This window comes from Leptodactylus fuscus, chromosome 5 (genome assembly GCF_031893055.1).
Source record: "Leptodactylus fuscus isolate aLepFus1 chromosome 5, aLepFus1.hap2, whole genome shotgun sequence".
NCBI lineage: Eukaryota > Metazoa > Chordata > Amphibia > Anura > Leptodactylidae > Leptodactylus > Leptodactylus fuscus.
This window is the reverse complement of record NC_134269.1, coordinates 81,401,305-81,545,483: the sequence shown is the minus strand read 5'-3', so window position 1 is coordinate 81,545,483 and position 144,179 is coordinate 81,401,305. Positions and strand designations below refer to the sequence as shown.

The 144,179-nt window shown below is 42.4% G+C and overlaps 1 protein-coding gene across 1 annotated transcript; it reads right to left on the bottom strand.

The window, feature by feature from the left end:
- Positions 1-33,728: 33,728 nt before the first annotated feature.
- LOC142204514 (uncharacterized) lies at positions 33,729-127,154 on the bottom strand. The gene is made up of 8 exons (XM_075275829.1): positions 126,494-127,154; positions 124,293-124,508; positions 122,575-122,703; positions 118,265-118,386; positions 112,602-112,721; positions 110,859-110,923; positions 108,156-108,521; positions 33,729-33,843 (listed from the first exon to the last, which is right to left on the bottom strand). Exons 1-8 carry the CDS (start codon positions 127,152-127,154, stop codon positions 33,729-33,731), a joined length of 1,794 nt encoding a protein of 597 aa, XP_075131930.1.
- Positions 127,155-144,179: the final 17,025 nt, after the last annotated feature.

Below are 144,179 nucleotides of genomic sequence, written 5' to 3'. Positions count from 1 at the left end.
GGGGGAGAATGGCATGACACTGGGGCAGAGACGGGGGGACATGAAACTGTGGGCAGATGAAGGGGGAGAATGGCATGAAACTGGGGACAGAGATAGAGGGGGGGACATGAAACTAGGGGTAGATGAAGGGTGTATATGAAAATGGAGGAGAGATGGAGGGGGGACATATAATTTACGGGTGACAGTAGGTGACTGTGTGGAATCACATGAAAAATTAATGAGAATGGGCGGAGTCAACATAAAAGTGAGCGGGGCCTAATTTGCCACAGCATGCATAGCGCGCCACACATTTTATTCCCTCTTTCTAGTCTTCAAAAGTTGGGAGGTACGGGTTAGTCAGTTGCCCAGGGCCCCGCAAACCCTGGATCCGCCACTGATGACAATGAATACAATCTCAGTCACTCTGTAATGGCCACAAATGCAGCTTTTTCCACAACATGTGGCCTCAGCTTTAAAGGGAGTTTGTTACCAGGAATCTCAATGTAAAACCAGCCATAGTTCATTGTAGGGGACATTAAGCTGAGGACCATCAGAATTTTAGAAATCGAATGCACCATTTCCACTTCTGCAAGGGCTTCAACTCCAGGTTTGAATCTAAAAGGGGTTACTATAGGAGAACTGTTATATATATGGGGGCTGTTATAAGGGGGAGATTGTTATGTATGATTAAATATAAATGGGCTATTATAAGGGGGTACCATTATATATAAGGGGGGCTACTGTAGGAGAGGAGCTATTTTATATATAAGGAGTGCTATTATAAGAAAGGAATTATATATAAGGGAGAGCTATTATAAGGGGGGACTTTTATATAAAAGGGGCTGTTATAAGGAGGAGACTGTTATATATAAGGGGGGTTATTAAATAGAAATGTGCTATTATAAGGGGGAACTGTTATATATAAGGGGGACTACTATAGGAGAGGACCTATTAGGGTGCTATTATAAAGGGGAACTGTTATATATGGGGGCTATTGTAGGAGGGCACATACTATATATAAGGGGGCTGTTATAAATGGGAGACTGTTATAGATAAGGTGCTATTTTGTATAAAGGAAGAACTAATATATAAGGAGGTGTCTGTTATATATTAAAGGGGAACTTTTATTTATAAGGGGGAGAATATTATATATAAGCAGCTATTATAAGAAGGAAACTATTATAGGCCTATAATAAGGGGACTCTCTCTCTCTCTCTCTCTCTCTCTCTCTATATATATATATATATATATATATATATGCAGTTATTATAACGTGGTCGTATTATTTCTAAGAGGGAAAGGGGGCTATTATTTATAAGAGGGCTATTATTAATATGGGGGACTATTTATAAGGGAACACTATTACTGATAAGGAGGAACTGCTTATAAGCAGAGACTATTATTTATAATGAGGTGTTATAATAAGTGATGAGGTCGTGCAAAAATCTATTAGGCAGTACAGAGGTGATTATTTGAATTCTGTGTGGTCATAAAGGAAGGGGTGGTTGTTACTGTTTTGGGGGCAGAAAGGGGGCATTATTAATGGGTTGTCAGTGGAAATGTAAGGGGTAAGATAATCCTTTAATAGTCCCACAGTGGGGAAATTTCAGCATGTTACAGCAGCATAGTAATACAGATACAGGATAATACACAGTAATATATTACAGACGTAGACACACACATGCTGAGAAGAGAAGATATACTAGGAGTCCATAGCAGCTAAGGAACAGAAGAGAAAGAAGGAAGACTTCAGAATCCTAATCATTAGTTTTCTGTGCGGAGTGATGGCGTTGTTGGTATAACAGCATTTAGCGCCCCACTTTTAAGTTTGCCCAGGGCCCCAGTTTGTCTAAAACTGGCCGTGACCGCACATCTGGGGAAGGAAGGGGGCTATTTAAAGTTCATTAAATTGGGGCTCAGGCCCCAGATCTTTTACAATCTTGGCAATGTCTGTGCTTTGAATGAAGGGTCCACAGAATTAGTTACGTGTCCCAGTTTTACCCTACACCGTGGTGCATTTACCTGCCATAATATTACACTGCCTCTCTAGGAATATGCTATAACATTGTAAGATAGGAATAACTTTTTTATACATGTTTTGTTAACAAGGACTTCATCTTGGCACTCAAACAAACTTCAGACATATATGCTGAAACCATGGATTGAAGTCCTGAATACTGATCACAGAGATGGTGATAGAAGTGACGCAGGTTTGTTTGCCCATGTCTGCTTTGTACACTTGTGACATATACCGGTGACATTGACTTAGTCGTGTAAATATGCTGTTGATGCAGTGCAGACAAGACCAATTGATCCAGCAAAGAACACTTGTAAACAAAACTCCATGTGTGATAAGAAAGTATGATAGCTCTCGGTAGGCATTGACCAATTGATCAGCTACGTATGTAGGTTTGTAGGTAGAGATAAAAAACGTAGGAAAGTTCATCATGATGGTGAGCTTTGTAAATGAGTAACAAAATTGTATTCTAGACAGTTAACCAGCATTAGGGTTCATAGTAATCAGACTGGGTTACTTTGCCTATTGGACAGAAAAATCAGGTTTGCTTAGGTGCTCATTGTGCTGTATCATTTTTTGTTATTTTTACAAGGAACAGATCATTTAATACAGCAAAAGAGATTGTCCAAGGGAACTGAACCAACATGGTCAAACTAAATTTAAAGAGGACCTTTCATCAGATCGGGCACATGCAGTTTTATATACTGCTGGAAAGCTGACAGTGCGCTGAATTCGGCTTTCCCGATCTGTGCCCGGTGTAAAGCGCTATCGGTCCCGTTACCGTAGCGCTTTAGTGTCAGAAGGGCGTTTTTGACAGTTAGCCAGGGATGCCCTTCTGCCCAGCAGCGCCTATTGTGCTGTACAGTGTGAGCGGGGAGGAACGCCCCCTCCCTCTGCTCACACAGCTCGTCCATAGATGAGTGTTATCAGGAGGGGAGGGGGTGTTCCTCCCCAGTCTTAGAGCACAGCGCGAAGGGCAGAAGGGCGTCCCTGGCTAAGGGAGCATTCACACGGTGTAACGTCCCGCGAGATTTGGCACGTGTACGCCGCGTGACCCTTTGCATGCCGTACACGCTCCCATTGAGTTCAATGGGAGCGGGGAGCGTATGCGCCGCGCTAGTTTGCGGCCGTGAATAAATGCACGGCCACAAACTAGCGCGGCGCATACGCTCCCCGCTCCCATTGAACTCAATGGGAGCGTGTACGGCATGCAAAGGGTCACGCAGCGTACACGTGCCAAATCTCGCGGGACGTTACACCGTGTGAATGCTCCCTAAGTGTCAGAAATGCCCTTCTGACTGTAAAGCGCTACTTTACCGGGACCGATAACGCTTTACACCGGGCACAGATCAGGAAAGCCGATAGTGCGCTGAATTCAGCACACTGTCAGCTTTCCAGCAGTATATAAAACTGCATGTGCCCGATCTGATGAAAGGTCCTCTTTAAGCACACAGTGCATCCATACATCCATACATTTGATCAGCATTTACATTTCCTTCTCCTTTTCTATCTGGGCACAGACCCCTAAGAAGATGTTTGTATAATAAATCTGTGCACACAAGCTTCCAAGCATTCAAGTCCCCCACCTAGTAAGCATGCCCCCTTGTGTGCCACATCCTACCCCATAGAAACCATTCTTGACTGTATACTTTTGACCAACTGCTATTTTTTTTCTGACAATGGAAGGCTGTGTATCATAAATCTTATTATTATAGGTCGCCAGAGTGCAGGGGTTAATAAATGTACAATGCACGGACTGCCAAAAATGAAGGGAAATCAGAAAGGAGTTCAAAGATGCTTATACATACCTAGTGTGTTTACTGTGACCTCTGAGTCTTCTTGGCCTGTGAGTCCAGGCACAACTGTGACCATGACCACTGTGACCCCTATAGGTACTCCAGCTCACACAAGTACAATAATATCAATTAAAATGATGGAGTAATACTCCAGATCACTTAGTAGGCATCCAAAGCCATGTTTGGTAACCAAAGATTGGGGCTGTTTGTAAGATACAATTCATATCATTAACACAAGGAATAGGACTGTGGAAATTATCATCAAAAATTTGAAGAAGAAGGAAGTAGTCGGGGCTGGGTTTTATCACTACCACCATCCACAATTGGTTTTCTACCTGGACCCTGTACCAGTAGCCTCAGGGTAAGTTCCTACAGGATTTTTTGGGCTGGATTTTGACGTGGAGGCAGCCTCAGAATCCAGTCCAAAAAATAGCTAGCTCCGACTGGATGCCGGTGCAGTGCAGTATTCCGCTCCAGATTAGGCCCAAATGAATGGGCCTAGTTGGGAAGGAAAGTTTGCTGTGGCGGATTCTGCCATAAAAGCGGCAAGAAAGGTCAGGACGCTTCTTTTTTCCACGAGCAGCATACAACTGATAACGGAAAAAAAGAAGTGAACGGCTCCCATTGAAGTCAATGGGAGGCGTTTTTTTTAGCCGGATTTTGAGGCAGATTCCGCGTCTAAATCCAGCCCAATAAAAAAACCATGTGAACTTACCCTCAGGGCGCTAGAAGCTACAGCAAAGAAAAGTGCTGAAAGCAGATCTACCCTATTCAAATAATAAGAGCAGAGTTGCAGCAGAGTTGCAGCAGAGTTACCAGCACCACTATTCAGTGGATGGTGCCTGCAGTGCTAGTACTATTACTTGCAGAGTAGTGTCCCACTCACCAATCGCAGTAGCTTTTTGCATCAGGTAGCTGGACCCAAGATATCAGACCCCCACTGACCAGTATGAAAAATGATTGCGGGACTGGAAGACCCCTTTAAGTTACCAGTATTATATTACATTTATCATCTACAGTGACAAGTAATAGGAAAGTTCAATATAAAAAGAAATGTTCAGTACAAATAGGTTTAAAGTGTAAAGAAAAAAAATGGCAAGTCGCTCATTCATAAGAAACAAAGAAGTAAACATTACCATTTAAACTAGTTGAATGTTTCTGTGGTAACCATTTATACAAGTCATATGTCACTCAGCTTGAATAATTCTAGTTCTGCTGCTTTTGTACCACTGCCATCTCCCCGGAACATTCAAGAGTACCTAGCAATGTACTCAAGGCCGATGTAACAGTATTCAATTACATGATGCTTTGCATATTGTAAATATAAAATTAATTTTCTGCACAAAGTATTCCAACATACATTTAAAAATATTCATAGTTTATCTATACTTTTCTTGTTTGTTCACTATTTCAAAGGGTCTTTTTACCACCTATCCACATTCTATTTTATTGTGCTTCCACAACTTCCATGTAATGCAGCAATCCCCTAAAGGAGCATTCCACGCTTAATAATTGATAACCTATTCTCAGGATAAGTCACCCAGACCCCCCGCCGATCACCTGTTTGAAGAGGCCTTAGTATTCAGGTGAGCAGTGCGGTTGCTTTACTACTTACCAAGCAAAGTGCTATACATTTGAATAAAACCTGTACTTGTTATAGCAGCTCTGGTCACACATGGCCTATGAAGCAGAAGCACATCTCAGGAAGCATAGCTGCCACTTCAAACAGCTGATCTGCTGGGGACCCCGGCTGACCACCAATTAATAACCTATTCTGAAGAATGGTCATTAATTAATAAGTCGAGAAAAAACCCTTTAACTAGTTTATGCCCTATGACATACTATTACATCATGAGGATAGCATCGGAAGAGGATGTCATCTGTGACACATAGCTGATATCCTCTTGTTATGGCTGTCATCGGTGAAAACACTGTTGCGATTTAACCTCTTAGATGCCACCATCAATAACTATGGTGGTCATACCTCTCAAGCGTTCCGGATTCAATGGGACAGTCTCAGATTCTGAGTCTTGTCCTGTGGTCCCGGTCAGTAGGCAGAATGTCCTGGACAGCTCCTGCCTCACCACTGTGCTCCGGCTCATGCAGCTGTAAGCGCGATGTGATGACGTCACTCACATCACACCTATAGCTCCCTGAATATTCCAGGAAAAGAGAATGCAAAGTGTGCAGCAGGAGAACGAGAGGTGGTAAATATCAATGTTTTTTATGTTAAACTTTGGCAGATGAAGAGGGACATGAAACTGTGGGGGGAGATAGAGGGGGCATTAAACTGTGGGGCAGATTAAGAAGGATAGTAAATTGGGGGCAGATGGAGGGAGCATTAAACTGGGGGCAGATGAAGGGGACATTAAACTGGGGGAAACTGGAGGGGGACATTAAATCTCTAGTTGCCCCCAGTTCAATGTCCCCCTCCAGTTTCCCCCACAATTTAATGTCTACCTCCAGCTTCCCCAGTTTAATGTCCCCCTCTAGTTTAGTTAAAACTGGGGCAGCTGGAGGGGGACATGAATGTAAGAGTGCACCCGGAGAGAGACTTTATACTGTGGGTTCAGTTTGAGTAGAACATTATAATGTGGAGGCATATAATATTAGGGTGACTAAAGAGAAATGGATGGGAATGGGCAGAGTCAATGTAGAAGTGCTGGGGCTAAATTTGTTGCAGTCACTGAAGGAGTAAATTAAAACATAACTTTTAACTCAGTGTGTGAATAAAATATATGAGAAAATTTCAAAACAAGCACTTTGATTGGTATTATCTGAGTGCAGTGATAGTTGTTTCCCATATAGTCATCTCATGGTCTCGGATGGCTAAGATCATAATCTGTATATCACCAAGATGTCGAGTGATATACCATGCATGGATGGTTGAATATACCCCAATAATAAATCGAGGATAGGGCTATGTGTCCTTTCTATGATGTCTATACCACATGTACACTCTCCCTATACCGTTTTTTTTGTCTGAGTATCGGTATTCAAGCAATATGTGTCAGCCAAAATGATAACTTTTAAGCTGGCATTGAATGCTGATGCAGTATAGTATTGCAGTATACAGTATATGTATTGATGCAGTATAGTATTCTGATGCAGTATAGTATTCAGACCAGATGAATAAAGCTGCAGATCAGATGAACCTGCAACAATCTGCCTGCAGGCATCTATGAACACCCAGTCATATAGATACTATCTATGCTATCTAGCCCTGGATAACATGTAGCTGGACTGACAGTTTCCAAATTAGCATTAGATGCTATTACAGCGTGCTGTTCATACTGGATTGTTGATTTGCTTAATCTGCCTGCCAATATCTGCATAAGCCCACGATATAAATCCTATTCAGACATAAGTACAAAGATGGACCAGATAACAGATTTGTGATTGCAAACCTGGACACAAAGGACCCGCGCTTGCCAAATGTATGAGTAGGTATACGATTTTTATTGAACAACACACTACGTGTTTCGGGCGTAACTCCGCCCTTCTTCAGGTGTAAAAGTTCTTTACTGTCAGGCCAGGAAGCTTGTTAACCCGGCGGAAAGCTTCCTGGCCTGACGGTAAAGAACTTTTACACCTGAAGAAGGGTGGAGTTACGCTCAAAACGTGTAGTGTGTTGTTCAATATAAATTGTGTATCTACTCATCCATTTGGCAAGCGCGGGTCCTTTGTGTCCAGGTTTGCAATCACAAATCTGTTATCTGGTCTATCTTTGTACTATACATACACCCATGAGGTACCCTGCAGCTGCATCCAATCCTGAGAGAGATCCTTGGCCAAGTGATCCCATCATCACCAAAACAGTTGTGTATACACACAACCTAAAAGGTGAGCCTGTTTTTTGTCATCTGAAATTATCACTATCAGTACGATCTGCACTACGGGTTGCTCGGTGTCTCTTTTCTTTTTGAGATATTTAGACATAAGGGGTGCGTGGTGTGATCTGTCTCAAATTCCGGACCAAAAAACTCCATCTGAACTGAGCTTAACACATATATGTAACTTATTTTTCTAGGTGAACGGAGAGCAACTTAAAGGCTATGCACGACTGGGAAACTTTTTTTCTTTACTTTAATGAACTAGAAATAAAAATAAATATTAAAAATGAAACATAAATTTTCTATTCATTTTGACAAACGGGTTTAGTTCTGCCATTCATATAGTCAAGGCTAAATAATAAAATATTGTTTATTGGTTGTAAGCCTTAAAAAAATAAAGGCTTTATTATTCTCTTGGTATTAATCTTACTTTAAGGTTGACCCTTTCATAGCTATAATAGCCTGTCCCTGAGCAATAAACTTTATCTTTGCTATTTAATAGGCGATTAGCTGGTGATGTATTGTCCCATCTACTGGGTATGCTCCTAGAAGTTTGTTTTCCCATTGCCAGGCAGCAATTATTATCATAATGCTCAGTGACAGTTCCATAATAATTTGTATGAAGTATGTGCCTTTGGGAGGTTATGGAGGGAAAATTATTGCACTTAGAATAACTACTGCTAGAATAATGCCACTTCCTTCATGTAAGCCTCCCTTCCCCCGCAGTCACTAGGGAGTTGCAGCACTGTTTCTGACACCTAGAGGCTGCTAAAACGGCTGCCTTGTGCAGGGTCTGGGTGTCGGACCTCCATAGATCACCATATCCTCTGGATAGGCCTTCAGTATAACGAATCAGTTGAAGCCAGACAAATTGGAAATGGACAAACAATGTAGTCTGGTTACAAAGCAATGTGTTTTAGGGTACAAAGACCGTTTTCTTACTTGCAATTTGTGCAAGTTTTATCACAGTTTTTTAATTTTATTTTTTATTGTAAAACTGTGGTAATAATGCATTTATTTACATATGAGTTCCTCTACATGTGACTATTACTATAAGGTAGCGAGGTTTACTTACAGCAGTCCTGTCATAGATGTGCACAACTCTTGGATACAGAGATTGGTCTATGTACACATAGCTTTAACTTGTACATGTCCATTTCAGATCTTGTGTTGACATTTAAAGAGTTAAAATGTGCAGGTGCGCAAAGCGGAATCAGTTCCCAGTTCTTATTTACGTATGTGTGAAATAGATCTGCCACACCATGATATAGAAATCCAGAAAGCTGAACGTGCAATATTCATATGATGCAAATGTTCTGCATTCCATTGCATAGAGCGGTGAGCATTTGCATTTCATCTCTCTTATCGCTGCTCCAATCTTTCAGTGGAGGTAACCATAGCCACGGGGGTTCAAAGGCTTTGCCTGCTTTATTTGTGCACTTTCATAAAGACAATCAAATAATGAGCATGTTTCAAGCTGTTCCCGTATGAGAGCTCTGTGAAGGCGCTTCTAAGCTGGATAATGTTTTATGTGTAAGCAGACAAGGACACATACACATACAAAATGCTCTTTCATTTCTCTCTCGAATAAAGTTTCAAAGTTCAAATAAGGATACAGAGTACCGATGTAATGTAATATAATGTTATAACATGCTGCACTGTGATTGTTGCTAAATAGCTTTCCTTTACTAGCCAAATGATTAATCATTTTGTGCCGGTTGGGTAAACATCACTGTGGCAGAGATGCCAACATACTAAAATTATTTCTAGGAATGGCAACTCATAGTTGTAACTGAGAAGACGTGCCTAAGCCTGCAAAAACCCTTACATTTAAAGGGATTATGCCATGAAAATTATCTGTAGCACAGGAGATAAATTGCTGTTTTATGGGGGTCCAACTGCTGAGACCCCACAGTTTACAGGGGTGTTCTCAGCCATTGTGAACGTAGCGATAGATGCAGAATGCACAACCTCACTCTTTTACACAGTCCAGTCATATTAATGTGACCACCGCCTACTTTTGACGTCAATTTTAAATAACCAATCGCAGAAGGCACGTGTCATCAGCCATCGGGGTGCACTCATCATTGTGGAAGGCACGATGGATCAACACAAGTATGCATCTATCCTTGTGGACCATGTTCACCCCTACATGCAAACCGTTTTTCCACAGGATGATGGCATCTGCCAGTAGGACAATGCGACGTGTCATAAAGCTCACAGTGTACGTGCGTGGTTCGAGGAGCACCAGGATGAGTTTACTATAATCCCTTGGCCAGCAAATTCCCCGGATTTGAACAATCGAGAATCTGTGGGACCACCTCAACCGCGTAACCTAGCACAGCTGGACACGGCACTGGAGTCGGCATGGCTCAACATCCCAGTGAACATCACCACAACATCCCCTCTCTTCCTGCACGTCTCGCAGCGGTCCGCTCTGCCAAAGGTGGTTATTCTGGATTTTGACAGACGGTCACATTAATGTGACTGGACTGTGTACTTTAAAGGGTGCCTAAGTTTTCATGGAAAGTTAAAATATGTTCAGGGTCTTTCTGGGCAATCTGTTCTATGACTGTATTAGCCGTCATACATGATGTCTTATCAGTTTTTCTGCTGCTAAAAATCAGACTATGGCTTAAACACATTTTGCATTTCAGTCTCAGGCTATGGGCAGGTACAATAAGGAGCAGTCTGCCCCCTGCCCCACTCCATCAGTTATAATGTTCTTCCATACTGCAAGGAGTAACTATACAATTGGAAACCAATACCTGAGTAAAGCTCAATCGACTATAATATAGGAGATCCAGGAACACTGTGTAATGTTCTGACTACCTATCGCTAATGTTTTTCTGTCATTTTTTGGTTTGTTTTGTTTTTATGGTGTTCACTGTGTATTAAAATGGCTTTTCTTTTCATCAGATCAGTACAATTATGGCAATATTATACAAAACACTATTTTTCATGAGTTGACTGGAGGCACCGTATTCTGATATCCATAACTTTTATATGGTTTTATTGGTGGAGCTATAAGGAGGATTTTTTTCTTGCCAAATTGTAGTTTGTACAGACCTCATCTGAAATGGAATCATAATCAGATTCAGTATTTTCATAATCTTCATCACTTTCTTCTTGCTCATTACAGCAATGGCATATCTCTATATCCTCATAATTCCCACTACCAGATGCCCCCCTAGTTCCCCTACCAACGTACCTACTGGTATCACACCCCCTGCCATTACTACCCCCACAACCACCAACAGTCATGTCTTCCACCTCTTCCTACATTCAGAATAACATTGTCTATTCTCATCCAAGTCATTAAGAAGAAGAGGAAGACTTGGATTAGGAGTAATGTTTCATTGTACAGATGCCACATTACTACTAGGGAATGGGATGTGTATCAGTGAAGATGAAGATGACACGGTTGAAGGGGCAGAAAAGCAGTGTGGTAAATTATGTGTTACAACAGCATGGGAGGAGGAGTAAGAACACAGAGAACTTTGAATCAACATTTGTGCTTCACTGCTGTCAGATCTCCTATCCTACTGTGACTGAGATGAGCGGGGGGAAAAGTAATCAAAATCCTTACAGAGTGATCAGTAACCTCCTATAGATGTACAACAAGAAATACATATAGACTGATCAGTAAGGAATTAACCCTGTCATATCACATCCATAAGACACTGATTTTGGGGAAAAAAACATGCCCAGGTGGAGTGTAGCAGTATGGAGCAATGGAATTGCCCACAGTGCTCCAGACTTTTCATTTGCATATTGTGAAATAAATTAATATCTCGGCAACAGAGGTGCAAATTTTCATGGGAAAATATGGCGTTACATTCTGGAGAATCTGATCTATTTAACTGAGTTGCTGGTTTAATATGCTTCACTCTGGTGACAGACTCCCTTTGAATGTAAGATCAATTTATGATAATCTATTCCATTTAATTTATGCTTTGGCTAAATTTATGTAAATTTTATTGGATGTATGCCATATTTTCTAGTGCACAGATGTATGAGCATGTGCCCATTAAAATCAATTATTGTATAACAGTAATATTGGACATAAATGTTGCAAAGGGCAGTATAAAGAAGGTTATCAAATACATTTTTTCTACAAATTTGACCACATATGAGCATTTCATATCAAAGCAAAATACAGACTGAGAAGAGTTATTAAAATTTGTGAAGAAGAAGCGTAGTAAAAGTAGAGAAGTCACCCACCGAAACTCATTCCAATTCTTAATTTTTCTGATCATTCTGGAAAATGAAAGCGGCATTCATCCATGCTTCATGTATACTAGTTCAGGCTAAGGTTTTTAGGTTTTAGCCTTTACAGAAACACAGTGGCAAAAAAGCTACCTTTTACATTCCCAGCAAAGTGAATATGATTTTATATAACTTATCCCTATAGTCCACAAAAAAAAAAAAAACCTGAAGAAAAAGCAGGATGCTAAATTTACCAGCAATAATGCAGTATTTTCCTCATAGCCTTGTATAAACGGGTTGGTAAAAATGCAATATTTAGTAAAAATGCTGCATGAAAACACTGAAAAATGCAAGGGTTGTTGCTGTGTATTTTCCTGCTCAAGACTCCCTGCTTATTAGGTCCATTCATCTGGGTTTAATAAGCAGTGGAAAGCCAAGACCGAATATGGCGGCGGAAAATAAAGAGAAATTCTTCTTCATTTTCCACCGTATGAGTGTATCCTAAAATTGAAAAAATTTGCAGATTGGTCCAGTTGTTTGGATATACATAAAGAACACAGCAGACTTCAGACAACAGAGATTCTATTCTATATATAACAAAATGCAAAGTTCCAGAATTATTTAGTGCGGAATACAGTAATTTTCTAGAGGTGACAGGTCCTCTTTAAAGAATGTTCTTACTCTCATTCCTTCCACTTCATACTTTCAAAGCTCAGGTAATGTAGATGTAAAATTGCTAGGCTTTTATACATTTATCGCATACAAGCAGTGCAGTTGGTTGACCCATAAAGTAGTGGAATTCTGCATAATTTTTTATTGATCTCTAAAGAATTTGCATTAAAGAAGATGTTTGCTGACCTATTGCAATTGTTAAAGAAGATCAGGCATCCTTTCCTAGAACTCTGTTATTCTTCATTGGGTGTTTTTTTTTTTTCACAGACTGACACTGACACAACATAATGTCAGCACCAGGCCATGTAGGGACTTTTACAAGGGGAATGGAACTAGTTATTAGTTCATTCCAAAATTTCAGAAGGGATGGTACAATATAGAATTCAACGACCGTTATTTTTAGAGATGAGCGAACAGTGTTCTATCGAACACATGTTCGATCGGATATCAGGGTGTTCGCCATGTTCGAATCGAATCGAACACCGCGTGGTAAAGTGCGCCAAAATTCGATTCCCCTCCCACCTTCCCTGGCGCCTTTGTTGCACCAATAACAGCGCAGGGGAGGTGGGACAGGAACTACGACACCGGGGGCATTGAAAAAAATTGGAAAAAGTCATTGGCTGCCGAAATCAGGTGACCTCCATTTTAGACGAATAGTGGATTTCAAATCCGGGTCATATGAGAATGTGAACTTTGTGACTATGAGACAGGGATAGCTGTACAGGCAGGGATAGCTAGGGATAACCTTTATTTAGGGGGGAATGTTATTAAAAATAACTTTTTGGGGCTCTATCGGGTGTGTAATTGTGATTTTTGTGAGATAAACTTTTTCCCATAGGGATGCATTGGCCAGCGCTGATTGGCCAGAGTACGGAACTCGACCAATCAGCGCTGGCTCTGCTGGAGGAGGCGGAGTCTAAGATCGCTCCACACCAGTCTCCATTCAGGTCCGACCTTAGACTCCGCCTCCTCCAGCAGAGCCAGCGCTGATTGGCCGAATTCCGTACTCTGGCCAATCAGCACTGGCTAATGCATTGTATTGGCGTGATGAAGCAGTGCTGAATGTGTGTGCTTAGCACACACATTCAGCTCTACTTCATCGGGCTAATAGAATGCATTGGCCAATCAGCGCTGGCCAATGCATTCTATTAGCTTGATGAAGCAGAGTGTGCACAAGGGTTCAAGCGCACCCTCGGCTCTGATGTAGCAGAGCCGAGGCTGCACAAGGGTTCAAGCGCACCCTCGGCTCTGATGTAGCAGAGCCGAGGGTGCACTTGAACCCTTGTGCACCCTCGGCTCTGCTACATCAGAGCCGAGGGTGCGCTTGAACCCTTGTGCAGCCTCGGCTCTGCTACATCAGAGCCGAGGGTGCGCTTGAACCCTTGTGCACACTATGCTTCATCAAGCTAATAGAATGCATTGGCCAGCGCTGATTGGCCAATGCATTCTATTAGCACGATGAAGTAGAGCTGAATGTGTGTGCTAAGCACACACATTCAGCACTGCTTCATCACGCCAATACAATGCATTAGCCAGTGCTGATTGGCCAGAGTACGGAATTCGGCCAATCAGCGCTGGCTCTGCTGGAGGAGGCGGAGTCTAAGGTCGGACCTGAATGGAGACTGGTGTGGAGCGATCTTAGACTCCGCCTCCTCCAGCAGAGCCAGCGCTGATTGGTCGAGTTCTGTACTCTGGCCAATCAGCGCTGGCCAATGCATTCTATTAGCCCAATGAAGTAGAGCTGAATGTGTGTGCTTAGCACACACATTCAGCTCTACTTCATCGGGCTAATAGAATGCATTGGCCAATCAGCGCTGGCCAATGCATTCTATTAGCGTGAACTGAGTTTGCACAGGGGTTCTAGTGCACCCTCGGCTCTGCTACATCAGATTGCTACATCTGATGTAGCAGTGCCGAGTGTGCATCAGATGTGTAGTTGAGCAAAACTGACTCAGCACTGCTAAGTCTCTGCATTCGCATAGGAATGCATTGGCCAGCCTTCGGCCAATCAGCGCTGGCTCTGCCGGAGGAGGCGGAGTCTAAGGTCGGACCTGAATGGAGACTGGTGTGGAGTAGAGATGAGCGAACAGTGTTCTATCGAACTCATGTTCGATCGGATATTAGGCTGTTCGGCATGTTCGAATCGAATCGAACACCGCGTGGTAAAGTGCGCCATTACTCGATTCCCCTCCCACCTTCCCTGGCGCCTTTTTTGCTCCAATAACAGCGCAGGGTAGGTGGGACAGGAACTACGACACCGGTGACGTTGAAAAAAGTAGGCAAAACCCATTGGCTGCCGAAAACATGTGACCTCTAATTTAAAAGAACAGCGACGCCCAGCTTCGCGTCATTCTGAGCTTGCAATTCACCGAGGACGGAGGTTTCCGTCCAGCTAGCTAGGGCTTAGATTCTGGGTAGGCAGGGACAGGCTAGGATAGGAAGGAGAAGACAACCAACAGCTCTTGTAAGAGCTAAATTCCAGGGAGAAGCTTGTCAGTGTAACGTGGCACTGACGGGCTCAATCGCCGCAACCCAGCTTTCCCAGGATCCTGAATGGAATACACTGTCAGTGTATTCCCGTATACCCGATATATACCCCGATACCCGTTCCAACGGTGTGCCCCCCCACCTTCACCCCAGAAATACCCTGCAAGTCCCCTAGCAATAGAATTGGGGCTATATACACCCACAATTTTTACTACTGGTATACAGTGCCATTGTCTGACTGGGAATTCAAAGAATATATTGGGAATACAAATACCCTCATTTCTTGCTACTGCCATATAGTGCCAGTTTCTGACTGGTAATTCAAAGAATATATTGGGGTTACGTGCACCCACAATTTTTACTACTGGTATACAGTGCCATTGTCTGACTGGGAATTCAAAGAGTATATTGGGAATACAAATACCCTCATTTCTTGCTACTGCCATATAGTGCCAGTTTCTGACTGGTAATTCAAAGAATATATTGGGGTTACGTGCACCCACAATTTTTACTACTGGTATACAGTGCCATTGTCTGACTGGGAATTCAAAGAATATATTGGGAATACAAATACCCTAATTTCTTGCTACTGCCATATAGTGCCAGTGTCTGACTGGGAATTCAAAGAATATATTGGGGTTACGTGCACCCACAATTTTTACTACTGGTATACAGTGCCAGTGTCTGACTGGGAATTCAAAGAATATATTGGGAATACAAATACCCTCATTTCTTGCTACTGCCATATAGTGCCAGTGTCTGACTGGGAATTCAAAGAATATATTGGGGTTACGTGCACCCACAATTTTTACTACTGGTATACAGTGCCATTGTCTGACTGGGAATTCAAAGAATATATTGGGAATACAAATACCCTCATTTCTTGCTACTGCCATATAGTGCCAGTGTCTGACTGGGAATTCAAAGAATATATTGGGGTTACGTGCACCCACAATTTTTACTACTGGTATACAGTGCCATTGTCTGACTGGGAATTCAAAGAATATATTGGGAATACAAATACCCTCATTTCTTGCTACTGCCATATAGTGCCAGTGTCTGACTGGGAATTCAAAGAATATATTGGGGTTACGTGCACCCACAATTTTTACTACTGGTATACAGTGCCATTGTCTGACTGGGAATTCAAAGAATATATTGGGAATACAAATACCCTCATTTCTTGCTACTGCCATATAGTGCCAGTGTCTGACTGGGAATTCAAAGAATATATTGGGAATACAAATACCCTCATTTCTTGCTACTGCCATATAGTGCCAGTGTCTGACTGGGAATTCAAAGAATATATTGGGGTTACGTGCACCCACAATTTTTACTACTGGTATACAGTGCCATTGTCTGACTGGGAATTCAAAGAATATATTGGGGTTATAAATACCCTCATTTCTTGCTACTGCCATATAGTGCCAGTTTCTGACTGGTAATTCAAAGAATATATTGGGGTTACGTGCACCCACAATTTTTACTACTGGTATACAGTGCCATTGTCTGACTGGGAATTCAAAGAGTATATTGGGAATACAAATACCCTCATTTCTTGCTACTGCCATATAGTGCCAGTTTCTGACTGGTAATTCAAAGAATATATTGGGGTTACGTGCACCCACAATTTTTACTACTGGTATACAGTGCCATTGTCTGACTGGGAATTCAAAGAGTATATTGGGAATACAAATACCCTCATTTCTTGCTACTGCCATATAGTGCCAGTTTCTGACTGGTAATTCAAAGAATATATTGGGGTTACGTGCACCCACAATTTTTACTACTGGTATACAGTGCCATTGTCTGACTGGGAATTCAAAGAATATATTGGGAATACAAATACCCTCATTTCTTGCTACTGCCATATAGTGCCAGTGTCTGACTGGGAATTCAAAGAATATATTGGGGTTACGTGCACCCACAATTTTTACTACTAGTATACAGTGCCATTGTCTGACTGGGAATTCAAAGAATATATTGGGAATACAAATACCCTCATTTCTTGCTACTGCCATATAGTGCCAGTGTCTGACTGGGAATTCAAAGAATATATTGGGGTTACGTGCACCCACAATTTTTACTACTGGTATACAGTGCCATTGTCTGACTGGGAATTCAAAGAATATATTGGGAATACAAATACCCTCATTTCTTGCTACTGCCATATAGTGCCAGTGTCTGACTGGGAATTCAAAGAATATATTGGGGTTACGTGCACCCACAATTTTTACTACTGGTATACAGTGCCATTGTCTGACTGGGAATTCAAAGAATATATTGGGGTTATAAATACCCTCATTTCTTGCTACTGCCATATAGTGCCAGTTTCTGACTGGTAATTCAAAGAATATATTGGGGTTACGTGCACCCACAATTTTTACTACTGGTATACAGTGCCATTGTCTGACTGGGAATTCAAAGAATATATTGGGAATACAAATACCCTCATTTCTTGCTACTGCCATATAGTGCCAGTGTCTGACTGGGAATTCAAAGAATATATTGGGGTTACGTGCACCCACAATTTTTACTACTGGTATACAGTGCCAATTTCTAACTAGGAATTCAAAATGCGCAAGGCTCCCGGAAAGGGACGTGGACGAGGCCGTGGGCGAGGTCGGGGGAATGGTTCTGGGGAGCAAGGTAGCAGTGAAGCCACAGGGCGTCCCGTGCCTACTCCTGTGGGGCAGCAAGCATTGCGCCACTCCACAGTGCCAGGGTTGCTTGCCACATTAACTAAACTGCAGGGTACAAACCTTAGTAGGCCCGAGAACCAGGAACAGGTCTTGCAATGGCTGTCAGAGAACGCTTACAGCACATTGTCCAGCAGCCAGTCAGACTCTGCCTCCTCTCCTCCTATTACCCAACAGTCTTGTCTTCCTTCCTCCCAAAATTCCGAAGCTTTACAGAACAATAACCCAAACTGTCCCTGCTCCCCAGAGCTGTTCTCCGCTCCTTTCATTGTCCCTCAACCTGCCTCTCCACGTCACGATTCCACGAACCTAACAGAGGAGCATCTGTGTCCAGATGCTCAAACACTAGAGTCTCCTCCATCTTCGTTCGATTTGGTGGTGGATGACCAGCAACCCACCCTCATCGACGATGATGTGACGCAGTTGCCGTCAGGGCATCCAGTTGACTGGCGCATTGTGCGGGAGGAGGAGATGAGACAGGAGTTGGAAGAGGAAGTGGTGGATGATGAGGACACTGACCCGACCTGGACAGGGGGGATGTCAAGCGGGGAAAGTAGTGTGGATGTTGAGGCAGGTGCAGCACCAAAAAGGGTAGCTAGAGGCAGAGGCAGAGGTCAGCAGCTTAGGCGAAGCCAGGCCACACCCGGAATCTCCCAAGATGTTCCAGTTCGTACCCAGCCCCGAAAAACTCCCACCTCGAGGGCACGTTTCTCGAAGGTGTGGAGTTTTTTCAAGGAATGCGCCGAGGACAGATATAGTGTTGTCTGCACAATTTGCCTCTCGAAATTGATTAGGGGCTCTGAGAAGAGCAACCTGTCCACCACTTCAATGCGCCGTCATTTGGAATCCAAGCACTGGAATCAGTGGCAGGCAGCAACGGCAGGACAAAGGCCGCCTGCCGTTCACGCCACTGCCACTGCCTCTGCCTCTGCCTCTGCCACTGCCACTGCTGACTGTGCTGGTGATGCACTCCAGAGGACGAGCCAGGACACCACTTCATCTGCCTCCGCCACTTTGTTGACTTCTACCTCATCCTCCCCTGGTCCTGTCTTATCTCCTTCTCCTGCACCATCAAAGGCACCATCAGGCGTTTCTTTACAACAACCCACCATCTCTCAGACATTGGAGCGGCGGCAGAAATACACTGCTAACCACCCACACGCGCAAGCCTTGAACGCCAACATCGCTAAACTGCTGGCCCAGGAGATGTTGGCGTTCCGGCTTGTTGAAACTCCCGCCTTCCTGGACCTGATGGCAACTGCGGCACCTCGCTATGCCGTCCCTAGCCGTCACTACTTCTCCCGGTGTGCCGTCCCCGCCTTGCACCAGCACGTGTCACTCAACATCAGGCGGGCCCTTAGTTCCGCGCTTTGCACAAAGGTCCACTTGACCACCGACGCGTGGACAAGTGCATGCGGACAGGGACGCTACATTTCACTGACGGCACACTGGGTGAATGTAGTTGAGGCTGGGACTGCTTCCCAAACTGGCCCGGTGTACCTCGTCTCCCCGCCTAACATTCCTGGCAGGGACACGAGAAGAACACCCCCCTCCTCCTCCTCCTCTACCGCCTCCTCCTCCGCCACCGCCTCCTCCTCCGCCACCGCCTCCTCCTCCGCTGTTAGATTGACCCCAGCTACGAGTTGGAAACGTTGCAGCACTGGCGTTGGTAGACGTCAGCAGGCTGTGCTGAAGCTGATCAGCTTGGGGGACAGACAGCACACTGCCTCCGAGGTGAGGGATGCCCTCCTCGATGAGACGGCAATATGGTTTGAGCCGCTGCACCTGGGCCCAGGCATGGTCGTTTGTGATAACGGCCGGAACCTGGTAGCAGCTCTGGAGCTTGCCGGACTCCAACATGTTCCATGCCTGGCCCACGTCTTCAACCTAGTGGTGCAACGTTTCCTAAAGAGCTACCCCAATGTTCCAGAGCTACTGGTGAAAGTGCGGCGCATGTGCGCCCACTTTCGCAAGTCGACAGTAGCCGCTGCTAGCTTAAAATCTCTCCAGCAACGCCTGCATGTGCCACAACACCGGCTTTTGTGCGACGTCCCCACACGCTGGAACTCAACGTTTCAGATGTTGAATAGAGTGGTTGAGCAGCAGAGACCTTTGATGGAATACCAGCTACAAAACCCTAGGGTGCCACAAAGTCAGCTGCCTCAGTTTCACATCCATGAGTGGCCATGGATGAGAGACCTTTGTGACATCCTACGGGTCTTTGAGGAGTCCACAAGGAGGGTGAGCTCTGAGGATGCGATGGTGAGCCTTACAATCCCGCTCTTGTGTGTTCTGAGAGAATCCCTGATTGACATCAGGGATAACTCAGATCACACAGAGGAGTTAGGGATAGCATCCGATCCGTCACAGCTGGAGAGTAGGTCCACACATCTGTCCGCTTCACTGCGTTTAATGGAGGAGGAGGAGGAGGAGGAGGAGGAGGAAGAAGAGTTGTCCGATGATGTGATGGTGATACAGGAGGCTTCCGGGCAACTTCGAATCGTCCCATTGTTGCAGCGCGGATGGGTAGACATGGAGGATGAGGAGGAAATGGAGATTGAACTTTCCGGTGGGGCCAGAGGAGTCATGCCAACTAACACTGTGGCAGACATGGCTGAGTTCATGTTGGGGTGCTTTACAACCGACAAGCGTATTGTCAAAATCATGGAGGACAACCAGTACTGGATCTTTGCTATCCTTGACCCCCGGTATAAAAACAACATCTCGTCTTTTATTCCGGTAGAGGGGAGGGCCAATCGCATCAATGCTTGCCACAGGCAATTGGTGCAGAATATGATGGAGATGTTTCCAGCATGTGACAGTGGCGGCAGGGAGGGCAGTTCCTCCAGTAGGCAACCAAGTTCTCACCGGTCCACACAAACGAGGGGCACACTGTCTAAGGTCTGGGACACCTTGATGGCACCCCCTCGCCAAAGTGCCGCCACGGAGGGTCCTAGTGTCACCAGGCGTGAGAAGTATAGGCGCATGTTGCGGGAATACCTTTCCGACCACAGCCCTGTCCTCTCCGACCCCTCTGCGCCCTACACGTATTGGGTGTCGAAGTTGGACCTGTGGCTTGAACTTGCCCTATATGCCTTGGAGGTGCTGTCCTGTCCTGCCGCCAGCGTCCTATCTGAGAGGGTGTTCAGTGCAGCCGGTGGCATCATCACTGACAAGCGCACCCGTCTGTCAGCTGAGAGTGCCGACCGGCTCACTTTGATAAAAATGAACCACCACTGGGTAGAGCCGTCATTTTTGTGCCCACCTGTGTAAAGCACCCCAACATGAAACTCCATGTCTGTACTCAACCTCTCCAATTCCTCCGCATCCTCATACTCATCCACCATACGTTGCACAATTCTGCTAATACTAGGCTCCCTCCAACATGATTTCCCCCAACTCTGCTGGTTAGAGGCTCCCTCCACCCTGATTTCCACCAACTCTGCTGGTTAGAGGCTCCCTCCACCCTGCTTTCCCACAACTCTGCTGGTTAGAGGCTCCTTCCACCATGAATTTGCCCAAACTGGGCTGTTTAGAGGCTCCCTCCACCATGAATTGGTCCAAACTGGGCTGGTTAGAGGCTCCCTCCACCATTAATTGGTCCAAACTGGGCTGGTTAGAGGCTCCCTCCACAATTAATTGGTCCAAACTGGGCTAATTAGAGGCTCCCTCCACCATGAATTGGTCCAAACTGGGTTTTTTAGAGGCTCCCTCCACCATGAATTGGTCCAAACTGGGCTGGTTAGAGGCTCCCTCCACCATTAATTGGTCCAAACTGGGCTGGTTAGAGGCTCCCTCCACAATTAATTGGTCCAAACTGGGCTAATTAGAGGCTCCCTCCACCATGAATTGGTCCAAACTGGGTTTTTTAGAGGCTCCCTCCACCATGAATTTGCCCAAACTGGGCTGTTTAGAGGCTCCCTCCACCATGAATTGGTCCAAACTGGGCTGGTTAGAGGCTCCCTCCACCATGAATTTCCCAAAACTTGGCTGTTTAGAGGCTCCCTCCACCATTAATTGGTCCAAACTGGGCTGGTTAGAGGCTCCCTCCACCATGAATTGGTCCAAACTGGGCTGGTTAGAGGCTCCCTCCACCATTAATTGGTCCAAACTGGGCTGGTTAGAGGCTCCCTCCACCATGAATTTGCCCAAACTGGGCTGTTTAGAGGCTCCCTCCACCATGAATTGGTCCAAACTGGGCTGGTTAGAGGCTCCCTCCACCATGAATTTCCCAAAACTTGGCTGTTTAGAGGCTCCCTCCACCATTAATTGGTCCAAACTGGGCTGGTTAGAGGCTCCCTCCACCATGAATTGGTCCAAACTGGGCTGGTTAGAGGCTCCCTCCACCATTAATTGGTCCAAACTGGGCTGGTTAGAGGCTCCCTCCACCATGAATTTGCCCAAACTGGGCTGGTTAGAGGCTCCCTCCACCATGAATTGGTCCAAACTGGGCTGGTTAGAGGCTCCCTCCACCATGAATTTGCCCAAACTGGGCTGTTTAGAGGCTCCCTCCACCATTAATTGGTCCAAACTGGGCTGGTTAGAGGCTCCCTCCACCATGAATTTGCCCAAACTGGGCTGTTTAGAGGCTCCCTCCACCATGAATTGGTCCAAACTGGGTTTTTTAGAGGCTCCCTCCACCATGAATTGGTCCAAACTGGGCTGGTTAGAGGCTCCCTCCACCATGAATTTCCCAAAACTTGGCTGTTTAGAGGCTCCCTCCACCATGAATTGGTCCAAACTGGGCTGGTTAGAGGCTCCCTCCACCATTAATTGGTCCAAACTGGGCTGGTTAGAGGCTCCCTCCACCATGAATTTGCCCAAACTGGGCTGGTTAGAGGCTCCCTCCACCATGAATTTGCCCAAACTGGGCTGTTTAGAGGCTCCCTCCACCATTAATTGGTCCAAACTGGGCTGGTTAGAGGCTCCCTCCACCATGAATTTGCCCAAACTGGGCTGTTTAGAGGCTCCCTCCACCATGAATTTGCCCAAACTGGGCTGTTTAGAGGCTCCCTCCACCATTAATTGGTCCAAACTGGGCTGGTTAGAGGCTCCCTCCACCATGAATTTGCCCAAACTGGGCTGTTTAGAGGCTCCCTCCACCATGAATTGGTCCAAACTGGGTTTTTTAGAGGCTCCCTCCACCATGAATTGGTCCAAACTGGGCTGGTTAGAGGCTCCCTCCACCATGAATTTCCCAAAACTTGGCTGTTTAGAGGCTCCCTCCACCATGAATTGGTCCAAACTGGGCTGGTTAGAGGCTCCCTCCACCATTAATTGGTCCAAACTGGGCTGGTTAGAGGCTCCCTCCACCATGAATTTGCCCAAACTGGGCTGTTTAGAGGCTCCCTCCACCATGAATTTGCCCAAACTGGGCTGTTTAGAGGCTCCCTCCACCATGAATTGGTCCAAACTGGGTTTTTTAGAGGCTCCCTCCACCATGAATTGGTCCAAACTGGGCTGGTTAGAGGCTCCCTCCACCATGAATTTCCCAAAACTTGGCTGTTTAGAGGCTCCCTCCACCATGAATTGGTCCAAACTGGGCTGGTTAGAGGCTCCCTCCACCATTAATTGGTCCAAACTGGGCTGGTTAGAGGCTCCCTCCACCATGAATTTGCCCAAACTGGGCTGGTTAGAGGCTCCCTCCACCATGAATTTGCCCAAACTGGGCTGTTTAGAGGCTCCCTCCACCATTAATTGGTCCAAACTGGGCTGGTTAGAGGCTCCCTCCACCATGAATTTGCCCAAACTGGGCTGTTTAGAGGCTCCCTCCACCATGAATTTGCCCAAACTGGGCTGTTTAGAGGCTCCCTCCACCATTAATTGGTCCAAACTGGGCTGGTTAGAGGCTCCCTCCACCATGAATTTGCCCAAACTGGGCTGTTTAGAGGCTCCCTCCACCATGAATTGGTCCAAACTGGGTTTTTTAGAGGCTCCCTCCACCATGAATTGGTCCAAACTGGGCTGGTTAGAGGCTTCCTCCACCATGAATTTCCCAAAACTTGGCTGTTTAGAGGCTCCCTCCACCATGAATTGGTCCAAACTGGGCTGGTTAGAGGCTCCCTCCACCATTAATTGGTCCAAACTGGGCTGGTTAGAGGCTCCCTCCACCATGAATTTGCCCAAACTGGGCTGTTTAGAGGCTCCCTCCACCATGAATTTGCCCAAACTGGGCTGGTTAGAGGCTCCCTCCACCATGAATTGGTCCAAACGGGTTTTTAGAGGCTCCCTTCACCATGAATTGGTCCAAACTTGGCTGTTTAGAGGCTCCCTCCACCATGAATTGGTCCAAACTGGGGTGGTTAGAGGCTCCCTCCACCATTAATTGGTCCAAACTGGGCTGGTTAGAGGCTCCCTCCACCATGAATTTGCCCAAACTGGGCTGTTTAGAGGCTCCCTCCACCATGAATTTGCCCAAACTGGGCTGGTTAGAGGCTCCCTCCACCATGAATTGGTCCAAACGGGTTTTTAGAGGCTCCCTTCACCATGAATTGGTCCAAACTTGGCTGTTTAGAGGCTCCCTCCACCATGAATTGGTCCAAACTGGGGTGGTTAGAGGCTCCCTCCACCATTAATTGGTCCAAACTGGGCTGGTTAGAGGCTCCCTCCACCATGAATTTGCCCAAACTGGGCTGGTTAGAGGCTCCCTCCACCATGAATTGGTCCAAACTGGGGTGGTTAGAGGCTCCCTCCACCATTAATTGGTCCAAACTGGGCTGGTTAGAGGCTCCCTCCACCATTAATTGGTCCAAACTGGGCTGGTTAGAGGCTCCCTCCACCATGAATTTGCCCAAACTGGGCTGGTTAGAGGCTCCCTCCACCATGAATTGGTCCAAACTGGGTTTTTTAGAGGCTCCCTCCACCATGAATTTGCCCAAACTGGGCTGGTTAGAGGCTCCCTCCACCATGAATTGGTCCAAACTGGGGTTTTTAGAGGCTCCCTCCACCATGAATTTGCCCAAACTCTGCTGGTTAGAGGCTCAATCCACCCTGATTTTCAAAACAAATGTTGGTGCCAACCTCAACTTACTACAAGGGCCAAATTCACTGCTGGTGACAAGCTCTCCTCACTGCAAGTGCCAAATACACATGTTTCAAGGTGTTTTCCTACTGTCAGAGAGGTGGTATTGAGTGTGTAAAGTGTGTAGTTGTTAGGCTGTGATGTTGGGGTAATAGAGGGTCTTTGGTGTGTTAGATGCCCCCAGACATGCTTCCCCTGCTGTCCCAGTGTCATTCCAGAGGTGTTGGCATCATTTCCTGGGGTGTCATAGTGGACTTGGTGACCCTCCAGACACGGATTTGGGTTTCCCCCTTAACGAGTTTCTGTTCCCCATAGACTATAATGGGGTTCGAAACCCGTTCGAACACACGAACATTGAGCGGCTGTTCGAATCGAATTTCGAACCTCGAACATTTTAGTGTTCGCTCATCTCTAGTGTGGAGCGATCTTAGACTCCGCCTCCTCCAGCAGAGCCAGCGCTGATTGGTCGAGTTCCGTACTCTGGCCAATCAGCACTGGCCAATGCATTTCTATGGGGAAAAGTTAGCTTGCGAAAATCGCAAACTGACAGGGATTTCCATGAAATAAAGTGACTTTTATGCCCCCAGACATGCTTCCCCTGCTGTCCCAGTGTCATTCCAGGGTGTTGGTATCATTTCCTGGGGTGTCATAGTGGACTTGGTGACCCTCCAGACACGAATTTGGGTTTCCCCCTTAACGAGTTTATGTTCCCCATAGACTATAATGGGGTTCGAAACCCATTCGAACACTCGAACAGTGAGCGGCTGTTCGAATCGAATTTCGAACCTCGAACATTTTAGTGTTCGCTCATCTCTAGTTATTTTTACAAATATTTACTAAAATGGACAAGTCAGAAGAACTGATGCATAAAAACTTAAAAGGAAACACCAAGAAAAATTGGATACTTATTAACGTTAACCTACTAGGGTCATGTAACATACCAGGACCGTTTCTATCTTGTTGCCAGCAGATATTATTTGCTATTTACTTATTGATCCGCACTTATGCCCTCATGCCCTCATGAACAGTGAGGCACATGGACCCCCTGGAGGCTAAAGGATGAAGTGGAGGTGGCTGTGGGAAGAGCAGGGATTGTAAAGTAGGGCACAAAGTATTTGAAGGCAAAACCTTGATAAGATCATCTCACGAGATTTGCCTGGCGGTTGTGGTTCAAAACTGCTGGACAGATACCAGCAGATAGAAAAAGTTTGGGTCATCATGGTGGCTCAGTGGTTAGCACTACAGCTTTCCAGCACTGGAGTCCTAGGTTCAAATCCTGCCAAGGACAGGTGGTAGGTGAAAATGACCTGGGATGTCCCAGGTCCTTTCCTTGACTGATTGGTCTCATTGGTCATGTGTGGCAAAGCCTTCCACTTGAATGAGCCCCCAAGGCACCACTTGATTGGACAGTGATAGCAGATACTGGAGTGCTGAGAACAGGTGAGTATGTTATTTTTTATGTTTCACCTACCCTGATCTACCTTTACCTTTACCTGATTTACCTACTGTAATTCCTGGACAAGCCCTTTAGACTTCACATTTAATATTAACACAATTGGCTCAGAGTGTTATCTCAGGTGTTTCAATGACTTTTCAATAATTTTGTAGTTAAAATACCACATTGCAGCAAGTTGTCACAGCACAGAAAGTCAGTGTTAACTTTGCTATATCTAGAGATCGACACAAAGGATAACATAATAAAACCTATAGTTTAAGAACAGCACTTTAAATCCATTGCCTGAATTCCACAGCTTTATATAGCTTGGCAGTATAAACAATAAGGGGCACAGCAGAGGGTACTGAGTATTGTTTAGCTTTAAATGCACAGTTGTTCTTTTATTGTAATCCATATTTCTTAAGCTCCTGGAGAACCCCTTAAATGATTTTTTTTGGTATTCCATTTGACACTGTCTACATTGCATAGCGGTAATATGTATTTTCGGTTGTTGTGCTCGCTCAATTGCTTTTAAATTCTTAAAATGAGCGAAACATTGACACAATGCTGAAAACACTGTAGATTCATTTAACTAAAAGTATCTTTGTTTTTCATATTGTTCCCATTTATGTTCACAAAATTGCTATGCAGACCATTATTTCTTTATAGAAAATGTACTCTGCTTTAATGGCTTCTGCATTTGTTACAAATAAATACGGAAGGATTGCAAGAAATGCTTAGTGGAGCATCTAGGACATTTTGATCTCTGCAAGTTTAGCTCATTCTTTTATATTTCTGAAAAGGAATTTACAGTTCAACTGATACCTACTAAAACTTACAGTGTAACCAATGAGGTGCTCATTGTTTTAGACTGATTTATAGCACCTTGCTCTGGCTTCCTACAGAAATTTGGAGGGTAGCAATATATCTTAGCTTTGACATGGCTTTGCTTTTAAGTTAAGTTGAAAATATCAAGCCTATCATTCTTGTTTTGTTCTGTAATGGTAAATTATTATCTACATTTAAGGCACGTTCCTTTTCCCCCTATTCTGCATGTAAGTCTTTAATGGTTGCCAGCCATATACATTTAAACCAAATACATTCAGAGCATATCAATGTCCGGTCAGTGTGTGCTTGGTGGGTGTCTATCTCTTGTAATGATTCCTAAGATTAAAGGGGTTGTCCCATCTCAAAGATCCTATCTATATGGGTAGCTTATGTAAATTGAAGACTTTCCCTAAATATATTGCTTTACAAATTCTACTTTGTGCTTCTGCTATCTGACATTATTCCTCCCATTGTTTACACAGCGTTGCTATAACCACAGACCTATAGGACAAGTGATGTCCCTTAGGGAAATCATTCAGCTAATTGCAGTTTGTTGATAAAGCCTGGTCTGTTATCTCTCTATGTAAACACACAGATAACACTGAGTCCATTCTGTACAAGCATCTGCATATTATCTGATCTGTATAAGTGTTCTTTGTCCCGTTCAGCAAGAGGGAGGAAGGGGGAAAGAATTATAGAAAGTGAGAAGAACAGATGGCAAAGATGCTGAAACACTGAGATGGAAAAACCTCTTTAAGTAGTAGATAAAGCACATGGAGAACTATAGGAGACACCTGAACATAAGATGCACCCATAATTTATAGAAGATGCATAAAAGAGCAAAGAACCATAAAAATTATTAACAGATACAGAATATGTTGCAAAAAGAGACTACATACATCCTACATTATTATAGCATTGTGGACTATCAGGAACCGCTTTACTGGATATATCTGTTATGTCATGTTAGGTTCAAATTGCAGTCAAACAAATGACCAGCTATGTGGACAAACATACACCTACCTGTTTGCCCTCCAGTTGCCATCCTGCAATTACCTTGATATATATGAGTGGGTAGAATTATATCTCACTTATGCCACTAGACTAACTGATTACATTCTCTTCCTTGCAATGCCACCCTATTCACACAAGCTCTTTTCTTTCTAATTTATTTTGTAAAGCTGTACAGAGTAAGTCCTTGAGAGCAGACAGCTTCCAGATTGCACTAGAATAAAAAGCAGAGATGCATGGTTTGTCATGTAGCTCAAGACAACTTGTCTACAATACATTACGAGTAAGAGATACAGAAAAAAATTAGACGAGAAGTGCTATGTTAAATGTCCAGATGAATTTGGATTGAAGTCTTTGCTCATCCTCTTACTTATCGATTTGTTCAATGATATCATTTCAGGAGTATTTACTATTTATTGACATCATTTACCTTTTATAGAATTCGGGATCATGAAGAAATTTATATTATCTTTAGGCTAGAGGTGCATAGTTTATCCCTTCTGTTCTTGCTGCAGATTGTTTCATTACAATTCCCTGAGTGATAGAAAATATCTTAGCTGTCCTTGTGTGGAGTAAAATGTCGTCATGCAGTAACAGTAATGTGGTTCCACTTAATCCAATTTGGATTCATAATCTATAGTACTATAGGCTCTAGATCAACGATTTCTCCTATTGATGATATGTACTGTATGTTCAATGACAACAATAAAGTTCATGATGCAATGAAAAGTTGGACATGCCCAAGTTGTGCATGTGACTTCTAAAAACCCGAAGGGGGATGTACCCTTTCAGCAATTGAGCATTCTCAGTACTCATACCTTAGTAATGATAAATGGGTTTACATTGGAGTCTGGGTTCTGATATACAGTATACACACTTGAAAAATGGGTTGACCTGAAAATGCCTTGGTCGGTGTCGTGTATTTTTTTGGTACCAATGTATTTTTGGTAGTTTGTTTGGTGAGTGTTTGTGTATCAGGCCGTCCTAGTTCACCGTCTGGTTGTCCAAGGATCCCAAGGCGCTGTTGGTTATTCCATTCTCACCTTAGCAGAGAGATAGTGATGAACAGGGATGGCCGCACTTCCTAGGAGCCTGACTTTGAGCAGTTTATGACCAACTGCTCTGAGATGCAATAAAAAAGTAGTGTTGTCACATACGCTTAGTGACCTAGCGTGATAGGATCCGAGATGTTAGATAGCGAACACTGGCTTAATGACTCCAAAGGTCGACAGATTGCAGGTCGGGGTTTTAAGGGAAACAATTTCCTAAACTTTCAAACCAGGCTGTTTGCTCACTGGACATAAGGTTCGGTACACAAGATTATCATCAAATGGAGACTTATTATTAAACGATAATGCGTTTCGAGGTATAGGTGTTTTATATACACCACCTCTTCATCAGATCTATAAGTTCAGACATTGTAGAGCATACCTTTCTCACCTTAGTAATGATGTCCTATTACTGTTCTTCCAAACAATAACAGTGCTTCTTAGTGCCCCCACTTAGTAATAGTGCCCTCTAGTGCTCCCATCTGAGTAAAATTAACATCATTGTGCCAGATTGTGCATCTCATATGTATGATAACTGATAGTAGAAGGATCCAGCGTCACCAGGTAAGTAAAATATAACTTTTATTTTTCCATTTTAAAAGTTTACAGCATTCCAATTAGATGGCAAGCATATACGAATGGAGAAACACTGCTACGCGTTTCGGGACCTTCCTCGTCCCTTCGTCATGGCATACTGATTTTTAATCAACCTGAGGCTTTTATACACTAATTAAAAACACCCCACGCCCATAAAAACTTTTAACTCCATACGGTAAATATGTTTGCACATCTATACCCTTCAACAAAATACATATAAACAAAGTCCCTTTATCCATTAAATTTTGTACTCATGCTAGCCACATTATTTATACAACATTATTTTTATAATCATTACATGTAAACATCGCCTTTTATATTGAATCTATCATATTATATCCTACTGTTTAATAAGATGTCGATCTTTACCCAAAGATTCCTCCTTCACAGTTCAATTTGCATTTACAAAAGTTCCTATCATAATTATATAACTCTAGGCTATCTATATATAAATGCCTACCTTTGGACTGCAGTCGGTATGAATACACCTAGACTTCCTAACTTCCACGGTTTGTTGTTATGTTGTCCGATCACGTGACTAATACTAATATGTATGCCTCTGAAATCTTCCTTCCTCTATGACATTAAACTACCCTGTTTCCCCCAAAATAAGACAGTTTCTTATAATTAATTATCTAACGAAATATATGACCTTTCTTATTTTTGGAGGATGTCTTATGTAGCGGCTGGAGCGGGGAACAACCGGCAGTCATGCTGATGCTTCCTTAGCGGAGCGCCGGCATGACTGCCGGTTGTATGTGATCCAGAAGGTGAAGGGGGGGGGGTGTTTTATTTTTGGGGAAACAGAGTATCAGTAATACTGTGCTATGTCCACCTTTACAAAAATGTTCTGCCCCAACTACTTGGGAACCTGTAAAATGAAAGCAAAGTGTTTGCAAGAAGCTTACATAGATCATGGCTTTTGTAAGATTACATTGCACAGGATTTATATAGTAGATGACTGAAGAGTGTTTGTATATGTTTGGTTCAAAAGATACTATACAGTATAGTACATGTCAGCAAGAAACAAAGCAGCAGAGCAACTGACCCATGTGACCAACTTCAGAAATCCCTTACTCCAATGATAAAAGCAGAAGTGGCAGCAATTAAATGTATGGAACAAAAAAAAGTCCTCATGTTGCTCCATGGAGCTCAAAACTTGCTTCTGTGAATATATTACAGGCTGCATCCCTATTAGAGATGAGCGAACAGTAAAATGTTCGAGGTTCGATATTCGTTTCGAGTAGCCCCTCAATATTCGACTACTCGAATCGAATATCGAATCCTATTATAGTCTATGGGGGGAAAATGCTCGTTTCAGGGGTAGGCAATGTTCGATCAAATTATACTTACCAAGTCCACGAGTGAGGGTCGGGCTGGATCGCACTACAAGCGGACATGCGCAGTCGGCTCTGCCCAGGCCCGATGCCTGGCAGAGTGAATGAAGAGCCAGAAGACACCGTGGGGAAGCTGCACGGAGAAGACTTCTAAAGGTAGGAGAAGAACCAGCGTTGATTGGCCGACTGTATAGCATTCGGCCAATCAATGCTGGTTCTGTATCAAACTTTTACATTCGAACAGCGAGTGGTACTCGATCGAGTACGAGTATTTCGAATACAGTAGTATTCGATCGAATACCTACTTGATCGAGTACTACTCGCTCATCTCTAATCCCTATATCATTTATTTTATTCTTTATACTAGCTGGCACCCGCGACTTCGTCTGCGGTGATTGTAGCAGTGGGTATATACAGGCGCGGGTAAGGTTTTCGTACTGTGTATAAGGTATGGGATATGAAATGTAACTTTGTATCTTGTTTTTGCTGTAATTCTGAGAGCACATGAGACTTTTGTGTTGAATGTAATTTGTATTTCAGCTGCTATACGGTGTTGGTATAAACTGTACATAGCGTCTTTGGGACAGAGGTATTTCAGGTTAATATACTTCAATATACGACATTGTATGATTTGTTATTTTCCGCCAGTACATGTAAGTTTTGGGCACAGGATACTCTCGAGCAGCCACATAAAGTCTGGCCCTGTGCATGACAGTTTAGTAACTCCATGCGCCTCTTAGTAATAGCAATTAACCCCATCATGTCCCTCACATTAACCCTTGTGTAAGAGTTACTGATATGTGAGAGACTTGGAGGTAATAGTTAAGGATCTTCATTATTGAGGTTTTTTATTAGTCCCTCCATATGTCGCACATATTAGTAACCCTTATATGGGGCCCACAGGGGTTAATATGAGGGACATGATGGGGGTTATTCCTATTAATGTGAGGCACATGGAGTTACTAAGACTAAACTAATAACCCCAAATGCCTGGAAATCCAAGAAATAGAATTGTCTGGTAAAGTTATGTGAAAAGTCATTGTGGGGAATTTATTAAGAAGACTGATGTTTGTTACATGGAATTTTAGCCTGAGGCCGCACGTTGTAGAAATGCAGCTTTTTTTATTGCAGATTCTGCTGCGTTTTTTTGAGCCAAAGCCAAGAATGGCTACTAAATCGGAAATATATAGGAAGCTCTCATACTTCTACATTCTGTTTAATCCAATACTGGCTTTGGCTCAAAAAAATCGCAGCAAAAGCTGTAACAAAAAAATCTGCATTTCCACAACGTGCAGCCTCAGGCTAAAATTCCATGTAACAAACATCAGTCTTCTTAATAAATTCCCCACAATGACTTTTCATATATGTGAGGCCTCAGCCTAAAGTGGGTTTTCAGGAACATGACCATATTTCAATTTATAGACAATCAAAACTTAAACATTTTTGCATGTACAAGTATAAAAGTATAAATAAAAAAAATTCCATAGTTTTAAATATTTGAACTAATCATCTATTAGAACAGTCTTTTGTCTTCAATATGTTGCCAATCGATGACTGCAGGAAATTTCTATGGTATGGAATTTTTCAGAAATCCAGTCATTGTGGTTGGGTTACCTCCTTGTCCACAATAAAGAAATCATGGCTGGATTTCTGACAGGTTCCAGACAACACAAAGTTTTTGTACTCATGGTTGTATCCATTAACCGATAAAGACTGATGACAACAGACTGTCATCAATAAGATGGTAAGAGGAAATCTTTAAAAAAAATTGTATTTGTTTATATTTGCAAAATTGTTTAACTTTTAGTTATCTACAAATTGAAATGTATTTCTGTTCATGGAAAAACCCCTTTAGGCAGAAGCCCCGCGTTGCCAAAACATCCGCAGCAGAAACACTGCATTAAAAATAAGCTGCATTTTACACTACCTGCAAAGTAAATGGGATTCTGGTTAATTCCACCTACACATTGTAGAAGAAAAATCTGCAGCAGAAAAGATGGGTATTCAAAATTTTTTGAAAATCGCAGAATATCAATTATACCTGCAGGGATGCTGGCATTTTCTATATGGGTATAATAGGGGCAGAAAGACTGCAGAAGAAAACTCTGCAAAAATGTAATGAAAAATGCTTGCAGAAACAAACGCAATGTGTTTTTTTCCAGTGTTCATTGGTTACGTTTCGCTACGTGAGACTTTAGCCTTATTCTGTTCACTACTGACATCGGGTATGCCAAGGGTCAAGTAATGGTAAGTTTCTAGGGGCTGGTGCAGAGTTCAGCTTCTATTTGCTCCTGTCTTCTGGTTGCAAAATACATGATAAATTCCAAACTTTATACAATGTCAGACCTTAAACGGAATAATTTTATTTGATCCAGCATATAGATCCAAAAATCACTTTTGATGACATGCATGGTCTCATCTACCTTTTGGACCTGACCAAGATTCTGTATGTAGAGACATTCTAGTACAAGTTCTGCAAGATCATATAATTCAAAATCTTACACAAAGGTTTCTTCTTACAATAGGCCTGGCTTATAATCTACAGCCCAAGGCAGATGTTAGCAATGGATAAAACCATATTACAGAAAACTGACATATTGAAAGCCATGAAATCAATGAAGAACTGCTAAAAGAATAACATTTAGAAATTATCTTCACACAAACTAACCTATGTGAAAGAAATAAACAATTATAAAAAAAAATTATAATATCAAATATTCTTATGAAGGTAAACAGTATGATAATATAACTGAATTTACTAAGAAACTGTGCACAACCGGGAGGTAGTAACAGGTCGACTTTCTTCTTCCAGGTCGGAATCCTTGTGATCTTTATCATCCTCTTCCATGCTTTGTCCTTGGTTATCTGTATAACTTGAGAAGGTAATATGTTTAAGAAACTTGAAACATTAGTTTCTTAAAATTATATGTTGCTTTTTCTGTTCAACATGCACACAGCCAAAGACTTAAATACAGAGATGAGATGCTCTTATTCACATTTGTATTAAAGATGACCTGTCACCAGGTCTGAAAAACCAATGGCATCCATTATCTGATAGGTGTCATTCTGTCATCTTGCTTTTTTTTTTTTTTTTCAAATCAGTCATTTCAATTAGATAAGCGATTTTAGTATTGATAAAAATTAGAGTATATGAGCCATATGGGTGGTAATACTGAATGACATACACCACACAGAGGCCCCATCTACTTGGCTAGAATACCCTAATTGCATCAACATTTAAAGGGCCTATATATTTGGAATGGCTGAACGGATTTGGGAAAACAAAACACTGAAATCTTCAAGATGAGGGAACTTATAAGATGATGTATGTCATTGGAGTTTCCATACCCAGTACACTCCATATGAAACATTTCTAGTTTTTATTAGGCAACACTTTGCACCGCAGTTTTTATGTATGTGTGCCAGTGAACCAATGTTGATTTTACCAGCTAATTTGTCACGTTTTGACCTGAGAAATACCATTTTATAGCATTTATATCATTTATATAGAACGACATACTTTTGAACATTTTACATTAATGTGGTAGGACAATCTGTAATTGTAACACTGTAATGTTAAGCAGCAGACACCTGTGGAACATCCCATATGCAGCATCCTGGAGTGCTACTGCTTTCATTGTTTGTCTCTCATGCCTCTGGGTTATGTTGATTTGTCATGTCTTCTATTTTCTATGTTCTTTGTCACTTGTGTACATTGTTATGCAGCTTATCCCATTGTTTCTCCCTGTGGTTTCCCCTGTGTTTTAAACCCTTTCCCTTGGTACAGCTCTGACCTATCACAGGCTCCTGGGTGTCGTCTAATGAGACTTTTGTCTCCTGGATGACCGTTGGAGCTCAGTTTTGTTTTCTGTCTATGTCGGGAAAGAGTGTTAGCAGTTTGCAGAGGAGTCAGTGCAAGCCAGCATTGAACCTGAGTTTCAATGGCTATCCTTTCAGCCTCTAGAAGGAAAATACAGTCCATTGTTTATCCAAAGACAGCCCCGGACAAGGGTTGTCAGGAATTAGAATTTTGTTCTGGGAGGAGCAGTGGAGTACCATGACAGGAGGTGTTGACTTCGCACCTTATCTAAAGTTAACCACATCCCTGTCAGGACTACCCTGCACTACAACCCCAGTTTCTACTGCTGGGAGAAGTGGAGGAGAGGAGTTATAGTTGGAGTTATCATTAGAGCCTTAAACATTTCTGGGCACCCTCCTACAACCAAGGCTGGGGAGTTGGACACTGGAGAACTACAACCCCCATTATGGAAGCTGCTTGTTGTTTTACCTATTCAGTTGTGTAAAGTGACACCCTGTTTCAACTGCACTTCTGTCTCCCTGAGTCGTTCCTGCCATTCCATCAGGGCCCTTCTGATTTTCATCACACCAGCTCAGAGTAGAGAAGTCCCCTCTCCAACTGGAAGTGCCCCTGGGAAAACTACTACCCCCACCATTGGGTAGTGCTGCAGGACCCCCCTCGGTGGTGTCCGGCCTAGGGGCAGGGCTGGGGTCCTCGGTCGAATGTGCTCAGCCTAGCTGGTGGCACATCATCCGCTACTACTACTCCCATCCTCAAGTTCCCTCCATCTTGGTTGCAGCACATATATAATAAGCTATCAGAGGAGTAAAAGGGAATGATCAATTGCTAGAAATCTAATATGTATGAGGGGCTTTAAATTATAAGCACATCAAACGCGTGAAAGATAAACTGAGTGTCCAACAACATCCACATGTTAGATAATGCATGAACCAAAGCTAGTCATAATTTACACTGAGTGTTTAAAGAGAAACAGCATTATAAGAAAAAGACTTCAGCAATGTAATCTTGTGGATGTTTGTAAAGGTTATGTAAATATACTAGTAATTTCCAGGGAATTATTCAGTAAATGAAATCACTCCACATTATACAAGCCACCACCATAAACAGGGATTGTGTATGCTGTTTACTACTCAACATCTGCTTCATCAAGAAATCATTTGAAGAGGATTATGTGTATATTTCAGCATTGTCGTAATTTGGTCATTCTCAATAAAAATGTATAGGTTCACACCTGCATTCCGCTTTCCGTTCTTTGGATTTACTTGGAGATCTGAAAAATAGAAACCCAATCGACTTAAAAAGTGGTTACCCATGGATTATAAAATGTGGAAAAATGCACCTGAAAAATGTATAAAACTGCAGGAAAATGCATTCAGGACTTTTCTCTCTACATTTGAACATAGGGCAGGTGCACGTGTGAACCTATCCTTACATATGTTATATCGGCCAAAAGCAAAACTGGTTTATTTTCATTATTCAGAATGTTATTATTTGGTTATCATTGTAATACATCCTGTCCTGAGACCGAAGATAAAATAAATGACTAATGACATAGCAAAGAATCGCGAGCAGCTCTTTTATATGCACAACACTCTGGAACTCCAGTCATCCAATATGTATTAAAGTGAATGGAATGAAAATGATTCATTTTTCTCCGAAAACATGAAAGCTGATTATATATATATATATATATATATATATATATATATATATATATATACTGTACTTTTTCAATGAGCACAGACAGTACTCAGCTGTGATGTCCTCTTGTGTTAATACACACTGCAACTAGTGTCATTACCAAAATAGTGCTATGGAATTAGATATTATATATACTGTATATATATATATATATATATATATATATATATATACAAAGTACACAGGCTTCTATTAATGTCTTTTTGCTTCTTGTACTATAGATGAAAGACTGCTACAGTATCTAATGCACTTCACAGTTTCTTGTATCCTCTTTCCATGTTCAGTGGTCTGTGTCTCTTGCCTGTCCGGCTGTCACTTTCTGTGATGTTCTTCTGGCTGAACATGTGACAGGGACAATTTGGTGCGGGCAAGAGCTGTTTGAAGAATGTCTTTTACAATGAGGTTTACATTGGAAATGACATTTCTGTTCCAGTGATGGGTCTCTTCTTGCAGCAACATTCAGTCTTCAAGAGTGAATGTATACAGAAATTATAGTTGAAGTGTAAATCATGTAGTGTTAACATTTACATTAACAAAAAAGGAAAACAAAAACAAAATAACATTTCAAATTTTATATGAAACCATCAATTTATGTCTGTGGCATTGCTGCTGCAGATGCTGATGTTTATATAGAGCTGTTTCTGCTCTGTTAACAGTGCAATGGTACCTGCCTGCAAGCTCCATAACTTTAATGACTCTGATACTTTATGTATACATTTATTTGTAGGGAGTTGTACAGTAGTTTGTCTGCATAACAAACCAGCACAACAGAGAAAGATAAGCATTGGAGAGACGCACAGGTGGTCAGGTGTAGCCGAAACGTGAATTGGGAATGGTGCCAGCCCCTTCTGCAGGTGTTTGGTCTATTACACTACATAGGTATGTCTACTTACTTTTTGATGAATTGTATTGATGTGTATGGTTTATATGATTCCACTGTGATTTTACACTTCACCACACATATTGGGTATAAAATGGCTTGACTCCTGTATACACATTGATAGATAAAGGACCCTGTTTTTTTTATTTTTTCATTGACATTATAGCATATGTCCACAGTGAATAGAGAGTAAATGATGGGCTGCATAGAGAATTTGGATTATTTAAAGGGGCTCTATCATTGGGAAAAGTAATTTTTAACTAATCACATCCTTGCATAGCCTTTAGAAAGGCTATTCCACACCTACCTTTATTATGTAAATTGCCTCAGTGGTTTTTGAATAAGTCAGTTTTTATTCATATGCTAATTAGCTTCCAGCCAGCACAGGAAGTCTCCAGCAGCACTCGTCTCTGCTATTCTCTCCTATGTGTGTGTGCATATAGGAAGCTGAGTCATCATCATCAGCAGCCTGTGCTTTACACTTCTGGGGTGCACCAAGAGGCTAATTAGCATATGAGTAAAAACGGGCTCATTCAAAAACCACTGAAGTGATTTACATACAAAAGGTAGGTGTAGAATAGCCTTTCTAAAGGCTATGCAAGGATGTGTATAGTTAAAAATGACTTTTTCCAATGATAGAGCTCGCAGAGGAAAACTGTACGAAAATGCAATGAGAAATGCTATGTGAAAAAAACAAGATGTGTTTATGTCGCATTTTTATCCAAAACATTTTTTTTATGCTCTTTGCTAATTTTAACTGATTAAAAAAATTATAATAATTGTCTCCTTGGCAGTGAAAAAAGTCATGTAGTCTCTAGGGTGTTAGTTTTTCAATTAAAATAAAAAAATGCACTTGGACACAGGCCAAAATTGGTGGCTGTCACCACTCTGCATAAATGCAGACTTGATGCAGAGCAATATGCCTTTGCCCCAATTTTTGGTTGTACTATATGCAACAAAGCACCTAACTGAATTGTATGTAATGGTGGTGTAAAAATGAGTAGTTGATTTTTTTCTCATTAACACGTCAGAATAGCCTTAAGAAAGGCTATTCTTCTCCTACCTTTCGTTGTCTTCTCTGCGCTGCCATTCGCTTGAAATCCCGGTTTTTGTCGGTATGCAAATGAGTTCTTTTGCAGCACTGCGGGTGGGCCCCAGTGCTCAAACAGCACTGGGGGCGTCTCCAATGCTGCGAGAGAACTCTCTCCGGCGCCGCCTCCAACTTCTTCAGCAACGTCCTCTTTACGCATCTTCTTCCACCTCAAGCTTCAGACTTCTATGCCTCGGACCTAGGGCGAAGACGACTGCGCATGCCTGCCGGCCGCAAGAAAATAGCCGCTTACACAATATCCCCCCTCCTTAGCTAATATAGTGGTACAAGTACTGATGCCTCTTTCCCTAAAACCTCTTTTTGGCCATTTACAATTTTCTAATTGTAAATACATCTAATTTATCTTTTCTCCTCAATGATGCACACTAACCTTCATTATATATCGATATTCAGATTTTGTTTGCAATCTATATCAACACAAAATGGCTATAACCATGTAACCACTTCATTCACTGTTCTCACCAAACTCATCAAAATATAGAACATTATCTTGCAAATTTTCTTGCACTTGGAATTCTGTCTCTACTGGGGTAAAAAGTGTCTCACTGGGGTCAGTGAAGGCAGGAGATGATGGAACTATAATGGTGACAGGGACAGTGGAGGAGGAGGAGGAATGTGCTGAATTTGCTGGACTCTTGCTTGAAGTTACTGCCATCATCATCATCCTACTGTGACAGAGATGATGAGTGAGATTTACACTACAGACCAAAAGTTTGGACACACCTTCTCATTCAAAGAGTTTTCTGTATTTTCATGACTATGAAAATTGTAGATTCACACTGAAGGCATCAAAACTATGAATTAGCACATGTGGAATTATATACTTAACAAAAAAGTGTAAAACAACTGAAAATATTTCTTATATTCTAGGCTCTTCAAAGTAGCCACCTTTTGCTTTGATTACTGCTTTGCACACTCTTGGCATTTTCTTGATGAGCTTCAAGAGGTAGTCACCGGAAATGGTTTTCACTTCACAGGTGTGCCTTAACATAACTAACATAACTAAATTTAACATAACTAAGTTTTAGCATTTGGCAAGGGAAAATCTACCACATGATACTGTAGCCATTTTGTGCAATGAACCACTGAATTGCAGAGGAAGTATAATATTAGTTGGATTTTAGAATTTTCCATTAACAAAAATATGTCAAATCTGATTCTTTCCTCTTCTCTAGATGTGACATTGTTTACTCTATGTTTATATGATGTTATTTTACGCCAGAATTTTGTGCCAACTTTGCTGTTAATTTTCATTGCTATGTGATTTAACTAAAAGGTGGAATAAGCTTAGCGATTCTAAAGATGCAGCAAATATATTATCCAGCATCATGTAATGTGATAAAGCTGTCTAGTCTATGTCTACAAAGTCTATTAGGCATAGTTAGTAAATCTTCCCCAATTACTTTTGTTATACAAGGTATGCCATGGTTATCATAGACCAACAGCTGGTCTACACTGCTATTGCTGATATGTGCAATATATATTTTATGGTGTCATTTTCTCCTGGCTATCTATGGAACAACAAATGATAGAATGGACCAAAGAATATAATCTCTGATATGTTGCTGTAAATTTTAAAGTTTTCACTTTTGGCCTAGGCATTTCTGACCTCTCTAAATGAACCACTAATGAACTAATAAACCACTTTTTTTTGGCCCTGGATTGCCTAAAACTGCTTTATCCATAGTTGTTTTAATCCCTTCTATTTCTTTGGACTACCAAATTGATATACCGTATTTTTCGGACTATAAGACGCACCTAGGTTTTAGAGGAGGAAAATAGGGAAAAAAAATTTTGAAGCAAAAACTGGTAAAATATTTAATATATGGGAGTTGTAGTTTTGCAACAGCTGCAAGGCCACATTGACAGGTGACCCTGCAGCTGTACGGGGATGCATAGAGCGTTTTTTTTTGCGGGGCCAGCTGTACTTTTTAGTTATACCATTTTGGGGGATATCTATTGCTTAGATCACCTTGTATTGAAAAAAAAATAGGAGGTGATTTAGAACTTTTATTTATTTCATATTTTTAAAGCTTTTTTTTTTTTTTCACTATTTTATTCCCCCCCGGGGGCTTGAACCTGCGGTCACTTGATCGCAAGTCCCATAGATGGCAATACAACTGTATTGCCGTCTATGGGACATTCTGTATATTAGTATTACGGCGGCTGGTCATAGAGACCAGCCGCAATACTAATACAGCAGTGACAGGCCGGGGAGCCTCATTAGGCTCCCGACTGTCACCCGGACAGGTCGGCTCCTACGATATCGCCGCGCAAGAGCCGGCCTGCAACTTTACAGGTACGGGGCCGGTGGGGACCGGCCCCGAGGGAGAAGGGGCCACGGATACTGACCCGGCATCCGCTGTACTAGAGAGGCGGATGCCGGGGAGGGATAGACGCCGGGGCCTGAGACATCGCTACGATCCTCTGCCCTTCATGAAGCCAGCGGCGGGGGGACGGAGGAGCCAGCGATGTCTCAGGCCCCGGCACCTGTAATGGCGTCTATCACTTGCCGGCTTCCGCCTCTCTATTACAGCGGATGCCAGGCGCCACCTTCAGACTATAAGACGCACCCTTCTTTTCCCCAAAAATTTTGGGGAAAAAAAGTGCGTCTTATAGTCCGAAAAATACGGTAATAGCATAAATGTTTTAGAAGGCACAATCAGGAATTTTTAGGATTTTCTTTAATGGGTGCAAATATTACAACCTGTATACTCGTCTTAATTATAATTCAGCATCTTAATCAGAAATGTGAAGATTTTTTTTTATAGTTGAGCACCATTTTTTTCATTTATTATTCTGTACATTTCAATTTCAACTCTGTTGAAAAAAATTATTCATACAAATCTTCAACGTTTTAATAGTAGGTTGGGAATAAACTGGCTGTGTTAGAATGGAAGTTTTTAGCAGTAAATAAATTGTAGTTAGTGGAGTGAATCTCAGTACACTGTGAGGAGGAGGATACAGACATTGCATTGTTCCGTATCTACACAAACAACCAGACCTAATCAATTGTGAAGCACATTATCATGACGCCCATGCACCCATTTTATATACTTTTACTTTCAGATTTTATTAACTCTAGACTTCCACAAGCTTTTCTGTGTCAAAAATATTTAAAGAGAAACACTCCAGCAATGGTTGTTTGCCTGCTGTATATGGTACGACAAAGGGTATTATTAAAATAATGAACGGGCTCTTGTATGTAACTGGTTTAGATGGTGTACCATTTATTACTTGTCTGCCATACTGGTTCTTTCTTTCCCGGTATAATGGTCGCCATAATGTAGTCTTTATTTCCCATTATGTCTCGGGCTTTTATAAGACAGAAGGAACAATATTTCATCACACTGCTCTTAATCTGCTATGGGGGGAGCAAGGGATAGCCCCATAACCTCTGTACTCTAATGCGTATCGCTTCAGTATAATCATATGTGATACAGTGATAAACTCTTTTACTCTGCCCCTTGCTTGTGGCATGTTTCTCACTGTCAACTCTTACAAACAAGAGGAAGAGGAGAGCAGTCTGAAGTTATATCTCATAGAAATCCACAGGAGATTCTGCACACAGCACTCATATTATAGACAGTTTGTCCAGGGGAGTTTTATACCTATGCTGCTAATTATTGTGTAGACTGAACTACTTTTTCACTGCACTCTTGGTTCCTTAGATAAGGGAGAATGATATCACCAGAAGCATTCTAGGTATGGGGGGAGGGGTTATTCATACAAAGGAACTTTATCAAAACCTGCACATTATTTCTAGTCTTAAGATGACTCAATATGTTTACCTGCATTTCAGTTAAAAAAATCACAGAAGGCTTATGATTATGAAGTGTCCTATAAATGAGAAACTCCATTCCAAAATATTCAGTTATACTGCACCAAAGGTTGATCCTAATAACTCCAGTGCATAAGCATTATGTAAAAAGGCTCTGTGCCAGATAGCATGCTGATTCACTGAACATTAGAACTGAAACAGGATTATTTTGAGATGACAATGAGAACAGAATGTCAATCATTCAAGAGTGGGCGACGAAAGGCTCTCATCGCTTAATTTACATACAGCCCGCTATCTTCAGTATATAACATGTACACAACTATGATGCATAGTACTAATGATGGCTTTCTATATAATTTAGTCTGTACGATTATGTGATGCTTGCAGGCAGTTAACAAGGCATTTTCTGCTGGCAGAGGGTTGAATCATATTTTAGAACCTTACAATAATACATTGGAGCAGTTTTGCTCTAGTGCATCCTACAATTTTTCTTCTTCATATATACTGCATATCTAACTATAACGTTCATTGCTGCCTTGATTTTCTTTAACAGAAACACTGCCAGGTATTGCACGATAGTAGATCTCCAACTGAGTTCTGAGCCTATGAGTTTCACTAACATGTTCTATAATTTATTGCAGCTGGATTTTGTGGTAAACCAAATGAAGATTCAGTTTATGTATTTTATTTCCAAAATGTCTATTCATTAAGAGAAATACCATACCTTTCGATGTAAGACACTTTTTAGTAAGAAAAAACCTCGCTAAAAAGCCCCTATGTCTTATAATCCAAAGTCAGCAGGGTCCAGCAATGCCAGATCCCACTGACCTTTTGCTTAATGATAAGAAGAAATGATGATAATTCGCTTTTCTGGATCAGAGAACTGTGCATGTATCTGCATATCTCTCCCTCCTGCCCCACACTGGTCTGATCAGGGCAAGGGAGAGGATAAATCGGCTGGAGTATAGCGGTCCAAATGGGGACTGTGGCTGCTATCTGTCAGGACCCCTGCCTCCATAATCAAAGCGGCCAGGAGAAACAATTCACTTCCTAATTAGAGATGAGCGAACAGTGTTCTATCGAACACATGTTCGATCGGATATCAGGGTGTTCGCCATGTTTGAATCGAATCGAACACCGCGTGGTAAAGTGCGCCAAAATTCGATTCCCCTCCCACCTTCCCTGGCGCCTTTTTTGCACCAATAACAGCGCAGGGGAGGTGGGACAGGAACTACGACACCGGGGGCATTGAAAAAAATTGGAAAAAGTCATTGGCTGCCGAAATCAGGTGACCTCCATTTTAGACGAATAGTGGATTTCAAATCCGGGTCATATGAGAATGTGAACTTTGTGACTATGAGACAGGGATAGCTGTACAGGCAGGGATAGCTAGGGATAACCTTTATTTAGGGGGGAATGTTATTAAAAATAACTTTTTGGGGCTCTATCGGGTGTGTAATTGTGATTTTTGTGAGATAAACTTTTTCCCATAGGGATGCATTGGCCAGCGCTGATTGGCCGAATTCCGTACTCTGGCCAATCAGTGATGAAGCAGAGTGTGCACAAGGGTTCAAGCGCACTCTCGGCTCTGATGTAGCAGAGCCGAGGCTGCACAAGGGTTCAAGCGCACCCTCGGCTCTGATGTAGGAGAGCCGAGGGTGCACTTGAACCCTTGTGCACCCTCAGCTCTGCTACATCAGAGCCGAGGGTGCGCTTGAACCCTTGTGCACACTCTGCTTCATCAAGCTAATAGAATGCATTGGCCAGCGCTGATTGGCCAATGTATTCTATTAGCCTGATGAAGTAGAGCTGAATGTGTGTGCTAAGCACACACATTCAGCTCTACTTCATCGGGCTAATAGAATGCATTGGCCAGCGCTGATTGGCCAGAGTACGGAACTCGACCAATCAGCGCTGGCTCTGCTGGAGGAGGCGGAGTCTAAGATCGCTCCACACCAGTCTCCATTCAGGTCCGACCTTAGACTCCGCCTCTTCCGGCAGAGCCAGCGCTGATTGGCCGAAGGCTGGCCAATGCATTCCTATGCGAATGCAGAGACTTAGCAGTGCTGAGTCAGTTTTGCTCAACTACACATCTGATGCACACTCGGCACTGCTACATCAGATGTAGCAATCTGATGTAGCAGAGCCGAGGGTGCACTAGAACCCCTGTGCAAACTCAGTTCACGCTAATAGAATGCATTGGCCAGCGCTGATTGGCCAATGCATTCTATTAGCCCGATGAAGTAGAGCTGAATGTGTGTGCTAAGCACACACATTCAGCACTGCTTCATCACGCCAATACAATGCATTAGCCAGTGCTGATTGGCCAGAGTACGGAATTCGGCCAATCAGCGCTGGCCAATGCATTCTATTAGCCCGATGAAGTAGAGCTGAATGTGTGTGCTAAGCACACACATTCAGCACTGCTTCATCACGCCAATACAATGCATTAGCCAGTGCTGATTGGCCAGAGTACGGAATTCGGCCAATCAGCGCTGGCCAATGCATTCTATTAGCCCGATGAAGTAGAGCTGAATGTGTGTGCTAAGCACACACATTCAGCACTGCTTCATCACGCCAATACAATGCATTAGCCAGTGCTGATTGGCCAGAGTACGGAATTCGGCCAATCAGCGCTGGCTCTGCTGGAGGAGGCGGAGTCTAAGATCGCTCCACACCAGTCTCCATTCAGGTCCGACCTTAGACTCCGCCTACTCCAGCAGAGCCAGCGCTGATTGGCCGAATTCCATACTCTGGCCAATCAGCACTGGCTAATGCATTGTATTGGCGTGATGAAGCAGTGCTGAATGTGTGTGCTTAGCACACACATTCAGCTCTACTTCATCGGGCTAATAGAATGCATTGGCCAGCGCTGATTGGCCAGAGTACGGAATTCGGCCAATCAGCGCTGGCTCTGCTGGAGGAGGCGGAGTCTAAGATCGCTCCACACCAGTCTCCATTCAGGTCCGACCTTAGACTCCGCCTCCTCCAGCAGAGCCAGCGCTGATTGGCCGAATTCCGTACTCTGGCCAATCAGCACTGGCTAATGCATTGTATTGGCGTGATGAAGCAGTGCTGAATGTGTGTGCTTAGCACACACATTCAGCTCTACTTCATCGGGCTAATAGAATGCATTGGCCAGCGCTGATTGGCCGAATTCCGTACTCTGGCCAATCAGCACTGGCTAATGCATTGTATTGGCGTGATGAAGCAGTGCTGAATGTGTGTGCTTAGCACACACATTCAGCTCTACTTCATCGGGCTAATAGAATGCATTGGCCAGCGCTGATTGGCCAGAGTACGGAATTCGGCCAATCAGCGCTGGCTCTGCTGGAGGAGGCGGAGTCTAAGGTCGGACCTGAATGGAGACTGGTGTGGAGCGATCTTAGACTCCGCCTCCTCCAGCAGAGCCAGCGCTGATTGGTCGAGTTCCGTACTCTGGCCAATCAGCACTGGCCAATGCATTTCTATGGGGAAAAGTTAGCTTGCGAAAATCGCAAACTGACAGGGATTTCCATGAAATAAAGTGACTTTTATGCCCCCAGACATGCTTCCCCTGCTGTCCCAGTGTCATTCCAGGGTGTTGGTATCATTTCCTGGGGTGTCATAGTGGACTTGGTGACCCTCCAGACACGAATTTGGGTTTCCCCCTTAACGAGTTTATGTTCCCCATAGACTATAATGGGGTTCGAAACCCATTCGAACACTCGAACAGTGAGCGGCTGTTCGAATCGAATTTCGAACCTCGAACATTTTAGTGTTCGCTCATCTCTATTCCTAATCACTGTCCTTCAGCATGAATATTTGACTGTCATGACTATCACGACAGCAGGGATCGGTAATCACCCCTGCTGCCTGCACACAAGTTGTGTGATTACCAATCCCTGCTGCCATTGTAGTCATTAATTACACACAGTATAATGCTCCATAGTGCTCCCCACACAAGTACATAGTATAATGCCCTATTTATGGCCTCCCCATACAATATAGTGCTACTGTACATTGGTACCTCCACACAGTATAATGCTCCGCCACACAGTATAATGTCCCGTTGTATTGTGAGGAGACATCAATAGAATATTAAATCATGTGGAGGTAACTAGTGGAGCTTTGTCTTTGTGCCTCTTAACTAACAGTTAATAACCCCCTTTATCTTCTCTGGCATACTAGTTAGTGACAATGACTCCTCTACTCCATTTGACCACCAGGGAAGGTTCAATTTATCTTAAAATATTTTTACTATTTTTTCATGCCCAAATCTGGCGTGCATCTTATAGATAGGCACATCTTATCATCTGAACAATATTGTTATTCTAACTCTGGTTTTATCAGTATCTGCTTGTAGGAAAATGTTCTGGCCAGCGGGATGTCAAAATCAGGTTATGTTTGTATACAGTCCTATGAAAAAGTTTGGGCACCCCTATTAATCTTAATCATTTTTTGTTCTAAATATTTTGGTGTTTGCAACAGCCATTTCAGTTTGATATATCTAATAACTGATGGACACAGTAATATTTCAGGATTGAAATGAGGTTTATTGTACTAACAGAAAATGTGCAATATGCATTAAACCAAAATTTGACCGGTGCAAAAGTATGGGCACCCTTATCATTTTATTGATTTGAATTCCCCTAACTACTTTTTACTGACTTACTGAAGCACAAAATTGGTTTTGTAACCTCAGTGAGCTTTGAACTTCATAGCCAGATGTATCCAATCATAAGAAAAGGTATTTAAGGTGGCCAATTGCAAGTTGATCTCCTATTTGAATCTCCTCTGAAGAGTGGCATCATGGGCTACTCAAAACAACTCTCAAATGATCTGAAAACAAAGATTGTTCAACATAGTTGTTCAGGGGAAGGATACAAAAAGTTGTCTCAGAGATTTAACCTGTCAGTTTCCACTGTGAGGAACATAGTAAGGAAATGGAAGACCACAGGGACAGTTCTTGTTAAGCCCAGAAGTGGCAGGCCAAGAAAAATATCAGAAAGGCAGAGAAGAAGAATGGTGAGAACAGTCAAGGACAATCCACAGACCACCTCCAAAGAGCTGCAGCATCATCTTGCTGCAGATGGTGTCACTGTGCATCAGTCAACAATACAGCGCACTTTGCACAAATAGAAGCTGTATGGGAGAGTGATGAGAAAGAAGCCGTTTCTTCACGTATGCCACAAATAGAGTTGCCTGAGGTATGAAAAAGCACATTTGGACAAGGCAGCTTCATTTTGGAAACAAAAATTGAGTTGTTTGGTTATAAAAAAAGGCATTATGCATGGCGTCCAAAAAGAAACAGCATTCCAAGAAAAACACATGCTACCCACTGTAAAATTTGGTGGAGGTTCCATCATGCTTTGGGGCTGTGTGGCCAATGCCGGCATCGGGAATCTTGTTAAAGTTGAGGGTCGCATGGATTCCACTCAGTATCAGCAGATTCTTGAGAATAATGTTCAAGAATCAGTGACGAAGTTGAAGTTACGCCGGGGATGGATATTTCAGCAAGACAATGATCCAAAACACCGCTCCAAATCCTCAGGCATTCATGCAGAGGAACAATTACAATGTTCTGGAATGGCCATCCCAGTCCCCAGACCTGAATATCATTGAACATCTGTGGGATGATTTGAAGCGGGCTGTCCATGCTCGGCGACCATCTAACTTAACTGAACTTGAATTGTTTGTCCAAAATACCTTTATCCAGGATCCAGGAACTGATTAAAAGCTACAGGAAGCGACTAGAGGCTATTATCTTTGCAAAAGGAGGATGTACTAAATATTAATGTCACTTTTCTGTTGAGGTGCCCATACTTTTGTACCGGTCAAATTTTGGTTTAATGCATATTGCGCATTTTCTGTTAGTACAATAAACCTCATTTCAATCCTGAAATATTACTGTGTCCATCAGTTATTAGATATATCAAACTGAAATGGCTGTTATAAACACCAAAATATTTAGAACTAAAAATGATTAAGATTAATAGGGGTGCCCAAACTTTTTCATAGGACTGTATGTTGAGGTGTGCAGTTCCAAGACTAGTAAAATAAATTTTCTCTAAAGATATATTGTTTAAGAGAAAATATATACCCACCCAACAGTGGTGGTCATACTTTTATAGACAGAGCTGCATTGGTCTTCATTAAACTTAGCATTACTATACACAAAATTATAGTTTAGATCCATCAATGGCAGTTTTTAGGGTTGAGCCGATCTTGAGATTTCAGGATTGTTTTTAAAATTTGAGTGACATTATTTCCGTCATATGGCACTGGCAACAGTATAGTGGAAGACCACTGACTATAACTACTATGACCATTACTATTAGATTGTTAGCTATTATGAAACTTATCATTATCAAGCTTCATACTTATTTGGGGTTCTCCTGTAACGTACCCATAGTCTAGTGACCCATGACAGCAGCCACATTGATTAATTAAACCAGAAACCCTTTGGCAGAAGAGAGAGTAATAAACAAGCCAGGGTAAAAATCTAGGATAGTAGGAGCATAACCAAAGGAAAGCAGAGGGATATCAGAAGTCCAGGACTCAGGCTAATGCAGACCATATATAAAGTCAAAGGAGTAGCAGAGGGAGTAACCAAAAAAGCAAGCCAAAATTAGTAAACCAGGGAATCTGGTGCCAAGTTCCAAGAGCACAGAGCATAGAATCACAGGCACGCAAGAAAGGAAATTGTCTCATTAAAATATCCCACCTTAGCCCTCCAGTAGAGGCTTAAGTATGGCCCCAATTGGCTCTGCATCTCAAACCTGTGCCTGGGGCAAAAGACACAGCAACATATGACTGGTAGGGGTAGCAACCTCACAACACCAGATATGTGGAAAAAGCAGATACTTTATGAAAACCTCCACCAGCAGCAGCGCTTCAAAGAAGAGAATGATGACTACTGAGCGGAGATGTAGGAGCTTTGGATATTTTGATTCCTGAAAGAATTATTTTAAAGCACAAAAGCATGGCAGAGGCTGAGACTTGTGTCTGCAAAACGGAGATATGGGAAAGGCACTGGATCAAGAAACTATGCAATGACTTTGCATAAACACTACTCGCAACTTTACCAATTGTATTATCCATTAATTTTATAATAATATATATTTTGTCTCTATTCTACTGGTTACATAGTGTTTGAACATTCACATCCATTATATTTCCATAACTAAGGTATTAAAGGGCAGAAAACCCTTCTTGTTAGGCTGTGGGCATGGAGCATGAAGCTTCCTGCCGCTTTTGCTACAATTAGTCTGAGCTGTGTTTAGCTGCATACTAATAGCGACATTTCCATCATATCCACTGCAGTCTAGAGGAGAAATACTCATAGTGCTTCTAATAAATACTGAAATGACTGCCGCCATTACTTATCTTATGTATAAACAGTTACTTTGAAATGGGAAGCTTGTCATTTTTTTCTTTATGTTGTCCAGAGAATTCAGACGCCATGCTTGAACGTATATTCCAACAATAAAGTAGTAAGCATATGAGCGATTTCCCTTTTTTCTTACTGTTCTTGATATTTTCCATCCTAGTTCTAATCAATCGAGTCTGCCACCATGAAATTCAATTAAAGATTTCAGGCAATTTTTCTGGAATGTCATTTTGCTTTGATCTTAATCACAGCTCTCCGATTCAAAGTAGGAAATAGAGATACATATTAAACTGCGCATTTGTCATTGATAGAATGAATATATTATTACTGGTTAATCTGTGAATATATCATATCCTGATATATGTGTAAAATATCCTTAAAATGGAAATGGAAACACATCAACATAGTTCATCAGAAGTTAATAAAAGTAGCTAACTTTATCTAAACTATATATACAGAGATATTAGTATTTCTCTGTTTTGGTGTGGCAGCATTAAAGTGACAAGAGACAAGCAACCATATTGTTTTCACTTTTGAATGAGCAACCGATGATTAAACAATGACAATGTCATTGACTGAAGAGACCTAAAAGGGTTCAACTTAAAGGGATCCTATAATTAAAACTCATTTTTTTCTGTCTACCACGTAGAAAGGCTATTCTTCTCCTACCTTTAGATGTCTTCTCCGCGCCGCCATTCGCTATATAATCTGGTTTTCATTGGTATGCAAATCAGTTCTCTCACAGCACTGTAAGCGTCCATTTTCTAGTGGCCAGCGCGCATGCGTTGTCAGCTAGAAGTTTGAAGCTACCGGCGGAAGAAGACGTGAAGAGAGCCCATTCCCGAAGAAAATGGAAGCGGCGCTGGAGATTTCTCTCGCAGCCTTGGGGACGCCCTCAGTGCTGTTTGAGCGCTGGGACCCGCCCCCAGTGCTGCGAGAGTACTCATTTGCATACCGACGAAAACCGGATTATATACCGAACAGCGGGGCGGAGAAGACATCTAAAGGTAGGAGAAGAATAGCCTTTCTTAAGGCTATTCCTACGTGGTAGGCAGAGAAAATTGAGTTTTAATAATAGGATCCCTTTAATGTCAGTTTCTGAGATTCCACTTTAAAAATGACAACCAATATTACTGCATTTCATGTTGTCACTTTTGTAAACATTGCTGTTAAAAAACTGCAAGATGCCAATAAATAAATACAAAAATAGAAAACTTTGGTGACTGCATTAATGCCTGATATGCTTATATGGACCAAATTTTACATTTTCAGTAGAAATTCTCTTTAAATTAAAAAAAAAAAAAAAAAAAAAATCGTCTTTAAATGTAAAAACCAAATATGTAAAGAATCACAGCCATCCATAAAAAGCTATGGACAGGTCATCAGTATGAAAAATCAACTTGAGGCCAGAAAAATTATTTAAGGTTGATATAATTCACCTCTCTTTCCTTCCCTTCATTGTATTAAAATAGTGAAAAACTGCAGCTGTATCCCCTTCCATTATCCTCAATGTACTATGATAAACTTTTTGGTGGCTGAGGGGGTATCTAGACATTTAGATATCTTTCTGTATTACATGCACTACTAATTTTATCAAGAAACATACAATAACAAGTATGATGTAAGGTTGCCTTGCTGCTGTGGGACTATAGGTAAATATTTTACCAAAGTCGACATATTATCTGTAATCACGTAAAGTGATGTATGGTCACACAGTGGGATAGAACAATAGTTGGAGGGTAGATTTGGCTGAAATTGGTTTTAGTTACCATGTCACATTTGTAGAGGCCTTGAAGTGCCAAAACAGTGGAAACCCCCAAAATGTGACCCCATTTTGGAAACTAGACCCCTCAAGGAATTTATCAAGGGGTATAGTGAGCCCTTTGACCCTACAGGAGTGTAACAGAATTGGCCCAACAAAAGGAAAAGTGACATTTTTTTGCTATAAAATGTAGCTTTAACCCCAAATTATGCATTTCCACAAGGGGTTAAAAGAGAAAATGCACCCCAAAAATTGTCAAGCATTTTCTCCCAACTACAGAAATGCCCCACATGTGGACGTAAAGTGATGTATGGTCACACAGTGGGATAGAACAATAGTTGGAGGGTAGATTTGGCTGAAATTGGTTTTAGTTACCATGTCACATTTGTAGAGGCCTTGAAGTGCCAAAACAGTGGAAACCCCCAAAATGTGACCCCATTTTGGAAACTAGACCCCTTGACTTCAGTGACGTTAGTGTTAAATTACACCTCTTAAAAAATTTACCAAGAAGTATAGCAAACATTTGGATGCAACTTGTATGGCAATAATTTATTATCCAGAAATTACTGCATAACCGGATGAAAGTAATTGTGTGCAGAGTACGTGATGGTATAAGGAGGCGATATTCCATGGAAAATAAATTCTAAAATTAATATTCCATGGAAGTGTGGTACAATCTAAAGCACTCCTTCATGCACAGGCCAGGTTTATCAGGGCAGGTGTCACACTGATAAATGGTGTCTCTCCTTATTCCTCTTTTGTAACACACTCTGCATCTTTTCTGAGTTTTCCCTTTTTTAGCAGTTTGGGGGACTTCACCGGGAAAATGTTGCCCTGGTACAATACGGGAACCATGAGTTTCAGAAGTACTGGGGCCTGGCACTTCTAGGTCCCCAAATATCAGGGACTTGATAATTGCCTCCTGAAACTCAAGGAAAGTTCCTGTGTGGCCTGCACATCGTGATAGCACGTAAGAGTTATACAATGCCATCTGAACCATGTGCACGACCAGCTTTTTGTACCACACTCTTGTTTTTCGCATGGCACTGTAGGGCTTTAGGACTTGATCAGATAGATCAACCCCTCCCATGTACCTATTGTATGCCAGGATGCAGTCTGGCTTGGAGACAGTGGTACTGGTGCCACGCAGAGGGACAGAGGTGCTGCCGCTGCCATTAGCTGTGGTCAGTACAAGGACATCCCTCTTGTCCCTATACTTGACCAGCAGCATATTCTCATTGCAGACGGCACTACTCTCACCCTTTCTGAGGCGCTGCTCAATATGTGCCCTAGAGAGGCCTCTTTGATTTCTGCGCACAGTCCCACAAGCTGCAGTTCCTCTAGAACTCAGGGACCTAAAGAGTGGGATGCTGGTGTAAAAGTTATCTACATAGAGGTGATAACCCTTGTCCAGCAGTGGGTGCATCAAATCCCACACAATTTTCTCACTAACTCCTAGGATTGGGGGGCAGTCTGGGGGCTCAATCCTTGTGTCCCTTCCTTCATACACCCTAAATTTATAAGTGTATCCTGAACTGCTCTCACATAGCTTATACATTTTAATGCCATACCGTGCCCGCTTACTGGGCAAGTATTGGCGGAATTTTAGCCTCCCTTTGAAACTGATCAGAGACTCATCAATTGCAATGTTCTGATCAGGGATGTAGGACTCTGCAAATTTGGAACTAAAGTGGTCAATGACTGGCCTAACTTTGTATAAGCGGTCAAAATTTGGGGCATCTTGGGGCGGGCACTGGGAATTATCATTATAATGAATGAACTTTAGGATACTTTCAAACCGCTTCCTGGACATAGCCATTCGATAGATTGGAGTGTTGTGCAAGACGTCTATACTCCAATACTGACGAATTTTAGGTTTTTTCACTATGCCCATATGCAGAATAAGACCCCAGAAAATCTTCATTTCTGCTGCATTTACTGGGGTCCAGTTCTGTGGCCTGGCATAGGAAGAGGTGGCATTTTGTTCCAAAAATTGTTCAGCGTACAAATTCGTTTGGGCCACCATAAGATCTACAAACTCATCAGAGAAAAAGATTTTGAAAAAGTCATTTTCTCTGAAGCCCTCAGTCTCAATTTGTATTCCTGACCGGGCAACAAAGTCAGGAAGCTGAGGCTCATAATTTTCTGGGGGTGGGGTCCACATGGGCTCTACAGGTGGGGCAACTAACTCAGCAATTGTTCTGGGGCGCCTCCTTTGGGGTTGCTCATCACTGGAGGAGGAGGAGGAGGAAGAAGAGGAAAAATAAAGGAATGGGGCATTTTCCTCTTCTCCCTCGCTGGCGGTATCAGTGTCAGAGGCCAGTATGGCGTACGCCTCTTCTACTGAAAACCTTCTTTGGGATGATTGGGACATTTTTGTGTGTGTGTGGTGTTTTACTTGAGTATATAAAACTTTATTTCTTGAAACTTTATTTCTTTGAAACTTTATTTCTTTGAAACTTTTTCAGTGTGGTGTGTGTGTTGTGCTTTAACACGTGTATTTTATGTAAAAAAAAACAAAAAAACCTTCCGTTCTATCAATAATGGAGCTATATATAGATTGAAAAAAAACTGAGCCAAAAATCACAAATGTGACCAGTAACGTATATTTTATTACTGGTCAATTTGCGGTGGCGAGTTTTAAAAAAAAAAAAGCTTGTGCACAAACAAAATTCTCTTTTCTACCTACTAGAAAAAAAAACTGCCCCCAAAATCACAAATGTGACCAGTAACGTATATTTTATTACTGGTCAATTTGCGGTGGCGAGTTTTACAAAAAAAAAAGCTTGTGCACAAACAAAATTCTCTTTTCTACCTACTAGAAAAAAAAACTGCCCCCAAAATCACAAATGTGACCAGTAACGTATATTTTATTACTGGTCAATTTGTGGTGACGAGTTTTACAAAAAAAAAGCTTGTGCACAAACAAAATTCTCTTTTCTACCTACTAGAAAAAAAAACTGAGCCAAAAATCACAAATGTGACCAATAACGTATATTTTATTACTGGTCAATTTGCGGTGGCGAGTTTTACAAAAAAAAAAGCTTGTGCACAAACAAAATTCTCTTTTCTACCTACTAGAAAAAAAAACTGCCCCCAAAATCACAAATGTGACCAGTAACGTATATTTTATTACTGGTCAATTTGCGGTGGCGAGTTTTACAAAAAAAAAAGCTTGTGCACAAACAAAATTCTCTTTTCTACCTACTAGAAAAAAAAACTGCCCCCAAAATCACAAATGTGACCAGTAACGTATATTTTATTACTGGTCAATTTGCGGTGGCGAGTTTTACAAAAAAAAAAGCTTGTGCACAAACAAAATTCTCTTTTCTACCTACTAGAAAAAAAAACTGAGTCAAAAATCACAAATGTGACCAATAACGTATATTTTATTACTGGTCAATTTGCGGTGGCGAGTTTTACAAAAAAAAAGCTTGTGCACAAACAAAATTCTCTTTTCTACCTACTAGAAAAAAAAACTGAGCCAAAAATCACAAATGTGACCAGTAACGTATATTTTATTACTGGTCAATTTGCGGTGGCGAGTTTTACAAAAAAAAAAGCTTGTGCACAAACAAAATTCTCTTTTCTACCTACTAGAAAAAAAAACTGAGCCAAAAATCACAAATGTGACCAGTAACGTATATTTTATTACTGGTCAATTTGCGGTGGCGAGTTTTACAAAAAAAAAAAAAGCTTGTGCACAAACAAAAAAAAAAAAATGAAAAAAAAAATGCAAAAATGCAAAAAAACCTAACAAAAAAAATAATAAAATTTGGAGAAATGCCAAAAAGGGCTTTCTCAAAAAGGGGAGGGAGGTGAGTCTCTTTTCTGCACAGAATGCAGAGTTTAGGACCCAGAAGCTGGAGGAGCCAGACAGTCTCAGATGCCTCGGTCAGGAAAGGGTGGAGAGGAGATGGGAGGGGGGACGGGAGACGGCAGAGGGGAGAGATGGGCAGTAGAGGGCTGGCTGGGAGAGGACCTAGGACGTCTGGCAGAATTGGCACAGCGCTCACAGGGCAGCACGGGTTCTGCTCTGCTCGCAATTCCCAGAGGGAGTGATGTAAGCAGAGCAGTGCCTGAAGTTTACACTGCCCTGCACGCCATTGATTGGTCAATCTGCCATGATGCTGGCAGATTGACCAATTAAAACATCTGGAGGGGGTCGCACCACTGTACGCCCCCCAAACACTCGACAGTGATTGGTGCAAGGTGTAGCACCAATCACTGTCACTTTTGTACCGATCTGTCGGCACAGATCATTGGATCTGTGCCGGCAAGCTGCAATTGGACATTGCGAAGCAATCGTCCAATTGCAGCGATCCACGTGGCAGGGAGGGGGTTAAATCTCCCGATTCATGTAAAGAAAGTTGTCTGCTGTCATGGACAGCAGCAACCTTCTTACAGTTTCCGTGTCTTGAGACACGGAGGCTGTTTATACCCATGACGTATTATTACTTCATGGTGCGCGAAGTACCTCGCGTCCATGACGTAATAGTACGTCAAAGGTCGCTAAGGGGTTAATAGTTATTCTAATATATATGCAAAACTAGGATGTGGACAAAACCGATTTTGTGATCTCTGGAGTGAAAATCAAAAGAGATGTTGAAACTTGCACTACTGACTCAGGCCTATGAATATTTGATGAAAATAACTTTTACACTTGAAGTATAAGGATGGAGGATTATCTGTCCTTGATTCTTCAGTAATAATTATGTCTGGTAAGACTTTGGCAATACAAGAAACAGAAATACTTATTTGTAAAGTTTCAAAACCAATGCATGCAAAAGCGTACCTTGTCATTTTGGTTGACTCTTCAGGTGCTGTGTGTGTACATGAGGAGTATTTCTGCTCTTTATATGACTTTAGTGCCTTGGTTATGATAAAATATTCTATTGACTTCAAAGGGAGCCGTTGGCTTTTTTTTCCCGACATGTCCTATCTCGCTGCAGATTCTGCAGCTCATTCCGCGGCGTCTATGGCTCGAGACACGCACCTGTTTAGTAGGCCCATTCATTCGGGCCTAATCAGGAGCGGGATGCCGCAACGAAATCCCAGTGCACTGCATCGGCATCCCGTCGCAGCTAGCCGCGTGAAAGTTTTCACGGTGGAAACCATTTTTCTCCATGTGAACATAGCCTAAGGCTGCTATCTCTCTCTTCCACTGCTTGCTCTTACCCCTCCTTAGACTTCAGTAAAGTTGAGCCATCTGAGTCATGTGACATAGAGTACATAAAGTAGTGGATATAGCAGAGATATTCACAGTGAAACTCAGTTTAACAGAAAGAGAGGAAGAAGAAAAAGCTATTTATATCTGATAAGATATACTACAAAGTTTCTGTATATGATGTCACCTGTACTATTCATCTTCGTATAGTTTGCTGAAACATCAAAAACTGTAACAAAGGATTGTGGAAAATGAAAAAATGAAATGAAAAGATGAATAAAGATGAGGCAAATAGTAAAACTAAAACAGTTACCTGGTCAAAAACACTTGGTACAGAGAGAGTCTATCAATAATTTGGTTATAAACCTAAGCACAGTACAATGTAGAAGTGATTCTGCAGTTTCCAAATATACCTTCTGCTATTTGGCCTGAATGTTGGTGTCAGCTCTAGATTCCCAGGCAAATCACTTTTCTCCAAATTTGCATAAAATAGTCATTTACATGAAAATTGGGTTCCAAATCTGAATAGCAGAGGTGTACTGGGAAACTATAGGATCACCTCTAAAAGGTGCTGACAATGGTCAACCTAGCCTTTCTGTTGCCTGAGGCGAACTATAAAAAAGTACCCCCCCCCGAAAATATGGTGTCTGCCAAATTAAATTTGGAGGACATGCGCCCCCATATGCAGAAAAATGGGACTTGGTTAAATGTGTCTCTATGTGCCTAAAATGCACCAAAATTGTGTTGTAAAAATCTGATTCAAAGTAAGTCAACAAAAAAGTGGTATAAACCTAAACTAGACAGTCTAAAGATGTACCAGACTGGTGTCCGGGTACTCTGTCCCCCATTCCACTTAAAATAGGCGGAGAGAAAAGTCCTGCAAGGCAGAAACTCGGTGGACCCCATTATAGTCTATATTGTAACCCTACCGTAAGATGGTATTTTTGGGGGAAGAATGGAGATGGACTCTACAGAACAATCTGAATGTGTTAAATGTGGATTTGTAGCAGAACTAATTGTGGGTTTGCAACAGAATTGACTTTACACATGAAAAATGGATGAAATTTACAGTGAAAATCTGCAGAATAAATTGACATGCTGCAGTCCTATAGACTACACTACAGGTTAATTTTGTCTGCAAATTTTTCTATGTTGTGCCAATAAGAAAAAACCCACTATATGGCACTGTAGGATGCAGATTTTGTGCCTGGCAGAAAATCTGAAGGTTGTACATGTCTGGACATGCCCAACCAGTAATATTGCCTTTACACTACAGTGACCAATCAGAGCCCAGCTACTAATAACATCAACTGTGAGCTCATGATGTGATGTCATAATGCCACAACTTGTATTCCACACACACACCAGGCACCTGCTGTATTCTTGTGCTGATGATACAGAGATGCGCACCCTTTAGCTGCAGCTCCTGTGATTCATCCAAATTTACATACAAGGGTAGCCGAGATACCAAGATATACTTAGGGAAACAAGGTCAGTAAACTAAAGAACAGTGGCGTAACTACTGCCATAGCAGCAGAGGCAGCTGCCACAGGGCCCGGGACATTAGGGGCCTGGTGACAGTCGCTACCGCTGCTATCATTATACTCGGGAGTCTTTTCGGACCCCTGAGTGTAATGATCGGCAGCCCGGGAGAGGTAAGAAACATAAAAAACACTGTTACTTACCTCTCCACGTCACATGACCCGGCCTGCATCCCGGGTCATGTGATGTCTGACATCATTGAAGATGGACTACTTCGGAGGCCGAAAGTGTAGGAGCTGGGAGATAGGTGAGTAATAGAGATGAGCGAACACTAAAATGTTCGAGGTTCGAAATTCGATTCGAACAGCCGCTCAATGTTCGTGTGTTCGAACGGGTTTCGAACCCCATTATAGTCTATGGGGAACAGATACTCGTTAAGGGGGAAACCCAAATCCGTGTCTGGAGGGTCACCAAGTCCACTATGACACCCCAGGAAATGATGCCAACTAGAGATGAGCGAACAGTGTTCTATCGAACTCATGTTCGATCGGATATTAGGCTGTTCGGCATGTTCGAATCGAATCGAACACCGCGTGGTAAAGTGCGCCATTACTCGATTCCCCTCCCACCTTCCCTGGCGCCTTTTTTGCTCCAATAACAGCACAGGGTAGGTGGGACAGGAACTACGACACCGGTGACGTTGAAAAAAGTAGGCAAAACCCATTGGCTGCCGAAAACATGTGACCTCTAATTTAAAAGAACAGCGCCGCCCAGCTTCGCGTCATTCTGAGCTTGCAATTCACCGAGGACGGAGGTTTCCGTCCAGTTAGCTAGGGGTTAGATTCTGGGTAGGCAGGGACAGGCTAGGATAGGAAGGAGAAGACAACCAACAGCTCTTATAAGAGCTAAATTCCAGGGAGAAGCTTGTCAGTGTAACGTGGCACTGACGGGCTCAATCGCCGCAACCCAGCTTTCCCAGGATCCTGAATGGAATACACTGTCAGTGTATTTCCGTATACCCGATATATACCCCCGATACCCGTTCCAACGGTGTGCCCCCCCACCTTCACCCCAGAAATGTCCTGCAAGTCCCCTAGCAATAGGATTGGGGCTATATACACCCACTATTTTTGCTACTGCCATATAGTGCCATTGTCTCACTGGGAATTCAAAGAATATATTGGGCTTACATATAACTTCAATTCCAGGGAGAAGCTTGTCAGTGTAACGTGGCACTGACGGGCTCAATCGCCGCAACCCAGCTTTCCCAGGATCCTGAATGGAACACACTGACAGTGTATTCCCGTATACCCCATATATACACCCCAAATCCCCGTTCCAACGGTGTGCCCCCCCACCTTCACCTCAGAAATACCCTGCAAGTCCCCTAGCAATAGAATTGGGGCTATATACACCCACAATTTTTGCTACTGGTATATAGTGCCATTGTCTGACTGGGAATTCAAAGAATATATTGGGGTGACGTGCACCCACAATTTTTGCTACTGCTATACAGTGCCATTGTCTCACTGGGAATTCAAAGAATATATGGGGGTTATGTGCACCCACAATTTTTAATACTGGTATACAGTGCCATTGTCTGACTGGGAATTCAAAGAATATATGGGGGTTATGTGCACCCACAATTTTTAATACTGCTATACAGTGCCATTGTCTGACTGGGAATTCAAAGAATATATGGGGGTTACGTGCACCCACAATTTTTAATACTGCTATACAGTTCCTTTGTCTCACTGGGAATTCAAAGAATATATGGGGGTTATGTGCACCCACAATTTTTAATACTGGTATACAGTGCCATTGTCTGACTGGGAATTCAAAGAATATATGGGGGTTATGTGCACCCACAATTTTTAATACTAGTATACAGTGCCATTGTCTGACTGGGAATTCAAAGAATATATGGGGGTTATGTGCACCCACAATTTTTAATACTGGTATATAGTGCCATTGTCTGACTGGGAATTCAAAGAATATATGGGGGTTACGTGCACCCACAATTTTTACTACTGGTATACAGTGCCATTGTCTCACTGGGAATTCAAAGAATATATGGGGGTTATGTGCACCCACAATTTTTACTACTGGTATACAGTGCCATTGTCTGACTGGGAATTCAAAGAATATATGGGGGTTATGTGCACCCACAATTTTTAATACTGGTATATAGTGCCATTGTCTGACTGGGAATTCAAAGAATATATGGGGGTTACGTGCACCCACAATTTTTACTACTGGTACACAGTGCCATTGTCTCACTGGGAATTCAAAGAATATATGGGGGTTATGTGCACCCACAATTTTTAATACTGGTATATAGTGCCATTGTCTGACTGGGAATTCAAAGAATATATGGGGGTTACGTGCACCCACAATTTTTACTACTGGTATACAGTGCCATTGTCTGACTGGGAATTCAAAGAATATATGGGGGTTACGTGCACCCACAATTTTTAATACAGCTATACAGTTCCATTGTCTCACTGGGAATTCAAAGAATATATGGGGGTTATGTGCACCCACAATTTTTAATACTGGTATACAGTGCCATTGTCTGACTGGGAATTCAAAGAATATATGGGGGTTACGTGCACCCACAATTTTTACTACTGGTATACAGTGCCATTGTCTCACTGGGAATTCAAAGAATATATGGGGGTTATGTGCACCCACAATTTTTACTACTGGTATACAGTGCCATTGTCTGACTGGGAATTCAAAGAATATATGGGGGTTATGTGCACCCACAATTTTTAATACTGGTATATAGTGCCATTGTCTGACTGGGAATTCAAAGAATATATGGGGGTTACGTGCACCCACAATTTTTACTACTGGTATACAGTGCCATTGTCTGACTGGGAATTCAAAGAATATATGGGGGTTATGTGCACCCACAATTTTTAATACTGGTATATAGTGCCATTGTCTGACTGGGAATTCAAAGAATATATGGGGGTTACGTGCACCCACAATTTTTACTACTGGTATACAGTGCCATTGTCTGACTGGGAATTCAAAGAATATATGGGGGTTACGTGCACCCACAATTTTTAATACTGCTATACAGTTCCATTGTCTCACTGGGAATTCAAAGAATATATGGGGGTTATGTGCACCCACAATTTTTAATACTGGTATACAGTGCCATTGTCTGACTGGGAATTCAAAGAATATATTGTGGTTATGTGCACCCACAATTTTTACTACTGGTATATAGTGCCATTGTCTGACTGGGAATTCAAAGAATATATGGGGGTTATGTGCACCCACAATTTTTAATATTGGTATACAGTGCCATTGTCTGACTGGGAATTCAAAGAATATATTGGGGTTATGTGCACCCACAATTTTTACTACTGGTATACAGTGCCATTGTCTGACTGGGAATTCAAAGAATATATGGGGGTTACGTGCACCCACAATTTTTAATACTGCTATACAGTTCCATTGTCTCACTGGGAATTCAAAGAATATATGGGGGTTATGTGCACCCACAATTTTTAATACTGGTATACAGTGCCATTGTCTGACTGGGAATTCAAAGAATATATGGGGGTTACGTGCACCCACAATTTTTAATACTGGTATACAGTGCCATTGTCTGACTGGGAATTCAAAGAATATATTGTGGTTATGTGCACCCACAATTTTTACTACTGGTATATAGTGCCATTGTCTGACTGGGAATTCAAAGAATATATGGGGGTTATGTGCACCCACAATTTTTAATACTGGTATACAGTGCCATTGTCTGACTGGGAATTCAAAGAATATATTGGGGTTATGTGCACCCACAATTTTTACTACTGGTATACAGTGCCATTGTCTGACTGGGAATTCAAAGAATATATGGGGGTTATGTGCACCCACAATTTTTACTACTGGTATACAGTGCCATTGTCTGACTGGGAATTCAAAGAATATATGGGGGTTACGTGCACCCACAATTTTTAATACTGCTATACAGTTCCATTGTCTCACTGGGAATTCAAAGAATATATGGGGGTTATGTGCACCCACAATTTTTAATACTGGTATACAGTGCCATTGTCTGACTGGGAATTCAAAGAATATATGGGGGTTACGTGCACCCACAATTTTTAATACTGCTATACAGTTCCATTGTCTCACTGGGAATTCAAAGAATATATGGGGGTTATGTGCACCCACAATTTTTAATACTGGTATACAGTGCCATTGTCTGACTGGGAATTCAAAGAATATATGGGGGTTACGTGCACCCACAATTTTTAATACTGGTATACAGTGCCATTGTCTGACTGGGAATTCAAAGAATATATTGTGGTTATGTGCACCCACAATTTTTACTACTGGTATATAGTGCCATTGTCTGACTGGGAATTCAAAGAATATATGGGGGTTATGTGCACCCACAATTTTTAATACTGGTATATAGTGCCATTGTCTGACTGGGAATTCAAAGAATATATGGGGGTTACGTGCACCCACAATTTTTACTACTGGTATACAGTGCCATTGTCTCACTGGGAATTCAAAGAATATATGGGGGTTATGTGCACCCACAATTTTTACTACTGGTATACAGTGCCATTGTCTGACTGGGAATTCAAAGAATATATGGGGGTTATGTGCACCCACAATTTTTAATACTGGTATATAGTGCCATTGTCTGACTGGGAATTCAAAGAATATATGGGGGTTACGTGCACCCACAATTTTTACTACTGGTATACAGTGCCATTGTCTGACTGGGAATTCAAAGAATATATGGGGGTTATGTGCACCCACAATTTTTAATACTGGTATATAGTGCCATTGTCTGACTGGGAATTCAAAGAATATATGGGGGTTACGTGCACCCACAATTTTTTCTACTGGTATACAGTGCCATTGTCTGACTGGGAATTCAAAGAATATATGGGGGTTACGTGCACCCACAATTTTTAATACTGCTATACAGTTCCATTGTCTCACTGGGAATTCAAAGAATATATGGGGGTTATGTGCACCCACAATTTTTAATACTGGTATACAGTGCCATTGTCTGACTGGGAATTCAAAGAATATATGGGGGTTACGTGCACCCACAATTTTTACTACTGGTATACAGTGCCATTGTCTCACTGGGAATTCAAAGAATATATGGGGGTTATGTGCACCCACAATTTTTACTACTGGTATACAGTGCCATTGTCTGACTGGGAATTCAAAGAATATATGGGGGTTATGTGCACCCACAATTTTTAATACTGGTATATAGTGCCATTGTCTGACTGGGAATTCAAAGAATATATGGGGGTTACGTGCACCCACAATTTTTAATACTGGTATATAGTGCCATTGTCTGACTGGGAATTCAAAGAATATATGGGGGTTACGTGCACCCACAATTTTTACTACTGGTATACAGTGCCATTGTCTGACTGGGAATTCAAAGAATATATGGGGGTTACGTGCACCCACAATTTTTAATACTGCTATACAGTTCCATTGTCTCACTGGGAATTCAAAGAATATATGGGGGTTATGTGCACCCACAATTTTTAATACTGGTATACAGTGCCATTGTCTGACTGGGAATTCAAAGAATATATGGGGGTTACGTGCACCCACAATTTTTAATACTGGTATACAGTGCCATTGTCTGACTGGGAATTCAAAGAATATATTGTGGTTATGTGCACCCACAATTTTTACTACTGGTATATAGTGCCATTGTCTGACTGGGAATTCAAAGAATATATGGGGGTTATGTGCACCCACAATTTTTAATACTGGTATATAGTGCCATTGTCTGACTGGGAATTCAAAGAATATATTGTGGTTATGTGCACCCACAATTTTTACTACTGGTATACAGTGCCATTGTCTGACTGGGAATTCAAAGAATATATGGGGGTTATGTGCACCCACAATTTTTAATACTGGTATATAGTGCCATTGTCTGACTGGGAATTCAAAGAATATATGGGGGTTACGTGCACCCACAATTTTTAATACTGCTATACAGTTCCATTGTCTCACTGGGAATTCAAAGAATATATGGGGGTTATGTGCACCCACAATTTTTAATACTGGTATACAGTGCCATTGTCTGACTGGGAATTCAAAGAATATATGGGGGTTACGTGCACCCACAATTTTTAATACTGGTATACAGTGCCATTGTCTGACTGGGAATTCAAAGAATATATTGTGGTTATGTGCACCCACAATTTTTACTACTGGTATATAGTGCCATTGTCTGACTGGGAATTCAAAGAATATATGGGGGTTATGTGCACCCACAATTTTTAATACTGGTATATAGTGCCATTGTCTGACTGGGAATTCAAAGAATATATTGTGGTTATGTGCACCCACAATTTTTACTACTGGTATACAGTGCCATTGTCTGACTGGGAATTCAAAGAATATATGGGGGTTATGTGCACCCACAATTTTTAATACTGGTATATAGTGCCATTGTCTGACTGGGAATTCAAAGAATATATGGGGGTTACGTGCACCCACAATTTTTACTACTGGTATACAGTGCCATTGTCTGACTGGGAATTCAAAGAATATATGGGGGTTACGTGCACCCACAATTTTTAATACTGCTATACAGTTCCATTGTCTCACTGGGAATTCAAAGAATATATGGGGGTTATGTGCACCCACAATTTTTAATACTGGTATACAGTGCCATTGTCTGACTGGGAATTCAAAGAATATATGGGGGTTACGTGCACCCACAATTTTTAATACTGGTATACAGTGCCATTGTCTGACTGGGAATTCAAAGAATATATTGTGGTTATGTGCACCCACAATTTTTACTACTGGTATATAGTGCCATTGTCTGACTGGGAATTCAAAGAATATATGGGGGTTATGTGCACCCACAATTTTTAATACTGGTATACAGTGCCATTGTCTGACTGGGAATTCAAAGAATATATTGTGGTTATGTGCACCCACAATTTTTACTACTGGTATATAGTGCCATTGTCTGACTGGGAATTCAAAGAATATATGGGGGTTATGTGCACCCACAATTTTTAATACTGGTATATAGTGCCATTGTCTGACTGGGAATTCAAAGAATATATGGGGGTTACGTGCACCCACAATTTTTACTACTGGTATACAGTGCCATTGTCTCACTGGGAATTCAAAGAATATATGGGGGTTATGTGCACCCACAATTTTTAATACTGGTATATAGTGCCATTGTCTGACTGGGAATTCAAAGAATATATGGGGGTTACGTGCACCCACAATTTTTACTACTGGTATACAGTTCCATTGTCTCACTGGGAATTCAAAGAATATATGGGGGTTATGTGCACCCACAATTTTTAATACTGGTATATAGTGCCATTGTCTGACTGGGAATTCAAAGAATATATGGGGGTTACGTGCACCCACAATTTTTAATACTGCTATACAGTTCCATTGTCTCACTGGGAATTCAAAGAATATATGGGGGTTATGTGCACCCACAATTTTTAATACTGGTATACAGTGCCATTGTCTGACTGGGAATTCAAAGAATATATGGGGGTTACGTGCACCCACAATTTTTACTACTGGTATACAGTGCCATTGTCTCACTGGGAATTCAAAGAATATATGGGGGTTATGTGCACCCACAATTTTTACTACTGGTATACAGTGCCATTGTCTCACTGGGAATTCCACAAATAATTTGGGGATTCATTCACCCTACATCTCAGGCTCTTGCCATATTCACCCAGGTTGTCAGTGCTGCACCAGCTCGTTCCCAGACAGCTCGGCCCGAAAAACACGTTACCTATATAGAGGATTTGGACAATGAAGACAACATGTTCTAAATCTAATGTCTGCACCTTCTCCAGAATTAAAATAAAGGCAGCGTTTAACTTTCAAATAGCACTGCACAAAGGAAGAGCTTATCAGCTTGTCTCATGACATGCTACTGAAAAGTTTCATTTGTGTATCTTAATGTAAATATAGTTGTATAAGCTTTTTGGGTTTTAGGCACTGCCAAGTTATTTATTACCACCCGCTCCCTTATAATGATGATGACGCCAAAGTCACTGTGGGTGTTCAGAGCTCACAGCTTTGGGTGACATTTGTCTTGCTCTCTGTCGGTACCAGCTGTCTTTTTGGATACCGTAAAGTTATGTTGACTTTATTAACAGCTATAGAAGCTTTAGCCAGGTTGTGACGGTGTGTAACCCTAACAACACTAAGTGGGATACACATTAATAGTCAGTCTATGTACGCTAAACGTATCACTGAAGTAATTTTTTTTCCCTCTCCCCTAATATAAGAAAGGAACAGACATTAGACCTAGACCGGGGTTCGAGGCTTGAAAAAATCCAGTATTATTTGTTCTTCATGATGTGAAATATGTGTTGAAAAGCAACCCAAGATGAAGTCAGCCATGTGTGCCAGTGTGTTACTTGGCATGCCTTTGCTGGCCCCAACTGTAAGGGTCACTCTCCATTTCCTCCATTTTCCACTCCCCTTCACACCATTTGTGGTGAAGCAATGGGATGCACTGAAGTGCACCCTCTAGCCTCGTGTGGGATAGGGACATCAGATGCCACTCCAACCCCCTCGTCTTCCTCCGCCAGCCAACGGTGCGAAGATGAGAGGAGTGTGCTCTGAATGTTTTCTGCCTAGCAGAGGCTAGTTCTCACTTACGAAAATGGCCCCACTTTGACCTGTATATCAGGCACAATGGTGTAGGTTTCAAAGAAACATGGCACCAACAAGTTGGAAAACGTGGGCCATGCGTGGACCGTGTTTGAGTCTGGCAAGCTCCAGATCTGCTACCAGGTTCCAGCCATTATCACAGGCGCAAAAATGCCAGGCCCCAGGTGTAGCAGGGAAAAAAAAATGCCATCTCAGCCAGGATGGCATCCCTGACCTCGGAGGCACTGTGCTGTCTGTCCCCCAAGCTGATCAGTTTCAGCACGGCCTACTGACATCTCCCCATGCCAGTGTTACAGTGTTTTCCGCTAGTAGCTGGGGTGGAGGTTGCAGCTTCGTAGGGTTTCAGTCTACTCCTGCCATGAATTTTGGCCTGGGAGAGGAGATAGGCCACCCCAGTTTGCACCCGGGGAACAGACTCCACCACATTCACCCTGCCTGTCATTAAAGATAAGCACTGCAGCATCCCTGACCACAGGCGCTTGTCCATGTGTCGGTGGTCAAGTGGACCTTGCAGCAAAGCGCAGAGCTCTGGGCCCGACTGATGTTATGGGACACATGCAGGCGCAAGGCAGAGACAGCACACCAAGAGAAGTAGTAACGGCTAGGCCCAGCATAGGGAGGTGCCCCAGCTGCCATCTGCTGACGGAAGGCCTGGGTCTCCAGAAGCATAAACAAACACCAACATCTCCAGGGCCAGCAGTTTATCGATGAGGCTGTTACAGGCTTGGGCATGGGGGTGGGTTGTATTGTACTTCTGCCTGCAATGAAAAGCTTGGGAAATGTGGAGTGGCTGGGAAGAGGCGCATGATGGTGCAGGCCAAAAGGGCGCATGAGGGTGAACTCCCCAATGTGTCAGAGATAGGTGTGTAGGTGTCCTTGCATCATATACTTGCACCATATTTGGCTTTGGAAGTTAATTTTGTGCCAAAAAGTGGTTAAGACAGCGATCCCTCAGCTACTCCCGTTACACTGTCTATTGAAGTTACCATCTGTGGAAGTGGACCACCATTTCTAAGATCCCAAAGGAAGCAGGCAAGAGATGTGCAGTTCAGAAAAAAAGATGAGAAAATAAGTTTAGGCTGTAGAGCACAGAGGGATCGGAGAGGACAGAGCTGGTGTCGGCCAGGTATTCCCACAACATGCGCCTATACTTGTCCCTCCTGGTGACACTAGGCCCCTGAGTGGCAGTAATTTGTCCAGGGGGGCCATTAACGTGTTCCAGACCTAGGAATAAGTCTTCCAACAGGGTAGAGTTTTGCATGCCTTTGCTTCTACCCACTGTTTTTACTGCTTAGCTTCCCTCCACATCTACTCTGCTTTCACCCCTAAACATCACCCCAGTTTATGCCTTTGCTTCTACCCAGGTTTTTTGTTGATTTAGCTTCCCTCTACATCTACACTGCTTTAGCCCCTAGACATCACCCCTGTCCATGTGGGGTCGGTGGCCTCGTCATCCACCAACTCCTCTTCCAATTGCGCACTGCCCCCTTACTGCAAACCGCACATGACCACAGCTTGCCTTGATGGCAACTGTGTCTCATGATCCCCACTTAGGTCCAGACAAGTCGGTGGCGGGTCCAAAACCCCAAAATTGGAAGGAAATGGCAGATGCTGCAGTATTTCTAACACCTGTTCCTGGTGCTCGGGCCTGGTCTGTGTTGTACCCTGCACCCTGCTTAACGCATCTGCCATATCCGAAGTTGTGCTGAGCGCATGCTAATGTTTCGTGTCCAGTGCAATGGATGGGATGGGATTTCACATAAGTCTGCCACCCATGGCCACTCATGGTTGAGCAACTGAGGGAGTTGACTTTGACGAACCCGAGGGTTTTGGAGTTGGAACTACATCAAAGGTCTGTGCTGCTCACACACTCTGCTCAACACATGATATGTTTAGTGCCAGCAGTGTGGAGACGTCGCACAACAGCCGTTGTTCCAGCAGGTACAGGCGTTGTAGGAGTGCATAGAGGCTAGCAGCGGCAACTATACACTTTAAAAACTATCCGCACAAGCGCCACACTTTCACCAGTAGCTCAGGAACATTGGGGTACCTTTTTCAAAAGATTAGCAGCAATGAGTTAAAAACGTGGCCCAGGCATGGAATATGTTGCAGGCTGCCAAGCTACAGAGCCAATCCCAGGTTACGGCCATTATCACACATGACAACATGCCTGGGCCCAGGTGCAGTGGCAAAAACCACATTGCCGTCTCATCGAGGATGGCATGACTCACTTTGTAGGCAGTGTGCTGTCTGGCCCCCAAGCTGATGAGCTTCAGCACGGCCCGCTGACGTCTCCCCACACCAGTGTTGCAGCGTTTCCAGCTCGTAGCTGGGGTCAATTTAACAGCGGAGGAGGGTGGTGTTTCAGCCCTCCTCCCAGGAATGTTGTGTGGGGAGACAAGTCAGGCCACCACATTTTGCGACCCGGTCCACGCCTCAACTACATTCAACCACTGTGCCCAAATTGAAAGGTAGCGTCCCTGTCCGCATGCACTTGTCCATTCGTAACTGGTCACATGGAACTTTAGGGCTAAGCGCTGAATTTAGGGACCGCCTCATGTTTGGGGGAAAGTGCTGGTGTGGACGGCACAGTGCGGTGGCGCAGTAGACACTCTGCCCAAAAAGGGCAGAGTGTCCCCCAGCCGGGATTCCAACATCTCCTGGGCCAGATTTCTTGAGATGAGGCCGTTGAAGCCTTGGGCATGTGGGTGGGTTGCGCTGTACTTTAGCATGAAATGAAAGGCTTGGGAGATGGGGAGTTGCTGGGAAGAGGCGCATGATGGCGCGGGCAAAAGGAGAAATGGCAGGAAAAGGTGAGGATAAGGGTGAACTCCCCAAAGTGTCAGAGGCAGATGTGGAGGTGTCCTGGCTCCTGGTCTGGACTGCAGCGCCAGCCCTGTCAACAGTGGAAGAGGCAGTGGCCGCCAGGCCAAACGACGATTATCCTGCGCTTGCTCTCACCCACTGAGCCCAGGGCTTGCCTTCCAAATGATGGCACCCGCAAGAGGTGGTGAGATTCCTCTCCGCAGATCTCCAAACCATCTTGGACTTGCAAATTGCACTAAATTTGTCATGTAACTGACATGTATATGATGAGTCTATCCATTGTCTGTTCATTTTGGTGAAAGTCAGCCTGTCAGCTGACAGACAGCTGTGCTTGTCAGTGATGATGTCACCGGCTGCTTGTACCCCCAGTTTTTGCTGCTTAGCTTGCCTCCACATCCACACTGCTTTTGCCCCTACACATCACCCCTATCCATGCCTGTGCCTCTAGCCATAAGTCTGCCACCCATGGAAACTCATGGTGCAGAAAGTGAGGGAGCTGACTCTGAGGAACCCTTGGGTTTTGTAGCTGGTACTCCATCAAAGGTCTCTGCTGCTCACACACCCTGCTGAACATACGGTATCTAGGGTTAGAGCGTGTGGTGACCTCGCACAACAGTAGGTGCTTCAGGCAGATGTAGGCCTTGCTGGAGTGTATTGCGGCTAGCTCCAGGTACTGTAGACTTGGGAAAGTGGGTGTCCAAGTGCCGCACTTTCACCCTTAGCTCAGCTAATTTGGGGTATGTTTTTAAAAATCATTGCACCACTACATTGAACATGTGGGCCAGGCATGGAACGTGTTGGAGGCTGGCAAGCTCCAGAGCCCTCCAACAAGCTAAAAAACCTGGCCCCAGGGGCAGCGGGGATAAACAAATTGCCATCTCATCCAGGATGGCATCCCTGACCTCAGAGGCAGTGTGCTGTCCGTCTCCCAAGCTGATGAGCTTCAGCCCAGCCTGCTGACGTCTCCCCACACCAGTGTTGCAGCGTTTTCAGCTCGTAGCTGGGGTAAATCTAACAGCGGAGGAGGAGGAGGGTTGTGTTTCAGCCCTCCTCCCAGGAATGTTTTGTGGGGAAACAAGTCAGGAAAATTCTTGAAACGGGAGAGTTTTGCATCTTTGCCCTTGCTGCCTATGGACATCCCTTTGCCTCTAGCCACCATTTTCCCTGCTTTGCTTGCCTCCACATCCACACTGCTTTTGCCCCTAGACATCACCCCAGTCCATGCCTTAGCTTGTACCCCCAGTTTTTCCTGCTTAGCTTGCCTCCACATCCACACTGCTTTTGCCCCTAGACATCACCCCAGTCCATGCCTTAGCTTGTACCCCCAGTTTTTCCTGCTTAGCTTGCCTCCACATCCACACTGCTTTTGCCCCTAGACATCACCCCAGTCCATGCCTTAGCTTGTACCCCCAGTTTTTCCTGCTTAGCTTGCCTCCACATCCACACTGCTTTTGCCCCTAGACATCACCCCAGTCCATGCCTTAGCTTGTATCCCCAGTTTTTCCTGCTTAGCTTGCCTCCACATCCACACTGCTTTTGCCCCTAGACATCACCCCAGTCCATGCCTTAGCTTGTACCCCCAGTTTTTCCTGCTTAGCTTGCCTCCACATCCACACTGCTTTTGCCCCTAGACATCACCCCAGTCCATGCCTTAGCTTGTATCCCCAGTTTTTCCTGCTTAGCTTGCCTCCACATCCACACTGCTTTTGCCCCTAGACATCACCCCAGTCCATGCCTTAGCTTGTACCCCCAGTTTTTCCTGCTTAGCTTGCCTCCACATCCACACTGCTTTTGCCCCTAGACATCATCCCTATCCATGCCTCTTCCCCTAGCCATAACTCTGCCACCCCTGGAAACTCATGGTGCAGAAACTTTGGTTGCTGACTTTGAGGAACCCTTGGGTTTTGTAGATGGAACTCCATCAAAGGTCTGTGCAGCTCACACACCCTGCTCAAGATATGGTATTGTAGGGTTTCAGCGTGTGTGAATGACGGACAACAGCCTGTGTTTGGACAGATGTAGGCCTTGCTAGAGTGTTTTTAGGCTAGCAGCGACTCCTGTGCACTTGCAAAAGTGGGCGCACAAGCGCCGCATTTTCAACAGTAGCTTCGGTACATTTGGGTATGTTTTTAAAAAACTTTGCACCACTAGGTTAGACGTGGGCCAAACATGGAACGTGTTGGAGGCTGGCAAGCTCCAGAGCCGCTACCAGGTTCCAGCCATTATCACAGGCGTAAAAATGCCAGGCCCCAGGTGTAGCAGGGAAAAAAAAATGCCATCTCAGCCAGGATGGCATCCCTGACCTCGGAGGCACTGTGCTGTCTGTCCCCCAAGCTGATGAGCTTCAGCACCGCCTGCTGACGTCTCCCCACACCAGTGTTTTAGCGTTTGCCGCTAGTAGCTGTGGTGGAGGTTGCAGCGTCGTAGGGTTTCAGTCTACTCCTGCCATGAATTTTGGCCTGGGAGAGGAGATAGGCCACCCCAGTTTGCACCCGGGGAACAGACTCCACCACATTCACCCTGCCTGTCATTAAAGATAAGCACTGCAGCATCCCTGACCACAGGCGCTTGTCCAAGTGTCGGTGGTCAAGTGGACCTTGCAGCAAAGCGCGGAACTAAGGGCCCACCTGATGTTGAGTGACACGTGCTGGTGCAAGGCGGGGACGCCACACCGGGAGAAGTTGAGACGGCTAGGGACGGCATAGTGAGGTGCCACAGTTGCCATCAGGTCCGGGAAGGCGGGAGTTTCAACAAGCCGGAACGCCAACCTCTCCTGGGCCAGCAGTTTAGCGATGTTGGCGTTCTAGGCTTGCGTGGGTGGGTGGTTAGCGGTGTATTTCTGCCGGCGCTCCAATGTCTGAGAGATGGTGGGTTGTTGTAAAGAAGCGCCTGATGGTGCCTTTGATGGTGCAGGAGAAGGAGATAAGACAGAAACAGGGGAGGATGAGGGAGAAGTCAACAAAGTGGCGGAGGCAGATGAAGTGATGTCCTGGCTCGTCCTCTGGAGTGCATCGCCAGCACTGTGAGCAGAGGCAGTGGCATGAACGGCGGGCGACGTTTGTCCTGCCGTTGCTGCCTGCCACTGATTCCATTGCTTGGATTCCAAATGACGGTGCATTGAAGTGGTGGACAGGTTGCTCTTCTCAGGGCCCCTACTCGATTTCGAGAGGCAAATTGTGTAGACGACACTATATCTGTCCTCGGCGCATTCCTTGAAAAAACTCTACACCTTCAAGAAACGTGCCCTCGATGGGGGAGTTTTTCTGGGCTGGGTACAAAAGGGAACATCTTCGGACATTCCGGGTCTGGCCTGGCTTCGGCAAAGCAGCTGACCTCTGCCTCTGGACATGTCTCTGCCTCTAGCTACCCTTTTTGGTGCTGCACCTGCCTCAACATCCACACTACTTTCCCAGCTTGACATCTGCCTTGTCCAGGTGGGGTCGGTGTCCTCGTCGTCCACCACCTCCTCTTCCAACTCCTGTCTCGCCTCCTCCTCCTGCACAATGCGCATGTCAACTGGCTGCCCTGACAGCAACTGCGTCTCATCGTCGTCGATGAGGGTGGGTTGCTGGTCATCCGCCACCAAATCGACCGGAGATGGAATGGAGGAGACTCTAGTGTTTGAGCATCTGGACACAGATACTCGTCTGTTAGGTCCGTGGAATCGCGAAATGGAGGGGCAGGTTGCGGTACAGTCAAAGGAAGGGAGAACAGCTCTGGGGAGCAGGGACAGTTGGGGTTATTGTTCTGAGAAGATTGGGAATTTTGGGTGGAAGGAGGACAAGACTGTTGGGTAAGAGGAGGTAGAGGCTGACTGGCTGGTGGACAATGTGCTTTAAGCGTTATCCGACAGCCATTGCAAGACCTGTTCCTGGTTCTCGGGCCTACTAATCTTTGTACCATTCAGCCTAGTTAATGTGGAACTTTTGTGCAAAGCGCAGAACTTAGGGCCCGCCTGATGTTAAGGGACACACGCTGGTACAAGGCTCAACTCACCCTAAGTGCCAAAAACACTGCTGGTGCAAGGCTCTACTCATGCCAAGGGCCTCAATCTCTGCTGGTAGCTCAGCTTAAGGTCATGTAACTTTGTTTGGAAGGGCTCATGTTAAGGGCTAGAAAAGTGAATTTTGGAAGGTCTTACCACATCACACACACACACACACACACACACACACACACACACACACACACTCAAAATGACAGTTAAGGGTGAGGGCTTTTGGAATTCCCATTGCCTATTCCATTTGTGGTTGTCATGGGGAACGTGATTTAAAGGGGTGGTTGTTACTGTTTGTTGAGCTTAAATTGGGGTTTGTGTCCATCCATTTGGGGAGTAAAGAAGGTTTCCAGGTATTTTCCCACTTTGATAGAGGTTTTTTTGAATGTGGAAAGTGTGTAGTTGTTAGGCAGTGATGTTGGGGTAATAGAGGGTCTTTGGTGTGTTAGATGCCCCCAGACATGCTTCCCCTGCTGTCCCAGTGTCATTCCAGAGGTGTTGGCATCATTTCCTGGGGTGTCATAGTGGACTTGGTGACCCTCCAGACACGGATTTGGGTTTCCCCCTTAACGAGTATCTGTTCCCCATAGACTATAATGGGGTTCGAAACCCGTTCGAACACACGAACATTGAGCGGCTGTTCGAATCGAATTTCGAACCTCGAACATTTTAGTGTTCGCTCATCTCTAATGCCAACACCTCTGGAATGACACTGGGACAGCAGGGGAAGCATGTCTGGGGGCATCTAACACACCAAAGACCCTCTATTACCTCAACATCACAGCCTAACAACTACACACTTTACACACTCAATACCACCTCTCTGACAGTAGGAAAACACCTTGAAACGTGTATTTGGCACTTGCAGTGAGGAGAGCTTGTCACCAGCAGTGAATTTGGCCCTTGTAGTAAGTTGAGGTTGGCACCAACATTTGTTTTGAAAATCAGGGTGGATTGAGCCTCTAACCAGCAGAGTTTGGGCAAATTCATGGTGGAGGGAGCCTCTAAACACCCCAGTTTGGGCAAATTCATGGTGGAGGGAGCCTCTAAAAACCCCAGTTTGGACCAATTCATGGTGGAGGGAGCCTCTAACCAGCCCAGTGTGGGCAAATTCATGGTGGAGGGAGCCTCTAAAAAACCCAGTTTGGACCAATTCATGGTGGAGGGAGCCTCTAACCAGCCCAGTTTGGGCAAATTCATGGTGGAGGGAGCCTCTAAAAAACCCAGTTTGGACCAATTCATGGTGGAGGGAGCCTCTAACCAGCCCAGTTTGGGCAAATTCATGGTGGAGGGAGCCTCTAAAAAACCCAGTTTGGACCAATTCATGGTGGAGGGAGCCTCTAACCAGCCCAGTTTGGGCAAATTCATGGTGGAGGGAGCCTCTAAACAGCCCAGTTTGGGCAAATTCATGGTGGAGGGAGCCTCTAAACAGCCCAGTTTGGGCAAATTCATGGTGGAGGGAGCCTCTAACCAGCCCAGTTTGGACCAATTAATGGTGGAGGGAGCCTCTAACCAGCCCAGTTTGGGCAAATTCATGGTGGAGGGAGCCTCTAAACAGCCCAGTTTGGGCACATTCATGGTGGAGGGAGCCTCTAACCAGCCCAGTTTGGACCAATTAATGGTGGAGGGAGCCGCTAAACAGCCCAGTTTGGACCAATTCATGGTGGAGGGAGCCTCTAAAAACCCCAGTTTGGACCAATTCATGGTGGAGGGAGCCTCTAAAAAACCCAGTTTGGACCAATTCATGGTGGAGGGAGCCTCTAACCAGCCCAGTTTGGACCAATTAATGGTGGAGGGAGCCTCTAAACAGCCAAGTTTGGACCAATTCATGGTGGAGGGAGCCTCTAAAAACCCCAGTTTGGACCAATTCATGGTGGAGGGAGCCTCTAACCAGCCCAGTTTGGGCAAATTCATGGTGGAGGGAGCCTCTAAACAGCCCAGTTTGGGCACATTCATGGTGGAGGGAGCCTCTAACCAGCCCAGTTTGGACCAATTAATGGTGGAGGGAGCCGCTAAACAGCCCAGTTTGGACCAATTCATGGTGGAGGGAGCCTCTAAAAAACCCCAGTTTGGACCAATTCATGGTGGAGGGAGCCTCTAACCAGCCCAGTTTGGGCAAATTCATGGTGGAGGGAGCCTCTAAACAGCCCAGTTTGGGCACATTCATGGTGGAGGGAGCCTCTAACCAGCCCAGTTTGGACCAATTAATGGTGGAGGGAGCCGCTAAACAGCCCAGTTTGGACCAATTCATGGTGGAGGGAGCCTCTAAAAACCCCAGTTTGGACCAATTCATGGTGGAGGGAGCCTCTAACCAGCCCAGTTTGGGCAAATTCATGGTGGAGGGAGCGTCTAAACAGCCCAGTTTGGGCACATTCATGGTGGAGGGAGCCTCTAACCAGCCCAGTTTGGACCAATTAATGGTGGAGGGAGCCGCTAAACAGCCCAGTTTGGACCAATTCATGGTGGAGGGAGCCTCTAAAAACCCCAGTTTGGACCAATTCATGGTGGAGGGAGCCTCTAAAAAACCCAGTTTGGACCAATTCACGGTGGAGGGAGCCTCTAACCAGCCCAGTTTGGACCAATTAATGGTGGAGGGAGCCTCTAAACAGCCAAGTTTGGACCAATTAATGGTGGAGGGAGCCGCTAAACAGCCCAGTTTGGACCAATTCATGGTGGAGGGAGCCTCTAAAAACCCCAGTTTGGACCAATTCATGGTGGAGGGAGCCTCTAAACAGCCCAGTTTGGGCAAATTCATGGTGGAGGGAGCCTCTAACCAGCAGAGTTGGTGGAAATCAGGGTGGAGGGAGCCTCTAACCAGCAGAGTTGGGGGAAATCAGGGTGGAGGGAGCCTAGTATTAGCAGAATTGTGCAACGCTTATGGTGGATGAGTATGAGGATGCGGAGGAATTGGAGAGGTTGAGTACAGACATGGAGTTTCATGTTGGGGTGCTTTACACAGGTGGGCACAAAAATGACGGCTCTACCCAGTGGTGGTTCATTTTTATCAAAGTGAGCCGGTCGGCACTCTCAGCTGACAGACGGGTGCGCTTGTCAGTGATGATGCCACCGGCTGCACTGAACACCCTCTCAGATAGGACGCTGGCGGCAGGACAGGACAGCACCTCCAAGGCATATAGGGCAAGTTCAAGCCACAGGTCCAACTTCGACACCCAATACGTGTAGGGCGCAGAGGGGTCGGAGAGGACAGGGCTGTGGTCGGAAAGGTATTCCCGCAACATGCGCCTATACTTCTCACGCCTGGTGACACTAGGACCCTCCGTGGCGGCACTTTGGCGAGGGGGTGCCATCAAGGTGTCCCAGACCTTAGACAGTGTGCCCCTCGTTTGTGTGGACCGGTGAGAACTTGGTTGCCTACTGGAGGAACTGCCCTCCCTGCCGCCAACGTCACATGCTGGAAACATCTCCATCATATTCTGCACCAATTGCCTGTGGCAAGCATTGATGCGATTGGCCCTCCCCTCTACCGGAATAAAAGACGAGATGTTGTTTTTATACCGGGGGTCAAGGATAGCAAAGATCCAGTACTGGTTGTCCTCCATGATTTTGACAATACGCTTGTCGGTTGTAAAGCACCCCAACATGAACTCAGCCATGTCTGCCACAATGTTAGTTGGCATGACTCCTCTGGCCCCACCGTAAAGTTCAATCTCCATTTCCTCCTCATCCTCCATGTCTACCCATCTGCGCTGCAACAATGGGACGATTCGAAGTTGCCCGGAAGCCTCCTGTATCACCATCACATCATCGGACAACTCTTCTTCCTCCTCCTCCTCCTCCTCCTCCTCCTCCATTAAACGCAGTGAAGCGGACAGATGTGTGGACCTACTCTCCAGCTGTGACGGATCGGATGCTATCCCTAACTCCTCTGTGTGATCTGAGTTATCCCTGATGTCAATCAGGGATTCTCTCAGAACACACAAGAGCGGGATTGTAAGGCTCACCATCGCATCCTCAGAGCTCACCCTCCTTGTGGACTCCTCAAAGACCCGTAGGATGTCACAAAGGTCTCTCATCCATGGCCACTCATGGATGTGAAACTGAGGCAGCTGACTTTGTGGCACCCTAGGGTTTTGTAGCTGGTATTCCATCAAAGGTCTCTGCTGCTCAACCACTCTATTCAACATCTGAAACGTTGAGTTCCAGCGTGTGGGGACGTCGCACAAAAGCCGGTGTTGTGGCACATGCAGGCGTTGCTGGAGAGATTTTAAGCTAGCAGCGGCTACTGTCGACTTGCGAAAGTGGGCGCACATGCGCCGCACTTTCACCAGTAGCTCTGGAACATTGGGGTAGCTCTTTAGGAAACGTTGCACCACTAGGTTGAAGACGTGGGCCAGGCATGGAACATGTTGGAGTCCGGCAAGCTCCAGAGCTGCTACCAGGTTCCGGCCGTTATCACAAACGACCATGCCTGGGCCCAGGTGCAGCGGCTCAAACCATATTGCCGTCTCATCGAGGAGGGCATCCCTCACCTCGGAGGCAGTGTGCTGTCTGTCCCCCAAGCTGATCAGCTTCAGCACAGCCTGCTGACGTCTACCAACGCCAGTGCTGCAACGTTTCCAACTCGTAGCTGGGGTCAATCTAACAGCGGAGGAGGAGGCGGTGGCGGAGGAGGAGGCGGTGGCGGAGGAGGAGGCGGTAGAGGAGGAGGAGGAGGGGGGTGTTCTTCTCGTGTCCCTGCCAGGAATGTTAGGCGGGGAGACGAGGTACACCGGGCCAGTTTGGGAAGCAGTCCCAGCCTCAACTACATTCACCCAGTGTGCCGTCAGTGAAATGTAGCGTCCCTGTCCGCATGCACTTGTCCACGCGTCGGTGGTCAAGTGGACCTTTGTGCAAAGCGCGGAACTAAGGGCCCGCCTGATGTTGAGTGACACGTGCTGGTGCAAGGCGGGGACGGCACACCGGGAGAAGTAGTGACGGCTAGGGACGGCATAGCGAGGTGCCGCAGTTGCCATCAGGTCCAGGAAGGCGGGAGTTTCAACAAGCCGGAACGCCAACATCTCCTGGGCCAGCAGTTTAGCGATGTTGGCGTTCAAGGCTTGCGCGTGTGGGTGGTTAGTAGTGTATTTCTGCCGCCGCTCCAATGTCTGAGAGATGGTGGGTTGTTGTAAAGAAACGCCTGATGGTGCCTTTGATGGTGCAGGAGAAGGAGATAAGACAGGACCAGGGGAGGATGAGGTAGAAGTCAACAAAGTGGCGGAGGCAGATGAAGTGGTGTCCTGGCTCGTCCTCTGGAGTGCATCGCCAGCACAGTCAGCAGTGGCAGTGGCAGAGGCAGAGGCAGTGGCAGAGGCAGTGGCAGTGGCGTGAACGGCAGGCGGCCTTTGTCCTGCCGTTGCTGCCTGCCACTGATTCCAGTGCTTGGATTCCAAATGACGGCGCATTGAAGTGGTGGACAGGTTGCTCTTCTCAGAGCCCCTAATCAATTTCGAGAGGCAAATTGTGCAGACAACACTATATCTGTCCTCGGCGCATTCCTTGAAAAAACTCCACACCTTCGAGAAACGTGCCCTCGAGGTGGGAGTTTTTCGGGGCTGGGTACGAACTGGAACATCTTGGGAGATTCCGGGTGTGGCCTGGCTTCGCCTAAGCTGCTGACCTCTGCCTCTGCCTCTAGCTACCCTTTTTGGTGCTGCACCTGCCTCAACATCCACACTACTTTCCCCGCTTGACATCCCCCCTGTCCAGGTCGGGTCAGTGTCCTCATCATCCACCACTTCCTCTTCCAACTCCTGTCTCATCTCCTCCTCCCGCACAATGCGCCGGTCAACTGGATGCCCTGACGGCAACTGCGTCACATCATCGTCGATGAGGGTGGGTTGCTGGTCATCCACCACCAAATCGAACGGAGATGGAGGAGACTCTAGTGTTTGAGCATCTGGACACAGATGCTCCTCTGTTAGGTTCGTGGAATCGTGACGTGGAGAGGCAGGTTGAGGGACAATGAAAGGAGCGGAGAACAGCTCTGGGGAGCAGGGACAGTTTGGGTTATTGTTCTATAAAGCTTCGGAATTTTGGGAGGAAGGAAGACAAGACTGTTGGGTAATAGGAGGAGAGGAGGCAGAGTCTGACTGGCTGCTGGACAATGTGCTGTAAGCGTTCTCTGACAGCCATTGCAAGACCTGTTCCTGGTTCTCGGGCCTACTAAGGTTTGTACCCTGCAGTTTAGTTAATGTGGCAAGCAACCCTGGCACTGTGGAGTGGCGCAATGCTTGCTGCCCCACAGGAGTAGGCACGGGACGCCCTGTGGCTTCACTGCTACCTTGCTCCCCAGAACCATTCCCCCGACCTCGCCCACGGCCTCGTCCACGTCCCTTTCCGGGAGCCTTGCGCATTTTGAATTCCTAGTTAGAAATTGGCACTGTATACCAGTAGTAAAAATTGTGGGTGCACGTAACCCCAATATATTCTTTGAATTACCAGTCAGAAACTGGCACTATATGGCAGTAGCAAGAAATGAGGGTATTTGTATTCCCAATATATTCTTTGAATTCCCAGTCAGACAATGGCACTGTATACCAGTAGTAAAAATTGTGGGTGCACGTAACCCCAATATATTCTTTGAATTACCAGTCAGAAACTGGCACTATATGGCAGTAGCAAGAAATGAGGGTATTTGTATTCCCAATATATTCTTTGAATTCCCAGTCAGACAATGGCACTGTATACCAGTAGTAAAAATTGTGGGTGCACGTAACCACAATATATTCTTTGAATTACCAGTCAGAAACTGGCACTATATGGCAGTAGCAAGAAATGAGGGTATTTGTATTCCCAATATATTCTTTGAATTCCCAGTCAGACAATGGCACTGTATACCAGTAGTAAAAATTGTGGGTGCACGTAACCACAATATATTCTTTGAATTACCAGTCAGAAACTGGCACTATATGGCAGTAGCAAGAAATGAGGGTATTTGTATTCCCAATATATTCTTTGAATTCCCAGTCAGACAATGGCACTGTATACCAGTAGTAAAAATTGTGGGTGCACGTAACCACAATATATTCTTTGAATTACCAGTCAGAAACTGGCACTATATGGCAGTAGCAAGAAATGAGGGTATTTATAACCCCAATATATTCTTTGAATTCCCAGTCAGACAATGGCACTGTATACCAGTAGTAAAAATTGTGGGTGCACGTAACCCCAATATATTCTTTGAATTCCCAGTCAGACACTGGCACTATATGGCAGTAGCAAGAAATGAGGGTATTTGTATTCCCAATATATTCTTTGAATTCCCAGTCAGACAATGGCACTGTATACCAGTAGTAAAAATTGTGGGTGCACGTAACCCCAATATATTCTTTGAATTCCCAGTCAGACAATGGCACTGTATACCAGTAGTAAAAATTGTGGGTGCACGTAACCACAATATATTCTTTGAATTACCAGTCAGAAACTGGCACTATATGGCAGTAGCAAAAATAGTGGGTGTATATAGCCCCAATTCTATTGCTAGGGGACTTGCAGGGTATTTCTGGGGTGAAGGTGGGGGGGGCACACCGTTGGAACGGGTATCGGGGGTATATATCGGGTATACGGGAATACACTGACAGTGTATTCCATTCAGGATCCTGGGAAAGCTGGGTTGCGGCGATTGAGCCCGTCAGTGCCACGTTACACTGACAAGCTTCTCCCTGGAATTTAGCTCTTATAAGAGCTGTTGTGGTTGTCTTCTCCTTCCTATCCTAGCCTGTCCCTGCCTACCCAGAATCTAAGCCCTAGCTAGCTGGACGGAAACCTCCGTCCTCGGTGAATTGCAAGCTCAGAATGACGCGAACCTGGGCGGCGCTGTTCTTTTAAATTAGAGGTCACATGTTTTCGGCAGCCAATGGGTTTTGCCTACTTTTCTCAACGTCACCGGTGTCGTAGTTCCTGTCCCACCTACCCTGCGCTGTTATTGGAGCAAAAAAGGCGCCAGGGAAGGTGGGAGGGGAATCGAGTAATGGCGCACTTTACCACGCGGTGTTCGATTCGATTCGAACATGCCGAACAGCCTAATATCCGATCGAACATGAGTTCGATAGAACACTGTTCGCTCATCTCTAGTGAGTAACAGATTTTTTAAAAATGTTTTTCTCCCCCTGGGTCACCGATTATTATACTCTGGGTCTGAAAAGACCCCAGAGTATAATAATTGTTTATGGGTGTCCACAGTGGGACATAATACTGTGTGGGGCCACACGGTGGCTCAGTGGTTAGCACTGCAGCCTTGCAGCGCTGGGTCCTGGTGCTCAAATCCCACCAAGGGCAAAAAACCATCTGCAAGGAGTTTGTATGTTCTCCCCGTGTTTGCATGGATTTCCATCCCATATTCCAAAAAAGACATACTGATAGGGAAATATGTACATTGTGAGCTCTATGTGGGGCTCACAATCTACATTAAAAAAAAAAAAAAAAAAAAATAATACTGTGTGCATGGGCCACTATGGGGGATAATACCGTGTGCAGGGGCCACTATGGGGCATAATAGAGCGCGCAGGAATGCGTAGGAGGGGGTCAGTCGAGGTCTTCGGCGTCTGTGTCAGTCTGGGGGGGCATGTCAAAAGTTCGCCACGGGGATCCGCCATTCCTGGTTACGCCACTGCTAAAGAATATGAAATTGGTCAATGGATGCAGCTAAGTGGGGCTGGCAGCTCATGTGCCCAGGCTAGTAGTTGCCAAGTAGACAGTGGAGGCAAAAAAGCAACAGCCACCAGTCAAAATATTTAGAAAGAGGTTTAAGGAGTGGAAATTCATCTGTAGTCCAAGTGCAGGAACGCTTAGATACAACTCTGTAATTATTTCCTCCCAAATTGACATCAGTTGAACCCTACAGATGTTATACCCCAAATCAGCCCCCCCCCCATACTCTCCCCCTCAACTCCAACTCCCCCACCCCACCTTACTAGCTTTGGCAATGACAAATATCTATTCGGACGTGCCAATAAAGCCTAATTGATTTGATTTGATGTGACCGCAGGTCATTTACATGAGGCATATACTGTAGATAGTAGTTGTTCTGATGAGTCATTTTGGACTAAAGTCTATAAAAAAATCTTACGGCTGGACCCAGAGTCTGGTATCTCTTACTGGTTCTTTAGTGTACCCAGGTTTATGGCTTCAGATTTACCATCACCAACAATTTTTATAAATACTGGTGTAAGAAAGTATGCCTTTATTATAACAACCAATCAGAATCCAGCTTTACTTTTTCAAGGCAGGTTTTTAGATAAAGCAGTGGTCTGATGGGTTGCTATGACAACTATGGAACTCATTGTTGCAACAGTGTGGTATAATAGACTGATGAGGTTCTGAACATAACCAGTATAGTAGCTGTATATAACATATATATAATATAACCAGTATAGTAGCTGTATATAACATATATATAATATAACCAGTATAGTAGCTGTATATAACACATTTATATAATACTAGCTTCTGCCTGCGACTTCGTCTGCAGGTTGTTGGCGTTAATGATCTGCCTATATTGAGCAAGTTGCTGCCATTGATGGTTTGCTTTCTACGGTGTTTCGGCTGCTCTTAAGCTGTCTTGCTGCTAAACTTGTTCCTCACACTGTACCTGTGAATTTTCCGGCATCTCAGCAGCTTGCTGGGGAGCCATATAATGAATATGTTGTTGGCATTGATGATCCACCTGCTCCGGCGTTTCGGTAGCTCTCAAGTTGGCCTGGCACTGAAGTTGTTCCTCGCACCGTGCCCGTGATTGTTCTGGCATCTCAGCAGCTCAATGGGACGCCATATAATGAGCGTATTCAGCAAATTGCTGCCGTTGATGATTTGCTCCGGTGTTTTGGCAGATCTTAAGCTGTGCTGCTGCTGAACTTGTTCTTCACACCGTGCTTGTGATTGTTCCGGAATCTCAGCAGCTTGCTGGGACACCATATAATGAGCATGTTGGTGGTGTTGATGATCCACCTGCTCCGGCGTTTCGACAGCTGTCAAGCTGGCCTGTCGCTGAACGCATTCCTCATGCTGTGCCTGGGATTGTTTCGGCATCTCAGCAGCTCTCTGGGAAGCCATATGAGCATGTTGTTGGCGTTGATGATCCACATGCTCTGGCGTTTCGGCAACTCTCAAGCTGGCCTGCCGCTGAACTCGTTCCTCACGCTGTGCCCGTGATGGTTGCGGCATCTCAGCAACTCACTGGGATGCCATATAATGAGCGTGTTGTTGGCATTGATGATCCGCCTGCTGCGGCATTTTGGCAGCTCTCAAGTAGGCCTGGAACTGAAGTTGTTCTTCGCATCATGCCTGTAATTGTTCGCTGCAATGCCATATAATGCATGTGTTGTTGGCGACGACGATCCCCCTCAGCTCCCCTTGAGGAGAACTGTGTGACTTCTGGCTACCTTCATAGCTCTCATTGTTTGCGACAAATTAGATTTTCATTTTCCCCGGCATGTTTAAAATTGACAAACTGCCAAATTGGATGAAAGGTGTTTGCCCATGACAGTTTGTCTGCAATCCACTGAGGGTTGTGTGTTTACACAGGAAGATAACAGACCTGGCTGAGATAAGGCCGCTGCAGGAGCAGTGTAATATAGTATGTGAACATAAATTCATAACAGTCGTGAAGCCATGTCATTTACCGGGATAAAAAGGAGCCTATGTTTTTATCGAGGTTACAATCTATCTATGTGCCACATTTCATTCAAATCCATTCAGATCGTTTTTGAGCCGTGATTGAAGAACAAACACACAAACATCCAAACTATCACATTTATAATATTAGTAGGATATATGTATTTTTCGGACTATAAGAAGCACTGGACTATAAGACGCATCTAGGTTTTAGAGGAGGAAAATAGGGAAAAAAAATTTTGAAGCAAAAAATGGTAAAATATTTAATATATGGGAGTTGTAGTTTTGCAACAGCTGCAAGGCCACATTGACAGGTGACCCTGCAGCTGTACGGGGATGCATAGAGTGTTTTTTTTTTGCGGGGCCAGAAGTACTTTTTAGTTATACCATTTTGGGGAATATCTATTGCTTAGATCACCTTGTATTGAAAAAAAAACCGGTGGTTTATGATATATGATTTTCTACTTTTATATATATATTCTAGGGACAGGAGGTGATTTAGAACTTTTATTTATTTTATATTTTTATTATATATTTTTAAAGCTTTTTTTTTTTTTTTTTTTTTTACTATTTTATTCCCCCCCGGGGGCTTGAACCTGCGGTTACTTGATTGCAAGTCCCATAGACAGCAATACAACTGTATTGCCGTCTATGGGACATTCTGTCTATTAGTATTACGGCTGGTCATAGAGACCAGCCGCAATACTAATATAGCAGTGACAGGCCTGGGAGCCTCATTAGGCTCCCGGCTGTCACCCGAACAGGTCGGCTCCTGCGATATCGCCGCGCAGGAGCCGGCCTGCAACTTCACAGGTACGGGGCCGGTGGGGACCGGCCCCGGGGGAGAAGGGGCCACCGATACTGACCCGGCATCCGCTGTACTAGAGAGGCGGATGCCGGCACGGGATAGAAGCCGGGGCCTGAGACATCGCTGCGCTCCTCTGCCCTGCATGAAGCCAGCGCGCGGGGGGACGGAGGAGCGGAATAGCATCACTCCTCCCGCTGCTGGCTTCATGCAGGGCAGAGGAACGCAGCGATGTCTCAGGCCCCGGCACCTGTGCCGGCGTCTATCCCTTGCCGGCATTCGCCTCTCTATTACGGCGGGTGCCAGGCGCTACATTCAGACTATAAGACGCACCCTTCTTTTCCCCCCAAATTTTGGGGAAAAAAAGTGCGTCTTATAGTCCGAAAAATACGGTATATATATATATATATATATATATATATATATATATATCTTACAGCTACAACAGATTTTCACACTTATTACTGCAATTAAAAACCAAAAGCAGTAATTCAGCAAAAAAGCACTTTGTAAACTCAGCCCCACGTTGTGGAAACCCGGCAGAAAAAAACACTGTGTTTTACAGTATCAGCAAAGTTAATGAGATTTTGGCTAATCTCATCCACACACTGCAGAAAAAAAAACCCGCTGTGGAAAAACTACATTTTCGAAAAACACAGCATGTCGACTTTACCTGCAGAAATTTTCCCTGTAGATTTAATAAGGGAAGAAATCCTGTAGAGAAAAACACAGAAAAAATGCAATGAAAAATACGTTTCCACTGCATTTTTTTCATCAGCATTTTTAGTCGGACCTTAGCCTTCTATTGAATCATTTTAATTCTATTATTAAATAACCAAGTCTAATAATTTTGACACATAGATTTGGTTCTTTTTATCTATTTTTAGGACTAAGCAGAAAAATGTAAAGTTCTGAAGGATTCACAAACTTTCAAGTCCAGCTGTATATATTGTATATATTGTTTGGTGGCTGACGATTTGGTGGTATATATTGTTTTACTGAAAACTTGCAGAAAATGGGAGATTGGCAACATCTAGAAGGTGAAGATGTGTCACTTCCCCTAATCTTATATATTGCACGTCACATTGGCTAAGAAGGCTGAAGCAGATTAAACAGAGGTGCTGCTAGTTAGATGTTAGTTTCAGGGACAAACGTGAACGTATAATAACACAAGTTCTCCTTCGCTACAGCCTTCCCTTATTACAGATAGAAATAATGCAACAGACATAAATATGACAACTCCATAAACTGTCAGACCTGCTCTTGATGCTCCAATTTAGATTATAAAAAGCAATTACTGCTATTTGTTTTGAAGTGTGTTTATGCAGGATTGATGATATGAATTTACAGAAAACTACTAAAATGACAAGTCACACAAATTCAATTTACTATTACTGGACAGTAAATAACAAAACTGTAAATTTAAGTTATGTTGTACAATTTACATGCTAATTTTGTACTACCAATATTTGTCCTGAGATGCCCTACAGTGCAGATTTATTCACTTGTTTACTTGTTGACAATTTTTGTAACTTAAGGCGTAGTAAAAGACATTTAGAGTTGATCCATGTAAATTACTATGCCTATTAAAGGGAGTCTGTCATTGCCTTTTTCTATTTTTCTATAAGCCCATCTGAATGTAGCCTTTAGAAAGGCTGTTCTAGGCACACCTCTTGTTTTCTGGTTCTTCTTTAGAAAAAACCCCCAGTTTTCTTCATATGCTAATGAGTTCTTGGAGCACAGGGGGCGTTATCCTGTTCTTCGAGCACACCTACGTCATCAGCCTGGACCTTCCTTCATTGCACTCTTTTTGCTTGAAAGACCCCTCTTTCTCCTCCTCTTTAACCACTTCCATGAGCAACTAGTCCCATCAGCGCAAATTAAATCTTACGCATGTGTTGTACGCTTGCCCCAGACCCAAACTGGCCAAGCGTACAGCGCATGCGTAATATTTTATTCACACTGATGGGACTGTTAAATATTATTAGAATATAATATTCATGGCATATAATGGCTCATTTTAGTTGCTGACAACACTCTTCTATCTTACGGTACAAGGATGTGGTTAGGGTACACTATTTTAGTGTTGTACAGTTATAAAGAGCTTGAGAATACTGGAGAACACCCCTTCTCCTGAATATAAATGAGTGACAGACACACATGTCTGGGTCTGTTTGTGTTTCTCTGACACCTTGAGATGATGTTGGGATTGTCCCACAGAGTCCAATACACAGATAAACAATAGAGATGAGCGAATATACTCGATCGAATACCTCGGCCGCATAGCTCCCAGCGGCAGGGAAGCTGGGAGGGGCAGTAAAAATTTGAAGCCCCGGAAGTGTTTTTGCACCGGCAGCTATGCGGCCGAGGTATTCGATCGAGTATATTCGCTCATCTCTAATGAACAACCATGAGCCAAAATGGAACTGAAACACATGAAATTTAAAGAGGACCTTTCATAGTTTGGGGCATAGGCAGTTCCGGGTAAAGAGCTATCATAGCCGGTATCATAGCTCTTTACAGTCAGAAGGGCGTTCCTGACAGTCTGTCAGGACCATCCTTCTTCACAGCAACACCTATAGCGCTGTACTGTGTGAGCGGAGAGGAATAGATACTGTGTGAGCGTCAGATAGATAAGGTGAAGCAGCCAATGTAAATGTTGAAGTTGCTCTTTGGAAAGGGTTCTAAAAAGGATAAGATTGCAATACCTTTGCCATCTGGAAAATTTAGTAAAGGGACTCCTGACACATTCTAAGGCTGAGGCCCCACATTGCGGAAACTCAGCTTTTTTTTGTTGCAGTGTTTGCTATTTTTTTTAAGCAAAAGCCAGTGGCGGATTGGGCAAAAGGTAGAAGTATAAGAGCTTCCTATATATTTCTTGCTCCTTTTGTAGCCATTCATGGCTTTGGCTCCAAGAAACACACCATGATGTCACATAACAGAGATAGTAATAAAAACAAAATTGACAGCAGTTAAAAACATATTTTTTAAAAAAGATAGCAGTGCTTTGGCGCTAAATTCAAATGACCAAAGCGTTTATTTATAACGGGAACACAAATGGCTTTAATGGTATCAGCTCTGCTATTACTGGGATAATAAACATGGTGATGTCACAGCTCAGTGATAATGCACACAATGATCTCATAGTATCAGGATAATTCCCACATTGATATCACAGCATTATGATAATGCACACAGTGATACCACAGTACAGGCCACTATGACATCACAGCACTGGGATATTGTACACACTAAAGATCACTTAGTACACTCTGACATCACAGAATATGAAGAAAGTGATTATAATGATGTTACATAGAGGCACAAATACTTTTACACATCTTCCATACGCCATAGGAGTTCAGTGGAAATGGGCCCCCTTAGTTCTTTGCCCCCTTATGTTTGTTACCCTGCTAAGCCCATAATTATCGGGTTGCAAGTAGAATTCAATGAGCCAACTCAATGAAGTTTATGGGAGAATTTCTTAGACATGCTCTGTGCAGGAATGGGTAGTTGGTAAGCTGTGTCTCATTTATTGAATGTATTGTCAGTAGTGGATGTAATGATGGGTCAGTGGTGTTATCTATAGATAGATGTGTTAGATGTCTTTTAATATAATACTGTCTGTCTTGTCTGTCATGTAAAAAAGCTCACTGTTGTAAAGAAAACTTCTAGAGAATTGACAGGTGTCAGTCTTTAATTAGGCTTAGTCGCCCGAGTGAAAATTGCAGGATATATATACAGTGCTGGCCAAAAGTATTGGCACCCCTGCAATTCTGTCAGATAATACTCATTTTCTTCCAGAAAATGATTGCAATCACAAATTCTTTGGTATTATTATCTTTATTTAATTTGTCTTCAATGGAAAACCAAAAAAAGAATTGTCAAAAAGCCAAATTGGATATAATTCCATGGCAACCATAAGAAAGGGGGTGGACAAAAGTATTGGCACTGTTTGAAAAATCATGTGATGCTTCTCTAATTTGTGTAATTAACAGCACCTGTTACTTACCTGAGGCACCTAACAGGTGTTGGCAATAACTAAATCACACTTGCAGCCAGTTGAAATGGATTAAAGTTGACTCAACCTCTGTCCTGTGTCCTTGTGTGTACCACATTGAGTATGGAGAAAAGAAAGAAGACCAAACAACTGTCTGAGGACTTGAGAAGCAAAATTATGAGGAAGCATGAGCAATCTCAAGGCTGCAAGTCCATCTCCAAAGACCCGAATGTTCCTGTGTCTACCGTGCGCAATGTCATCAAGAAGTTTAGATGGCACTGTGGCTAACCTCCCTAGATGTGGACGGAAAAGAAAAATTGACGAGAGATTTCAATGCAAGATTGTGCGGATGGTGGATAAAGAACCTTGACTAACATCCAAACAAGTTCAAGCTGTCCTGCAGTCCGAGGGTACAACAGTGTCAACCCATACTATCCGTCGGCGTCTGAATGAAAAGGGACTGTATGGTAGGATACCCAGGAAGATACCCAATTCTTACCCAGAGACATAAAAAAGCCAGGCTGGAGTTTGCCAAAACTTACCTGAGAAAGCCAAAAACGTTGTGACAAAAGTAGAGCTTTTTAGGAAAAGACATCAACCTAGAGTTTACAGAGGAAAAAAAGAGGCCTTCAAAGAAAAGAACACGGTCCCTTCAGTCAAACATGGCGGAGGTTCCCTGATGTTTTGGGGTTGCTTTGCTGCCTCTGGCACTGGACTGCTATGAAGTCTGAAGACTACCAACAAATTTCCCTCAGAGGTCATGGGTCTTCCAGCAGGACAATGACCCAAAACACACTTCAAAAAGCACTAGAAAATGGTTTGAGAGAAAGCACTGAAGACTTCTAAAGTGTCCAGCAATGAGTCCAGACCTGAATCCCATAGAACACCTGTGGAGAGATCTCAAAATGGCAGTTCGGAGAAGGCCCCCTTCACATCTCAGGGACCTGGAGCAGTTTGCCAAAGAAGAATGGTCTAAAATTCCAGCAGAGCATTGTAAGAAACTCATGGATGGTTACCGGAAGTGGTTGTTCGCAGTTATTTTGTCTAAAGGTTGTGCTACCAAGTATTAGGCTGAGGGTGCCAATACTTTTGTCCGGTCCATTTTTGGAGTTTTGTGTAAAATGATCAATGATTTGACTTTTTTTTTTCATTTCCTTTCGTGTTTTTTCATTGCAAGCAAAATAAATGAAGATATTAATACCAGAGAGTTTGTGACTGCAATCATTATCTTGAAGAACATGAGTATTATCTGACAGAATTGCAGGGGGGCCAATACTTTTGGACAACACTGTATAGTGAGAGAAAGACATTGAAAATTTGTTTTGAGGTTCAGAATGAAGAATATAGTTATCAGATGTGAATCATGCTTTTTGCCTGCACTGGAGTTCAAGAGAAACGAAAGTCAACAAAACTGAAAAGGGATAATAATAATAATAATAATAATAATAATAATAATAATAATAATCATCATCATCGTAATAATAATAAACTCTGCTGGTTTGCGCTTTGCTTTGTGGTGCCATATGTACATTTGCATGTTTTGGAATGGAAATTTCTCAGTACTTCTTGGTGCTTTGCTAGCAGGGTGAGAGCATATTGTTGTTTGATCCAACATTTTTTTTATCATGCCGTAATAGAGCATTTTACCAGTTGTTCTCCAAACCAAACAAAGTCTTAAGACAGAGGGGACATGAAACGAACAGACCGGTGCAAATACAAGCTTTGATCACCTTTGCACAAATTCAGAAGTAAAAGGAAAACCTTCATAAATATACCAAAAAATCAAAATGTTCCATTCTCTGACAAACATACCTGTATACATAGAATGATATATTATATACTTTAGGAGTTTCAGGTTGTAAAGGATGTTGAATTATGTGGTATGTAGTTGCCATCTTTCCATCAGGGTATGATGCCTAACAACAGTGAAGAATCTAGTCACCCTAAATCCATTCACTGGAGTCAGATAGACTAATAAACATGAGACCAGAATTCAAACAAAAAACTGATGTACATGATGTACCTCAGTTTCTAGGTGTTTTAGATGCTTTCAGTTTGTGCACCTTGTACGACATATGTCTAGAGCTTGCTAAAAGGGTGTGGCTTAATATGCTAAACTGTGAGCAAAAAATTGTGCCAAAATTTCAGCCATTGTGCAAAATATTTGTACCAAAATTAGGCAACTATTAAGTGGTGTAAATTTATATTACACAGTCTGGTGCAATTTAAGGAGTTGTTCACACTGCAAAAAATTCTGTTTCAGGAATTTTTCCTAGATAAAATATTCAGGAATTTGAAAGATTCAGGAATTTGAAACTGAATTTTTTGCTTGTCCAAATTCTGTGTCAAATTCGACAAAGGCAAGGCGGTATTTTCTGCCTCCAATTGAATTTAATGGGAATTATCAGCTTGTTTTTTTCTGCAGTACATTCTTTTTCCATTGTACCTATAAGGAAATTACCGTCGTTTCCACGGGTATAATTGACCTGTTGCGACAGTTTTGTAAGTCACAGCGTGTGCACTGTGCATATTTTTCCGCTGTGTTTAGGCCAAACGGGGTCCCCGGCTAAACGAAAGCTCAGCCAGATGGTAATAACCAGCGTTTGCTTCCCATTGAAATGAATGGAGGCTGGTTTCAGGCAGAATGTGGAGATGATATTGAGGTGGAATCCGTCTCAAATTAAGTGCCATATTCCTCTATGTGAACATAACGTAAGGCTAAGGCCCCACATTATGGAAACACATTTTTTGTTGCAGATTTTGCTTCTATTTTTGGAGCCATGAATAAGTACAAAAGCAATGAGACATATAGGAAGCTCTTATACTTCTACCTTCCGCTCAATCCACGTTTGGCTTTGGCTAAGAAAAAAAATGCAGCAAAATCTGCCCAAAAAAGCTGCATTTCTGCAACCCAGCCTAAGTAACACGCTGCTCATTCGGACACGTAAACACGTGTCTAGTTTAACTTTGCATTGTTTAAGATTTAGGCTAAGGCCCCACATAGTGGGCTGCAGCAAAAAAATGCTGTGGGAAAAACTCTGGATGCAACATGGTTTTACCTGCAGTACTTTTCACAAAAAAGAGAAATGTAGATATAATTTCCACCACATGGGGGCCTGGCTTTAAGCCAGTTGCGGACAACTGTGCTGCAACTGGCCTGCCATAATTAACCCCTTAAGGACCAGGCCATTTTTTGGTTTCGCATTTTCGTTTTTCCCTCCTCACATTTCAAGAGCCATAACTTTTTCATTTTTCAGTTCACAGAGTCACATGATAGCTTATTGTTTGCGGGACAAATTGTACTTTGTAATGGCACCATTCAATATGCTGTGCAATGTACTGGGAAGCTGGAAAAAAATTCAGAATGAGCCGCAATTGGAGAAAAAATGCATTTGCGCCATTTTCTTATGGGTTTAATTTTTACAGCATTCACTGTTTGGTACAAATGACATGTTACCTGTGTTCTACGTGTCAGTACAAACGCGGTGATACCAAATTTATATAGTATTTGAAATTTTTTGATACTTTTAAAAAAATGATAAACTTTGCAAAATAGAAAAAAAAAATTGTGTCATCATGTTCTAACACCTGTAACTTTTTCATATTTCCATGTATGGAGCTGGTTGTGGTGTCTTTTTATGCGGGACAAGATGACGTTTCTATTGATACCATTTGGGGAAAGATCCGATGGTTTGATCACTTTTTATTCAATTTTTTATAGGAGGCAAAGTGTTGAAAAAAACGCTTTTTGGCTGTTTTTATTTTTTTTGCCGCTACGCCGTTCGCAGTACGGGATAAATGTTTTAATATTCTAATAGTTCGGGCATTTTGGAGCGCAGGGATACCTAATATGTTTATGTTTAATGTTCTTTAATTACTTTTATAGCTGATCTAGGGAAAGAGGGGTGATTTGAACTTTTCTATTTTTTTTATTTTTTTAATACTTTTAAAAACTTTTTTTTTTCTTCTGTTACATTTATGATCAGACCCCTTAGGTACCTTGAAACCTAGGGAGTCTGATCGCTCATACTATTCACTGCAATACTACAGTATTGCAGTGAATAGGAAAATCGCAGCACTTCTATTAGACGATGCCTCTGGCATCGTCTAATAGATCTCATGCAGAGACAAGCCTGGAAGCCTTCAATAGGCTTCCGGCTGTCATAGCAACCGATCACCGCCCTCTTGTGACGTTCAGGAGGGCGGCGATCGGCAAAACATGGCGGTTAACAGCATGGGGGTTAACAGCAGCGATCGGCTCGGGCACCGACCGCTGCTGTTAGTGGCAGGTCCTGGCTGTATTATACAGCCGGCATCTGCCGTGTATGGAGCGAGCTCAGCGTGTGAGCTCGCTCCATACATCCCCATGCGAGCCATGACGTACAGTTACGTCAAGGGTCGCTAAGGGGTTAAAAAACATGGGTTGCACATAGGGAACACGTGAATGTCCCCGTGTGCCGCCCATGCACGGGCCGTGCTTCTGCGGCTCCATTGATTAAATGATTAGGAGCTACGGAAGCACGAGCTTCAAAATAAGACAAGAATAGGACATGTCCTATTTAATGAGGCCCGGACTGTCAGCCGGCACACAGGACTGTGAAAATCATGGTCGTGTGTACGAGCCCATAGAAAAGAATGGATCAGTGTGCTCTGTGTGAAATACATGGATAGCACAGTGACCCACAGCATGGTCATCTGTAACTGGTCAGCGACACTGAAATACTTGGGGTACTTACCCCTTCACTGGCACCGCTTCTCTCTTCAAAAGCTGACTTCAGATTTCCACATTCATTGTGACAGTAAGTCAGTGCCTACATCCAGCATGGAAATAACCTTTCTTTCAACTTTTTTCTCTTTTTAGCCAAATGATTAAGAAATGAAATGCTAATTTCAATGCCAGCAATTAATAAACTACTTTATTCAGAAGGTTTTACATAAGGAAAGATTGTGTTTATAAGAAGAATTGATTCAGTATATAAGAAATAATCAAGGAAGTGGAGACGTTCAGCAGGTGACAATGAATTGTGATTTTCCACTAATTATATAGTAGGTGATTGCTGGCACCACTCAATATACTCCTACATTGTGACAGGTAATTAATACATTGCATATGGAATATTTCATATTTAGAAAATGGCCGCGAGGCATATCTTCAGTTACTTGCACACTTTAGTTTTCATTTTTAGCTATTAGTTGTTTTGTAAAAAGGGAGGTTGCAAGTTATATTCTCTGTATATGGAGGACTGATTGCAAAAATATTTCCTTCTGATTAGGCGACAAAAACACTGATGAACTGAAAAATAAATTAAAATAAGGCCACATTCACACAGATTCACAGTGATTAATGGCCGTGAGAAGTCTGTTTTTTTTATGTATATCACATGACAGCATTAAATTCAATATCAGTGAATAGGCCACCAAAATTTAAGTCATGTCCTATTTTCAGCTATGGATTGACATAGCGGGCCTCAGCAAAAAAAAGCACTGTGGGAAAACCGTGGTAGCAATGCATCCCGTTTTTTCCCACAGCACTTTCACAGAAAGTCCGAAGAAGTTTCCTCTGCTGACTTTCTGTTTCAATTATACCTATAGGGAAAACCACTGGTGTTTCTGTATGTATAATTGACATTCCGCGATTTCCAGAACCGTGATAGTTTTGGAAATGGCAGCATGTCCGCAGCGTATATTTTTTGTTTCTTTGTTTATATGTTTTTTTACACAATGGGGGACCCCACCTTTGTCTGTTTGCACGGATCCCTCCATACACTGAAATGTATGGAGAATCCATGAAAATGGGTGTAAGACGGCTATGAAAAAATGGACACTTTTTAACCATGGTGGCTCAGTGGTTAGCACTGCTGCCTTGCAGTGCTCAAGTCCTGGGTTCAACATCTGCAAGGAATTTGTATGTTCTCCCCGTGTTTGGGTGGATTTCCTCCCATACTCCAAAGACATACTGACAGGGAAAAATGTACATTGTGAGCCCTATATGGGGCTCACAATATACAGAAGAGAATAAAAGAGCTGCTTTCCCGTAATGTGCGGCCTTGGCCTAAAACTGGGGCCCCATATTGCGGAAATGCAGCTTAAAAAAAAAAAAAAGGACACTTTTCACAGCCGTTTTGCACCTCAGTTGTCTGAATGTTGCCTAAGGCTAATGCCCCACATTGTGGAAAAGCTTTTTTTTTTTTTTTTTTTTGCACATTTTGCTGCGCTTTTTTGAGCCAAAGCCAGCAGCGGATTTAGCAGAAGGAAGATGTATAAGAGCCCCCTTTATATTTTCCATTCCCTTTATAACCACTCCTGGGTTTGGCTAAAAAAAAAAGCAGCAAAATCTGCAACAAGAAAAGTAGCTTTACCACAACGAGGGACCGCAGTCTTATAAAGACTTATTCATACACACTCATTGATTTCCCATGTCCGTGTTTTTGATGGTCTGTTTGGACCATCGAAAACAGAAGAGGGGAATTTATCAACCTCTTTATGCAAATTTTTTTGGTGTAGAAGGGTGAAAATGTGACTCATCTTTGGTGCAAGCCCCCTCTGGTGCAACACATCCCCAGTTCTGTGCCTTGATTGCCACCTTTCATGAAAGTGAGCAGCCCAATATGTTTGTTATATCTCATACCAGTTTTCTGGTGGGAGTTATACCAGAAATCCTTGCTAGTTTCTAACTAGGGAAGATTTCCATTGCAATGATGAAAAGGTTAGAGCCTCTTCATAAATCATCGGTCCCTTGCCCATATTGGTGCATTTATTAAGACTGGCATACGAAATGACAATTTTAACAAACCTGCCCGATAAAATCCTATTTTTGTCTGTTTTCACCGATCACTTAATTGACAAACAAATTCCAGACAGATGCAACATGGCCATGAAATAACGGATTGTTTAGTCCATTTATTACAGACTTTTCTCCCAACAGACATGTAAATATATTTTAAAGCTTTGTTCACACTAGCATCGTGCTTTCTGTTCAAAATGGAACAAACTGCTATGACATATTCATTTTCAAATGAATCTTAAAGAATCGTGTCAGCTCACGTTGACATAATTGGATTGTATTTTTGTCACCAAAAATGCAAGAATATCCGAGGGACAGGGAATAAAACCAAAATAAAGAAAACAGTTTTTTTTCCAGTTTGAAGATTGCAGGCTGGTAGGGACAGGGAGTGCATTTGGATATGAAAAGTTGGCTAGATTTATGTAGTTGATAGTCATTCTGTTTTAGGGCTAGTTCACACGTGAACTGCCCGCGCGGGTTTTGACACAGAGAGAGACGCGGCGAGCTGCGTCTCTCTCTTGTCAAAACCCGCCCACCGCGACCATCGCTGTCGCGGCTTAACCCTCTGCTGTCGGCTCAAATGAATGAGCCGACATAGGAGGGAGCTGCCGGGGGCGGAAGCCGCGCGGCTGAGCCTGCGCGGCTTCTGCCTGAAGAAAGGTCATGTCCTTTCTTTTCTCCGCTAGCAGCAGCCCGCCGCTAGCGGAGAACAGAAGCCCGGCGTTCTCCATAGACCACCATTATAAGGGGAGGTTTTGGACGCGAAATCCGCTGTCAAAAACCTCCCCTTATACTCACGTGTGAACTAGCCCTTACTGTTACATTATAGGAACAGGATAATGGTCTGCATGCATTACATGATGGAAACTGACAGAGCCTAAGAACCCCTCATATGACTGTCTGTTTGTTACAGCAGCACTTGGGCCATTCAGGAGCACGTGAGCTCAATTCAATTAAGGCCTGTAAATAAGTCCCGTGCACAGACCCTTCAGTAATGAAACTGACCGAACATTCAGTCCATTTTCGATGACCAGATTTCTAAATGAAAATGTATATTATGAGAAATTGACCTAAAACCCCCAACTGACCTAAATGAACCATCAGCAGAATACTTATTCCTACACTTTGCTGACTGTTCCTGCAGGGCAAATGAAAAGAATTTCTAATTCCTTCAGACATGTAGGCTTATTATTGTAATTGTAAATGCTTGTGAAAGAAGCAGCTTCAATAGCAACATTATATTAGGGAATTGGTCATAATGTCATTCTCTAGTATAATATTTATACTGGTTCCAATCAGAGCCTTGCTGTAAATACTGTGAAAGGATGGAGTCACCAGAGGTTCCGCATTCTTCGACAACAATGGAAGTTCGCGGGTCGATATTTTACAACAAATCCAATGCAATAATAACTTTCCCTTTTACAGGACTATAATTCTGAATGGATTTTCTAAATCCATGTCACACTAGTGTAATAATCTTTAGATAACGTACAAAGTAACTCTGTGCTGTGACACTGTTTTATATAGAGAGAATATGCGCAGAAAAAGAGTTTGATAGTATAGACAGTATCATTGCAGTGTAATGACTACTCTTGCAAAAGTAAAATGCTTTCGATCCTGCACTTTAAATGACAAGTTGAAGTTCTTAACCACACAATAGGCCGGTTAATGCTTTGCATTTTACTAATTTAGTGTTTATTCAGGGAACAGTTCTTTTGTGCTATAAAACCATAAGTTAGATCTGACCTCTGAATAAAATTGTTGAAAATGCCATCAAATCTGTGCAATACAATCTATCCATAGGTAGTCTTTTATTTGTATCCATGACATGTCTCATTATGTTGTACGGATCAGCACCCAAATGTCATTTTGATACAGGAACACTCGAATACACAGATTTATTCACAATACTCGCATACACAGACTTACTTTGTCCATAAAAAGTCATCATTTTTTATTTACGCAAACTGCTGTTTTGCACAAGAAATCGTGACTTTTTTAAGCTGAAGTTCCACATGGCGTAAACTGGCATTTTTGGAAATCGTAGTATGTCAATTATACCAATGGAAACGCTGGCGGTTTCCGTATATATATAACTGAAGTGGAAAGTCAACAGAGGAAAACTGCAAATGCATTTCTGCCATGTTTTATCCCACAGTACTATTTAGCTGTGTCTTGCTACGTAGGGCCCTGGCCTTACTTTTGCACCCCCTTAAAAAAGGAGGCGTTTTGAGTTTGAGCAGTGGGCGGGTCTATCAACCCACCAGATTTATCAGCATTTACACCAGAAATCTCGCATAAATCTCATTCTTACTACAGAAAACATAGTGTTCATATTTATTAAGTAGCCTGGCCTTTATTTGCCGTAATTGCACCTTTTTTGGGTTCTTGTTTGTTTGCTGCACTTTGCACTCGCACCTTTTTACCAGATGTTTTTCTTCTCTTGTTGCTTCTGATTTTTGGCAAGAAAGTCGCCAAAGTGGAGTTTCTGTATTTATAACTTGCCTCTATGTAAAAAGGCACAAATGTACATCAGTACAACGTAAAAAGCCAAGTCCATGTAGAATATTTTGCGTAAAATGTATTTTAAAAAATAGGCCCAAAGTGCACATGGGCAAAAAATGCACACCTAAAATAACTAACATGCTCTAAATTTATCAAGGAACTGCACCTATTTAATATACATCCAGTATCAAAAAATTAGAGAAAAAAAGCCAAAAATTGTACATAAAAGGGCACAGTTAATAAATATCCCCCAGTGTTTTTGTTTTTAAAACAATGCAGCATGTTAAAAAATTCAAGTGCTTTTGCTATGTTTTTGTCTGTTTCTTCAGTCCTTGATAACCTGTCCTTAAGACACCCATCAAACAGCAGATATGGTGACCCTTCGATCATATCTGCATTTGGTAATCCGTTCAGTGAGTCCACATGGGGACCCCTGAACGGAATACCAAACACATTTGCAATCACTGTGCAGTGAAAGTACACGGATCCCCATAATGGGGTCCATGTGCTTGCTGCACGCTGCCTGCATGAATCATGCAGATAGGAAAGTAGAGGTGAAGTACTTTCCTGCCCGCATGTTCTGTGCGGAGATCTGGCGGCAAGCACACAGACCCCATTATATTCTATGGGGATCTGTGTGCTTCACTGCACAGTGCTTGCAAATGCGTTTGGTAGTCCGTTCGGGGGGGGGGAGGGGGCATGCGTACTCCTCCAGACAGAATTCCAACGCAGATGTGAACCAACCCTGAGCCAAGGGAACTATACAATGCACAGTTTGCTCAACAGAGGTTTGCCTTAGAGCATTAGTGAGCATTTTTACTTTTTGTTAATGTGGGATCTCTAAACATGTGCACCGATTTACAATCCCGACTTACCTTCTGAGTTATGCAAACTTCAAAGCCTAGTACAGGAAAGTACAGCTATGGCGCACCGTGTTGGAAGGTAAATATGGCACTCAACTTGACTCAACTGTGAACTCAAATAAAGCTTGATTCACGGCTCATAAAAATAAGACTTAATGGAGTCATAGATGGTAGAAATGTGTAACAAACAAATATACAATGGGGGTAATTTATTAACACTGGAGTTCTATACACCAGTCTTAATAAAGCCTTACAGTAGATACAAGCTACTCAGAAACACACAGAAGTAAAAATATAACTGCAAAATTGGTGAACCATAGTCATCATGGAAGCAGACATTAAATAATGGGGTAGATATTTGAAGCCCCAGCACCAGTTCTGGCACAAACAGGTTGCAATTCTTGGATTTCTGCAGGTGCCATTTTCCAACGCCCTCACCACTTTATGAACAGAGGACATGTTGTGGGTGTGCTATAGGTGGAGCCATGAGCCCTGTGAGATTTATTCTTATTTATAACAGGTTTATGGGGTAAATGATAACTGAACGTTACACCAGCTATGAGCTAGAGGAGATTTCAGTGCTGGTGCATGGACTGACCAATGATATGTCTAATTTATGATGAGCCTACACCTTGTCAAAAATTATCAAGACTGATGTGGAAAAATTCCCTTCAATGTAAAAGGTATCTAAAGCCTTGTGTTTCTGACAGTATCATTTATCTATCCATCTGTCTTCATTTTCCACATAGCACAGATCTAGGATACAAGACAACTATTTCTTTTGCCCTTCACACTGATTTGGGCTCCTGCCTGTTTCTGTTGCTTTGCTGTGTCTGTACAGAAGATGCGGCATATGTATGTCAGATCTAAGGCTATCAGTAAAGATAAATACAAATAAAACATTCATTGGATCCAATTCTCCGAGCATTGGCAGGAATAAAAGTCACTGTGCTTTTCTTAAAGAAAAATCTGTAGAGCACAGGTTTCTTCAGTCTTTTTACATTGAAAGGAAGCAGGCACCTAGTACTGTCTATTGGATCATACTGCTAGTAACGTTTGTAAATGTGCATGCTGATTGGAGGATGAAAAACAACACAGATTGGCATGCGCTCTTGATTAGGACTGTATATGAAGTCTTTTGTGGTTTACCAGTCTAACCTCCAAAGTAGGCTGGAAAGAAAACCGCCATCCAGGGTTCTGGGACATCAAAGTGGTATGATGGTAGTATAGAAATATGAGGGTTGCTGCAGTCACCTGTGGACTGACTGGCTGGTGATGGCCGTAGAGTATCGGTAGGTGAAGAAGAGTATGTACACTGATGAACAGTGAAGTAAAAATTGGGTGGCGCTCTCCTCAGATGCAACGACAAAAATGATGATTATCAATTCGTTTATTAAAGGATAACGCGTTTCAGGATTTTGTGAACAACCATGTACCCCTTCATCAGATCTATCTTATGTTAAACAAAAGATACACTTGTATATGTACATCAATGTGAACATATTGAGAAAACAGAACATAATTGGTAATGATGTACCAGATTTCCAGAAGAATTACAACATACTTTATGGCTCAACCATGAAGATGGTAAACGTCATGGATTGGTACAAAATAATTGATATAAACTTAGTTGGTACAATGATGGGTCAGAGGCATTTCTATTTGGTAATTTTGGCTTAATTATGATGAATTAGTCAATAAACATAATTATGCACAAAATATAAAGAATATTTAAATTATATATATATATATATATATATATATATATATATATACACACACACATATATATATATAAATAGATTCAAAACGAACCGTTAAAAATAAAATTCTAAAAATTAAATAAAATTAGGCAGGTATAAAATTAATCCATATGTTTCCATTTGTCTCCCTATATTATAAAAATGAATTTCTGTCTGTCTGTCTGTCTGTCTGTGCTCTAATGCGAACCAAACGACTGGACCGATCTTCACCAAATTTGGTACAGAGATACTTCAGATATCCGGGAAGGTTTAAGACGAGACTCCAACTCGCTCGGACGTACCGTTGCTGAGATACAGCATTTCAAACACAGTGCCCCCCCCCCTTAGCCAATACAAACCTGCAAGACTTTCACTCATATTCCAACTGCAATACACATGGTCACTCCACATGCACAATACAACACTGATATCCAAACTGAGATACACGCATCAGAGGATTAGATACACAGATCAGCACACAGTATCACACATCAGAGGATTAGATACACGGGTCTGCACACAGTCCCACAAACCAGAGAATTAAATACGCACTTCTGCACACAGTTCCACACACTGAAGGATTTGATACACGCGTCTGCACACGGTTCCACATACCGAAGGATTAGATACAGGCGTCTACACACAGTTCCACACTCCAGAGGATTAGATACGCGCGTCTGCACACATTTGTACACGCCATAGGATTAGATACACGCGTCTTCACACAGTTCCACACTCCAGAGGATTAGATACGCGCGTCTGCACACAGTTGTACACGCCATAGGATTAGATACACGCGTCTTTACACAGTACCACATGCAGTAGGATTAGATACGTGCGTCTATACACAGTTCCACACGCCGAAGGATTAGATACGCGCCTCTTCACACAATACCACACAGGGAAAGATTAGATACGTGTGTGTGCACACAGTACCACACTTTGGAGGATGAGATACATGCCTCTGCACACAGTACCACAAGCCAGAGAATTAGATACGCGTCTCAGCACACAGTACCACATGGGGGAGGATTAGATACGTGCGTCTACACACAGTACCACATGCCATAGGATTATATACGCGCGTCTGCACACAGTACCACATGCTGGGGGATTGGATACATGCGTCTACACACAGTTCCACACACTGTAGGATTAGATACGCACCTCTTCACACAATACCACACAGGGGAGGATTAGATACACGTGTCTTCACACAGTTGTACACGCCATAGGATTAGATACACGCGTCTTCACACAGTACCACATGCAGTAGGATTAGATACGCGTGTCTACACACAGTTCCACACGCCAAAGGATTAGATACGCGCCTCTTCACACAATACCACACAGGGGAGGATTAGATATGTGTGTGTGCACACAGTACCACACTTTGGAGGATTAGATACATGCCTCTGCACACAGTACCACAAGCCAGAGAATTAGATATGCGTCTCAGCACACAGTATCACACGGGGGAGGATTAGATACGCTCATCTACACACAGTACCACATGCCATAGGATTATATACGCACGTCTGCACAGAGTACCACATGCCGGGGGATTGGATACATGCTTCTACACACAGTTCCACACACTGTAGGATTAGATACACACCTCTTCACATAATACCACACAGGGGAGGATTAGATACACGTGTCTTCACACAGTTGTACACGCCATAGGATTAGATACACGCGTCTGCACACAGTACCACATGCCGTAGGATTAGATACGCGCGTCTACACACAGTACCACATGGGGGAGGATTAGATACGCGCGTCTGCACACAGTACCACATGCCGTAGAATTAGATACGCGCATCTACACACAGTTCCACACTCCAAAGGATTAGATATGCGCGTCTGCACACAGTTGTACACGCCATAGGATTAGATACACACGTCTGCACAGAGTACCACATGCCGTAGGATTAGATACACACGTCTACACACAGTTCCACACTCCAGAGGATTAGATACGCGTGTCTGCACACAGTTGTACACGCCATAGAATTAGATACACGCGTCTGCACACAGTACCACATGCAGTAGGATTAGATACGCGACTCTTCACACAGTACCACACAGGGGAGGATTAGATACGTGTGTGCACATAGTATCACACTTTGGAGGATTAGATACATGCCTCTGCACACAGTACCACAAGCCAGAGAATTAGATACGCGTCTCAGCACACAGTATCACACGGGGGAGGATTAGATATGCGCCTCTTCACACAATACCACACAGGGGAGGATTAGATACAGGCCTCTGCATACAGTACCACATGCCAGAGAATTAGATACGCGTCTCAGCACACAGTTCCACATGGGGGAGGATTAGATACGCGCATCTGCACACAGTACCACACGCCAGAGTCATTAGATACGCGCGTCTGCACACAGTTTCACTTACTGGAGGATTAGATATGCGCCTCTTCACACAATATCACATGGGGAGGATTAGATATGTGCATCTGCACAAAGTACCACACCAACAAGAATTAGACACTTGCATCTAAACACAGTACTACACGGGGAAGGATTAGATACAGCTTTACTCCAGGTATCCATAACAACTGATCACAGGTTTTTCACTGACATCCAAAATGAGATTCACATAATCACATGACGCTTATGGACATACACACAAACCACATACAAAATACACCAGTGCAAAATTGGACAATTCTTATGGGGCCAGTACACAAACATAAAATGTAATATACCCGTGCGAAGCCGGGTCCTCCCTCTAGTATATGATATAATATAATTACGACGTTCAATGTAAACTATCAAAAAATGTACTTATTCCATGCCAGATACATTCAAATATATTATATTAAGGTCAAAATGTTCTCAATATGTTCACATTGATGTGCATATACAAGTGTATCTTTTGTTTTTGGTTTTTATTAAGATATATCTGATGAAGGGATACATGGTTCTTCACAAAACCCCGAAACGCTTTATCCTTTAATAAACGAATCGATAGTCAACATTCGTGTCGTTGTATCTGAGGAGAGCGCCACCCAATTTCTACTTCACTGTTTATCAGTGTACATACTCTTCTTGTAAATTTGCAGATATACAAATGCTCATCTAGGAACTCATAAGACAATTGGTTAAATTATATTGAAATATGGATTTTCCAATGCGGTAGCAATGAGTGACACAGAAAAAGGTGAACTGATCTTTCCCCAAGTACAATGTGAATCCTGTGATGAACCAGCTCCACGTTTCACTATGTTACAATGTACTATACCCTTAAAAGGTCATCTTGGGAATTTCATATCGAGTGCTTATCCTTAGAATAGGTCACTAATGTCAGATGGGTAAGGCTCTGACACCCTTCACCTTTACTAATCAGGTGAATGATGGGGCTGTAGCACCTTGACAAACACTGTGCCTTCTTCTGATCCTTCTGCAGATCATCCCTATTCAAGTCAATAGAGCAAAATTGCAATACCAGGGACAGCCACTATATTATGTATGGCACTGTGTCTACTATACATTAAAGAGCCTCTAGTGCTTTAGTAATTTGTGGGTACCAGGTATCTATTAATATAAAAATCCAAGAATACCCTTTTAGATCAATGCAAAGTAGGACCATAGTGGTAAGTTTCGTTTACTAGAATCATTAAGAGTCCTAGTATTAGTCAGAATTTGGACAGTGTTTCACTTGGAATATGAACATGGTTATATTGCTTTCATCTGAATGAGCCCTTGTTAGGTTGCAAAGAATAGATGCATTTTGTGCCTCATATTTGTAAGCTTAAAGCAGGACTAAGTAAATGAAAGAATCATTCCTTTTCCATGTTCCATGTTTTAGCTCCCACTCCTGATTTGACTTAGGAGTCTCAAAAACTGCGCTTTGTGCAAACAAGGTCTTACATACAAAAAAGATGCAGAGCCTCAGCATAAGGGTAAATATTCATTTTATGAAATACATTCTATAGCGAATAAATTCATATAATTTCCATTGCATTGTTTGCATATTTTAGATCAGACTGCAAAATTCCGAGTTGACTTTAACCGCATGCTATCTGAATTATTCAGATCATCGACTGCCACTCATAACATGAAAACAAATATTTTATTCACTTTGAAAAATTTTACTTCAGATGCAAAGTTTGGTCCTATTATAGGGCATTAATGTGAAGACGTAGCTTGAGTAACGTACATATTCCAGTCATTGGCTACCTATGAGATCCGAAATTTCATTGCCTGACTTTAAGCCCATCCTTGGGTACATTGCTTTGGAGCTGTGATATCTAATTCTATATGCTAAAGGTTTTGAGTTAACAGAGGAGGGTCCCCCACTATGGACCCTTATCTATTAATATAGACCATTGAAGATCTCAGTGATCGCTGGGGATGTTCTCAGAGAAGTCAGTCAATGTTATCTTGTATTGCAAGTTTTATTCATCTTGATTCTTCCTGTATATGTGATTACTGTGTTTACTGCTAAATACATTCAGCACTATGTACAACTTTAGCTTTTCAAAGTATTAGGGTCTGTGAGAAAGTGAAGGGTATGGTCTGGGAAGATAGGTACATTCCAGCCAGGCACCTAAAGGGTGTATGGTAAAGGGTCACACCAGGGGGGTCAGCTGACGCTAGGTTCACACCTGCGTTCAGGGTCTCCGTTCTATGGTTTCCGTCTTCTGCATGCCAGAAGACGGAAACCATAGACCGGGTCCTGCCGTGAGCGGCGGTGAGCGTTTTAGGCTCTCTGCCGCGAAACCGGATTTTTTTATCCGGACACAGAGTAGTGCATGTCCGACTCTGTGTCCAGATTATAAAACCCGGTTTCGCGGCGGAGAGCCTAAAACGCTCACCGCCGCTCACGGCCGGACAGCTTTCTCACCCATTCACCACACTGACAGAGCTGATCTTTCCATACCAAACCTACAGAGCAGGTACTGTGCCACCCGTTGTTGTTGCCAGGGTGGGAGACTGGTAGCCAGTCTCCTGTATAGTCAGGGAAAAGTGTTCCTATGTTTAAGTTAGTTTTCTCAGCCGAGAAGGGTTTTGTTTTTGATATTTATGCCTTTGCAAAGGCAGAGTATGTGCTACATGTGAATAAAGCCTGAACTTGTGTGCAATCCAGTGTCTGTGTCCCTGTTTCCTGCACTGCTACCGAACATCTACCTGAGCGAATCCCCACAGGTCTTACATGGGCCTGCCATAGGAGCAGAGTTTGTGAATGGATGTTTCTAGAACCATTCATTCCTGATCACTGCTTGACACTTTAATGTCTGCTACATTTGTACATGCATCAATCAGATAATAAGGATGATGTGCTACCAACAAATAATGATATATGGTGCTGCATAATAGGTGCATTTGATCACTTGTCATTTGGTTGCTGCCCCTTTTCCATGGACCAGTTATTGGGATGCCCTTTCCTAGCAACAATAGTTCCTTATAATTGCCCAATTCTTGGCTGGAGTAATAAAGCCTTGACTCTATAATAATATGTACATACAGTAACTGCAGGTCAGAATTAGAGATGAGGGAATGGACTCATACATACAGAGCTGGATTTGACCTGAATATTCCAAATTGAAAATGGAGATTTGTCTCAGGTGAACCTGCGTTATACACTGAGGGTCTTCATATAATAGGTGAAGGCCCAGAGAAGGTGAAAAAAAAAATTCATACAGGTGCTCTCCTATTGATGTCAGATGCCCCCCAAAAGTCACACAAGCACAGTGAGTGACATGACACTTGGCATGCCCATGTCACCACTGAAACCCAGTCATAGGTCTCAATGGTGATGCAGGGTGCAGAATGTCATCAGGAAGGCGCAAAGAGAGACCACCGGAGGCCCAAAAGAGGTAACGGAAGGTGAGTATGATATTTTTTTTTTTCTTATTTAAGATGTGGTTCATTACAAACTGAAACAAATCTCAGACTTGAGCCACCCCAACCCAAAATGAAATGACTCCTTAGAGCAGTGGTTCTCAACCTTTCTAATGCTGTGACCCCGCAATACAGTTCCTCATGTTGTGGTGACCCAATTCAGTTTGGAATGTGTGTCCATAACGGGGTGCGTTCCAGCTGAATAGCGCTGCTGCAGACAGTAGTGCGGCTTCTCAGTGGCTAAAGCCATCGGAAATATGTATTTTCTGATGGCTTTAGGCATACCTCCCAACCTTTGAAGATTAGAAAGAGGGACAAAATATGCGGCGCCGCGGTAAATTTAGCTCTGCCCACTTTTATGTTGACTCCGCCCATTTTCATTCATTTTTCATGTGCTCCCACACAGTATAATCCTCCTACAGTCACCCATACATTATATGTCCCCTCGCCATCTCTCCCCCAGTTTCATATAAACCCTTCATCTGCCCCCAGTTTCATGTCCTCCCTCCATCTCTGCCCCCAGTTTCATGTCCCCATCTCTTCCCCAGTTTCATGTCCCCCCATCTCTGCCCCCAGTGTCATGCTGTACCCCCCTTCATCTGCCCACAGTTTCATGTCCCCCCATCTCTTCCCCCAGTTTCATGTCCCCATCTGTTCCCCAGTTTCGTGTTCCCCCATCTCTGCCCAGAGCTTCATGTTCCTCCATCTCTGCCCCCAGTGTCATGCCGTCCCCCCCTTCATCTGCCCCTTCACTATGTTCCACCTTAATGTTTAAAACAAAAAAAACCTCTTACACTCACCTTCCAACGCTCCCCCGCCGCTCTCTCCACATTCTCGCTTACTCATATAGTTGTAGCTGCGATGTGACATCATCACATCGTGGCTACACTGCAGAAGCCGCGGTGCAGCATTAAAGCAGGAGCTGGCTGTGACAGCTCCTGCTTTAATCGCCTGTGTGTTCAGCTCATCGGCGTCCTCCGGGCGCCAATAAGTTGAAACCGGGACATACCTCCCACCGACCGGGATGGTTGGGAGGTATGCTTTAGGCGACCCCTGTGTTTTGGTCGTTCGACCCCCTCCGGGGTCGCGACCCACAGGTTGAGAACCGCTGCCTTAGAGGTTCATCAATGTGTAGTCAGAATATGGTGATATTTAGTAACGTTAGTATCAGAGGCAGGAATAGCCCCATTATACTATAGCTATTAGCTGAAAGAAGAAGTAAACCATACACAGGATTATTGGTGATCAATCATAGTAGATACTTTCTAAGTCATAATGTAAAACTGCTGCATTGTTAACCCAATAGACCCCAAACCCAACAAGAGTTTTAGATATATTTTAGATTAGCTGAACCTGAGATTTTAGAACTTTTATCAGAGCTTTATTTAAGACATGGTTTTCACAAAATGTACCTGGTTCTGTGATTCATCAGTCCAGTTCTCTGATGTGGTAAGATTCTCTGGTGGTTAATGAAGTATTGTTCTGGAGACTCATCATCATCTAAAGTATCTGTCTTGTTCACATGCCTTTCTTTATACGGATTCATGCGATCGGTGTTGTACTTTGATTGTTCCTCATCTTCTGCTGGAATGTCTTTGAATTTAGATAGTGAATTTTTTCTCTGTGGGCTATACGAGGATACAGATTGACTTTCTGAAATATTTTGCTCATTACTTTGAAAATGTTGAACTTTTGAAGCCGGTGAGTGAATTTTGTGCTTGTGTCTTGGCTCTTCCTCATTATCTGAGCTGTCAGAACTTGTGATGTCACTGTTTAAACTGCAGAACACACAGAGACTTATTTCAAATTAGAACGTTGTATGCAATAGCCATTTGTGTTGCTCTAGGGCTACATTATTTATCTATCTATCTATTTCTCTATCCATATTTCAATAATGTACAAATGATGGTTCTGTTTAGCAATCGATAGGTTTTAAATCATTTCACTGAGTCCAATCTACATTTGATCTCTTTTTAGTACTTATTTAATATGCACCAATTAGTCATATCATAAAACCACGTGCCTAATATTGCTAAGTTCTCCTCGTGCCACCGTAACAGCTCTGACCAGTCAAAACCCAAACATCTCCAATGGTATCTTGTGGCATCTAACACTAAGATTTTGGCAACCGATCCTTTAAAGATAAGGCCACACAGAGTAGCCTTTTTTTTTATATCAAATTTCTATGGTTTTCAAACAAATTCTTAAGAGCAGTATAAATTATTTTTACATATACTATTTTTAGTCGCTTGTTAATGATTCTGTTGTTTTGTGCTTAAAACTGCTTTTTAACTATTAAGTAAAATGGCCATTATTGCATTAACAATCAATCTGAAAATCGTGGTAATCTGTAGAAAAGTCATGGGTGGGTATGTTTTTTGGCTATATCATAGCCCAGTCTCGGTTGACCCTGCTGAAAGAGACTGCTGTCGTTAATGAAACTGGTGCAATTAAAGGATGTACTTGGTTTGCAACGTTTGCAAAGTTTTGGTGGGTGGTATCTTTAAAATTAAGACGAGCTATTGGAAGGTGCCAACCCCCCTCCTAGATCATTAATAAAAAAAGGAACTGAAATAACCCTTAAGTTCCAGTCATAAAACCCAAGGTCTCAATGGGTTTTGTAACCACTGTACAGTCCAAAAAAATCTGCATGTGTTATGGCAGGAAAAGTTCACACAGCGGGTTTTGTGTAGCGAAATGCCATGCAAAATCTGTCATATAAATCTATTCATATTTATTTCACTAGGGGAATCGGGCAGAATCTACCTGAAGGCCGGGGCCCCATGGGACGGAAACGTCGCGATATACCCGCGGTGGAAATGTTGTGAGAAAATTCGCAGCATTTTACAGTAAGTGCAAAGTGGATGAGATTCTAGTGAATCCCATTCCCACTTTGCAGTAAAAGCCGCAGTGCGGACACGTCACAATTTCCAAAACCGGGCGCGGTTTTGGAAATCGCAGCATGTCAATTCTGTTACAGCAGCATGTCAATTCTGTTACAATTATATCTATGGGGAAACTCTGGTGGTTTCCCCATAGTTATAATTGTAACAGAAAGTCCATGGAGGAAAACTCCACAAACTTTGTTTAAAGCGCTGCAAGAAGGACCGTAATATGTTGCTGCCGCAGTTTTTCCCACTGCGCTTTTTGGTACCTTAGCTGATGATAGCAGATTTTTTTCAGTTAGAAAATGTGTCTGCTTCTCATTCACATGAATAGGAGATTGATTGATTGATTGATTTTTTGTGAACTTATCCTAAGGCATCAGAAAATCAAGAGGAAGTTGAGTTGGACATCCATGTCAGATTCCTCCTCATGTTCTGCCCCATGGCAGAATGCAGAATGCTGATGCAGAGAATGGTATTGCATCAAGGCTTTCCCCTGCAGATTAGGCCCATTCATCTGAATCATATATATCTTAGATGGATGGATGGATGGATGGATAGATAGATAGATAGATAGATAGATAGATAGATAGATAGATAGAGGATGTTCCAAATTAATAGATTTTCTGTGCAACAAAACATGTAATGTAGCTAGTTCTGTGTAAACATCTCATCATCTACAAGTGATTGCCACTTTATGTATAGCAGATAAACTCTGAATAGTCTTCTTCACTTGAACTGAGCCTCAGGGAAGACATGTCTAATGTTCCTAAAAGATGATGGTAATGGGCTTAGAGAAATCTAATGCACTGATGGAGAAATTAAAAACAAAGAAAAGTAAGCAAGAGACTTGCGGTGGTGCTTATGGTTTCGACACGTCTGGGAGATGGTATAATGAGTATGTATTACAGAGTAAAGCCTTTTAATATGACACCTAGTGGCTGCCGGATGAATGTGCACAATGCCAATCTACATTCACTCTGCAATTTTACAGCTGATGGTATCTTGCATCCTTTAATCTGCTCTGGATTCAAGTTGTAAAATAGAAAGTGAACTGAGACCACTGACATGCTTAAGATCTTCTGACAAAATGAAACCTTTAAATCATAGTTGATCTTACCTGTCTTAGTACTGGGAGACCTGGAGACAAGAGATTTAAATCTTAAAGTTATTTTCAAGTCACCCGGTCTTAAAAATTTATTGTTTAATAGCTGTACTTCTGTAACTCACCAGGATTCATGATATTGAGAGGTGACTGATTTGCAGGCATCATTAACACAGTTGCTAGGTGATCGCTACGGGAAAAAAAGCAAAGTTCTTGTTTTATTGCTGGCGGCGACATTAGATACAATTAGAGTTCTTTCTTCTTTTATTTTCTATTATGCTTTCTTGTCGTTTATTGCATTATGGATTCAGCTTTGTATTGCTTTTCAATTAACCGCATCAGCTTTGTAGAGGTATAAGGAGAAAGTTATCATAGCAAATTCATTTCATTCATAGGAAGCTGCCCACAGACAAAAAGATTTTCCGCTGATACCATATGGGAGTTCAGGTTTTCTTATTTTTCTAATTGGAAAGGTCACTGAGAAAAGGACAGAGACGTGAATAGATGTTGCTTGATAAACATGATTTCCCCATGGAAAAGCACCGGCTTAGTGGGAAATATTCATGGACCTTAACTTTATTTTATATGGTAGTAAAGGGATGATAAGGTCATGATGAGTAAGCTATGATCATATATACTACTATGCTTCATAGCTAGATGTGCAGATTCCCATCAGTGTGTACCAATCATTTTTATTACTCCAGAGTAATTCAGCTTCATACAAAGTAACCGCATATAATAGGATATGCCATCTGACCATCTGACTGCCGGGACCCCCCATGATAATGGAGCTATAGCACTAGTAATGTACTGGAACTCCTTCACATTTAATCTTCTGAGCTAGAACTGCAAAAATGTTTATGCCAGTGGTGACACTAAGTAATAGCCATGAGGACAGCATTTAAAGGGGGACTCCTGGCATGTCTGTTTTGGTAAATGCCAGACTTGTGTGCTCTTAATTCTGCATTGTGGCAGCCCTCTGTTATTTCTCCTGGATAGTTTAGAATAAATTGACAACTGGGTGTTGCCATTCGTCTTGTTAAAGAGGTGTCACATTCTGGCACGGGAGGCATTGACTGATCAGTGTCAGAAGCTAATGTGATACACCTAGTTTTTCATTTATTTACACATTTCTATGAGGATCAGCACAGAATTACTGGAAAATATGCTTCAGAATTTATATTTACTAACATTGACACTTCAGGAGAAGTGACAGATTTTTTGGATAGGAATGGGTTTAAATGGATCATACATCTCACAAATGTATCAGTCACATACGACAATTTTGGTGACACTAGAGACCATCTAATGTGTTTGAGGTGACGATTCCAATTGCCAAACCCTTTTATTCTCAGGGAAATTTCTCCCCTCTTCCCGTTCGGACGGGTTTTGGCAGCATCTGCCTACTTCATTGCATCCAATACTACAACAAATAACTTAGTAGACCATATGTGACTATTAAGGGCTTGTTCACACGGGGGGCGGTTTTTGGCACCGAAAGTGACACGGGGAACCGCATCACTCTCGGGTCAAAACCCGCCTGCCACAACCGTCGTGGTCGCGGAATCCCCCTCCGGGGTCAGCACAAATGAATGGGCCAACTCCGGAAGTTGCTGCCGCCTGAAGAAAGGGCAGCTCGCCGCTAGCGGAAAAAAGAATGCTAGTGGTCTCCATAGACCACCATTGTATGGAGGCGGATTTTGAGGTGAAATCCGCTGTCAAAATCCGCCTCCTTGCCCTCGTGTGAACTAGCCCTAACAATAACCACAATTCCTGATTTTAAAAAAAACCCTACAAACTATCATGGCTTAGATTAATTTTATCACTTTTTTTCATTCAGCGTTTACTTTTTTTTTAAATAAACTTACATTTGTTTTTGTCCTGGAAACACTTTCTGTCAAAATTGTGGGATGCTGATGAGTTACTTTATATTCAATGGTGTCTGTAAGTTTTTCTAAAATTCTTTCCCTGATGACATTTGATGTTTCCTGTAAATACAAAATGAGAACTAGTTTTCTCTGAGAATGTGTACCATATGTGGTTGTTCAACAATCCATGTATTGTAATACATTTTGGACAATATCCTAAAACTTAATAGGTTGAATACAGGGTTGAGGTTAGACAATCACCAATATCTGCTTCTAAATAACTTAAAAACTCAAAATACAGTATTTTGTATAGATATAAAGTTCTTTTTTTACATACAATCTTGCATTATGTCTGCCAGTGACTTAATACCAACTTCAGCAGTATCAGTGGGTTATCTTATGTTTATGGGGTACCTTCCCATCGACTCCTCCATGTTGAGGGAAAGAGGTATACTACTGTCTGTTCCTGAGGAAGATAGATGCCTGCCAAAATGGTGGAGCAGCATTTTATCCCCATGTCCCCTCTGATACCAGTGTATATTTTATGGTGGAGTGAGGAGAAGATGCTGTTGGCTGAACAAGTCAAGTTAAACCTTCAATGTAACAAGTCTAACCCTGCTAGCCAGCTGCTAGCCAATAGCTTTCTTACTCTATTCCACAATACACATACAGTTTGGAAGAGCATGCATGTCTTCTAAAGGGGAATTCACACTACCGCTGCTGTCCTCTCAGGGGTTTCTGTACATGTAGGACTTTGTGTCTGTGCAAAAAAAACTGGTCTCTAGGCAGAGAGGCTAAATATGGACACTGACAGTTACCTTTAAAAACCCATTCAAACAAATAGGTTTGAAAGCTGACCGATGGCAAGCCGTTGCCTGTTCAGTATTCCCGGGGTTTAGGATGAAAACCCTGGGGCGAACAGGGGTGGTAGTGTGAACGAAAAGTAAGACACTGCCATTAACTTCCAGTGGAGACTTATCTTATGTTGAAATCCCAAATGCCCAATACTTCTCTCCTCCAATATGATCTATATACATACATACATACAAAATAGCCGGCCACTGGTATCAGCAGGTTCATGCGACTTTTTCTTAAGTGTATGGGCAACTTTTTTTTCAAATTAAAATTTGGACTACTTTCCGGTACGCTATTGGCAGTGATCCTTTTATCCTTGAATACTGGGATCTATAGTCAAAAGTAAAGCCTTAAAACAGTCTTTGGAGGTGCTTTATAATGGTCTCTTTTTCTGATCTATTCAATGAATGCATTTCATTACTGTGAGACTAACTGACTTTCGGTGATTCATGCCCTTGTAGGAATTCATTGCTTGGAAATCCCAGTAAATCTCAGGAATACAATTGCCAAAGAACTGATAATTACTACGTAGTTAGTCTCTCATCTCCAAGTGGCCAAGTAAAGTGGCACCACTGTGATTTCCTTCATTGCGCGGCTACGTGACTGCTTGATTAGGCATATCTTCTGACAGGAAACCAAACACTGTGAGCACACTGATGCCTTTAATTCATTGCAATCCTATTAAGTATGATTTATCTGCAATGACAATGAGGATTGTTTGCTGTGTAAGATAATTCCCACCACAGCAGGCCTGTTATCATCCAGATAAGGAGCTGAAGTCTACAAATCTATTGTCAGCCATGGTTTGGTATGAAGAATACTGTGTCTTATAGCAGATAATCATGTTTTTATATAATCCTATCAGTGTTGAAATGAAATAAGCTATCTTGATGAAATATTTATAGCATGTATTGTACAAGTATTTAGTCCGTTATACTGTCCCTTGTTGTTTTTATCTGCAGTTCTAGCTACATTTTATCTTTTGGAAATGTATGAATGAGTGTGCAAAATTAAACAGTCCCAACAGATCTTTACAGATCTTGCAAACTATATATATTTTCTCCCTGTTTGCTGCAAATCACAGAGAGGGGTTAATTACATATTATTACATGTACCAGTGAAGTACACTGGATAAAGCTACCATAGACAGGATGGTCAAACCATAGGTGCAACTTATGTACATCCATAGGTGCTCTATGATGAGCAACTATAGGAGTGTCAAAGACGACTAAAGACAGCCATTGACTCTTTCCATTGACCCACACTGAATGGAGAATCAGGGTACATCCCGATACTCAATTCAAGCTCCTCCTCACTGGACAACCGGGGCTGGTGACTGGTAGATGTCTCAAAAGTGAGTTCTCCAGTGATCAGCAGGGGATAGGTTATGACATGTTCATTGTAGGGCAAATACTTTAAGAGCAAGTTGGGTTTTTTTTGCAGATTGGTGCAGCTAATGAAAGTCTATAGGTGAGTCAGAATATACTCTGATAGATATTCTAAGTGTAGCCACCATCATTGCAGTATGAGTCATATGCTGCATATATGCTGACTTGCATGTAAACTTCAATGTATAAACATATGTTAGAAGAATTTCCATTTAGCATGGGGTACATTGGGATCTGCCAGCCCTTAGTTTATTAAAAGCATAGTCTACTGAATTTATTAATTTCAAATGTATGTAAAAATAAAGTCTATGGCAAATGTGTGCAAACAGTCCCACTAAATTGAAACAGTTATTGTGGTGTGAATTCGTCCTTCAATAGAGATGAGCGAGTAGTATTCGATCAAGTAGGTATTCGATCGAATACTACGGTATTCAAAATATTCGTACTCGATCGAATACTACTAGCTAATTGCAGTAAATATTTGATTCAGAGACAGCATTGATTCGCCAAATGCTATACAGTGGATAGCATTCGGCAAATGAACGCTGGTTCTGCAGCAGGCTCTTCCTTGCTAGTCAGGAGAGCTGGCAGCTTGCTGTTACGAGCGAGCTTACTTTTTCTCATAGGAATTAATTGACCAGCGTTGATAGGCCAGTGTACAGCAATCTCAAATATTTCACTGTTCGCTCATCTCTGGTCCTTAACTGTATTTTATTGAAAGAGTAGATTTTAAATTACATTTTTTAGCAGATCAACTAACCTATTACGTGCTGTAACTTATTTTTATGCTATACAGTTTAACTGCATTATTTATTGGCTGCACAACTTAGATTTTACAAATGCAATGAAATGGAAATCCATAGTGAAACTCAACAAAGTGCTATAGATTTCTAGCTTTGTAGACGAGAAGAGGGCATTTATTGTCATGTAGAGTACTAGAGGTTGTCTAGGAGAAAAATCTGCCTATCCTAAGCACAATACCCCATTTACAGAATTTGGTGGTAGTTTTTGTAATTACATAGGGTATCAGTAGCACAATGTTGTCTTTGCATATTTGTGAGACTGTTTAGCTTTGTAAAATAGTAGTCATTGCAATCTTCATACATTCTGAGAGTGAATACTTTTAAGGAATTCTAATCATTCTAAATACATAAATTCTATTCGTTCAAGTTAAGATGTGCAAAAAATCCTGATTCATTAAAAAGAATCTAGGATATTATTTCCTGCCTTGTAATGTAGCTATCTGATCAATCTAAAGAGACCACTGACTGTTATCAGGTAGATTATTGTAGGTACCTTAAATCCCTTTCACCCTAAAGTCTCTGGCTGTCTTTCCACAATGCTTCTGCCAATATTTGAAAAGTTGTCCTGAAAAATGTTTTCTGTTTACGGAGATTAAACTGTGTTTACACATGATTTTCCTTCCAATCTGACAGATTACGACTCTGTGTAGTCATAATTGGTTTGTGTACATGAGGAATAAATCCGTTCAGATAGACAGAAATTGCCTCCCTCAGTCAGAAAATAAGTCATATCTGGTGCAGTATTTTTTGGAAAGCTGTTATTGTGTTTCAGTGTGGAAAAAAGATTGGACCTGTTAGTGAGTCTAGTCTACCAATGGAGGATGAGCTACAGTCCTATCACACATGGTGTATAGAGTATAGGTGCCAGTAGTGTCAGACTGGAGTGTCTAGGGTCCACCAGTAGAATTCATTCTGGGTGCCCACTGTACAACCAATTGCAAATGTCACCTGCCCCTCCATTTGCAAATTCTTAAAACTGCACCAACACATTTTTTTTCAGTATTAGCCAGCCACCTCACCATCACCTTGGACCATCTCTGTACTATGGTCCTCTCAGTAGCCTGCTGACTTGCTCTTGCTTTAGACAAGGACCCCCTTATCAACGTGCGCAAGATGATTGGTGATGGAGGCCCTGCAATGACAGTAAAAGTAACAGGGCCCAGAAGGGAGGATAGTAGTCGGCGTGCATCTGTGCCTTGATGTCATTTCATTCACCCAATGCAGCTATATATAATAAACTGAGTAGTTTGTTAAATATTCTACCCATTCTATTGTCTACCCAGTCTATGGGCTTATAGACTGCCTGAGATGATGAACATTGCATCTGTATGCAGTACAGTAATTGTACTGTGCCATGCACAAGCCTTGCCGGGGCTCAGGGGCCCACTAGACACCCTGGGTCAGGAGCCACTCTAGATTCACCCGCAACCCCCCAGAGTCAGTCCAAGCCTGGGTGCAAGTGATCAGCTGACAAAGTGACACATAAAATGATTGTTTATCAGCAGGATACTGTGTAAATGGGGTATCTACAGCAGACAAACCATTTCTACAGTAGTGATGACCGCAAAAAAAACTTTCCAAGAAATGTCTATTCCTCAGTTAATCCCAATTCATCATCTTGGGTAACAGGGTCCTTAGTGCTGTCCTGGTTACTGGTCAAGGACAAGCTAAGACCATATAAAATAGATCAGCGAATGAGTCAACTGTCAAGAATGAACATATTTAGGAATTCTTGTTCCCAATGACTGGCCCATGTAAATGTCACAATAATCACCAATCACCCAAAAAGTGAGCAAACATCAGTTAATTGGGTAATTTAAACCTTCATGTGGCACAAGAAATCATTGCTAGTTGTCAGCAGATCGCTCTACTAAAATGGGAGTGGGAATAACCGGCTGCAAGCCCTGACCACAAGGGTGACACTAATATATATATATATATATATATATATATATATATATATATATATATATATATATATATGAACAGTACTGCTCTATGGGTTTTTTTTGTATCTCCCATACAGGTAAATGGCAGTTACAGTAACAACAGCTTAGTATAGCTGAGCTACACCGCCTCCATAGCTCCATGGTTAGAGAAACAGCATATCTAAATGTTCCACATTGTTTCTATAGCTCCTATTCATATCTATTGGAACTGTAGAAACAGCATAATATAGCACCAGTTGGCTACTTTTGTAAGACCTGCCCTGGTGCTTGGGGCTAGAAGCCAGTTATTCCCATTTTGGTGATGATTGTTTTATACTGCTGGAGGCAGATGACACACGATCAACCATTGTCAATATGTGACACTGATAGCTCCCCTCCTCCCGCCCCCTATACAATAACCTCTATGGAACATAGTCTCCCAAGCCAATGAATTATGTCAAGGTATCACTTTGCTGTGTCTATATGACTGCTGTAGCACATATGAACAATGCAACATGATAAATATAGAAAACACACAGCTAAGGGTTAATAGTAATATTGTACATAAGTGAATTCTTGAACATTTTGTATTGATTCTTCAAATTGTAAAGAGCTCTGCTTTACTGCAAACTGTGATCTGACTCTAAAAGCTTAGTATAATAGTAAATACGTGAAACATGAAATGTTACCTCTGATTTTCCAGATAGAGTCAGCGCTTGCTTATAGTAGTGAGTAGCTTGATCCAGATTTCCAAGGCAAAAATATGTAGCACCCAACCCTTCACTGACAAGACATTGTCGTAGAAGATCGCCTGTCAATACAAATTACCTTTTTTATTAAATCATATTAATACTTTTATTAAACAACATGGTTGGTACATTACTATAGTAATACTCACGCAGGCACTTTTTACATTTCTAAATATTTCCATTTTGTAAAAGAAAAAATATATATATCCTTGTACCGTGTTAGCCAGTGGATATGAAATGAAAGAAATTTTCTGAGAGAAGTCCTCAGTAGTTGATACCTTTTTTAATGGCTAACTCAAAAAGTTATTTGATGACATATCGAGCTTTCGGGACTACTATAAAGGTCCCTTCATCAGGATGGTATAACACAATGTCTGAAGGTAGGCATATATATACAGAGAAATGGAGTGTTAGATGCAAAATAGATGGAAAACAGAACATAAACAGTTTTAAAAAAACCCCACATATATATCAGTTCGCAGGAAAGTTCTCTGGGTTTATGGCTTCTTTGATCAGTGACGTGGTGTCTAGTGGTTATAAAAGGCCATAAAACCCTGGGCCCTGTTTAAACCTTGTTGGAGAGTGCAAAGGGTCGTCATAAGTTTAAATTCCCATATGAGGCGATCTTTTCTGTCTCTGAAATTCCCCCTTAGTACCAGGATCTTCATATCCTGGGTCATATTATGATTTTGATTACAGAAGTGTTTTGGCACCGGGAGGTCCATTCTTTGCTCTCTAATCGTATGTCTGTGTGAGTTCATCCTCATCCTAAGTGACTGTCCTGTCTCACCTACATACAGGCCCTCAGGACACTTAGTACACAATATCAAATACACTACATTAGGTGTGCTGCAGGTGAAGTTACCTGGGATCTTGTAGTGTCGATCAGAGTTCGGGATCTTTATTTTGTCCGTAGTCAGTATGTGCGGGCAGGTTTTGCACCTCTTCTGTCCACATGGAAATGTTCCTTTGTTAGTTGGAGGTGACAGTGAGCTGCTAATAATCATATTCCTGAGGTTTGGTGGCTGTCTGTAACACAGGAGAGGGGGTTCTGGAAATATGGATTTTAGATGGTTGTCTTTTTGCAGTAGTGGATGTAATTTGCGTGTAATTCCTCTCAGAGTCTCCAGGTGGGGGTTATATGTGACAACCAGGGGCACCCGAGTGTTCTCCTGTTTGGTATTGTATTTTAATAACTCTGATCTTGGTGTTCTGGTGGCCCTGGTGATTTGGTTATCAATTGTTCTTGGATGGTAGCCCTGCCTCAAGAATGTGTTTTTGAGGCCCCCAATGTGCTTGTCTCTGTCCACCGGGTCTGAACATATGCAATGGTATCTGATGGCTTGGCTGTAGACAATGGATTTCTTTATGTGTTTCGGATGAAAGCTATAAACTTATGACGACCCTTTGCACTCTCCAACAAGGTTTAAATAGGGCCCATGGTTTTATGGCCTTTTATAACCACTAGACACCACGTCACTGATCAAAGAAGCCATAAACCCAGAGAACTTTCCTGCGAACTGATATATATGTGTTTTTTAAAAAAAACTGTTTATGTTCTGTTTTCCATCTATTTTGCATCTAACACTCCATTTCTCTGTATATATATGCCTACCTTCAGACATTGTGTTATACCATCCTGATGAAGGGACCTTTATAGTAGTCCCGAAAGCTCGATATGTCATCAAAAACTTTTTGAGTTAGCCATTAAAAAAGGTATCAACTACTGAGGACTTCTCTCAGAAAATTTCTTTCATTAAATATTTCCAGTTTAAGATATGTCATCTTTCAGACATGTCCATGCTTATGAGTCATTGATAATAATCTTGCCACTGTCTAACTTGCACAAACGAATAGATGACCTGTAGATCAGCTCTTAATACAGAAAGTTCCATTGCATGGGTTTCATGACATTACTAGACGTGCAATACTTTGTGCATTTTTAACATATGGAAATTTGCTGCACCCCTGGCACTGCCATTTTAACAGATAGCCTTGTGGTAATGTTTCTGTCTGTAAATATGCTTACTGGATAGCTGCCACTTTGACTGTGCCTGCTGTTTCTAGCTACAAATTGGCAGAAATCAAAACGTCTCATAAAGGAAAAATTATTTAATAGTGGAATTCACTCTACGGTTATCGACTTTGCACACAGCAGTAAATACTACAAAGCATCTCGGAAAATATTGAATGTTTAGAAGAACACAACCAGGCCATAATCATACAACAGAAAATTCTTACACTGAGCTTGTAAGAGCCCGATGCAAGACAGACTTGTACAACAGGGTAAAAGGATGGCGCATGCTGCTCGGCTTTGCAGTCTGTGCTTTGGATATCTTATTCCAGCCATTCCAAGGGGAGATTCACAATCATTTACTATTGATCTGGAGCAGTATGAAGTTATCTGTTGAGGATTTGCTCAGCCCAGCTTGTGACTGCTGCTGAATAAAAATTGCAGTAGTCCTAGAAAGCCTTGTTTCCAATTGTTTGTTTTAGTTTTCTCTAAGGCTACTGAACGTGTCAGAGAAATTGTTTGTGACACTTGTACTGCGGATGGACGGGGTTTAATCACCAGTCACCACAGCTTTGCTATCTGTGTATCAAGGGCTGAAACACTAGGAATTGCACATCATTTTAGCTTTATACTTCAAAGGAAAACTGCAGTTTCCAGAGATGTAACTTGACGCTGTTGGGCACCAATGTAAAACCTTTAAGAACAGTCTCCCTGGTTCTTCTGAAATCATTAAATTTTCTGCAATTTAGCTTAAGTCAATAGCATAAGTGAGTAAGGAACGTTGTAAGATATCTTAGAAGAGAAAATGGTTTCTTATGCTTCTTATTACTTATTTGGCTGTTTTCCTCTATCTCTCCTAATTTGACATTCACTTGGATATTTCCACTGAATCTGTTTTGCTAGAGCATGATAGACTGAAATTTATTGAAATGTCAAGTTACATCTTATAATAGAAGTCTATAGAAAGGCAGGGGAGGAGTGAGAAGGGACTGAGTGTAGGGATAGACACAAACAGTGGCCGCTGGAGCCAAATTGGAAGTTTCTACCTCATTCCAAGTTTTTTTTATCCATATTAGTACCGTCCAGTACTTCTCTATCATGTTCTATATGACCCTGCTTTTGAGTGAGAAAGCTAGTTATGGGGAGAATGCTAGTTATAGGAATAACTAACAGAGTGGATAAGTGATGAAAATGCAGTATACCAACCATATAATGGCCATAAATAGTGTTATTCATCATATACACATTCTGTAATATTGATATATGCAAAGATTATTGAACAGATTGGTATGCTTTTTGGATCCCTTTAAGCACGTGGACCTGGAAGTGACTACAACCTCCATACCACACATATCTAAACTTCTGGTTTTTAAACATATGTCCCCATACATAGATTGCATAAAGGGTTACATAAAATAATTAGAATAGGTTTCTAATAGAACTTTAACAGAACCGGTCACTATACCAGAGCTCTGAGCATATACTGTACGTGATATCCTTGTACCCTTTCCTGACATCCAGCATACTATTACGGCAGATGTCGGGTCTTTAAACATGGCAGAAGTTCAGGAGCTGAGTGGCTGCCATAGCCACTGGATGTATAGTGTGTTGTACACTGGAGGCCCGATGGCAATGCACTTTTTCATGGCATTAACCCTACAGACACCTCAGTCAAATGTGATTGCGGCAACTTTTATTCAGTGCTGTTATTGTGGGGTTGATCGCTCTGGGATTGACGATGCATTGCTTACACAGCCTAGGCACCCAGGATTGTCATCAATGTGGTTCTATTACAAACAGCCCATGGCAACCTGCAATAGTACTCTATATATTCTACAATACATAGAAATGGATTTGCATTGTAGTGTATTGTATTAGTGATCAGACTCTGTGAGGTGAACAGTATAATGGAAAAAAATTAAGAGCCACTTTTTTTTTTTTTTTTTGCAATTTTGCCTCCCCTATAAATTTTAATGAAAAGCAATGAAAACTTCATACATTCCCCAAAATGGTATAAATAAAAAGTACATCTGGCTCTGCAAAAAAGACACCTTATGCAGCCCCTCATACAGAAATAAAATAAGTTACCTGTGTCAGAATATGGTTACCCCAAAGTTTTAGTTTTTTTTAAAGGTGTTAAAACTACAAAAAAAGTGTATAAATTCGGTATTGATGCAGGTTATGCACGTATGGTATGGTAGCACTTCTATGTGCAATTTCACATTTGTTTGTGTACCTGCATCTGTAAATGCTTGATATGCTTGCTGGTAGTAGAATTCTGCCATATCATAGTTTTTCAGCTGGCTATAGGCAAACGCCAAGTTGCTGAGACATTGTCCTTGGGCATTCCGATCTCCCAATGATCCTGAAATAAATCACAAATATGATGACATAAAATTGAGCACATCATTATATACCATTACTATAATATAGTGGTATCCAAAAAAGAAGTACCAATGAAGGCATTACAAAGGACGATCATGTAGCTTTTGACTTACTTTCCACCAACCATCATGAGGGTGAAGTACTCTAGTGCTCCAATAGGTTTCTTATTTCCGAAGTATGGGAGTGGATTTTATAGCAATTTGAGAATTGGAACAAGGCTAGTATCATGGCGATTACAACATGTCTGCCCATCTTATCTGTGTAACACAATTTCTGTATTCATCTACTGGTAAGGAAATTAGATCTACAAAGTAATTTACCGTTGTAATATTTACCGAGTAAGGGCTTTGCAGGACTAAGGCTGGCATACCTGTTAGTCAAATGCTTAGCCAACAGCTCTCTCAGCCTCCAGTCCTCTGAGCCAATTGTGCATATATTGTGAATAGGGAGAGGGTAGAAAGCCACAGCCAACACATCTAGTAGTTGCATATCTTCCTGAGCCCAAAAGTATTAGGCACGTTGAGCTCTATCAGCTGACAAATCATCTGATCAGAGTCTTCATATGTCATGTCTTTAAATCATATGTGATGTGAGATGATAATATTTAGACTTTCAGTAATTTGCAGACTGCATTGGCTTCATAGAGCCTTTATAAAGCACTTTGATGCTGCTCAGAGAATTATATAAGCTGAATATCTCACACAACATTTTAAGTGTAGGCCATGTTAAAGAAGACCTTTCCCCATCTCCAACAAGCCCAGCTCTTTACATCATTTAGCAGGTGCTGCTCTACTGGTTCTGGCACAGTTGGAATTTTTTTTACATAGCATTAGTATCAAATTATCCACCATGTATAAATGGCGTGTTGTAAAATGTTACTTATAAGCACTGTCTTATGCTTTGCTGCAAACTAAGCTTGAATTTACAAGTTGGCTAGAAATTGTCTGAGATGTTGAAAACGGCCTATGAGCAGAACCTACACTTCCTTTTTAAATTTGCTCCAGCGTTGGCGTTCCGTTCCCCATTTCTAGGTTCCATTATCCAGAACTGATGACGTCCTGTTTGTTTACCACTACTGCCTACATCATACTGCCACTTGTTTCATATTCATATAAGTATCGAGGATAGTGATTTTCTGCAGTGATCATGTGAACCCCAACAAGACATTATCACCTCCAGACAGCTATGCAGTGGTGGGGACCACACTGATGGAGCTGGAGTGGCAGGACATGTAATGTGGCTATACGTTTTTTCATTGTTTAATCTCGGACAACTAATTTAATTGAAATAAGAGAAAAATCTAATAAATATTCAGTGTGATTCGATGCAGAGTATTGAACAAATAGCAGCATACAATGTATTACACTGTGTGCTGTGGAACATTTTATTACCAATTTATTAATCTCTGAGCCTGAATTCCATGTTTTGAGCCAAATATTAATTTAAAATGGGTGTAAAATATAGTTTACTGGCCGATGACACAAGAAAAGTAAAGAGTAATTTAATGGGGATATTGATTAATCTTCCCAACTGCTTTAATTAATATGGATAATGAATATGATGTCCTACCGTACATATCTGCTGCTTCGGCATGGCTCCTGAGTGATTTTTCATATTGGTAAAGAGCGTTGTCAACAGCTCCCAGATTTTGGAGTAATACAGCCATCTTTCTTATGGAGAATTGCTTTCCATTACACAGGTTCAAGCTTGCTGTAAAACACTTTTCTGCCTGACTAAAATATTTTAGTTCAGCATAATGCAGACCAACATGGTTATATAGTGTTCCTGAGAAAAGAAGATGGAAAAAAATAAAATGTTGGGTGTAGAGGCATGTTTATACCTTTATATGCTTGATCTATTTCTTCTATTATCTACTATGAATGAGGGCTTGAATGGCGCTGCACAGAAGGTTCTCGAAGAGGATTGCCGCTCACCATGTAAAATAGATGTTATAGAATTGTAATATATCAGAAGTTGGGGTACTAAACAAAGTTTGGAAATTATATTTTATGTACATACTAAGATATTGTCATTTTTCTTTCTTGCTGAAAGAGGCCTTTTTTCAGAAGCTAGAACAGGAATGGCAGCCATATTGGTTGGCTTCGAATTACCTTACAGAAGATATACCTAATGTGGCTACTATTAATATTGTCAAAGTGGCTGCCATAACACAGCAGAAAAAAAGTCTGAAAATCAGAGGAAATTTATCATCTCCCTTGCCATTTTTCTGGTATACAAAAATCACATTTTTTGCACGATAATATTTGACTTTTTACCATTTGACTTTGTCCATGGCACTTTTTTTTTTTTTGGAGGGGGCAGCATCAAGCCCCTAAAACCTAATATAATTTACACTAGAAATTATTGTAAATTACAGCTGGCATATACTTCTGGCAGTATACTGCTAGCTGGCATATATTTGAGTTTCTGGTGCATGGAGGGCAAAGGATGCATCAAATTTATTAAGAGGAATAAGCCGATTAATAAATTAGGTGTATCTCACTGGCATAAGAAATGACAGTTTTGATCATCTCTGTAGGGGAAAGAAAAATATCCTAATCCCGAGCCTGTAAAATAGAATAATTCACACATTATGAAATATATTTGTTAGGATAATTTAATTCTATTTATTCTAAAAAGTTTATATACTGAGGACAGATATTCTAAAAAAGCACTTTTCTCAGTATCTTGTCAGCTTTGTCTGAACAGTGGGCTTGCACCACTCCAGAGAATCTGGCGAGAACAGGAGACCAAACCAAAAATAGACCCAGTGGAGGTCCCAATGCTCTGTAGTGTAAACTGAATATATCTTTTATAAGGAACAAATTTCCTTCAAGGGCTACAGGAAAGACAATGCAAAGCAGTTCCCTTCTCCTCTGTACAGTGTGAGGAGGAGGAACGCCCCCTCCCTCTCCTGATAATACTCATCTATGGACAATCACTGTGAGTAGAGGGACGGGGCGTTCCTCCGCGCTCACACTGTACAGCTCTCTAGGCGCTTCTTTGAAGAAGGACGTACATGACTGACAGTCAGGAATGCCCTTCTGACTGTAAAGCGCTACGGTACCGGGACCGAAAGCTCTTTACCCGGGACACAGGTCGGGAAAGCCGACAGTGCGCTGAATTCAGCGCACTGTCGACTTCCCCGCAGTATATAGAACTGCCTGTGCCCCAAACCATGAAAGGTCCTCTTTAAGAGTTAGAACTGCTATGTGACCAAGGCTGTTGGATGAGGACACAGTATATTGCAACCCTGTTCAACTGTTGTGTCCAGAACAACATACTTACACTTTTGCCATGTAAAATATAAAGACTCAAAATATTTTTAATCATAAACTAGACAGAAAATGTATTGCATATATTGTAAGATAGTTGCTGTTTTGTTGGATAGTTTTGGAAATCAAAAAGCATATCTAGTAATGACTGTTGCTTTACAAGCACCGAATACGAGAAATATAATACCTCTGAATGTAAGATTTAGGTGGAGTAAATGGAAGAAAATAGTTATTTTAAGCATTTTTCCCAGTCCCTTATTTCCATTGCAAATAAAGTTATCTATGTTTGATTATGTCTTTATTATAGCAAATGGCTATCTAATTCACTATAATAGTTTCATTTTAGGGGAACAATATTTTTAAATATGTTAAAATATTTTATGAAACATGAATGTACTATGACTAGGGTTGCACACATAGGAAGACTCCATCACCTACCGAGTAGGACACACCACATGCCAAACTCAATTTATGTAAGAAAGAAGTTACAATTACCAAGCAGCTGTTTGTCAGATACGCCTTTCAATGACTCCACGCAAGAATTCAGGGTCTGCAGCACCTCGGTTTGGGAGAAAGCTTGACAATTTATCATATATTTAGCCGCCTCTCTTATGGCCATGGCAGCATCTTCCAGTTTTTGATTTTTCATGTATGAGTGACCTGCGAGTCTGAATGAATGTGCAGCAGAAGAAAGGTCACCAGTCATGACAAAACAGTACCCCAACTTGATAAGGGCATCTGCAATACTCTTAAGTTCTTCATAATCATACTCATTTATGGCTCTTTCATAAAACTTTACAGCTTTTCCATACTCTTTCATTTCATCGTAAGCAGCCCCTATGTTAAAGAACAAATCACCATCTTTCTCCTCCATTCCATTGATTCTGGATTTTATGAGACACTTCAGAGCTTTCTTGGGTTTACCAATACAAATATAAGTGGCACCAAGATTGAATAAACAAGCTTTCTGGATTTTTTCTTCAGATGTCTTGCAGGAAAGAATGAAGGCTTTTTTGAATGTTCTTAGGGCTCCATTTATATCGTCTACATTTAATAGCTCGCTCCCATCTTTGCACAGTGATAGTATTTGTGACTGTGCAGTACTTTGCTGTGTTGATGGACTTTTTGATTGGTCTAAAATCTTGGAGTCAGCCATGGTATGTTATCAATACCTGTGAGAAAAATATACAATGTGGTCAGAAAAGAAACAACTCTAAAGCTGCAGATTGGTATCAGCCAGTTCCAACACAATGTATTCCTCATAAGCATCTATACCCCACTCTAAATGTGCATGTGTTGTGGCATTGGCTTATCTACCCTGAAAATAGAAGTATAGGGCTTGTTCTTCCTTTGTTTTCCCAACATTTATTTTCAGGGAAAGTCAGGACAGACTCATACTTGTTAGATGTTCAGTAGGATCAGCCAAAAACAGCAGATTTGCCAAACATTAATCTAACTCGTATAGCAATCTTAACATCTAAATAATACATCAAGCAGGTTGTTGTATACGTCTACCAATAAGTATTTGGACACCTGTGGTCCGAGCGCCACGAGTGGCAATTACAGCCTCAACCCTCCAGGGCATGCTTTCCACAAGTCCTTGTATGATGGCTGGTGGTATTTTATTCCATTTGGCTTGGAGAAGTCAGGTAAGTTCTTTCACTGATTTTGGTCGGCTGCTGCACGCCTTAATTCGGCGATCCAATTCGTCCCACAGGTGCTCAATAGGGTTCAAGTCTGGGCTCTGGGCAGACCAGTCCAGTTGGTTGAAGCGAAAGAGGGACCGTCCCCCTTGTGGAAGATGAAAGGAAAACCGCGCTCGCCCAGGTACAGTGAAAAGACTTTATTTTTCACAACGCGTTTCGAGCATACTGCTCTTTCTCAAGTGCATATGATCAACCTTCCCAAGTTGAGGGTTAGTGCTTGAAGTAAACAACAGACCTCTGTTGTTTACTTCAAGCACTAACCCTCAACTTGGGAAGGTTGATCATATGCACTTGAGAAAGAGAAGTATGCTCGAAACACGTTGTGCAAAATAAAGTCTTTTCACTGTACCTGGGCGAGCGCGGTTTTCCTTTAATCTTCCACAAGGAGGACGGTCCCTCTTTCGCTTCATTGCTTTGATGTCTTGCAGGCATTCCTTCCAGCGGCTGCCCGTGTCCCTGTTGCTTCCAATATTATACGTCATAGAGTTGTTGTGTCACACACAACTCTTCCAGGTGAGCGGCCAATTTTCTGCTTACCTACCTTTCACCCATCATTTCTACACATTGGTCGGCTCGGTGCCCCTCTCTCTCTGTATTTTGTCCCAGTCCAGTTGGTTAACCTGATTGTCACCGTACCAAGCCATGGTAGACCTCACTACATGACAGCTGGCGTTGTCATCCTGGAAGTAACATTGGTCCGACCCATAGAACCGCCATAATGTAGGAAGCACACTGTTATCTAAAATAGTGCAATAGGCGTTGGCGTTGAGTTTATCATGCAGTGGGACCCTTGGTCCCAGTCCATACCAGGAGAAACACCCCTAGACCATAACTCCACCTCCAATGAACTTTACTGGGTGTCCAAATACTTAGTAGTAGACAGTGTAAAAGACAATGGTGGCATATGACTTTCCATTTTCTTGGCAGTCGCATACTTGGGTTCTGACTATAATGGATCAAGCATGCAGCTTCTATAGTAATCAATAGGAGATCAGATATACTGAGTTTCCTAGTGCTGCTGCCATTTCTTTCCAGAGATTGATAGAGGCCTCAGTGTTTGATCTTCCTCTGATCAGACATTGGCTTAGTCTAGTAATATACCACCAATGTCTATATTGAGACAAATCCTTTCATTATTTAGATTTACCATCAGTGTATTACATATACAAATTATCATGGTTGTAATAGCAAATGACATTACATCAATGATTATAGAATAATTATAACAAGAACAACATTTCTAGAGAATCCTAATTTCTAGCAATTCATTTGCATATTATTATATTAATGAAATTACTCTGTCCTAAATTACCACAAGAAACATTGTGAAAATCATATTTTTTCTTAGTAATCTGGGATTTAGGAGATGTGTGTGCTTTGTGTATTTTGGGGAGAGAAATAGAGGCAAGTGAACATTACTCATAAACCACAATCTATCTTCCTCTTAACCTTCCCAGCACTTAATAGGCAGAGGCAGAGATGACATGGATCACATACTGAAGAAAAAAGTAATTTAGCGGCTTTGAAATATAATGATAAATGGTGGAGGTGAGAGGACATTGCAAAGTAAGGAGCTGGTGCAGTCTGTTAGTACAATATTCTATAATAAAAGAGAATATCACTTACCAAATGTATAAAAGCTTTGAACTTTTTGAAAGACATGAGAGTTGGAAAAACAGCACAATGAACATCCCATGCCCTAGACTGCTTTATATGGGATTGGCAACAAAATATCTGATGGAAATTATTTAGTAAGTATAGAAATGTCTCAAGTTATAACCAGAGAAATTAAGTACCGTAGTTTAGGAATTCCCGCTACCCAAAATACTGTACATTGTAATAATTATAAGTAGTCAACTAATTAGGTTGCAAAAAAAATCCAAATTTCCTTATTTTTATAGATCCTTTTTTAGCATTATTTATTTAAATGGTACCTAACCTTTAAAAAAACATTTGCTATATGATGGCAAGATGTCATACGTATTGGCTAGTGGGGGCCCAGATACTGTGACTTCCACCAGTAGCTGAAATGAATGGAAAGAAGCTCTTAGCTCAATGCTGTGTCCTTTTTCAGTAGTCTGTGGGGGGTCTCAATTAATGGACCCTCATTAATCAGAACTTCTGACATATCACTATGAAATGTCAAGACATTGTTCAAAAATCACCAGATTTGGCTTTTGTGGTGGCGGCTTTGCGGAAATTTTCCATGATAAAAATTCACAAACATGTCTATTAGATGTCGCCTTAGACATTGTGTTGCAAAAAATTGCCCATGTTCAATAGACTTTTCATTAAACAGTATGTCAAATGGAAAGGGCTAGTGTAATAACAAAGCAACATGACAATATTTTAACAAACTATATTACTATTTTTAAACAATCCCTTAAATGGATCCTATTCAAACACATTTTATTCTCATTAACACACCGGAATAGCCTTAAGAAAGGCTATTCTTCTCCTACCTTTCGTTGTCTTCTCCGCGCCGCCGTTCGCCCAAAATCTCAGTTTTTGTTGGTATGCAAATGACTTCTCTCACAGCACTGGGGGCGCACTCAAACAGCACTTGGGGCATCCCCCAATGCTGTGAGAGAACTCTCCAGCGCCGCCTCCATCTTCTTCAGCAACGTCCTCTTCACGCGTCTTCTTCCGGTGCAGGCTTCAGACTTGTAGGCCTCGGGCCTAGGGCAAAGCCGACTGCACATGCCTGCCAGCCTCAAGAAAATGGATGCTTACAATAGGGCCTTAGCTTAAAAGTGTAAAGCTAAGACCCTACGTTGCATTTTACAGTACCAGCAAAATTAATAAGATTCAGTGAGTTTTTGAAAATCGTAGTATGTAAAACACTTGCATTTTCCCTATAGATTTAATAAGGGAAGCAAAAATTACAGAAAAGAATGCAATGAAAAGCACTGTGAAAAAAACGCTGTTTTGCTGCGTTCCGCAATATAGGGCCTTAGCGTAAAGGCATATTGGCTCAGGTTTGTAAATAGACAGCTGAAACTTATACAGAAAATATGCCAGCCTTATCTCAGTGGTGGATGCGGAATCCTGTATCTTTAGACTGCCTAGTCTGAGGTTATACCACCTTATAGTTGGTTTATCTTAAGCCAGAGATCATTTTGGTGCACTAATGGCACACTTTAACACATCTTAAGCCACACTCCTTTTTCTGAGAATCCATACCCATATGTTAAGCAAGTTGAAAAATTTTAGCTCAATTTAGTTGTGCCACATTGCGCCCTGTTGCACCAAACATGCGCCAACTAGAAAGTGACTACACACCAATGTCTAGTGTTAACCACAGTAATAGCGCTGGGCCACTGTTCTTATGATGCACAACTCCATCCCTCACACAGAGATCTACTGCAAAGACCATGGCCTGCTCAGGACTCTTGAGCCATACTCCCCTCCGTCAGGATCCATTCCTATATTTTACTTAAATAAAACTAGTATTTGCCTATTCCTTAATAAGGCTACTATTCTTCTCCATTTTGTTCTATGAATACTACATATTTTCATTTTCACCCTTTCTATATAGCATTATCTTCATGGAAACTGTCAATCATTTTGGCAAAGCTATACTTACTGATCATTAGTATAATTGGGACCGTAGGTGAACCTAAGGAGCTGTCTTATATACAATACGGGGATATGGTTATACAGTGTTAATCTTATTTCCACTGTTGAGCCAGGTAGACTTTTAAACAATTTCTCATTTTTAATAAGAGTTGTCAGACAACTGTAGAGCCGACTTTAACTTCATCCGTGATTACTATTATTATGTAATCCGAACTATGACATCCGAAAACATTCAAACAAATCCTCTTCCATTTAGGACCTGACTAAGTGTAGCATGTGTAAACTCTACTCTGCACATTCTGCAGATTCCGTTGCGATACCGGATACCCAGGGAGCTCATTAGCGCCTCATTAAATGTTTGATATAAACATACCACATTTTACCGTGTTAACTCTAAAAACATTCCGGAACGGTTCACCGTGAGTCATGCATTGAGCCTGCGAGATAGACGCACAAGTGGCTGCATAATTAACAGAATATAATTGATAAGAAAAATAAATATAAAAGCGACAACAGATTTCATTGTTCCCTTATGACTAAATTTAATTTTGTATTAACATAAAACAAAGCACTATAGCTCATGTGATGCATTTAAAACAGCTTATTGCAGCTCAATTTGCCTTTTAATGCCTCTTCTTACATTATGGGTTATCCCAATAGTATCATTTTGTTGCTAGTTCAGTTTGGCTCTGGTTAACCCAGCACAATGTGTAAGATATATAGAGATTTTTAGGATTTTGATGAGTCTGTAAATAGCTCGGTGGATTGCACTAATCTCATTTCACACTGCTATGTGAAGTGAAGATGGAAAGCAGGATCCTGCTACCTAGTTTCTAATGACATTGGCTTTATGTACATCATTGTGACTGCTCACTCATTTCGGACTCAAAGTGTCTGTAAAATTAAGCATAGTTTGTATGTATATATAGTAGGAAAAAGCAAAAGTTCCCAAGTACAGATTTCATTACTTCAGTAGTATAGGGCATGCATTCTTTATATATTGGGTTAGCTAAAATGCAAAGGAAATACAAACAAGGAAAATAAAATACATGAAATGAGTTTTACTGGCTGAAGACTGGTTCACATCTGCGTTCGGTATTCTGTTCAGGGAGTCCACTTGGGGACCCCCCACACAGAATACCAAATTCATTAAAAAGCAGTTAGCTAAGAAACCACACTGACCCCATTATAGTCTATGGGGTCCGTGTGGTTTCTTAGCTAACTGCTTTTTCCGCACAGTGTCTGCACAAATCATGCGGAGAGAAAAGTACTGCAAGCACCACTTGTTTACCCCAGAGATAAGCCATGTCATGGTTGCCATACATGCCTTTTAGAGGTGGAGACAATTTTTGAGGTGGTGGGTCACACTTATTGCTCAATTTACACCAGTTGTGCAGATTTTTTGAAGACCCATTTGTGACAAAATTAAACATTTAATTATAAGTTTTTCCCCTTTCACTAAAATTTAAATGATAAATTTCAAATAAATGACAGATCTCACAATTCTCTCTACCTTCTCTCTTTTGCTGTACTGTGACATTTCTAGAATAATCACACTGTCTTTATACCAGTTCACATGTAAGTTTTAGTTAGTGTTATTTTACTAGCTTTGAACATGAGAGTTGACAGGAGGTGCAGAAAGTGACCTACCATGGCTGATATTGTTATTGGCGCAGTGTGATTATGTAGGACCTGTGCTATGAAGTTATTGTTATGCAGTAGAATAAATTTGCCTTGGTGCACTAACCTGTGTCACGTTTATGTGAAACTCTTTTCAGTCCCTAAAATGATTTCGTCTTTCCCATCCATAAACGTGCCCCTACAAATACACTTACTATAACTAGAGATGAGCGAGTAGTATTCGATCGAGTAGGTATTCGATCGAATATTAAGGTATTCGAAATACTCGTACTCAATCGAGTACCACTCGCTATTCGAATGTAAAAGTTCGATGCAGAACCAGCATTGATTGGCCGAATGCTATACAGTCAGCCAATCAATGCTGGTTCTTCTCCTACCTTTAGAAGTTTTCTCCGTGCAGCTTCCTCGCGGCGTCTTCCAGCTGTAAATTTACTCTGCCAGGCATCAGGCTTGGGCAGAGCTGACTGCGCATGTCCGCTTGTAGTGCGGGCATGCACAGTCGGCTCTGCCCAGGCCCGATGCCTGGCAGAGTGAATGAAGAGCCGGAAGATGCCGCGGGGACGCTGCACGGAGAAGACTTCTCGGAGGATCCAGCCCGACCCTCACTCGTGGACTTGGTAAGTATAATTTGATCGAATGTTGCCAACCCCTGAAACGAGCATTTTCCCCCCATAGACTATAATAGGGTTCGATATTCGATTCGAGTACTCGAAACGAATTTCGAACCTCAAACATTTTACTGTTCGCTCATCTCTAACTATAACTGGATCACTTAAACCACCACCCAATTGTATATAATAAAAAGACTTTTGGTTCCAACAGGATCAGGATGACCAAGATGGCCACTTGAACCAAAGGCTCTGTAACACTCAGCAGCCGCCGGCAGATGAAGGCAGAGAACATGTGGATGTACAGAACAACTCCTTCAGAGTCTGCTTATCTGTCCCATCTTATTGAGTATAAGGAAAAATATCTTTGTACCGTGTTAGCCGGTGGATATGGAATATCAAAAAAAATTGAGTCTTCAGTAGTTGATACCTTTTTAATGGCTAACTAAAATGATGACAGATTGCAAACTTCTACGCCTGAGGAAGAGGCCTAGAGCCTCGAAAGCTTGCAATCTGTCATCATTTTATTTAGCCATTAAAAAAGGTATCAACTACTGAAGACTCTGAATTTTTTATACCCCATATTATTGAATCACTCTGCAAAATGTGACCCTGCAGACCTGCAGGTAGGGTCACTATTATTTTGTGCCTATTTCATTTCTCATATTTAATACTAGAGAATTCCTCTGTTAATCCTACTGGCACCCCCAAGTTTTTTGAACATACTCCTGCACCTCGCCAAAATGCCTTTGTTTAAATTATTCCTCCTAGCACTATCTCTGGATTTACTAAACAAAGCTGGACTACAGTTGACATATCACAGATCCTCCTTAAGTTCTTCCTGGCAAGCCTATATTGTTTGATAGGGATAATTAGCTCTCTTGTTTTTCCTCCTTTGGATTGGGAGTGATTCTTGCTTATTGAGTTTTCATTGTTGATTACAGTCAGTGCAACGTGTATGGTATTTCTGCTATTTTATTGTTCCATGAGAGTGCACATTGCCTTAAGTCCATGATGACCAGACAAAAGACTAAATCAGTGATCGCTAGGAAACTTAGAGTTTTATGGCAATGAAGGTGCTATATAACGGAGGACTCTAACTCCCAAATTTCACAACTATCTTCTACGTCACATGGCCCTTTATCTCCACGGGCAGATTTATACACAATTTCAGAAATTTCCTCTGCCTCTATCCCCCAATCTCCATATAAGAATGGAGGTGCTGTTCAGAGTGATACATATAATGCCAATCCCTTTCCTAATTATTGCTATGCATTATGATTGCACTTACTAATAGATATTTGTACTAGTTATTCTTTGTTATATTTATTAATTGATACATTTTCTTTTTTTTTATGCCATGACTTGTCATTTAATAATACTGCCATCTGCTGAAGCCATTCTGGTAAAACTACCTGTATGCTATTCTGCCCACTCTGGGACAATAATACCAGCTGGGCTTTGTGGCTGGCCGTCAAGCTCCTGATGGGACGAGGAGGTTAATAAACCTCATTCAATGAGCAGAGATCTCTCGATCACCTACTCTGCTCTTGGACATGGAGAAGGCATTTGACAGAGTGCACTGGTTTTATCTGTCCAGTATGTTTATCTGTCCTCCTGTAGACTCTACCATCCCTACAAGGCGCAATGCTCAATATCTGGATATGGCATTTTCCGAAAACCTCTATGATATGTTACGGTGCCAACAAAGCACAGAGAGGGACTATACGTTCTTCTCTATGCTGCATCATTCGTATTAAAGGGTTGATTTTTTTTCTTAGTTTCTGGCCTCACTCTTCTGCAAACTAAGTCCATGCAGATTGGTGATATTATGTGGTTAAACTACGCTACAATCTCGCTTGAACTTATAGAGCAGTTTTCTTCCTTTCTCCCCTCACAAAGGAATCTTAATGATTCCATCTTAAATGCCACTGACTGTTTTGATATGGTTTTGTCTGAGTTAAAGGATTTCTTCCTTTCTAATATTGGGTCAGTTTCTAACCCACACATTTTGTGGAATTCGCATAAGGCATTAATTAGAGGAGTTTTTATTAAGCTTGGCTCTCAATTTAAGCATAAGAGGGAACAGGAATTTCACAGACCGGTTACCAATATAAATGCAATGGAAAAGAAAAATAAAATGTCTCCTTCATTTTCAATTTCCACTAAACTTAGGTCCCTTAAACTTTGGCTGCAAACTCTCCTGGCCGCACACTATGATAGAACCTTGAAAAGGCTTCAACTCCAGTCTATTTGCATGATAATAGAGTTGGCTCCTTTTTGGCTAGAAGGGTGAAACAAGTTCAGGCAAAATCTCACATAGCGTACCTTGTTGATTCACAAGGTCACAAGGTTATTGATCCATGCTTAATAGCTGATAAATTCAAAAAATATTACAAGTTCCTATACAACCTAAAGAGAAACCCACTAACCCTGCAACCCTCTAGTGCAGACATTGCTAATTTTTACAGACATTTTCCCTGTCTAAGATACCACAGACTAAATTGTAGTCTCTTTCAGCCACTTTTACTGTTCAGGACATTATAGCTGCAACTGTGTCTTTGAAGCCTCATTAGGCTTCAGGTTCTGATGGTTTAACCAGTGGCATAACTGCCGTGGTAGCAGCGGTAGAGGTTGCCACTGGGCCCAGGACATTAAGGGGCCCAATGACAGCTGCTACTGCTGCGTTTTTATTTTTTTAATAGGCCGTTACCGGCTGGAGTAAGTCCAGACGGTAACGGACCCCATTTGCTTACCTCTCCGGGCAGGCTTCAGGCCTACTAGTGTGATGTCCCTGACGTCACATGACTTGAACCCTCATCCATATGCGTCGTGACAAAGGCCCGGGTCATGTGACGTCCCGTACATCATTGAAGATGGCCGACATCAGCAAGGAGTGTAGCGGAGGCAGGGATAGGTAAGTAACAGTATTTTTTATGTTTGAACCCCCCTCTCACTTGGGTCTCCGATTGTTATACTCTGGGGTCTGAAAAGACCACAGAGTATAATAATTGTTCATGGGTGTCCACAATGGATCATAATACTGTGTGTGCAGGGGACACTATGGGGCATCATACTATGCGCAGGGGCCACTATTGGGCATCATACTGTGTGTACAAGGGATACTATGGGGCATAGTACTGTGTGCAAGGGCTACTATGGGGCATAATCGTGCAGGGGGGAATGTCGGTCGGTCGCGGTCTTTGGCGTTGGTTGGGGGGGGCATGTCAAAAGTTTGCCACGGGGCCCCACCATCCTAGTTACGCCACTGGGTTTAACCAACAATCATTATAAGCAATTCTATACAATCCTAGCCCCCCATTTGGTTGCCTCCTTTAATAAAGCTGCAGAGGAAAGCTGCTTCCCCCTGAGATGTTGGTGGAAACTATTGTGACTCTGCCAAAACCAAGAAGGGAATTAACCACACCTTTGAATTTTTGCCCGCTTTCACTACTGAATGGTGGTATTAACATTTAAGAGAAAATTTTGGCAGAACGCCTGTATGCTGTTCTACCCACTCTGGTACAATTGGACCTGATAGGACGAGGAGGTTTATAAACCTCATTCAATTGGAAGAGATCTCTTGAATTCCTGCTCTGCTTTTGGCATTGGATGAGGAGAAGGTGTTTGACAGAGTGCACTGGGGTTACCTGTTCATTATATTAGATAAATTTGGAATTAAAATCTGCAATACTTGCCCTATATTCAACACCCTCACCGCATAAACCCGTCCATGTCTGGTATTAATGTAGATAAGGCATCTCACAAGATAGGGCCGATGGTGTTATTCTCTCTGTCACTGATGCACTTGTGTCTGTCCTTGCCATCCAAAGATTGTGTGATTTTGGAGCCGTATTTTACCATATATTTTATGAAATCTCAGATACTCAATGTTGGTGTGGACAGAGAAACTCATATCAATGTCAAAATGGCCTCGTACCTTGTCTTGAGGTCTCTTTGACTAACCCTAGGTCAGCATTGTTTTCATTTAAATATATTCCACTTCTTGATAATGTTTCTAAATTGTTGAATACATGTAATGTCCAAACTCTTTCCTAGGCAGTAGAAGTTGCATAGCAGTAGTTAAAATGTTACTAGTGCTGGTCCCATTGTATGTTTTATACCACTGCCGGCTTCTTATTTTGTTCGATTGCGAGATCTTCTTACCAACAATATATGGAATGGGCATAAACCCAGAGCCTGTTTTTTCACTATGACTCGACTTTGTAGGGATGGTAGAATGGGTGTCCCTGATTTTAAAAATATTACTATTCTAATTTTTTGACCCACCTTTTACATTGGTGGCAGGACAACTCACCCCTCCAATGAGTTGTTTATAAACGGGAGGTAGCAAGTGTCCCGCTGACTGTGCTCCTGTCTCTCCTATTTTAGCCACACCTCAGACTGGGCAGCCTCCTATTTACAATAGTGGCTTCAGGATTCTTCCTTAAACATAATAGGAAGGATGATACTAAATCTATAAAGGCCATTACCACTACAATATCTTTTAGCCTTTCAGCCATCTCTTATGCTGGGTAATTGGATCACTCATGGTCTTACGTACATTAAATATTTAGTACATGATGGTAAAGTGAGGAACTTTCAGGATCATTCTAACACATATTATTTATTGCATAAGATTTTTATAAGTATTTGCAAGTGAGAGACTTTCTTAGACCTTCTCTTTTCTCTGATTGTTTTTCCCCTGCTTGGCCTATTCTCATTTTATGTCTGAGGCAGGAAAATCTAAAGGGATTACCACTTTTTATTCTGCAATAATTTGCCGGGCTTCTGACATTAAACTGGTATATATTCTTAGGTGGGAACCTGATTTACAGTCCTAATTTTTACTATCTGAATGGTATGCAGGACTTCACTGGGTATCTAAGATATCCAAAAGTCCTACATATTGTGAAGGGGCACAGGAGCTTCTCCTTCATTTCTATAGAACCCTTTTACAACTATCACTATTAAAAGATCACATGGTGTATTTAGTCTTCCCTTATACCATTTTATAGACTTATGTTTATCCCAGGCATGCTTAAATTCACTTATTATATATTTAAGATAAGATAATCCTTTAATAGTCCAATAGTCCCACTGGGCAGTACTGTCAGTGACCGACTGCTTCACCCCAAGTGGGAGCACTATCGGAGATCCTTCCTCCCAACCATGGTCAGGCTGTATAATCAACATCAGGCTAAGTAGAGATTACTCCGCACAAAGAACTAAATGATCTTGAGTCTTTCTTTTTTCTTCTTAATTGCTATGACTCCTAGTATCTTTTTCTATCAGTTATGAGCTTTTTTGTGTTCTTTCTTGAAATATATTATTGTAATATTCATGCTGCTGTAACACACTGAATTTCCCAATGGTGGGACTATTAAAGGATTATCTTATCTTATATTATCTTATTTCATAACCACATCTGATGGAAGTTTGTTCCTATTCTCAATTACTCTTTCGGGGAAAAGATTCAGTATGACTTGTATTTTGTTAATTGAAATTTCTCTTCTGTCTGTGCTAAAAAGTCAAGGAGGCAGTCCTATCAGTGTTTGACATCTATCTCTTTATGCTCTGTCGTAGAGGGGAGGCTATCAATCACTAATAGAACCACCTCCTTGACTTCTCAGCATAGAAAGAGCAGAGGTTTCAATGAACAAAATACTGAATCTTTTCCTACATAACTCTGTAACAATCTGCTCAGTTGATTCTGCTCTATAATATACTGTATGCCTGTTAGTATAGCTTAGAATTGTAGGAGTAAACCCATATTCAGGGAGAACATACAAACTTCATGCAAATGTTGTCATAGGTCAGATTCAAGCCCAGGACTTCCGTGCTGGAAGTCAATAGTGCTAACCACTGAGCCACCGTGCTGCCCCCTTATGGCTACTGGTATAATGAACTGGCATCCACTACCACTTTACATAATATATATATATATATATATATATATATATATATATATATATATATATATATTAGTATGTTGATTTGTTGATTCTTTTTAGCTCTTCAATGCAGTTATCAATAATACTGAACACTAGGAGTAGCAGTAAAATATTCAAGATTGTGCATTCAGGAAGAAAAGACGAATGAAAATCTCTCCTCCAGGCTGGATGAAGAAACTATTATTATCAATTACATCAGCAAAGCTTTTTGGTTAACAATTACAGTATGTAAAATGAGCTACAATATTTTGCCTAGTAAAATCTATGCTTCAGCATGATAGATGTGACTCACCTACACTTCTAATGTAGATGCCATTTTGTTCTGCCAAATACTTGTTTCATACATAAACAATTACAGTAACGCCATCAATACATTTCTGTATTGTTAAATAAGAGTAATGATGAATTTCCACTTACCATGAAATCTTCACATAAAGTAAAGCTATCTTGTCTATACTCTGGGTCGTATATTGGTAGGAGCTTCAGAGCTGCCTTTCTGTCTGAATGAAGTGTTTGGAATTGCTGCCATAGTAACTTTTAATCATATGCTCTCAGCAAGCTGCAAACAAAACAGAACATACCTGTCCTAGCAGCAGGCAGTCGCATAGATGTTTGCATTGAGAGGTTTATGTCTACAATATGTAGTGATGTGGAAGCAGAAAAGGATTCTTAGCACTTACTGTATTCATTTACCAATGTGCTATCACCTTAAAGTTAGCAACAGTGGGCCCTGAAAAATGATACAGGTCATGTGCTCTATTGTTATCAAATAACAAAAGCTTTCAATATACATACCAACATACATATACAACCAAATATACCTATGCATTTCCATACCTCCCAACTGTCCTACATTCAGCGGCTCAGTCCTGGATTCTATGTCACATCCCACAGTCCCAGTCGGCGGGAGGTATATCCCAGTATCAAGTCATCTGCATCCTCTCTGGACGCAGACAGCTCTTGTTTCACCATTGTGTGTAGCACATCCTTGTGTGCTCCAATCCCAGGAGCGGTAGGCGTGATGTGATGACATCACTCACATCGCAGCTGCAACTCCTTGAACAGTATGGGAGAAAAGACTTCTGCAGAGCAGCAGGGGAGCAAGGAGAGGTGAGTATCAGTGTTTTATTATATTAAACTGTGGGGACAGATGAAGTAGGGGACATAAAACTGGGGACAGATAAAGGGGGCAGATAAAGGAGACATTAAACTGGGGACAGATGGAGGGGGCAAATTTAACTAGGGGGAGATGAAGAACTGGGGGGTGCAGATGGAGGGTGACGTTAAACCGGGGGGGTGATGGAGTGTGACGTTAAAATGGGGACAGCTGGAGGGGGATACGAAGTGATGGGGGTCGTTGGATGGGGACATTAAACTAGAGGCAAGTTGGAAGGGGACATTAAACTGGGGGCAAGTTGGAAGGGGACATTAATCCGTGCTAGTAGCTGGAGAGGGACGTCTGCCTCTAATTGCCTCCAGTTTAATGTCACCCTCCAGCTACCCCCATGGCTTAATGTCCCCCTCTAACTACTCCCACGGTTTAATGTCCCCCTCCAGCTACACTTACAGTTTAGTGTCCCAATCCATCTACCCTCATGGTTTAATGTTCCTCTTCATGTTTTTCTCTTTTTGTACACATATGGTATGTTTCTTCCTTCACCATTTTTTTTTGTTTTTTTTGCCTACCAGCACTCCCCCCATTTTGCCCAGGTGTTTTTAATTAGCAGGAAACTGCAAAAAGGCACCCACCTACTAGCTCTCAGTCCTCTGACTGGGGCAATATGGTAAGGTGAATTTTGAGATCTGTTCACACGGTGCAGTGCTGCGTGGTGTCTGTTGGTCCTGTGGCGCTGTGCCCGTGGTGCGGCGTGGCCCAAAGCCTGGGGGCTTGGTTTGGTGGCAGGGGTGTTGCCGGACCACTGGGTCGCTCGCCCTGCGTGTGCTGTGTTGCGGTTGTGGCGGTCGCTCTGCAGAGCTGCGCCCAGTAGAGTAGGGACCCACTATAAAGAGGTCGCCATGAAGTGGCTAGTGGGCTTATGCACATTGATCAATATGTATACTAAGAACCTCATGTTCGGTATTGTAAAATTTGCTGAGAAGCAATAGATCAATGTATAAGGATGGGATGTGCAGGCCATGTTTTTCTCTTTTTGTACACATATAATGCTCCTCTTTAGTTGCCCCAGTTTAATGTCCCGCTCCGGCAGCCCTTAGTTTAATTTCCCCATCCAATTAACCCCACAGTTTAATGTCCCGCTCCAGCTACCCCCATGGTTTAATATCCCCCTCCAGCTACCACATGGTTTAATGTTTCCCTCCATCTACCCTCATGGTTTAATGTCCCCCTCCAACTGCCCCAGTTTAATGTCCCTCTCCAGCAGCTCTTAGTTTAATTTCCCATCCAATTACCCCACAGTTTAATGTCACCTTCAGCTACTCCTATGGTATAATGTCCCCCTCTAGTTTTCCCCAGTTTAAACTGAGGCACCAGGAGAGAGACTTCATACTGTGGGGTAATTGGAGGGGATCATTATAATGTGGGGGCTTATACAGTTAGGGTGACTGTAGGAGCATTTTACTGTGTGATTCCCACACTCCAAAGACATACTGAAGGGGGGGGGAGAAGTTCACTTCATGAGCCCAATTTAGAATCCATTCTCACTACATTTGTACATGTGCCTTAAACAATGTTATACATCTCAAATTGTGCAGCATCAATGACCTTAAAAAATCTAGCCCCAGGTTTGGACAGTGGCCCCAATTTACTAGTGTGGTTACATCTAGACACTGTCATAAATGTAGCACATCTTAGGTGCAGTCTGACACATTTTGGAGCATCTGGTTTGGGCTAAAAAATTTTGACTTGCTCAACATGTGAGTGTGTATTCTCAAAAAAAGGGAACATGGCTTAAGTGCACCATGATGCACTAAAAATGTGCTAAGACTGACTCAAATCAACCCAAGTCAAAGGTGGTATAAATATAGTAGACAGTCTAAAGATACGCTGCATTTATCATCCAACATCAGCTACTCTGACAAATCTGGCATATTTTCAGCCTGCCTGTCTAAATATAACTATTCCATCTCCTCTCATTTTTGTATAATTTCCTGCGCACATATTCTGTGATCAACAAATAGCTACACAGCGCCATTAGACAGTGCACGGCCAGACTTTATAATACTGAATGATGTGCTCCAATGACTGCTTGTGAAAAACTAAATAGAATTAAAAACTATGCTTGTAAAATATTTGAAAGTAAAATGTAATTACATAAGTAGTTTCCAAGGATATAGGCCTGACATCGCCGATACATTAACATTTCATTCCACTTATTTAGAGACCGTTACCTGCAAGAGTTAGCAAATCCAAGCAATAAACGCACAATTAATTTACTCTGTAGGGCTTTTTTTGATTGCAGCAATATTCCTATGCCCAAATAAACTAACATTATTATTGCACACATTTGCTGTGCATAAGATCCTACAAATCAGAAGGCTGAGAACGAAGTTTGCTTCACTTTCTGTTCATTCTGTTTTTTAACCGCTCCTAGAATCAGAAGGTGCTTAGTAATAACAGGCAGGTTTGCAGGTTCTACCAGCCACAGAAATATACTAACTAGAGATGAGCGAACACTAAAATGTTCGAGGTTCGAAATTCGATTCGAACAGCCGCTCAATGTTCGTGTGTTCGAACGGGTTTCGAACCCCATTATAGTCTATGGGGAACAGATACTCGTTAAGGGGGAAACCCAAATCCGTGTCTGGAGGGTCACCAAGTCCACTATGACACCCCAGGAAATGATGCCAACACCTCTGGAATGACACTGGGACAGCAGGGGAAGCATGTCTGGGGGCATCTAACACACCAAAGACCCTCTATTACCCCAACATCACAGCCTAACAACTACACACTTTACACACTCAATACCACCTCTCTGACAATAGGAAAACACCTTGAAACATGTGTATTTGGCACTTGCAGTGAGGAGAGCTTGTCACCAGCAGTGAATTTGGCCCTTGTAGTAAGTTGAGGTTGGCACCAACATTTGTTTTGAAAATCAGGGTGGATTGAGCCTCTAACCAGCAGAGTTTGGGCAAATTCATGGTGGAGGGAGCCTCTAAACACCCCAGTTTGGGCAAATTCATGGTGGAGGGAGCCTCTAAAAACCCCAGTTTGGACCAATTCATGGTGGAGGGAGCCTCTAACCAGCCCAGTTTGGGCAAATTCATGGTGGAGGGAGCCTCTAACCAGCCCAGTTTGGACCAATTAATGGTGGAGGGAGCCTCTAACCAGCCCAGTTTGGACCAATTAATGGTGGAGGGAGCCTCTAACCAGCCCAGTTTGGACCAATTCATGGTGGAGGGAGCCTCTAACCAGCCCAGTTTGGACCAATTAATGGTGGAGGGAGCCTCTAACCACCCCAGTTTGGACCAATTCATGGTGGAGGGAGCCTCTAAACAGCCAAGTTTGGACCAATTCATGGTGGAGGGAGCCTCTAAAAACCCCAGTTTGGACCAATTCATGGTGGAGGGAGCCTCTAACCAGCCCAGTTTGGGCAAATTCATGGTGGAGGGAGCCTCTAAACAGCCCAGTTTGGGCAAATTCATGGTGGAGGGAGCCTCTAACCAGCCCAGTTTGGACCAATTAATGGTGGAGGGAGCCGCTAAACAGCCCAGTTTGGGCAAATTCATG

Excerpts from the sequence above, each read along its gene's own strand:
- LOC142204514 (XM_075275829.1), bottom strand. The coding sequence starts at position 127,154 with ATGGCTGACTCCAAGATTTTAGACCAATCAAAAAGTCCATCAACACAG. Across the intron at positions 122,704-124,292 it reads CGAAGCAGCAGATATGTACG|GATCATTGGGAGATCGGAAT; the intron begins GTAGGACATCAT and ends GATTTATTTCAG. Across the intron at positions 118,387-122,574 it reads TCAAGCATTTACAGATGCAG|GCGATCTTCTACGACAATGT; the intron begins GTACACAAACAA and ends TTGTATTGACAG.